We start from the raw sequence: 144,179 nt of genomic DNA, 5'->3' as shown, positions 1-144,179 counted from the left end.
TGCGTTCAATTTGTACCATAGACTAATAGAGTTTCGCCTGCCTGGTGGACAATAAATAAACAGTCAGTTATTTGTCAAATTAGTTATGGCGGAACCAATGTTAGGCAAGGACGTTCCCAACACCATTGAGAAAGAAAATGTTGATTGTAAAGAACAAGTTTATCTTGAAGAAACGTTTTATATTCTATCCAAGAAGAAATCTGTGTTTCGAGTCCGACTAACATCTAAAGGACTGTCGTTGATAAAAGAAACTGATGATAGCTCTAAAGAACAAACGATTCTTTTACGAGACATTATTGGCAGTAAGTGTATGAGAAGCAAGCGTCGCCGTGCAGGGGCTGGTTCCTGTGTTTGTAGTTCACTCGTGGGACCACAGCAGCTTAAAGTTGTAGAAGAGAATAGCGGAGACCTGGACGAAAGTGACATTAGCGCTTATCTATATATTTTCGCGTACACCTTAAAGCGCAGTCGTCGCTCTTTAAAAAGGGAAAGGACAACAATAACATTAAGGTTCCGCTCGTATGATAAATATGAAGATAATTACAAAGAGGCACAAAAATGGAGAACTAGTATTAAGTGTTTAATAGCCAACCAGCCTATAACTACGGTGATCCCACAAAATGATAAGAAGTTGCTTATCTTGCTTAACCCTAAATCTGGGCCGGGGAAAGCGAGAGAGCTGTTTCAGACTAAATCGGCTCCGTTACTCCAAGAAGCAGAAGTTCCATACGACCTGCATATTACTAAATACGCACAATACGCCCGAGAATTCGTTCGCACAAGAAATGTTTACGGTTGGCGCGGTATTGTGGCAGCGGGCGGTGACGGAGTCCTTTTCGAAATACTGAATGGCATGTTTGAACGTCTGGACTGGCAACAGGCCCTAGCAGAGGTGCCCTTGGCTATCCTACCTTGTGGCTCAGGAAATGGCTTGGCCAGGACTATCTGTTATCATTACAAGTAAGTGATTTCTTATCTTTAAATCAATTATATTTCACTGAGGAAAGTATTAAAACATATTTATCATACAGAGCTATCATTTTGGCAAGTGTAGGTACATTTATAGACTACACAAGTTATTTCCAGTATGTTTTTATTTTTGGTGTTTTTTTTTACTTATTTTCTCAGTTCTTTTCCAAATGAAAAGCTGTCATTATATTTCACTTATCTAGTTTTTGTATTGAATATTATTAACAGTAAAGATTCATATTTTGTATGTAATGAATGAAATTTAAACTCCTGATTTAAAAATGTAATAGTTATTATAAAGCTACATTATCTCAGAGAGACATAAGTAATTTCTTTTAACTTCATGCAGACAAAGTTACTAATATTTCCGATTTAACATGATAAATATTACATTTATCATACTTTGAGGTCGAAAGAAAGACTATGAATTATATATTTTAGTTGGACCAACTTAAAAATTGGAATCTTATTGGTTTTTGTATCCATTCTATACTGAAGTTAATTTCAAGTTAATACTTAAAGTTTGAAAATAAAAAATGACTAATCTGTTATAGTATTGTCACAATGAATTCATTAAAACAAAAATATTTTAAAACTAGTTTTTCTATTATCGTGTACGACCTTATGATTATCAACAAGAATAATAATGTTAAATACAAAAAGATAGTAAATTTCGTTTACTATCCTTTAGCAGTTTCCTTTTTTAAGGTCAAAACCATTACTTCGACTCCGACCTCCGTAACCACCTTGAAAAAAGACGCGCTCTCGTTTGCCTTCATTACTTGTTTTTGCACTTTTTTTATTACAATAAATATATGTTCTTTATAGAGGTCTTGGAGACTAACATTCTGATTTGCAAAATATTTACCTATCACGTGGAAATGCGCGTAAAATCTCTAAATAAAGTGGGTATTAAATGACGCGTTCTACAAAATATAAGTTCCAAAAAACACAAAAAGGAAACAAACATTTTTTAAGGGGGCAGTGAAAACCCACGGTTAATGTACAAAATACGAAACATGTCGATTTATTACTGGTTACGTTATGTTCGCTTATTAACTTGTTACAGAAAAATAAGATTACTTCTACCCATTTCTTCATGAAAAAAAATGTTTTGTCGAATTTATTCCCAAAATTATTGATTGCAGTATGAGAAATCTACACTAAGGTTCTCGTTTAGGGCCCAATTACCGAGTCTGAGTAAGTTAAAGATGGAAAGTTAATCCACGTTAATGATTTGTATAATTTTTTGGCTATGAAAATTGAACTTGTGTTCTTTAGAACTTCTAGAACTACCTCTCACACACCGCTTAGACCCCTGCTTACATTAATATGACATTGCAAATTGACTAACATCCTTCATGTGATGAGTGTTTCAAGAGGGGTTACTGCGTATTTTTTATTACGTTTATTACCGGCGGGCGCGAATTGGTTATTGCTGAATTTATTTTTTTGTTTACACCACTGGGTCTTGGTTTACACACGAGTTGGTTGCTTGTAATAAATTGTATGTAAATTTTCATTGTTATTTAACGTTTAATTTCGTATTTTTTTTTCCGCGATATTTATAAATTTTAACAGCAAAATATAATAATAATATTCAAAATTGGTATTTGTGGTTATTATGTGAGTAATTTTTCCTTGTCTTTATTATGATGGGGAATGTGTTATTGAAATTATAAATGCGAAAGTTTGGATGCTTTGAATATCCAGTATGGCCGCATGGATCTCGATGAAATAGATATCGAACACATACTAATTAAGTTTTTTTTTATAATTCCGCGCGGACAGAATCGCTGGCGACTATCTTCTTACTATTATTCTCTATTATCTATCTTACTAATATTATTAATACGAATGTTTAGATGGATGGATGTTTGTTATTACGCATCGTAGCATATAATTTTTAGCTGAAGAAACTGTTTATTAACATGATATTTACATTTTAAAGGCACGTGAGATCAAAGCATTCTGTTCTCTGTTGAAATATTCATTCGTTTTTGAACATGCCGGGAGAATCTTTTCAAAACTACGCTGCAAAATTCAAAATAGCCTAAAGAAAGTGTTTTCAAATACGAAATTCAGTGCGATCGTTTTATCAGTGTAGTTCTCTATTCGTTGTATATATTACGAAAATCTCCACAAATATTCTGAAATAATTCAAACTAAGCATTCGTTTGATTAAACCAGTTTTCCGTAGGTCAAAATAATTATACCATTATGATGAAATCTGTTAGAATAGAGTTACTGTTAAAAAAAACTAAAGTAATTAATACGTATACATCAAAGATATAATCTAAAAGATGGATGAAGTGATAACTTCTGTTCGAGATTCTGAAAGTACATTGTTTCAGTATGTACCAATGAGTTCGAATGGTAAAACATATTTTCAACCCACTCAGTCTTGTTGAAAACAATAGAGATAGCAATATGATTTTCTACTTGTGCAAATTCATTGTTTCAAGTTTAGATATCCCAAGCAAATTGAGACCCAGGTGTTAATTTGGAGAAAATAAATTTAAAAAATCGTTTAATAACAGTCCCTTCTTAGAATCAAATCTAGGACTTGCGGTTAAAAGCTAACTAGGGTGACGAAGCGACCCCAAGTGGGCCTTGGCCTCTGACAACAAAAGTCTCCACTTTCCACGATCCCGTCCCAACCCAGGGTTTGCGGTTACTAGCTACGTTATTTAACCGCTAAGCTTCTGAGTGGTAAATGCTATAAATGTTAATTTATTCATTTTTTATTCTGAACAGAAAAGAATAATACATTTTAAAATAAATAAACCACAATTCTACAGATAAGTAAAAACGTAGCTACATAAACAACAGTGTGCAGAATAAAAAAAGATATATTATTATTGCAAGGACACGTTTCTCACAATGTGTTTCGTTATCATTAAAATTTTAATAATTTAATTTTGTATATTTGTTCTTAATATTTTAAGCTTCTCTAAAAAAAGTTGGTATAGCAAATTGAAGGTTCGTGCCCGGGAAAGACCGAGGTGCAGAAAGTTGCTGGACCAAGCCAAGGCCCACAAAGGGCTGTAGAGATAGGTGATTTTATGCCTCATACAGATGCTGATGGTCAAGCAAAAATGGATTTAATCACTAGAATGAATAGAATGTCATGAATTCAATGTTCCTAAAGATTGAAAATAAAGAAAAATTAGGCGTATCAAAATATCCTTGAAAAGTAGTTAGGACTTTCAATTTGTAAACGTTTGTTCGGCCTAATAATAGTAATTAAATCATTAAAGAGCCACTAATTAAATAACTGATTTAAAGAGTAGGTAAATTGTAAACAGAGTTGCATTCCTTAATTAATAACTAACTGTCGAACTCCGCCCGCGCGGAATTAAAAAATAACTTTATAAGTAGCCTATGAGTTCCTCCAGACTATGTTCTACGTCTGTGTCAAATTATATCCAAATCCGTTCAGCCGTTTACCTTAAAACAAACATACATTTAAACATTTATAATATTAGTATGATATTTCTCTAAGAGCCAATAGCCTAATGGTTAAGGGTACGAATTTCTTATCGGGTGGTCGAGAGTTCCAATCTCACCATGCGACTTATGTTGTAAATCCTAACCCAAGCCTAGAGCATAATTGGAACGGTACAAGAAATATTATTCAATTAACAAAATCTGCTAATATTAAAAAAAAAAATAGCAATACCATCTTACATTGTTTGTGCTAGTGTAGTTCTTAAATGAGGCCTTTTTGGCACATACAGTTAGATTAAAAATATCTATCCTTTTTTGTAAAATGATCTGATAGAATGCCAAATGTTCTTGACCTCATTATTTTTTATAAATGTTCCACATAACATTGTCGTATTTAATCTTATTTGTCCTAAATATGTTTTTACGTAAATCCATATTCAAACGGGAAATGCGTAATATATAAAATTGATTAATTAATTTCCGTAATAGATTTACGTTTTACTTTAATATTACCGAAGAATGCGATTAGAAATATCTTCATACGACAGTTTTTAAGGATAACTTAACACATAAATGGTCTACTTGACCTTGAATATTTAGGGCTACAGACGGAGTAAAGCACTTTTGTACTATGGTACTAAGATCTCTTTTTCTTGAAGTGATAACCGCGCCTGATTGCAACGTCTTTAGCATTCAGGATCTAAGTCGCGTTTAGTGGAAATGGTATTTTAATTGCTCATGGAAATATAGAACAGTCGCATGTCGTGCTCTTGGAAAAGAGGTTTTACTGACTTTGTTTTTTTTATACATGTTAACGTGACAATTAGGACATCGAATATCCTATCATTACTAGCATGGTAATATAACAACACGTCTGTCGTTAATATATCTAGAACATAAACATGATTTTTAACTTTTTACGTCCGAGATTATCGTCGGAAGACAATTTGCCCGTCTGTATGAATGTTTTATGACAAACGATACTGATAAGAATGTTTTACACAGTATTGTATCTTTTATTACACAATTGGAGTAATCTTACATGGATTATTTGGACTAAGGGCTTATTTTATTTGAGCTGTTAGTTTAATTGTACAGTTTGACTAATCAGTTAAAACTGAAGGTGTTTGGCTTTACTAGAACATTTTCGCGTTCGTGTATAGTAAGCCTTAGGTATCACAATCATTGCTTTATGAACTAGATAGCCTAGTTTTGATTATAAACAAGTTTTTTTATTGCCTTTGGTTTCTGCAGCCGATGCCGACGGAAAAAAAATCAGAACATAATTTTTGAAACATCTATCCTTGATCGTATATTTTTCTATCGATATAATTCGTTATGGAACAGAAATTAATACGTTTATATCATCTTAATTATATCTTATATCAAATATATATATATATATATATATATGAAAGAAAGTCGTGTTAGTTACACTATTTATAACTCGAGAACGGCTTTCATGATATGGCTGAAAATTGGCGAGGAGGTAGCTTAGAGCCAGGAGACGGACAAAGGATACTGTTTATTCATTAAAAAAATGTTTTTTTCGAATTTATGCCGTGAAGAGCTGCTTTTTAAATTTTTATATATCCACGTGGACGGAGTCGCGGGCGACGGCTAGTAAAATGTGAAACAAAGAAGGGAAGTATGACATATCTATTATAACTATGCTCTATGTCTGTGATAATGAACAACAAAGAGTATGTAGTAATTAACTAGCCACCGACTAACCTGGATTTGTTTTGATAAGTCGCCTGATAATGTCACAACCGATATAAAATTGCTGCAAATAGGTTCCAAAGTACACGGTAATCTTTTTAATTTGTAGGCTTATAGCTATTTTCCAAGTAAATCAACTAAGCAAAATCAGTATCGATTGCTTGACAAGTAGGCATTTTATTTCAAGGTCAAATCATTTTAAAGGATTTTTATGTCACATTAATATAATTATAGTAACAATTTCTATAATATTGAATTCGCTTAATCTTATTAACAGTACAGTTTTACGATTTATATGAGTTAACACAATTTTATAAATACGTTTCGTCATAGTGCAGTGAAAGCGTAACATAAAAACCGTAACGACAAAGTATTCGGTAACCGTTCCAGTTGTTGTACCAAAATGTATACTTTTAGTCCAAATAAATAAAACTAGAATTTTATGTCTTATTTGATGTATGAATCTATTCTAATATTATAAATGTGAATGTTTGGATGTATGGATAAATAGATGTTAAAAAGATACCTGCGGAACGGCACAACGGATATGGATCAAATTTGGCATAGATGTAAAACATAGTCTTTACAAACATATATACTAATTGTGTTTTTTTAACTCCGCACGGACGGAGTCGCCTGCGAAAGCTAGTTAATAAATGAAATGAAATACTACAATATATTGGCAATAAAAATTAACAATACTATTGCGTTAACAAATATACATATTCAGTTTGTTATTCTTTATACTGGCTTGCCACTGCCTGCACATTTAAAATCGCACATTTTCAAAGTAAATGTGTATGTTTTTGTACAATATTCATTTAGGAAGCGGAAAATTAGTAAAACCGAAATGATAAAAGTCGCGATAAAGTATTTCCTTGACTTGACTTTTGATTAAGAAACATTGGATTATATGTTGGAAACTGTGATTTCGAATTTGTGTATTCATAGACCTGTAGCGCCTTTCTGTCCAGTGCATTGGGCGGTCGCCTAACCGCGCTTTACCCTAATGCCGGCCCTGGAAAAAAACCATAGAGATTTTCAGTTAGTTCATTATCAACTTGTCTGAACAAAATTCGAAAATGTGCCAGTGTATTGACGCAACACTAGCCTAACTAAAATGTCAACTTTCATGTCCCCTCTCTACTCATTGGGACACTGAACTTTGTAACGAATGCACGTCATTCGCGCCAAAGGATTCTAATTAATAATGTCTAAATCTACATATGGGCACATTCCAATCCCTAAAAGAGCTTATGGAATCATCATTGTTTTAGGTTCAGCCTAATGCTTCGCTTTTTCTACTGGCAGCAAGGATTAAAAAAATCCGTTCTTTAACTATTGTATTTGAAACGATCAATTCTTATCGTGCATTTAAAAATACTGTCTTAATAAACATTGTACCACGATAACAACGCGTTCCTTTATCTGCGGGGATAATCATTTCGACTTACGATTACGGCCATGAGAACTAAGACAAGTTTTGAAATCGTAAATAAGATAAGGATTTCTAAAGGTTATATAAATTCCGCTATTTAATTACTATTGTGATTCTTATTAACTAACTTTTAAAAGTGAGGAATTGAGTATAGCAAAGGTGGCGAACAATTGGCACGCTACACAATTTGTGATAGGCAAAAGAAAAAGTGTTTATCGAATATTACTTATATGAGGACCAAACATGAATCCCCTATGTAAAGTTTCCAATATTCGCAAAATATTTTATTTTGGAACGCACAAAAATGGCACGTTGATATATAAAGGTTTGCCACCCCTGGCTTTATAGTAACCATTGTTACGTATGCATTATTACTGTACTTGTCAGCAACTGTCTCACTCTGAGTGGCTTAATCGTCATTAAAGGAGTCATAAAGTATTCATTTAGTAAGGAGAGAGCATTTAGTAGTTAGGTAAGAAAGTAATATGAAAATAACAATAAACATTTTCAATGAATTATTAGTATAGATGTTTTATTTGAAACAATGAAGTATACGTAAACCTCTCGAAATAGTAATGATGTATTTCTTTTGTTCAACTAAAAACAGTTTGTTTGTTCATCACTCTTAACGTGGATTTCCACTGGCAAAATACTTGCATAGAAACATAATTATGCCTCTCGTTCTGCTTGAAAATAATGCCATTAGTGGAAACTTACTGTTACAAGTTAGTGAAGGTCACTCGCTAACATTGAAAACATCATTTCGAGACAAGCGATTTAAATAATAATGACTGAAAAGATGTCTAGACTAGAATATTCATATAATGATTAAAATTATCTTTCGGAACGTTCCGTCTTTAGAAATATTAAGTTGTATTTTTTATTAGTACTTCCATTTTTCCTTTTTATATTCTTGAAAATATAATCTTGAAAATTATTGGTTACTTATTTGTAGTCATTACAGTATTTATGAACAAGTACCTCCTCGTTGTAAGATTCTGGATTTATTGACACGAAACAAAAAGGTTTCCATATTGTTATTCAATTATCTTTTTATTAGGCAAAGTAAACCAGGTCATGAACGTCACGATTCCTTTATTGAATCTAATTACGTTGTAATTGTTTCAGTGAGCCGTACATACGAGAAAACCTTACTGGCATCTCCATGGGCCTGGCTAGGGGCAGGGTAGCACCCATGGACGTCGTCAGGGTTGAAACTAAAACCAATGTAAGCAGAAACATTTAAATCGTATATTGAATTTTCCAATCAATGTTTTCGATTCGATACAGATAGAAATTTCTACATTAACCTTATCGGTATTGCATACTTCTTTATAAAGTTAATCAATATGTTTACAAAATCATCAACAATTTAAGTTACAACGTATATGTAATTAACCTTTTTGTCGTAGCAGTTTCGTTATCCGACGACGATAATATTACACTTTTCAATTGAATGCGTCCGTAACACTCGTAATAAACAAGGAGAGTTGATGCGGATACAATTATTCTTGCTGTTACGTTCATATCTACGCGATTATCGCTCGTGTGACGCATATTTGTCACGACATATGCCACTATTATTCACTCGCAGTTCTGTTTCAACTTGATTTATTATTTCTAATCACTTTCATGTTGATTTCAGATTATGTTCTCGTTCCTGTCTGTCGGCTGGGGTCTGCTCTCCGACATCGATATCGAAAGCGAGCGTCTACGGGCCATCGGTGGACAGAGATTTGCCATATGGGCGCTGGCTAGATTAGTCGGCCTAAGAAAGTACAAAGGGGTAGTTAGTTATGCTAAAATTAAAGATGTTAGCAATCTTCCGAAGCCCAAACTGCCCATCACCCTCAGCCACAGCGTCAGTCAGGACGGCGCGCTCGACTCCCCCGACGCGGAGGCATTCATTGATTGCGACGAGCATTCCGAAGTGTTCACAAACGCCGTCAACGGCAAACATCAGCGGGTCGATTCCTGGTACTCGGTGAATTCTAGGAGGAGTGCATTTTACAGCACGAGAGGTTCCGAGTATCACAGCGTTGCCAGCGGTGGCTCAGAGATGCGGTCCCCGGTGCACGCTTGCATGCACGGCCCGGCTTCCCATCTGCCCTCTCTCATGTCTCAACTGCCCTCCCACTGGGTGCACGAGGAGGGTGAGTTCGTCATGGTCCACGTGTCGTACCAGGCGTACATAGGAGAGGACTTGCTCTTCGCCCCGCGCTCGCAACTCTCCGACGGGGTCATGTGGATGCTTATCATTAAGGCGGGTATTCCAAGATCTCAAATTCTATCGTTCCTCCTGGGCATGGGTCAAGGGACCCATTCCGATGTGAATACAGAGTATATAAAAATGATTCCTGTCAGTGCATTTAGAATAGTTCCCGAGGGATCCGATGGCTACCTGACTGTCGACGGCGAGCTTGTAGAATACGGTCCACTTCAAGCGGAAATATTCCCTAATATAGTTCACCTCCTTGTTCCCGATACAAAATAATACGAGATGTATTCAAATAAGGATATAGATTCTTAAATGACTGATATCAACCTGCCACTTAACCGAGCCTATGTTGAGCAATAAAAGACATAATAATACGTTATTTGAACGGTTGTGGTCAAATCAACCTCTATATTAAATTCTGTTCTCTATTTACTGATGGAAAATTATATTAAGCATTCCATTGAAGTTGTGATTTAATTTTAATATTGTATAACTACTGCAATAATAATTTATGGATTTGTTTAAGTTAAACTTGTGATATTTTGTTGTAAGCTATTCAAAAACAATCACATCTAGTTGCTAGTCAAGGTTGTCAAACATATGGAAATAAGTGCCAAATTTATATTGCACTTGCACACATTTAACCAAGGAATTGATTATTTAATGCAATTTTATTTGTTTAAACAAGTTTTTATTTACTAATATTTAAATGAAGCTAAGCTTTGAAATAATTTAACCTATTTTATAAAAACTATTTTCAATTTCATTTTAAACAATATGTTACTTTACAAATAAATTGTTTATATGTGTTAAATTATAAATTGTACATATTTTTTGTCACTTAAACAAATTGGAACTGAAATAATGCATTAAGAAAAAAATTATTAATATATTTATTAATAGTTTTCTATTTTATTATATTAGTTCTATTCACTGATCTCTATACATGGACAGGTAATTGCTTGGAAATGACAGCTTTAGCATCATTCCGACTTACACACTTATTCAAGTTCCTAGAAATTATTTCTATCACTCTTTTTAGTTTGTATCTTCACCACCGCTATCAACCGTAACTATCAGCGCCAAATGGCTAAAGTCAAATAGGCACAAAATATCACGGTTTTAGCCTGTCCGTGTAAAGAGTTCAGTGGTTGTATTACTTGATATCCACAGAATAAAAGAGTATTAGGCTCTTTTCAATTCAAGCATTTAAAGCCTTGGTGTCCACTTAGACAATATTTAAGATAAAACTTGCCCAATTATTATGTATGAGATATAATATAAGGGTGTGTGCATTAATTTAGATAATTGTTTTGAATGGGTTTGGGATGTGTGATTCTACTTAATATTAGCAGTATTAATTTATTAAGTGTACTTTATAATATTTCTGTGATAATAAAATTTTTCTGCTATAGATACATGGTAAATTGCCTACTGAGTAAAACCCCAGTTTCACTTGTTTTTCATTAATATTATTCTTTTTAACATTATTACAAATTTCATTTTTAAGATACGATTTTTTATATATTTACTTTTTCTTTAATTTATATACTACTCTTACCATGGGTTGTTATCGAAACTCTAAAATGATTAACATCTCTGTTGTTTTCAAATTAACGAGGGTGATGACAACATGTTTCATATCAGTGTTTCGACAGTTGATACTCACAGAATACATGTCATTATAACAGTGGTACAGAATATTAGAAGCACATCTTCATACGAAAGTTTAACATTTTAAAATTCTTAATAAGCTGTAAACTGTATATAGATTTTAAGATTTGTTGAGTTCAAATATTACTAGAGTTTATTCAATATGTTAAATGTGCATGCAGCATTGATAATATTTATAAATATTTCAAGAAATTTATGAACTTTTAAAGTTTATAAAGTTGTTACTAATAAATAATTATTATTTATAAAGTTTTTTTTTTATCTATGGTGAGGGATTGGGAACCTTACTACATTGAATTTTAATTCAGTGACTCTATTTGAATATTAAAGTTTTTTTTTTGCAAAATAGAAGCAAATTTGCATACATGTTTGAAATTCAGCCAAGATTTATTTTCTAAAATATATACCATAACAGTTATTCTATATCTTGCCAATAAATCTGTCTATTTATATAAGACTTAAGACAATGTTTTTCCTACCATAATATAATTTTCCATAAGTGGGTAAGACATGGTTTGTTTTGTTATTATTTCTAAACAAAGGCATGTTAATAAAATACAAATACCATAGAAAATCAAACATGTTTATTGCTTAAACCATATACAAATTTATGTAATGTTACTAAATATTTTTATTATTATTAAATCTTATAACTATTAAAACATGGCAAACATCTCTTGCTTAAGTGAAACAAACATGAAATTTGTCACATAAATTGAAAATTACGATGTGATATAAATTTTAAAATATAAATTAATTTAAAAAGTATCTAATTTTGATATTAAAGAAATTAATTTGTTTTTAAGATAAATTATAAAACATTTATACACCATTTTATCTAAGTTTCAAAGAGTCAAGACTATCAAGTAAATTTTGCACTTCTGACTCCACTTGTTCCCTTGTGCTGATACACTCAAGTCTCTTACGGACGGATTCAAGATCACCAGAGTCAGCTTTTTGAATTTTCATATATTTAAGCATCATCTCAACAACAAGACAAATTTCACTAATAAGTTGCCGGGTCTCTTCATAATGACTGGCACCACTTGGACGCATTTGTATTAGTTTTAATTTACTTTGGGCCAACTGAATGGGATTTCGGCCATTCCTATCATTGGAATTAACATCTGTTCCAGCGTCAAGCAGTTCGATGACTACTGGTATGTGATTAGTACAAGCGGCAAGGTGCAATGGAGTGTTACCAAGAGTATCTTTTATATTAGGGTTAGCGCCGTGCCTTAACAGTATTTTTACGACATCGACGTATCCACGACATGCTGCTAAATGTAATGGACTTCGTTTATGCTCATCTGAAGAGTTTGGATCTGCACCCGATGATAGTAATTTTTCTACAAGCTCAGAGTTGTTTGTCGATGCGGCAAATCGCAGCTTCTGATTTCTTGATGAGTAAATCGTAGCACTGCATCGATATTTTATCCGGCAATGTCTGGCCTTCGTGGTACATTTTATTTTACCAATTAAATCATGAGGTTCGTCGAAGAAATCGCGTGATACGCCCCCATTTCCTGGCAATTCTAACGAATTTGCTAATGGATTAAATTCTATAAATGGAGAATGCTCAATGTTTTGATTATTATCACTACTTTCATTACTGGTGTCAACTCCGGAGTCTGCCATTATACATTCGACTCTTATCTGTATCTGCTAATAAAGTAATCTTACTGCTTTAACTCTCGAAGAAAATGTATTTAATAGTGTTACTTACTAAATAGACTACGTAACGAATAAAATCATAAAAACAAAAACCTTTAAGCACTGATGTGATCCAAGTCAAGTAGAAATAAATAAAATTAAACAAAGTTAAAATAGCTATCTGTGGTTATACTCAGTGTTGCTATTTTATTTCTCTAAGTTTAGCGAAGTAAATGTAATAAAATCACACTCAAAAATTTTACGTGCTAGTGGAGCCTCAAAATCGATTTGTATTATTATGACTTATTTTTGGAGATTAAGGTTTTATCAATAGAAAAATTCTAAACATGATTAAAAACCTGTAAACCTGAACTTTAAAAATGACATGCAGTGTCTGACAGAGTGACAGGTGGAAATGGTAAGGCGAAATTGACAGCGACAGCGTATTGCGTATTTTCAGAATTATTTCTGAGATATTTTTAACAATATTGCTGCGTAAATCTTATAAGACATGCAGCAGCTCACGATATTCATGGTAAGTAAATTTTACAGTGTAAAATATGGTATTAGCAATCGTTATTTAATGGTGTTTAAATAACCTTATTCATTTTTACCGCAAGGATATCGAAAGCTCTCGTTCGTACATCGATGAGCTGTATTCATCAGAGGCTGATAAAACGTTAGAGGCGTTAGTGACTTTAAAAAACTCGGTTATTGGAAGTAATAGACAGAAGAGTTCTGTTATACGACAAGGAATAGTGCCGCGATTGGTACAGCTGATGTCGGATGAAACACTCGATGCCGATGTTAGATTGCAAGCTACTATAACAATAGGTAATATCATTTCCTATGCATATCTCATAATGTCGAATAATTTATATTTAGATTAATAAGCATATTTCAAAGGCATTTGCACCTTAAAAACAATATTAGTTGCATTGACCTCTGATATCAATGTGCTTTGCCCTATTCTTAGTTGATAGTGAACATAACATATTTACGATTTCATACTGTTTATTATTTAATTAAAGTAGATGAGCATTTACTTATGATTTTTTCAACTAAGTTATTAATATAGAAAATTACTTATATGATACATAGTATGCTAAGTTACTTTAATAGTTAGTACTTTTTTCAATATATATATTACTAATGTTATAAATGCAAAACTTTAAAAGGATGGATGGATGTTTGTTTGAGGGTATCTCCGGAATGGCTGAACAGATTTTGATGAAATAAGTGTTACATGTAGAACATTGTTTGAAAGAACACATTGGGTATTATTATGTTTTTTTTTGTTGAGTTGTGAGCAACAGCTAGTTCATTAATAAATAAACAAACAAACACATTGTTTTGATCACACTGTAGACTAAAATAAAAATTTATTTTATCAGGTTCATTGGCCAAAGGTACAACGGAAGATGTCAATACTCTCGTGGAACAAGGTGTTGTTATATCATTGGTAGAGTTATTGAAGACCATCCTTATTGATACAAAATTAATGGAGGCAGTGCTTAGTGCATTGAAAAGTTTCTTCTTACATCCTCCAGCACCGGTTTCAGCGTTGCCTGTTGATATGAAACTGTTAGCTAGATTAACACGTAAGTAAGAACACATTGGCATATGATTTTTATAGTCGATTTAAAAATAATCTATATATATTTTTTTTATTTAATCAAAAAGCAAATTTGTTTGGAACAAAAATGGTACAATCAAGCATGTATATGTATATGTTAGAATGTAAATAAAGCAAAGGCAATACTCAACAACTGATAGTTCTGATTTACAGACTTATTTACACTATTTATAAATTTTCTATTACAGCTTTTTAATTGTTTTTTTTATTATACAGAAATAGCAAGAGAAGGCTCTCTGAATTCTCGAGCATCTATAGTCCGGATTCTATCAATATGGTGTGGAGGGCCACTAGAGCAAGAAGCACTCTCTTCATCGGGAGCCCTGGAGGCAGCAGCGGCATTGCTGTCGTCAGACACATCGCCACCACCTAACCTCGCTTTACCAGCCCTTGATCTACTTGCGGCTATGTGTTTTGAGAATGCCAAAGTCTCCCAGATTGCATTGAACACTTGGTATGCAAAGAAATCAATATATTTTACACTATGTACTAGATAATGCCTGCGACTCTGTCCACGCGAAATTAAAAAAGCAACTAATTAGTAGCCTATGTGCTCTTCCAGACTATGTTTTATATTTATGGCAAATTTCAAAACAATCCATTTATCCGTAATCCGTTCTAGTGATATGTAGTAACAAACATCCATCCATCCATCTAAACATTCACATTAATAGTATTAGTAATATTAACATACGCAAATCATATAAATTTTTAATTTAATTAATGTTTGGAATAAAAAAATATTGAAGTAATAAATGTCTTTACTAGATTTTAAAGTAATATAAATTTTATCTATATATTTTATTTCTATATGGCAATACTATCGATCTGTCAATAAACCTGTGATAAAAGATTAAAAGTAAATATTTATTATAAATTCTTGTGCCAATAATTACTATACCCTTGTAAAATGTCATTGATAGATTAGAATTTGACTTTCGTAGATAAACAAAGAAAAAAAATTAATATCAGATTTAGCTATAGCTGTATACCTAAATCTGCTATTAATTTTTTTTAACAATATTTGTAAGATAAATAACAAAATTAAACATTCGGTTTCGTTTTCACCATATAAAAGATTTAGTACAATTATAGGAAAATTCACTTTATATTTTTAATTTATTGACATAGAACTGTGCGTTTTAGGCATGGTGACAAAACGATACCCGAACTTCTAACGTTTTTAGTGTCACGAGACAAGCCTCTGCCTGTCGCCCTCGGCGCCGCGAGATCTCTTACCTTTATACACCGCGCTGGAGCCCTACCGCCTGATGATAACAGGTACACAAATCATCATCAGCTCACTATACGTCCCCACTGAGGGGCTCGGAGCCTACTCTTATTTAGGGGTGACTAGGATATATCCAACCATACTGGCCCAGTGCGGGTTCACTTCTCATATATCTTTGAATTACTTCTCAGATATGTGCAGGTTTAATCATGATGTTTCCTTTATAATACACCATACACAATACACTGACAAAAAAAAAACACTATAACACTTAATTTGTCAATGTCACCTCACAAATCAAAATTGGATGATTCGTTTTGGCGTTATGACCTCACAAAGGAACTTACATAAACCTATAAAATAGAGTATATTACCCTCTTATCAGACGGGTTAAAATAAAATTAACCCCAATTAATTCCTATGAAGTTCTAGAAAATATGACACCTCATTAGATAAAAGTTATATTAATAAATATTTAGGATACAAAAACTAATAACAAAATTGACTGAACAGTTCCATTTACATACTAACATACTCGCCAAAACCATTTTCCATAGGGATTTTTAAAATTAGCGGGTATTTGGTTTGACATGTGTTCCTTTTTAACATTACATGCGATCTGTTGGGTCATTGCCAATTTTGTATATGTAACTGAAGCCAACAGATTTAGGGTAGGGTCTTTGTGTGTTAAATTTATTCGTCCTCAATTTCAATAGTAAAAATAATTTTACATCCAAATAACATTGAAATAAAGGCATCAATGATAATTAAAAAAAAGTATTGTAAAAGACGATAAATAAAAAAAAAGTAAACCTGATAGAATGGGAAGACAAAAAGTCACCTCACTCGTCAAAATCAGTTCAGTTATGTGAGTTCTAGCATATATATACAAAGTACACAAGTATGTCAAACAGCACAACAAACAAACAGTCCTTTCCGTCCAGGTATAAGGTGGGTGCCTTAAAAAGTAGGGTGAATAGGTATTTACTAAGCAATGCATACCTTCCTTCGATTACATAACCACTTACTATCAAGTGGGTTTGTGATCGAGCTTTGGTATATTAAAAAAAAAACACAAACATAAAACTTACATACGAAAAACATAACTTTGTCAGTCGGATAATAATTATAGGAGAAAAAAAAAGTATTTATTGTAACAGAGTGGTGTTTGGTGCGTTGCCGTGTTTGGCGCGGCTTTGTACTAAAGATATGCCGGAGGACATCAGGGCGACGGCTGCTGAGACATTGGCGTATTTAGCTGAGGTACTTTTCAAATATACTTCGTAGTAATAAAAATTCCGTAGAATTTAAATTATAATCGTGTGTAACCATAAATAATTTTTTTTTGGTTCTAGGTGGATACTTCATTGCAAAGGCTAGCGGCTATATCAAATCATTTAATGTGTTCTTTAGCGGATATAGTAGATTGTCCCTCAGCGGCCGCTAAGGAAGGCGCCTTCAAATGTTTCGCGTCTCTGGGAGCTAACGACGAGGATATTAGGAAGAGGATAATAGAAACACACGGACTAATGGTGCATGTTGTGTATGGAATGAATAATCCTGAACCCAATGTAAGTTATTTTTAATAATTTATTAATATAAAATATATTATAATGTGAAAAGTGCAAATAATTGTACTTGAATAAAAGAAAAAATCATTAATTTAGAATAACGCCATCTAGTGAAGTACAAAAACATAATATTTGTTCGATTTTTTGTCGATGTTTCTTATACCAATCTGATTATGTTTATGAAGTGATGATTGAAGCTATAATATAATTTTCAGGTAAGATTAGCGGCAGTAAGATGTTTGCATTCACTATCTAGGTCGGTTCAGCAGTTGCGGACGACATTTCAGGTGAAAATTATTTATTATTTTTTTCTTTTTAATTAATAGAAGTTTATATTAATACGAGCTTGTCGCTCACGACTATGTCTGCGTGGAATTTAAAAAAAACCTATGTGCCTATGTGCTGTTCTAGGCTATGTTCTATATTTATACCAAATTTCTTCAAGATCGGGGAACCCAAACATCCCGTTCCGGAGATACCTTCAAACATTAATCCATCTAAACATTCGTATTTATAATATTAGTATGAAGTAGATGTTTTTACATCCTTTTATACAATTATAATAATATTTTTTGTATAGGATCATGCTGTGTGGCGACCTTTAATGCAACTGCTGAAGGACTCTCCGGACACCGAGTTATTAACAGTTGGTTCTTCAACACTCTGCAATCTGCTATTAGAGTTCTCACCAGCGAAGGAGCCTATGTTAGATCAAGGTATTTTAAATTTTATATAATTATATTTGTGGTAAGAATAAATTTCATTCATATTAGGAACAGCGCCCTCTTTTGTCAGAATTAGTAGTTCGAAGTCAGACAAAATAAACTTTCTAAGTCTGATTAATTTCTTGTTTCACGTTAATAACTATGTATAAATATTTACAGGTGCTGTAGAAATGTTATGTAATTTGACGAAAAAGCCCGAAGCTGCTCTTAGATTGAATGGAATTTGGGCGTTAATGAATATGGCGTTTCAGGTAAATGGTCTATACTGTTAATGTTTTAATACTAGAAACTTACTATATGTATCCTCTTTCTAAATCATCATCATCAGCTCACTAATTGCCCCCACCGAGGGGCTCGGACTACCCTAAGTTAGGGGTGAATAGGCCACGGGGCTGCGGACGAGAGCGAAAGCGTGTCCGTGGTCCCGTCCCGATGCGTTGGAGGAACAGCGAGGTTTAGTGGCTATGCCTCCGCTATGGAGGAGAATCCCACATAACTACCGCGTGCCCCCCGGGGCGCGGAGTATGCATAAAGCATTCCCCTCTGAAAAAAAATGGGGGTGAATAGGCCATAGTCAACCACACTGACCCAGTGCGGGTTGACTTCACACATATCTTAAAGTTTCTTCGTAGATATGTGCAGGTTGCATCACGATGTTTTCCTTCACCCTAAGAACGTCGGCATATTGTACATATATAAATCGAAAGACACATTGGTACATGACGGGATTCGAACCTAGGACCACAGATCTGTAGATTACAACTCTAATGCTTTACCTCTGTGCCATCGACGTAAATGTTTTTTTTCTTTATAGGCGGAGCAGAAAGTGAAACAGCGTATACTATGTTGTCTGGGAACGGAGCAGATGTTCCGTCTGCTTGGTGACAGTGATACACGAGTGATCATGAAGACGTTAGGTCTGCTCAGGAACTTGCTGTCAACAAGACAACATATAGATGCTATTATGAGCGAATATTCCTCGCAAGTTATGCAGGTTTGTCTTATTTATACTAGCCGTCGCCCGCGACTCCGTCCGCGCTAAATTTCATCAAGATCCGTTGAGTCGTTCCTGAAAGACCTTCTAACAAACATCCATCCGTCCATTTAAACATTCGCATTTATATTATTAGTCAGAACACTAAGTATATATAAAAAAAAACATATAAAAAATTAGTCAATTAAATCGTATTTAAAGAATTTTGTTTTATATCACGAAATCAAAAATCTGTCTGCCGCACTCAGAGTCAGATTTGTATCAGATTTAAATTGAACTAGCTTTTGCCTTTGACTTCGTTCACGTGGAATTAAAAAAAAATACTTATCCTATGTGTTTTTTCAGTTTTGGAGATAAGTAGTAACAAACATCCGTCTATCCAAATTGTTGCATTTATTTTATTAGTATGACTAATGAAAATGTGTAATATTTGCAGGCGGTGATAGTGGTGCTGGAGGGTTCGTATCCCACGGAGGTGAAGGAGCAGGCTCTGTGCATACTGGGCAACCTCGGGGACGGGGAGAAGGCCAAGGATCTCATTATGGAAAATGAAGATGTTTTAAGGAAACTAGTCGATTATTTGGTAAGTAATAGATTACCTTGATATACAAAGTATAGTTCGTTTCATAAGTAGTAAGTCTTTTTTACGTTTTTATTGTATTGGATAAATTTAATGTTGTTTACTTTAAAATTGTTATTAAACACTACCACTGCCGGGTAAAAATACAGTAATTGGACGGTCAGAGTATCTTAGTATAGATTTCTTATGTAAATTCTACAGTTAAAATGGAAATGCATTTGTGAGTGTATGTCCAGTGTTTGAATTGGCATGTCAGGGTCACCCGGAGATAAAGCTGCAGGAGGCGGCGCTGTTCGTGGCGGGCAACCTGGTGTGGCGCGAGGAGGCGGGCGCGGCGGCGCGGCAAGCTCGTCTCGCCGAGGTGGGCGTGCTGCGCGCTCTCAAGATGCTCTACGCCAGGCAGGACTCCGCGCATCTACACGACAAGTATGTACCACATACCTACTACTCACTAACTAAGCTCGGGGAAACTGACGGTGACCCATCTTAAACAAAACCCACCTTTATATATGTCGAAACCGAAAAATGTCGAGTGGTATACGAGTATTCGCTTTTTAATATTACGCCGTTGCTTTTGATACTTACTGCTACCACATTAGTAATCTTGTAAGTGTAACACCGCGAAATTCCCTGACTGTACGCATCAGTGACAACAAAACGCGCTACTATTAAAAACCAGAATAGTTTTCATAAAACAGACAAGTTTCTAATATTTTAAATATCCTTGCATTTACTAATATTTAGTGTTGATTGTAATTTCAGTCTAGTTTCAAATAATAATACACATTTGATAATGTATCGTAGAAATTCAGTTCCACTTTCTTCTACTAAAATTGTATAAAAGTTAATATTTCAGAGTGACGACGGCGTTGGCGCAGTTCAACGAGTTCACATAATAAGTGAGGACGACGCGAACAGTGCTTGTGATCTGATCTGACTGACAGTGAGTTATCGAGTCATGACTGTTATCTAGTTGATAGTTGGTGATCGCTAAGTGTATTGTACATAGCTAAGTTCGCTACTTAGTATTGTTATCACATATACGAGACATGTAGGAGCAAAAACACTTGCGTCCACTATTACAAACTTCTTAATTCAAACAGATATAAGAAACATGTTTTTAATGGATATTATATTCATTCTCATTAAATTCATGTTGATGGCTCAGTTAAGCACTTGACTTGCAATCTGCAGATCCTGGGTTCGAATTCCGCCATGTACCAATGTGTTTTTGGATTTACATATGTACATTTATCCGACGTTCTTACGGTGAAGGAAAACATCGTGACGCAACCTGCACATATCTGAGAAGAAATTCAAAGATATGTGTGAAGTCAACCCACACTGGACCAGCGTAGTTGACTATGGCCTAGTCACCTATGATTTAGGGTAGGCTCCGAGCTCCTCATAGTGGATATATAGTGAGCTGACGATGCATTAAATTCATTAGAAACATGTTCCTAATGGATATTAAAATCATTAAAAACATGTTTTTAGATAAATGAATGTTTCTGATGAATTATTGGTTTGAGAATACTGAATGTAATTAATTTTATTTCTACATGTCACTAATATGATTTGAAAAATTATTTATTTTAATTTATCATGTTGACATGTTGTGAATCATTTGTCGATCAGTTCATTTATCATGACATTTCATTGTTTTTTTTTTGTTCATTTAATCCAATTCATAACATGTCTACTGCTCACAATAAAAACAAGTAAATTATTTTTCTCGTGACTATTAAATGTATTTTTTTTCAATGTTACCAATATTTATGGCGTTAACTATAAGTTAATTCAGCCTTTAGTGTCTCAAATATTATAACAACAAATGTACAATTCTTAAATTGTAATAACAAATAAAACTTTCATTGTAATTAAATACGTTTATTGAAATAATATACTTTCAAATGATAAATAACTGATTAATATTAATAATATTGCAAAATAAATAAATTTATTAGTACAGAATTGAATAGTACATATGAAATTATTTTTTGTAGTTTGTCACAAAATATTACATAACCTAAAAATTTAAAATAAGACTTAAACAGCGAAATAAACTGAACTAACCTGTCTTCACAATTTTCTGCAATATTTTTATTTTTATCATATTGGTAATAAATGAGTTGTTACTGGCAACATTATTTCAATGTCAGATCTATGTAAAGATTACGCGCGTTTGCAAAAAAAATCAGTAAATGACAATCTTTTATGTTTTGTATTAAATAATTGGCCTAAATGGCGAAGTTAAAAAGAAATGATATTTTGTGTGTTGTAACTGAACTATATTTGAGAAAATTGTTATAACAATATGAAAAAAAAACCACATATAATGAAATGTTTTTAAAACAATTTGAAAGTTAGTGCTTATGTTATAATTTTGTCTTCAATATGGTCATTAAATTTTATAAAATTAAATTGTTGTGTTAAAATACTCATTGTAATATATGTGAAAGTACATTAGCAATACTAACAAATAAATCGACCTATGTACAAAAGTCTGGAATTTTACAATGCATTTCAAAATGTCAATCGCGCCATATTGTGACGTCAGCTGTCAAATCGAAAAAATTAAAATTTTGTTTAAATAACATTTCCATAAATATTTTTTTCTTTATTAGTTCATTGACTTATCTCAACCACATTTTTCCCGACGTTAATTTATTAAACAATGTACATATATAAATATGAAGGATTTGAATACATAATAAACTTGTCACTAAGGTGTTTTGAACTGTGATTCAAAGGACTGATGATAGTTAAAAAAAACAAATACAGGACAATGTAAATGTGAGACGAATCAGCAACAAGATATTTAATCGTTATTATATTTTATCTATATTAAGTGCTTCCTCGAATATTTAATATTTATTCATTATAACCTTTTTATGTATGAGTGTGTTACAATCATAACTATATAGTCGAATTCAATAGAAATGAGAAATTATATTTCGAAGTCAAACAACATCCTTTATTGTCTATGGATTTATTTTGAAAGGTTTCATGCATTGCCTCCAAAATATAGTTAAACGCTGATTAGTTAAACACGTGTTTTAACCCTTTGAACGCCGCAATATTATCAATGTCAAAGTGATTATATGTTTCACTATATATATTTATACACTACTTTCGTTATAAGTATTTCATTATTTATTTGTCAAGACTACGCATAATGTTTTCAATAGCCATGATTTCTCAAAAATCCGCGTCAAACGTTATAGTCAAAGTATACGTATTGACGTATGTTAAGCTTAAATGTATTTAATACATTGTCTAATTTTTATAGTAAGGCTCTCGATGTGTTAACAACAAACTTGTTTTTTTATATCATAAGGTGGCAAACGAGCGAGCGGCCACTTGAAATCGCTGAAATAGCGAAGTAACTGCTGCCCATAGACATACGCAAATTGCATATGCGTTGCCTACCTTTGATCGATGGAGGAGAGGATGCACAGAAAGAAAATACTTGTCTATTTTAATAATTAAGATAGGTGTCTTATAATTTCTCATTTCCATTAATAATATGTATTAATCGTTTATCACAAACGTAAATATAATGATATTTATTTTAATTATGTTTTGTTGCTGACTGTACTTACGTTCTGACAACGGGCTAGAATATGAATTGTGTAATAGAAGCTTAATTTTCATTGTGGACTTATTATATTTGATGTTGGTATTGACGTGAAATTATCTTATCTAATTTCGTAATTGAAATTAAAAAAAAATTATAAATCAAGTTATGTTCCCCTGTTATGGATTAAAATGAAACGATAAATGCAATTGTTGTTTTATTTTTATGTATTTATTTAAATTACTCTGTCGCAACAATTTTATTAATTTACTAGCTGTCCCTCGCGAGTCCGTCTTAAGGTAACTTAATAAGTGTGTTCTTTCAAACTATGTTCTACAACGATGTTATTTCAGCGAGATCCGTTTAGCCGTTCGGGGATAACTACATACAAACATCCATCCATCCATGTATTCTATTTCCAAAGTCAATGAAAGGGATAATAACACACTAGGATGTATACACTAGTTGGTATAGCTCCTACACTATCTTATTAATATTATAAATATGTATGCCAGAACGGCTGCATGAAACTCGCTGTAATTTGGCATATACGTAGAACATGATTTGAAAAAATATTTAGGTTACTAATTGAGTTTTTTGTAATGCTGTGTGGGTGGAGTCGCGGGCGACAGCTAGTATTAAAATAAAGAAAAATGTGTAGATAGAGGAATGAGCAGTACGTGAGAGAGATGCGTTTGAGATGTCCGATGATATGATAAATGAGGCATGTGCAGGGTCTGGCTACTGAAACGTTTTACATTAATCTTACGTCACTTACATACTTCCAAGATATGTTCAAAAATTATCTTTCTATCTTGACATATTTATTTTTTAATACAGAAAAAAGTGACAACGGCTTTTGAGCCAGAATAGTTCATTTACCTTTGTACCGAATCACTCATAACTTTTCGGAATAAACAGGATTTGTTTTTGAGATGTTTCAACGGTGAAAAGCCAAGCTTTTCGTTACCTATTTATAAATTGTTTTTAATTTTAAATCTTGCTTCAAAAATTTTAAACCCCACAAAATTTTGTGAATTTCATTTCCGTATAAAGAAATAACAAAGTTCTTCGTCTACGGCACGAAAATTATATAGCATTAAATTTTCCACGCTAAAGCCGACTGGCCGTCCGCCAAGTTATAAAACAATTGACCAGTTCAAGGTTCAATTTTATGTTCATTGAAGCGTATTTTCCTATTTTATGTTTATTGAAATTTTAAGTGTGGTTAACCAATCGAGGCTAGCTAGAATAAATATGATGATCAAAATCGAAACGAGTTTGAGATTCTTCAAAAGGAATTTAAATCGATCTTTATTAAGAAGAAGTAGGCAGATGGAATGATAGTATTACTAATCTTCTCTTTTTTTAAGCAGCTTTTCATCCCTCTCAATTGTTTCGTTTTTTAGTTTGTATATTTAAAAATTATAAAACATGTAGTCACTTTAAAATTATATTTGTTTAATCTATAATAAATGTCGATAAAATATGCATCTCAAACGTAAAGATGTAAATCCTCAATTCTAAGTGTTTCGTTTCCGTCTTGTCCAAGCATCAAAAGCTTTGTTAACAAAAGTCACGTCGCAGACAAACAACTTGAATGTAGACATTTAAATTGCGATTTCGTTATCAAATAACAATACCAACCAAATGTTTTGATGTCCAGTAAAAAACAAATGTTTTCGTTAAACAAAAATGTTTCACACTCATTCTATGAAGATTTTTCTCCATGAAATCTTACTAATATTATAAATGCGAATATTTAGATGGATGGATGTTTGTTTGAAACTATCTCTAAGACGGCTGCGTGGATCTCTCCGAAATTTAGCATAGACGTAGAACATAGCCTGCAAGAACCCATCGGCTATTATTTAACTTTTTTTTTTAATTCCGCGCAAACAGAGTCGCGGGTGACAGCTAGTATACATATATTTATGTGTAATTTTGACAACTTTGTCATATTGTTCGTGTCGCAGGGAGTGTTAAGGCCACCTATTGTGATGGGAAGCACGTTCTCAATAACGAAATTGTTCCGCAACATTCAATATTTGTTGTTTGTTTAATGCATTGAAATGTGTTATTCGCAGCAACCGACCGACTAGAAAAAATTCTAAATAGCCTTGAAATCCTATTGTTAATACTCTTTTTTCCAAAATTAAGAAGGATGAAAAATAAATGTTTTTATACAAATGTTTAAGAAATAAATGAATATAAGTATTTTTAATACAATTCATATTTCAAATATATATTTACTTTGTTACAATAATATCTTTATATAAAATTCTCGTGTCACAATTTTCGTTCCCATACTGCTCCGAAACGGCTTGACCGATTCTCATGAAATTTTGTGAGCATATTAAGTAGGTCTGAGAATCGGCCAACATCTATTTTTCATCCCCCTAAATGTTAAGAGTAGTCCAACCCCTAAATTTTATTTTTTAGACAAAAACGCGGACAGAGTCGCGGGCGACAGCTAGTTTCAATATAAGGAATTCTCTTTTAGACGTTATTAATATTTTACGCATTTCTTTTATAGACAAATTCCAAGGCAAAGGGGAATGTAACAAAAAGTAATGTACGCCATTTTTACAACCCTTTTTAGCGGTCCAATACTTTCTTGTTGACATATTTTATCCATCAAATAATACTTTATATACTTGATGTAACTAACTATATTAGATTCCTAAATACATAAGTGAGTGCTTGTGAAAATAATAATTTATATTTTTATAATATTGTGAAAGAGAATAACCGCGGGTTTCTGAGATCAAATTTCTCGTTTGAAACATATTGCTATCTCTGTTTTGCATAGATAATGACAGGGATATTGATATGTTTTATAGAGAGATTTTGGTGTCAGAATTCAACGGTTATAAAAGTGTACCATCGATAGTGTTTATTCCCATTGACGTCCCACGGTAACATAGGTCAACAACACTAAAAAGAAAAAATCTGCTGTATAATATATGCCATGTCAGGACGTCATTTCACGTAAGCGTTAGTGTCACATCGTTGACAGAGACATGTGTTCGCGTAAATTGAACACGTCACGGGAATAATGCAACTGGCAACCCACGCCGACGAGCAGACGTCACTTTTGACCACATTAGCTGTTTTTTCTGCAAAGAAACAATCATACAGAAACACAATTATATTTCATATATCTGTATTAGACATATGTACAAAATAAAGCAAAATTCATCGTCTTTAATGGAAACCATCGTTTGTAATAAAAAGCAAAAAATTTAACAAAGGAATAAAATCTCCATTGTTGCATATAAAAATAAAATATGAAGAAACACTCTCATAGTTAAATAATGTAAGATAAGTTACTTATTTATTTTCTGTACTTTCCAATTTCTTGTGACGTACAAAAGAAAAAGTATTTTATATTTTATCTTCTAGAGAATAATCCAGCAATTCATCTGAAGAGGACGAGCGTTCCATTAGTCCGCGTTACTGCTTGCTCGCTGAGTCCTACTGTGATTAATTTAAACTTAGTTTAAATGCCAAGTTTAATTTTCACATTATTTACTAGTTTTCATTACACTATTATGTTCAATCATTCACTAAATGCGAGCCAAAATCCCATTTTAAAACATATTGTTATCTCTGTTTTGTCCATGGTAATGACGTGACAGAGATTTTGGTCTCAAATATCCTCGGTTAGTGGTACATTAATTTATTTATTGAATAGATCGATTATTTTATTTTATTCATAAATTTATACACGTCTTTAAAGATGTGCACACAGTATGCAAACAATTTACTTACCATATAATTCGTTAAAATAGAATATAAAATATTATTGTAGAAAGAAAATTGTATCCAATTGCTTATTTATCATTTTGGCGCGCTTTCGCACCTCACATTTGACAAATGAGAAATGAAGCCGTGCTGTACCAAGATGGCGGCCAATATGTTATGCCGCCAAGCTGTCGACTGCAGAATTTAATGTTTCACTTCCGCACCCAATTATTTATAGTTAGCAATCATATTATATAATAAATTTGCCTCTAAATATTACATTGTAAGTTTAAGTCTTTGTATTTTAGTCATTTCATAGTCATAATTTCTAGTAAGAAAGACAGAGAGAGAGAGAGAAGGGAAAGAGAGAGCACCTTGTGTTTTCTACGTTCCTTTATAATTCACATTGACCTTTGTAACATATAGGTTAATTAAAGATTAATGAACAAAGGTAAAATAACAATGTATGGTCGCGTCCACAACGTAGTTAACATCTCCCCGGGCCGGCAATTACCGATGTCAAGCGACGCGGAAGGATTCGATTGTTAATATCGCTTGTGTTGCATCGCTTTAATCATAAATTCAATTTGTATGAATTGGATCGATACAGTATTATCTAGAGTAACTAAAACTAGGAAATATAATCTAGAAATATACTTGAATTGAGCAGTTTTAGATATTTATAAGGATACTAGCTGTCGCCCATGACTCTGTCCATGTAGAATTAAAAAGAACTTAAATAGTAGTCTATATGTTCTTCCAGACTGTATTCTGTAAGTTCTATATCCTTGACAAATATCCTTGATATACGTTCAGTCGTTCTGGAGATATCTTCAAACAAACATCCATCCATTCATCTAAACATTCGCATTTATATTAGTAAGATTAGATTTATAGAATTTATATGTTTTAGATTACTCAAAAGGACAGAAGTATATAAAATTCTTGAATGAATATCGTATTTTTCGTTAGTTTAAGTCACGTAACAATTACGGTGGAGGGCTCGGGTCGGCTCTTTGTGGTTCTTTATGTGGTCATACGACGTGACATTTGGCTTTTATTTGTAACAAAACTTTTATGTTTCGTTTTAAAATTGCGAAGTATTGTCGTTTATGAACGGTAACGTCGGCAATAAATTATATGAGAGGAGTAAAGAAGAAAGATAATAGGATATTTGATGTTAGTAAAATATTGGTTAGTTGGAATTTCGAAAGTATATTATATTGAGTTTGTTTTCAGTAAATTTAAAAGGAAATCTTTATTAAGCTTTTAATTAATATATATACATTGTAAGAGAATGAAGTAAAAATTCTCGTGTTACTAAGAAAATCAAATATCTTCATAGTTGACCCAGTTTAGTAGGTCAAACGGAGGGTATATTTGCTTATGAATTTTTAAATGAATCTGTTCCGACAAGGCTACGTACTTTTAGAATAATTGTATGAATGTTGTTTTTGTAAAGAATAACAAGGTTAAGGCATTTGAATTATAGTTATTTCTTAAGAAATTATAGAATCTTTTAATTACAAATATGTTTTTAATAGATTTTGTACACGGTATAAGGAATGAACAAAAAAAATTGAAAATAATTTCAAACGAGAGTCGCATCTTTGAATAAGGTTATTCAATTGTGTCGTATTCTTATTGGCCGACTTTCTTTGAAGCTCATTTTGCTCTGCCGTGAGATATGTGCTAATAAAAAGTTATAATATAAACATTAAATACAGAATAAAATATTCACTTATTCTACAATAATTTTTATGTTATTTGCTTCGTAATTATTGCTGTATAAAAACAAATAAAAAAAATACCATTATCATAGCTTTTAGAAGCTTTTAAAACAAGTAAACAAATTGAGTGTCCCAGACACAACAAAGGTCTAGACTGTAGAGTGTTATTAGTGGTTTTCCATTAGAAGTTCGTTCATTTAATCTTGTCCGTATTGAATGCCGTCCCTGTGGAAATAGCTGGTGGAGGATGCGGTCTGTTCCCACACAGAGTAAACAACGAAAGTACCGTTTGTATGAAAAAACAGAAGTGTAATATAGTGAGAAATTATGTGTTGCTGATACAAACGGTCCTTTTTAGACTTTTTTAATAATTATAAAAGTTACTTTTTACTTTTAATTATTTTTTTTATATTTAGAATGTCTTATGTTTTTTTTTCTTTTTTACGTTTCTGAAATCAGTTGTAAAAAAATCTTCTCATAGTGTGTGCTAATTTTTTCATTTTAACTTTATTATCTTATTTTCCAAATTTTTACCTAAATTCTATTGCTCGAGTTTTCTTCCTCTACAATATTAGTTTCCGTCGTCTTTATTATATATCAAACTGTTTAAGGTTATAATTAACAATTTTGATTTGTGAGATCGGATTTATTTTATACCAAATATAGAGCGTCGATGGCTCAGGGGTTTAAGCACTTGACTTTTAATCTTCAGGTCCTGGGTTCGAATCCCGCCATGTACCAATGTGTTTTTCGAATGTCGATTTACATATGTACATTTATCCGACGTTTTTACGGTAAAGGAAAACATCGTGATGTAACCTGCAACATATTTGAGAAGAAATTCAAAGATATGTGTGAAGTCAACCAACCCGCACTTAGCCAGCGTGGTTGACTATGGCCTAATCACCCTTAACTTAGGGTAAGCTCCGAGCCCCTCGGTGGGGACGTATAGTGAGCTGATGATGATGATGAAATATAAAAACAAGAGAAGAAATATATGTTGTTTTAATATTAATTAACGAATATAATAATATCGAAATGAAACCGTTTTAAATATTTCAAGTAATACTTATAGTTTGTCGACGAAATTATTGCGTTTCATTGCAATTTCGCATTTCATGCTGCGAGTCGCTTTGATAGAGCAGGTTCTCTTCAATTTTTACATCATTATTTTCAAGTAGCGCTGCATTTCATACCTACTACAGTATTTTTGGCTATTCTAAGTTTTTATTTTTATGCACAACAGAATGTACGATGTACAGATAATATAATAAATACTTTTTTGATAAAAACTTTTTGACTAAGTTTTTATGAGTAAAAATAAAATTCCATGTGTTTTTTTCACTGTGTCTTCTGTCTTTTACTGCGACAATAAGAGTCACTTAGTAATTGGCTAAGGAGTTCCTTAGTGTAAAATTTCCATACAAATCTTTACTAAAATTTTCACGGGTTTTCAGTTGGTGTCTAAGAAGATTTTTTAATTCACATTTTGTTAATAAAACAGCTTAATGAATTTAATTTTCCACTGCTATCGAAAACTTTAGAAAAGTTGCATCCGCGGAGTTTTTAATTAACTTACGAGACCAGTCGCTTCAATATTTACTAGAAGACTACAGTTTCAAATGCATTCCTCGTCCTGACTTGCCTGGCGAAAAAAATCAAAAGTGGTTTTGTTTATTTTTAATTTATAGCGAAAGCTTGAAAGGAATTCATATATTTTTCGTCATTTACGTAAGGTCGAGATTTTTAATAGACTATTCGTGCTTCGAATAATTTTCGTCCCTTAGTGGTTTAGTATGAGAAATCTACATTAGGGGAGATTACTAAGCGAGTTTCCTTACTAATATCTTTACTAATATTATGAATGAACACTGTCATAAAAGCAACACTGTCTTTTGTCCTTTTTTCACGCAAAAACTACTGATCCGATTCAAATGAAATTTAGTACACAGTCTAGAGCCTGGGCGTTTTTAAGGCGAAAAAGGGGTATTAAGGGATTGAAGAGGGGGTAGAATTTTTGTGTCGAATTATCGTTATTTTTAAAAATAGAAACGTAAAACTTATTTTGTAAGCTGTTAATGTTTTCTAAATCAACTTTTTACTGTTTTCAAAGTATATTTCATTTAAAAAATAATATCGACAAAGTAACAAACGAAGCACAATAAAAAATAACGTTTCGCAGCTGACAGTGCACTCGACAGAGTTCGAATCAATTCAATCAGTTTCCAGTCAGAGTTATTTCACTTCGCATTTATTAATATTGTATGATATATCAATGTTTTGTCACGTTTTGTCTAATTCGTATTTAATTTATTGAAATGTTAAATTAATTCAACATTTGTAAGAAATAAAAGTGTATAATTTGTTTCAAATGTATGGAAGTTGTATTACTTATTGGTGCATATATAAAAAAATTAAACACAATTCATTAATTCCTCATCCTCACTACGTACTGAGATGGTCGAAGCCTACCCTAAGTTAGGGGTGATCAGGCCATAGCCACCACGCTGGATAAGTGCAGGTTGGTCGACTTCACACATATCTTTGAAATTTCTTCGCAGATATAGCATCCCGATATTTTCCTTCACTGTACGAACGTCGGATAATTCGTTAATTACAAAAACAAAAACACTTGACTGACTGTAATCAACTACATTTAACTGAAAATAGAGCAACGTGTCACCGATTTAACTAAAATTAAAATAGTATTTCGTGTTATTATAGTAAATGTTGGTGCAACTATTTTATTGTTAGTAAATATATTTTGCTATCCTAGTTATCTTAAGTAAAAGCGATCGCATGTTCAAAGAGCTTGAGATGTAATCTTCGAGTCAATTTCCTGCTCGTACATGGTAAACGAGACAGGATTCATTGCATCTACTTGATACTTCTTATCAGTGTTTATGTATATACTAGCTGTCGCTGTCAACTCCGTCTGCGCGCAAAGAAAAAAAAAGTAGCGTATGTGTTGTTCCAGACTATGTTCTACATGTGTGTTAAATTTCATCAAAATCCGTTAAGCCGTTTCGGAGATATCTTCAAATAAACATCCATCCATCTAAACATTCGCATTTGTAATATGATTAAAAGGTAAGATATTGATTCTGTGTTTCTTCATTTGTAACGTAACTAGGAGTCATTGAAAATTGTGAGCGATATTTTATTGTAATCCGTGATAGACTCACATACAGAATATCATTTGCTGTTTAGTTACGACCAACATCGTTTAAAATAATGAATAATTTTTTCAGGATTATTTTCCTCAAGAGTTTTTGCAAATTCTTATTTACTGCTTGGAGTTTTAAGTGTTCATTAAGGGAACACTCTAGCGTATACTTAGTATAATAAATCTACACTTAAGTAACGTTTAAATAACCCTTAAACAGCCTTTAGTGCGACAACTAGTATTATTATTCCATTTGTACGAATAGTTTTATTTAAATTAAAGCTCAAAGAAAAATCTCATTAGAATAATTACGTCGAAAATGTTCAAACGGAATTCAATGTTTAACGAGAGTCAAGTTTGAGACTTTACAACGTTGGACTTTCAACAACTTTGTCGGTGTAACTTAAATCCGTGCTTAACTAATTGTATATTCACTTGAGATAACTTAATTATTAATTAAATTAGAATTATATTTTAGTACCTACGTAATTACAAATGAAAGTAAAGGTATAACTGCCAACCTTTTGTACAATAAAGTCAAGGGTCAAGAAATGTGAATATTCAATTAAAAATTAAGTAGTAGCCTATCTACCTTCTTTCAGGTTATAATCTACATCTATGCTAAATTTTAGCGACATCCATGGGCCGTTCTGGATACATCTTTTAACAAACATCCATCCATCCATGCATCCAACCATCCATCTAAACATTTGCATTTATAACATTATAATAAGAAGCAAGATATAATATAAGATATATTTACGTTAAAACAGCAATTTATCGAGACTTACAAGATTGTATAGAAAGAACAACACATCGATACAACGGCGGCATGGACAAAGTCACGGAAGTGAAAAATCAAAAATGTCTCGACAAAGGTTGTGGACGAGGGAAGCGGCTCTCGGCGCTATTTTATCAACAAAACGTTAGGTTGGCAGCAAGCCAAGCGCCAACTTTATAAACTGCTGATTGGCTATGGGAAAGACTCTTACTTTGTGTGTTAAGTAAGACCTTAACAAAGAACTTTACCGTTCCTTATCGTCAATACTCGTAAATTATTGCCACTTATATGATTTAGTTTTAAAACTAAATAAAATAAAATTTCGCGCCCGTAACTCGGAATTTTACGCAAAGAATATAAATTTAAATTTAGATCATTTTTTATCTAGAATTAAAATCAGTGTATTTATTTATTTATTATATAAAAGGAAGCCAACATATTACATGAATGATTACAAAGTAAAAAATATATATTTGTTTATATATAAAAACACCTTATCATGTAATACACTTAAAGGCTAACACATCTTTTTAACAAAATTGTATGACAAAAGAAAAACAGATAAACAGAAAACTTTAACATAGTGAATAAAATATAAGACGAATAACCTAATAAAAACCCCTAAGGTGACTTATCCAAGTTGAAAAAATATTCTTTAAATTTGTTTTTTTTTAGTGTAGTCAACATTTGTTGCCACTTACACTTTCCATCCTTTCCTTATAAGAAAAAGGGTGGGAAGGGAAAGAGGACTAAGTAAGGCCTCCGGGACGCACACTCATCAGACGAAACGCGGGATTGCTTCCACTTCACGCCTGTCTTCTGTGAGGTCGTGGTATTTCACCGGGCGAGCCGGGCCAATTCGTGCGAAGATGTTAAAGCGGGCTCTACCACTGTTAAAAAATGTTTGAAAAATGCATTTATAAAACTTTTGGTACAGATATATTATCCGTAGAAAAAATATAGTAGCTGTGAATATTTAGTTAATAAATTAACATATATTTTCTCTATTTTTGCAACAAAAATATACCAAATACAAATATCGTATGTCGTTTGTTATATAGATGTGTGGATGTCTATTTTTTATTCGTATACGAAGCGTTCACAGAGATGTTCGGTGCACTGCGAACGTTGAAAGCAATTACTGCGAATAGCTTTTCAATGTATTTCAAATATACAGCCACTGCTGACAACAGTATTATATACTTGACATGTGCTTATGTAGACAATCTAGTTTATCTTATATACTGATATTTGACGTATGTTTATGGATAGACTAGCAGTTTTGTCTAGATTCAATAAGCTAGTATATAAAATATAGTTGAAAAATAAGGAAATGAAATTATAAATACAGGATAAATATAATATTGGTTAAAATATTAAAACTATATTTGTAACTTATGATTATTACAAAAGTTTTATTTCTTTTATTTACATTATAAAATTCTATTATAAAAACTAAACTTTAGGTGTGTTTGTAATAAAAAAAACGTAAAAACTTAATATAAACAAAATTTAATGTTTTAATTCACTCGACAAGAATGTTCTTATACATAGAAAAAAACATTTATATGAAAAATAGGCAATCTCGGAAGGAGTGCATTTATACGGAGTAGGTAAATATTAGTACAAGAAGTGGAGGGCTGGCTTGGGACGCCGGTGGGGACAAGATATTTGCAAACAATTTATTTTGTGTGCACAATACCTGGATGACGGAGATAGAATTTTTCTTCGTTAACCTAACTCGGCCTTAAGGGATTTCATTTATTTTTCGAAGTTGGTTTTATTTAGTATTCTTTACCTGAAATATTATTATGACAGTAATTTGCTCTCCTACTTAAATCTAATTTACACTAAGGACTACATTTGGGCAGCTAGGGTACATTTAAGGGGGAATATGGAATCGATATTCAGCTTAAATTAAAAAATAACTGTCTATTCCATGCAAAAAAATTATGTCTTTGTATGTAACAAATTAACTCAAAAAGTACTGGACCGATTTCAAAAAATCATTATAAGATTTTTTTTATTTAAACGAGGACGAAACACGGGCTAAAGCTGTTACAAAATATGAGTTTTTTTAATGTTTATAGTCAAAAATTTACGCATTTTCATATTAAAATTAAAAAGATTTTTCATAAAGTTGTTTACAGTGGTATGTCAAGATTTTTTAATCTATGGTCTCGTGTAACATTTTAACTTAGCATGCTTTCTGTGTGCATTCAGCAATGTATGCAGGCACGTGCTCTGAGCGCACCAAAGTGACACTAACGCGAGCATGAATAATACACCAGCCTGCCGCGGAATATGTTAGTATGCAACTTTACATGTATAGCCATAAATCATAAGCATATATGCAAATTGACTTAATATTATGTTCAGATATTAAGAATTTATTATACTACTGGCTGTCGCACACGACTCCCACCGTGCAGTATTAAAAAAATAATTAGTAGCCTATGTGTTCTTACAAACTATCTACATCTATGCCAAATTTCAGCGAGATCCAAACAGACGTTCTCGAGATACCTTCAAACAAACATCCATCCATCCACCCATCTAACCATTCGCATTTGTAATATTAGTAAGACGTAAGGTTTTTAAAAATTGTTTTAAAAATCTAGTACGACTGTTTTATGACAAAAAAAAAACCTTCATTTTCGTAACGCATTTTGAAGCTCGAAAACCTAGTAGTGTTCTAGTGAGATTAACAATTTATAAAAAAAAAATTAACCCACCAGCAAGAACTACCTTTCGATTTAAAAAAATATCAATATCGGAGCACCAGGAGAGGTTAAGCGGGAAGCATAAAAATACAGACGAATTGATAACCTTCTTTTTAATGTCGGTTAAAAATACAGGTATGTTAGACATTTTTAGTAATAATAATGAAGAGCCGATATATATTTCTTAATAAAACAGCGCATATTGGATTACAGTGGTAAATTTTCTTGCTTTTTTACTCGCTAATTGCTAAGTAATAGACTGTGCATAGAAAATATCTAGAATCGCGTATATTTAAAGCATGTTTCTAGGAGTTAAATTGCAGTGTAGAGGCTTTTGTGAATAGTATGAAGCAATGCAGTCGATTGCCAGGACTAATGAAGCTCTCTTCATCTGTACGATTAATTACAAGCTTTAATACGTCAAATGTGTGCGTGTTACAGTCCCATAGTAACAGTGGTTATGTTGTGCTACAATCAAAATAGTGTATGTAAGAGGGAAAATCATTTAAAACTTCTATGGATTATCATTGATATTAACTTATAGGTACTTTTGGGTAACTAAAGATGTTTTTTTCTTATTAGCTATTTTCTTGTTGTCTTAGCTAGGTTATGAGTTTATACTGATTTCAACTTTGGTAAGGTATAATTTGACACTTACCCATGTCAATTAGGAGATTGTTTTTTGTTGTTTGCGGTACCGCTAAATTATTAAGATTTATTTCTTTCAAGGGAAATGTTGTAATAATAACTGATTAATCTGAATATGTATATAAAACTGACAACATAGTACAAATGGTATCACTGGCTTGTGTCGAGTTAATTGCGCGTCACCGCAGCGCAATCACAAACAATCGCGTTACCCGGGCCCGGGCCGAGTGACGTCACTAATTGTCCGGCACCGGGGACTGACGACTGATGAACTGACGTCACCTCCGGGAATATCAATGTAGTGATTTATTTCCGAGAATAAAATTAGATATAATTTTATGACAATAAAATTAATTTAATATTATAGTAAAATTTTGGTAAGTATGTTATTAAATTTATTGGATTTCAATTGAAGTAAAGAACATAATAACCTGTATTTTAATATAAATTTCTTGCTTTTCTTTTGTGATAGTAATATTTTAAAAGAGTATGTAATTATTTATATCTTGTATAAAGTCCATTTCCTAGTGTTTCGCGATCGTGACAGCTCAAATTCTATTTAAACAAGTGTAATCTTCAAACATGGGTGTTTAAAATAAATTGCTTTTTAAAATGATCGACCCTCCGGACACGGGGAGAATGTAATCTCGTAATGCGATGCTGAGCCAGCACATCTTTAATGCCCCACAAAACTTTCGCATCTAAAAAGATGAGAAATAATGATGCCCCAACTCTCTTGAGATTTTTCATATTTTTAGGTGTATGCAATATTTTTTTGGGATGATTCCTTTAGGATTCGTACATTCGTATTTTACTCTATTTATGGTTTTGATATTTTATGTTTACGTGTTATTGAAGTTGAAATGGAAAGGTAATTGTTGACAGAGACAGAGAAAATATAAAAGCTTTTAACTTTTTCGTTCAATATTGGACCTAAATTTAACCTATAAATGATTGATTAACAACAGATTTATAAAATAAATTAACACATATTTGTATCTTAGAACTTTGTTGAGTGCGGCACGTAAGCTCTACGAATGCTACGCCGTAGCATACAATAATCGTAGCAAGCACGTGGGAAGATTTGCAGTTCTTTATTTAATAAATATCGATAAGTTCCAATGTAACTAATATAATTGAAGTTATTTTAATTTACTATACATTATATACCCAACATTATTATGTACATTAATAAATATATAAATTACAATTAGCGTTATCCCAATAGGGAGTAAGGGTGAATAATTGTCAGTTAATTAATTAAGTCATTAGGGTTGTGTAAATAGAGTCTGTTGATGGGGTGCCCTTCATTATCTCGCGTACAATAGTGAATACACATCTTCAAGGGTTGTGACGTAACGTGTCAACATTCAACAATGGAGACATTATAATTAGTTCAAATGTTATGTCATTATTATCTTTTGTAATTTATCTTAGTTAAAATGTTGATAATATTTTTATAACATTTCCAAAATCATTGGAGACTCACCGTAAAAGAATTTATTCTGTGCATTTCAATTTTCGCGGATTTCTTTTTGAAGTTACAAAATCGTATGTTAAATGAATGTTAATTTACGGTAATGCTTCGTTGCGTATTTAAGTGGCCACATTTGAGATGTGTAGCCGCAGTGGAGGGCGTTACATTAGCTCTCAGGCCGAGGGCCGTCCTCAAGCCTCCCCCCACCCGCCATCTCTAAGTGCCTTTAATATTACGACTTATCTTGAAGAGAGCGTTTTATGTATAATATGAATTACAGTCAATAGAAGATCAAAGTAACATATTACAGAATAACCATACGATAAAAAGTGTTTTTTTTTAAACTTCATATTGGTATGACTCAGTTCTTATTAACCCTAACTGCACTTTCAACCCAAAACTAATATGATTAAATATTCTTATAAAACCCTATAAAAATCTACAGTTAAATGTTTAAGTGTCAATCTAAATTCATCTGCTAAACATAAATATTTATTTCAAATAAAAAAAAATCTACTTGAAGATTAAATTTTAAAGCGACGTCTCTCCAGAGGTAACTCAATTTGTCTGCGCCTTGATTGACGCGCGGAAATATTCGCAACTGGCAACTTTGCAATGAAACTAATCTTCAACAAAACACTATAGAAAGAAAAAAAAGTATAGTTATTGCATTTTAATATAACAATTCCAAGACAAAAATGTTATATCTTACAAAGTTTGTTAAAATGATTTTTAACATAGTCAATTTTGGTCTCTTCCCGAGTTTTTCTGTTCCAATTTCAAGATTATTCAATTACTGAATTATTCATTTATCAATTAGCTTTCCATTTTATATTATAAATCGTTGGTTTTTTTTAAATCTGGGACCGAAATAATTTAAATTTTTCAGTTGACCTACATTGATTTAAAAATTCATGAACGAATGCGCAGCAGGTTCTTCCTAAAGTGGGTCAAACGTTGAAGCAATACACTTCGCTTTTACACCTATTTAATTTAAAAAAACAAATTCATTTTAAATGTTAAAGAACGAAGTACGTTTAATTGTTTATAACTATGTTTTAATAATCATTATAAGTAAAAAAGTGAGTCTCATTTTATAACAAAGTTCGTTGAAGTAATTGTATTTTGATTGATTACATTTGAATTACACTTCTTTTTGCTGTCGTTAAACAAAAAAAGTGCCATCATCTTCCGCCATTTTGTTACAAATTCTCCTTTTAGATTAAATTTCCACTTAGCAGCATCCTCATTTAATAATTTGGAAACCGTTCCAGATAGAATATTTAACAGGAAAAATTATAAAACAATTTAAAATGTGGTCCAATATTTAATTACCGAAATTCTAGGAATTTATTCCAAGAGACCTTTAATTCCATTTAAAAAAAGAACAGGAATTACGGCTTCGTAGTCACGGATTACAATTAAAGTTTCAGCGAGCCGTAATACACTCGTTCCTTCCGTAAAATTCCGGACCTGAAAGATGCGGTTAAATTTCAGAGTCGCTCGGAAATAAGTATAACAAGGAGTATTGTATTATTTATTTTATCTTTTTATGTTTACTTTTATTATTTATTTTATTTTTTGTATATGATAATATATCAATCTAAATTCTTTAAATAACTTAGGGAATAAATTAAGAAGTATCAATAATCAGCTATCTAAACGTTACTACGTATATAACTTTTTGACTACAATTAGTTATAGCAAATTATGTTAAGACATTCTATATATTTTCTGTAGTAAGGTCGTGTAAACGTACTAGAGTACTATATTACACAAATAGTGATGTGATTCTATAACTGCGCGAATCGGGGTTGTAAGTAAATTATCAAATTTGTGATTTGAATATCAAAATTGTTGAAGATGAAAGTGACATGTGTCCGAAATTGATTGGAAAACTGATTCAAATGATTGATGCAGCGAACAGTTATAAAGTTCCCATGTCTGGCTCCACTGTGAAATAATTAAAGCCGAACGATTCGATTCCGTCAATTCCGCGCGACGAAAATAAAAGTGTTTCGACGTATGTAAAAGCAACATTCAAATGAATTTTGAATGAATGAAAGTTCATGTTAATAAACATGTATTTAAAAGTAGAATTTATGCCTGAATTGAAATAGTTCTTTTAAACAAATTATATTTTTTATGTTTGATACTGAAAAGCTAAAGCAATTTTCTCTAAGCTCATACGGACTTTAGATCTATAAACTCTGAATGTATTTATTAGGTATCCAATATTATTGCTACTCTGTGATGTTCTTTATCTCCATAGAAATTAGGCAATTTTTAAACATATTACGTTATGAGAAGAAAAGTGAGTGACATATATTTATGATATGTTATGTTTGATATTTTATTATACTATGAATTTTCTGTATTTTTATACGATAGCGTAGACTTTCTTGTCTTTGTAATTGATAATAAGTTGCTTCGGTCAGGACATTTATTGCAGATGTCGCGGACGTGCTCGCAAACCGACTGTTTACGATCCGACTAGTCTAGTATTGTCCAACAATACGAGAGAAATAAAACATGAACTTTTCTTTCGGAAATACAATGATATTTTTTTTTGGAAGCAAAGTTGCAAATACTTAAAATGCTATGGGCATCGCGAAGTGAAGTGGGTAGGTTGGCAACTGTCAATATTTCTTAATTAATAACAATGTCAATTTTCTTATCAGTCAATAATTGTGCCGTTTGTACTAAGCGAATTGAAGTGTTTTTCTATACATATGATATTAAAAAGAAAAATGATTCAGAGTGCACTTTTATTGAATTGAAAACGCAAAGCGAAGCTCTGGCCTCGAGAGAGTATTTCATCTGAAAAATTAATGTTTCAACTACAGTATTACGATTAAATTAATTTTTTTGCTTATAAGAGAAGAAAATTTGTAATAAAATTAGTACGGTTTGCACTGCGGTTAATTCATATAATTTCTACACGAACAGTTTTTTTGTTAATTTAGTCAAGCGTAACGTAATTTCAAAACTTGGTAGTATACTGTAAAGTTGCTATGATGCAGATGTTATAAATAAAATAAAAGGTATTTAATGTTATATTTTTTAAAATTTTAACATAGATTAAAAACTTGACACTAAAACAAGTAAAAATTATTGATAGAAGAATACTAAATAAATTCATATAACATACAATAACATAAATTTTAAGTTAAATATCATTAAAAACATAAGATGAATTGTTGTTGAATTTCAATTTGCTAAAGTTATATTGAGGAATCGTAATTATCGTAGACTTTTGAAGCGAAGTCAAAATTTTAGATTATATCGAAAGTAATTTCTCGTCAGAATTTTAAATAAAGATATTTGCCGACTAATCGTCTACATTGTTTTCTTTCCATTAAAGTTAAAATGAATAAATTTGAACAGAAAGGGTATGGATGAGAGTTCTTAAACAAGAGAAAGTTGTTTCTTAAAAGTAACTTTATTCTAACTATACAACCTTGCATTTACATAGATTTCTTAAGGTTATTAATACAATCGGAGTCGATAGGTATTTACATATTTTTTTAAACAGCTTTTCGTGCTCAGCTTTTTTTTGTATTATATTGAAAACCGCAGAACGACACCCAGAGTGCATTTATTACGTTTTTAACAATCATACCTATACTCAAACTACATATTTACATTAAAAATTTCATCTAACTCGATTCAAGACTACAATTCGCTCTTAACTCTTCCCGCGCGATTCTCTTCTCTCTTTTTGTCTACCTTTTTTAATCTAAAAGGCAAAAGTTCTCAATGGCCAGATGCCACCTCTTTGGCAGAATGTTTAATCTATGACCACCAAAGAGTTCGGACACGTAATTCTGCACCCAACAGTTTACAATGCCTCTGCCCGGCAAGGTTTTACCAAAGCATGTTTCTGTAGTTCACATTTAAAAAGTTACATGAATTAGTAGAAGAACTACAACATTTCTCGAGTTCGTAGAGAACAATCTAATAGATACTAATTGAGTAATGTAACGGAACTGTAGATATCTTAATTAAAGTCTTCCTCGTACTGAATCTAGCGTTCTTCATTTGTTACAATTACTGTTGCACGTTCGAAAACAGAATACTCTTATTAGCAGATAGATTACCACAGATTACGAATTTTCTAAATCGATTTTATAGAAGTTTAAATATAACAAAAATCGAATGACAATTAATCGTGTAATTTTTTTTTAAATGCCGTTGTACTTTGCCGTTTTTTATTAATAAAAAAGTATGCAAAGGCTTTATGTCTGATATATAATATAGTAACGTTTAAAAATTTCAACACATTTGTTATTACCGTATTACAGATATAATTTCTTTCAAAAAATAATAAACATATACTATAAAGTTATTTTATACTCTGATATACACGAAGCTGTGCGAAACAGATAGAATATATTAAAATTTCAATCCATTTATGAATTAAAATTGAACCACTATAGTTGTTAGACCATTCAAATGTTTTTGGAAACTAGCCAGCTATGCTTGCCCCCGGTAATCTTCAAATTAATTTAAAATAAGAATCACAGAAAATCATCAAGTGAAATAATTATTTATTTTAAAATGTTGTGAAGAGAACCCTTATACCACAAACTATATTTAGCCGTTTAACATTTTTCTCCCTTATAGTAAGGTTACACGCGGCGGCCATGTTGTGACGTCATGCAGTTACGAACGCACGTGCGCTCGACGCAGGGAAATGACACGGACATCAAGATGAATAAAACATTTCGCCCCGGAATATGTTACCGCAATCCATGTTACACTTGTATTAATCGTTTACATGACTAACTTATTATACATATTAAGTTACAAATATTACAGCAAAACCTGTTAAAAATGGAAATTAAGCAATAGAAGAAAATAAGCAATTATTCCAATGTTTACAAACTTATTTCTAAGTTATTAAACGTCGTAACTAAGTTACAATGATATAGAATTACAATAACCTTGAAAGAAATTTGACAAAATTTAATAACACGTTTCGAATAACATAAATACATTTAAAATTGTAAAAAGTGTTCCGATTACTTTCGCCGTCTTAGACTTTTATATTTTTATATAGTAAGGACGTCAAATTTAAAGGTGGAAGAACGTGGCGCTGACAGACATGGGCGACTAAAAAGTTTTAAGTAACATGTGGAGGAGGTAAAAGAAATGAACATATAGGATACTAGGAAGAGAGAACAATTACATTGAAGTTAAATAAATGTATAAACATATCTACATAGAACTTTCGAAGAATATAAGTTAAGTATAAATAGTTAAGAGCACTTACATCGTACAGCTTTAAGTTGGGCCTTAAAGCCTTCAGCTTGGACTGTTGTTTGAGAGTCGAGGATTAAGTATGCCTTAGTAAGGTTAAATAACCGACAGTTTAAACAAACATTTGGTCCGAGTTTTAATCAAAGCATGTTTACTAAAAAACTACGCAAACTCTACACCACTACACTTTAGAAAACGTAAGAAAATATAAAATACGTAGAGAAGTATCTTAAGAAGAATAAACAGAATATAGTGTCCTTGCAGCATAGATCCAATATAATTTACGTAGATTACATAATAATTTACAGTTTGTTATGAGTATATAATAACAGCGAAGTAAATAAAAAACATAACCATTAAAAGTATAAAAAGGGATTAAAAGAATTAGGGGAATATGGTAACTAACTGTACTGATTAATTCATTTTCAAGTAAAGCTTTTTCCAATTACATATGTTTTAGTAAAGGAGCTAATTCTAAATGAAATTACGGCATTACTTTTGTTAGCTATCCTTTACTAGCTGTTGCCAGCGACTCCTTTCCCGGGGGCTTAAAAAAAGCTTCAACAGTGGTAGAGCCCGCTTTAACATCTTCGCACGAATTGGCCCGGCTCGCCGGTGAAATGCCACGACCACACAGAAGACAGGCGTCAAGTGGAAGCAATTCCGCGTTTCGTCTGATCAGTGTGCGTTCCGGAGGCCTAATTTAGTCCTCTTTCCCTTCCCACCCTTTTTCTTATAAGGTAAGGATGGGAAGTGGAAGTGTTCTTTCCGGATGAGAGGATGCATGGGAAGGGAAAATATTTTCTTTCTGTGCATCCTCTCCTCCGTCGTTTAAAGGTAGGCAACGCATATGCAATTGCGTATGTCATGGGCAACGGTTATTTCGCTATTTCAGCGATTTCAGGTGGCCGCTCGCTCGTTTGCTACTTTATGGTATAAAAAAAACTTAATTAGTAGCCAATGTGTTCATCCAGACTATGTTCTATAATACATCCTCGTCAAATTTCATCAAGATCCGTTAAGCCGCTTTGTAGATACCTTCTAACAAACATCCATCCGTCTAAACATTCATTCATTTAGTAAGATAGTAAGATATGATAGTAATAGATACTAAGATTATAAAATGTATTATAAAGTGGTTGTTCACCGTATAACGCGACTTCCTTTTATTTGGCATGTCACGTGAGGCCCTGAGGGAATTAACAACGCGCGCGCCCTCTGCCGTGACTGACAGGTGTCAGAGAAGTTTAAGGGAAAAACAAATACACAGTCACATTACGATCCCTTACATGATACGGATCTTTTAATTCTTTAGTTTTCTTCGTATAAGTAAACTTTGAATATTGAATTCGTAACTTGAAATTAGTTACCAAACTCCTCCGAATCGGCTTGACCGATTTTATAGAAATTTTATGTTTATATTCAATAGGTCTGAGAATCGGCTATATTTCTTAGTCTTACGTGGACGTAGTCGCGGACGACAGCTAGTTTTACGATAAAATTAAAACAATTTGAATTAAATTATACAGATTTGGTCACAAATTCGAAGTATTTAATTAGATTTTTGGTAATTAAATTTTTCAAGTTTAGAATGCTAAAAAAAAGTACGTTATTAATTTAAACGACAAATTACCAGACATAATATTTCGCTTCATTTCTTATATTTAACTATATTATAAGTTATCATTAAACCTTACTTCAGAGAGGCAATGCCCAACGTAATTGAACGCAAACTTGTGCCTCGCAAGCGTCGAGTTTCCTACCACTTGCGTTCCTAATGCAATATTCCTTGCAACTTCGCTAACTACTAACTACATTGTTTTCAAATCAAACATTAAACTTGAACAAGTCCTAATTGTATGAATACGTGTTTGAATATGACATTTTTCTTTCCTCTATCTACAACCTAACTTTCATTTCAGCAAATCATATTCAACGTGCCCTTATCCCAACGGATGGTCGGCATATTATTACTTCTTTTTACATCTCTATCAGCCGTCATATTTGAATTCATCTCTTCTTACGCATATCTTCTTTCACACAATCCATCCATACTTTTTTTTGTTTTCACATAACTTGTCATAGCAGCCTAGTCATGTGAATAAATATACGAGTATACTACATATGGATCTTTACAAACAGTTTAGTAGCCAAAAATTACATTTAATTTCGAAAATAACAAGTATATTTACTTATTTATGTTATGTGTCTTACTTTTATTTTAATTAATGTTTTTATTCTACATTTAAAATGCAGTTTGAATGGCCAGTACGACTTTTGACATTGTAAAAAATGTCAAAAGTATTCCTTGACTACCAAAGAGGTCGAATACGACAAAATTCACAAATAATAATATATTTTGCACTGCATAGCTCTTCAAAAGTAAATACAAAAGTAATAAGAAACAGCGGAATCCGTATTTAATGTTCTCAATTTTAAATATGATCCTGAATTTGAGATTTTATGAGTAATTTCAGTTTCCTCGTTGGTAAAAGCGTTTAAAATTTTGCAAGTAATATCAGAGAGAGCGCGGCTTGGGAGGTAAATTTTTAAATTGAAGTTGTAGTAATGACGTCACTCGTTGCATCCTAGTTGACACTCCAGTGCAGGAAAAACTGAATGTTTAAAATATATGGAGCAATATTTTTTTGTCAACGTAACAAAAAACAGATTCTGATTTTTTTTTCATTTTGATGTGAATTATACATGTCGAATCATCGTGCTAGGAATTGTTGAATTTAGCATGCGGTCAATAGCTTATCATAAAAATCTTTAGAATACAGATGTTGAGTCAGTCCACGGTTGTAAAGGAAATGATTTTTTGTAAGTACTACATTACGAATATTTATTTTTTGTTATTTTTGGTCATCAACTATTGCAGACGGTTGCAAAAAGCGACAAGTTGTTAATATTAGCAGCCTTTCTCTAGAATTGGTTTTCATTGTTATGTTTATTCTTTTGTGCGTAGCTTCGTAGCTCTTACGTAGCATATAAAATGAGCATGACTACGGTTGTGTAGATACTTAAAGAATAAATTCAATAACTAAATCGATAGGATATAAGAAAGATAACTCGAAAATAGACTCTTATTGTCGTTCGAAATGTTTTACGATTAATAAGAACAAATCGGAAGTTTTAAAAGTCATAATTGCTTGACTCCTTGCTAAATGATGTATCCTACTTTACTATTTTAGAAACACACTGTATTTGTCCGTATATTAAGCCTTTTTTTAATCAACGTCCTGCACATAATAGATACAGCAGTGGCAAGTCAATAAGCTCCTCATAGGAAACGATACATCAACGTCCGCGCCGCGTGACGTCTACCACATTATTTAGATGTATGTACATATTTCCGCGAGAGAAATTAGTTTAATTAATATTGTAACAACATGTTTAGATGACAAATTGATACATGCATGTTGACTTAGACATAAGAATAAATAGTAAAATCAATTGAATCTTAACCGATTTTGATGAGTTGGTTGAAAACTTACTGAATTGTCTGACTGTTCAGTTAAATGTGCAGATGGGTTAATAAGAAATAAAAATCAGGATGACCGAGCTTTATTTTAAATTGTGTTTTTTGTAAATTATGTTTAAGTACGAATTACTAATAAAATGATGAAATATGAATAATATTTTTCCATCTTACCGATAAAAAAAGTTGAGTTTATGTTTATGTTGATTATCGATAAAACACGAATAAAATTACATTTTCTAAAAATGATTCCTAGCTAGATCGATTTATCGCCCCCGAAACGCCCTATATACTAAATTTTATGAAAATGGTTGGAGCCGATTCTAAGATTCCAATTATATGCAAGAATTGCTCATTTAAAGATATAAGATTAAATAAACTTTAATTATGTTAAGAAAGAGATATTTCGCACATAATTTTCACATAATATCTCAGTCTTCAAGGACCTAAGATCTATTAGCACGTCAGCGGGATATCAACAAAACGGCCGTCACGAGCGAGCTTTAAATCCCGCGACATATCACATTAATCTCATGTCACTTTGATACTTTTACAACGCGCGAAAGTCATTGAAGCGTGCAAATACTGGTACAAGGGGACTATTTTAAATGAATTGTGTATTTCTTTTGCTGGATAAAAGTATGTTAACAAGTCTTCCAACGAATTATAATGCTTGTACTGTTCTGTGTACCAAAATCTTAGCTGAAATAATTTTACAGATGTAGGATTTGATTAATATAATATAACGATTCATTTTGTAAAGACAATTCTTGGGTTTAGTCTAAATGGAACAAAAGAAAATGTCGTCTTTTCTAATTGCAAAAGCTGTCATTTGCAAGATGGAAAGTGATATAGACAACAGTGTCTTGGGAAATGGACGATGAAATGCGACAACAAAGGCGGCACTCGCCCAAAATCAGGGAGCCGTAAATTCGAGTACAAAGGTTTTCTGGCTACCCGCCAAATGTAAAACAAATATCGGTCAAGGTGCGGGTACAACCCTTGTTTTGGTGCATCGTATTGTGTAACAAATGTACATCTATACTGTTGAATATAAAAAAATCATAAGCACAAAATTATCATATACAATGCGTTGTCGGACTTTACTAAACTCGTTGCAAAACAAAGTAACATTACCTGTCAAACTCAGAGCCTTAAAGTGTAGATTTGTATGTCCATTTAGTGTAGATTTAGTATGAGAAATATACAGTATGTAGAATATTAAAACTACCAGTAAAATGGTGATATCAAACATCATATGAAACGGCTTTCCAATCACAAAATTAATCGTCCACTCGTCGAGCTGTGAGCACTTTCCTGAGCTAATATCCTGTCCAGACGTTACGTAAGTAAATACTTGTTTAATGTCCGACTAGACGGCATTTATTTTCCGACCGGAAAATTATTTATCTGTTTGAAACGAAATGACAAATTTTATACCGAACAAAAGCAATTTAAAAGTTATGAAGCCATAGATTATTTAGCTTTTTATTTAATAAAAAAACGAACTTCAAGAAGTACACAAAAACAAGAATAGATAATTTAAGTTTCTCAATAGTACAAAATTTCTAACTCTGTTATTTTTTTATGAATAATAAATAAAAAAATATTGATTCCCTAGCCTGTGTAAGCTCAAAACTGTGACGTAACAATTGGTTAGTATAATATCTCCAAACTAAGAAAACAAATGGTTCGGAACTGACGCCGGCAAGTCTGGCAGCAATTAAAACTTGCACAGCGAGACAAGACTACTTCATATCGCCTCTTGACAAAGTCAATAAATTGAACACCCATTCTGATATTGCGAATATCACTTGTTTGTCCTATCGAAAACAAAGTAATTAATACGTCTAATTGAATAGGTCGTTTAACATTGCTACAATTTACTAAACAAACTTTCGTCTACATTTATTTTCTAGACTAGCCATCGCAAGCGACTCCGTCCGCAAGGAATTAAAAAAAAACATAATTAGTAGCCTACGTGTTCTTCCTGTCTGTGTTCTACATCTATGCCAAATTGCAGTAAGATCCATGCAACCTTCAAACATCCATCCATCCAAACATTGGCATTTATAATATTAGTAAGATTACTAATATCTTATACGAATTTAAATAATATAAAGTCATTAAATTGATTATATTTAAAGGTTAATATTATAATGTAATTTAATGATTGTAAATGCTATCTAAGCGTATTTATTGAGACAATAAAAAGCAGAAGCTTTTAAATGGGAGACAATTTAATTATTTCCGTGCAGCATAAACGGAGGGTGGTGTAGCGCTGATTATTCAACTGGCGTCTTGGTACAATGACAAATTGCGAGCCTCTCAGAGGACGGTAATGACGAGGCATTAATAAAACTGCCGAGCCTGCCGTGTCTACTCCGTGCAAAGAGTAGGCGACTCTAATGACATTACAAGCTACTGACAGACATTTTTTATAATCTGTTTCAAATGAAGATCAAAAATTTGTAATGAAATAAAAACCCTAATAAAACGATCTCTACTTTGGTTTAAAGTTTTTCTTCTATTTAAAAAGAAAATATTACGTAAATCGTAAATTATATCATCTTTAGAATAGCATTTGTTTGTTTTTAAACCTCGTGACATTCAAATGTTTTTAAAATAACCTACAACAGCATACAACTTCGTGGTTATCGACGAAAACTTTACGCCTTTTTGATTCCCCTCTCCCTTGCGATTTAATAGGTACATGTCTAGCCGAGCTATAAACCTAATTAACTAGACCGACTAATGCATTGAGTGCTTACGTCTGAGCTCGGTTATAGTGCTGACATTCTACACCCTACTGTAACCGTATATAATCTTTATCTTCTATCTATATTTATAATATAGTAATCAGTAACTTACAAATAATAAAAATGTAAGTATGCATAAAAAAAACTGCATACCATAAATAATTATTCCATTCCTTATCAACGCTAGAGAACTCAAAACAATAATTGTTAGAATGTTTTATGTCAACGGCAACTACATTAAAACAAATATTTTTTTTTACAGAACAAGACCTGTGCTGCACAAAATGTTAGTAGTGGCACCAGTTCCGTTAACTACGTGTTGCATGAACAATATAAATTAAAAATTAGGATGAATCGATTCACTTTATTGCAGAACTACCTAGCATTTTCAAAATACCAATTCACCCGAGAATACCGAAAAATGGGGGTTTCACATTTTGGTTTAACGTGAAATAAAGAACGAGAGAAATAAAGAGCGTACTAAATAAAGAACGAGTAAAACATTTGAATCATTGTTAAAAGGATTTCTTTTTAAGTTGTGTCAGATTTACTTCAAATCTCACCCTAAGAGTGCCCTTACTCTCGGTAAGAAGATTAAAATGTTTTTTCCGGCCTCAATTTTACACATGTAAGAATTTTTAAGACCTTACTAAGCTTTGTGAAGTGTACTTTTAACGCTTTTCGTAGCAAAAAAGAGCTTTATCAAAATAAACTTTATGAAGAAAAATCCTGGCACGAATATCTTATTTAAGGAGGATTGTTTTCCGCAAACATCTTATCAATTTAACATTGTAGTTGCAGAAAAGTGCAGACGTGTTAATTATCAATTGAACGTTACGTCAAATTCTGCGGTTTTTATCGATGTTTTTAAATTTTTATATGCAGAACATCGTTCAATCGAACACTCCAAGTAAACTTTTCATTATCATGAATCAGGCTATGCAATATACTCGAGTAAAACTTTTCTGCCGGTCGACTAAAGACTTATAAACTTTGACAGTGCAGACAAGTTTAAAACGCTTGCCAGTTCTTATCGATTCGCGCCTCGCCTCGGCCGTGTCAAAAAGTTCATCGTGTCATCATGTCACGGTCAGATTGACTTTCATTACTTATTCACGGCCTGCAGTCAGCTGCAACTGAAATAGAATACCTGAATTGCTTACCAGTGAAAGTGAACTTTGTAACATGCGATAGTTGTTGTAGGTAATTTTCTTTCTTTCCAAGTTTATGGTGGTGATAAAATAAACACAAGATCCATTTATGAAATATTTTTTTTATTATTATCAGTTCAAATATCGTATTTACATTTATTTTAAACGAATAAAAAGCACATTGTTTATCGTATTGTGTGATTATAAAAATAAAACTAAAATCAGCAGCGGCAGAACAATTTCGTGATACAAAAAAAAAATTATATAATCAATTTAATAAAACCATAAGATACATTAAAATTATACAAAAACAATCTCAATGTACACTTCCCTTTAAATAGCAACAAAGTGACAGCTGTCAACAGTCACATTTGACGTTCGCGTTGACATTGACAGTTGACAGTTGGTCTGCTCGACAATCGTTGTTCAAGCACTCGGGATAGCATACAAATGGCAACATGTATACGACTGAAGAAATAAAAGAAATCGATAACTATTAATAACTATTTACATATTTCCATCAAAACGAATCTCCATACAGTTTCTTGCTGTACAAAAAAATGCAAGTATTCAAAGATATAAACACATAGACAAGACCATTATCAAATAACTTTTGATATATCTAACCGTTACTGAGACCAAAAATCCCCGTTTAAAAACATTGTTATCTCTATTTTGTCAAAGATAATGAGAATGATGACGATATATTTTATACAGACATTTCGGTCTCAGAAACCAACGTTAAAATTATGGTTTTCACTATAATGTTTGTGTACAATTTCCAGTCTATGTATTTATATCTTAGTAAAGTTTCGTCTATCTCTATGTATGTCGTAGTACATAAATGCTCCACATAAAGTATATACCTAGCAATATACACATAACTCAGTGCCTCACTCAACGGGTGAATTAACTTCTTTCTCTCCATTCGTTATACTTATGTCATAATCAACAAATCATATACACCTAAAGTATTGCGATTCGGAATTACCGTGGGTTTTCATTGCCGTGATCATCAATCTCAGTTACATAAACCATGAAAGACGACAATATGTCGGATCTCATTCGACCAATGTAAACCCACGGTTACAATGTTTTACATACTAATTTGGTGTTTTGAACCGAATTACAATTTAACTACAATTAGAGGAGTGAGAGGCGCCTTAAATTTTGTGACATTTAAAACAAAATGATGCACCAGCTTTAATAATTTAAAATTCAAACAAATGCATTTTAATTAATTCATGTATGTACGACGACAAAATTATCTTTTTGACCCGATGTTACACAAATAAAATTTTAATAAATCAAAAGTCAATTCATTATTTGTTGTTTACAAAGTTGCGGCTTATTACCCCCTTCGGCTATGCCCCCCATCTCCATATAAATGTATCTAAAGCTCTGTATATGCTACTACACTAAGGAGAACTACATTTCCTAGATCATTTCCAGGCACACTGTCAACTCGATACATTTACTATAAGTTTTTTTTAATGGCAGTGTCGAATGATATCGTAATTAAACATTTTTTAAAATCTGTTCAAAGCATTTTATTGTCAAAATTGGTGCTTTCATCCTCCAATTCTGATAAGACTAGATAAAAAAATTGTTAACTAAATTTGTCTATTGTTAAATGTTTAAAATAAAAATTACTAGCACATTTCGTTGAAGCTAACAATCATGGGTCAACTAGATTAATATTTTATTATAATTTTCTAGCACTATCGAGAAAATACTATTTTATTGGCACAAATTGGTGTTGTCATGTTATTATATTATTATTTTTTTTACTAGAAAAAGTATTAAATAAACCAGAGACCTTTTTAATCCTTCTAGAGATTATTCTCAAGTTGGCAATGCGCTGGTCTAATCACTGCGTCGCTAAATCTTATTTACGTGAGGGACCACTAAAATTTTCACTAAACTGATTTACTAGTCTTTAGGCTAGACGGAACCTAACTCTTCCCTAATCTACCCTTTTACCTCACAAAAAAAGTCAGATAGAAGTTAACTTTAGATGCAACAGTACCGGTTATGACTCAGAGTTGTTAATTAGACACCAAAGGAGCCCTTAAATGTAGATATGAAAAGTCAACACTTAAGGCTGATTAAATCTGACAGAATCAGATTAACATCTATCTGACCTTATTTGTAGAATCAGATTAATTTAAGTTTACTTAAAATTCATCGAATTTCCTAATCAAGTATAATACAGTAGGACGGTCCCACACTTAATCGATTTGAGATCTTATTTTATTTTGGATAAGACGTATCAATTCGCATCCTATCACTGGTAGCGATCCATCGGTCGCTTTCAAAACTTAAACAAACAAAACTGCAATACTGGTGAGTCAATGCAAGCTGTGCATTACAATTATTGAGAAATGTTTAAAAAAATATGCAATTAATAATTTTTTTTTGAGCACCATGGAAGGAATGTGTGCATAAGATTTAGATATGAAAAATTTTCAATTTCCTACGAGAAAGTTGCCACATTTTGTCTGCAAATAGCCTGGCTGTGTAACTACGTAAGGATCGAAGCGCGGTGACAAAATCTCGTATTAGAATTACCTTCACAGAGTGTTTAAAATTTTAATATAAATAAAGTTTTTTTTTTGTTAAATTATGAGCCATATTATCCAGCATAAAAATATTTTAAAATAACTCATCGTTCTCTTCAATCAGTTACAAATAGACATACATGGCACACTGCTCTGTTCATATATATATTTAAATACATAAAAATCGTACACACCTATCAGTTTACCTTGTCACCATAGAATAATTGATTTATATGGATGGATATTACGTTAGAAGCTTAACAAGCGCTAATATAATATTAAAGTCGAAAGCAGTCGACGGATGGACAAACTGAATGACGTTCAACTGAAGACCGAGAGGCATTCGATGCCCGTACATTTAAACTAGACGATGGTACTATCACGAAATTTGGTCCACCGAAACGTACCAACCGGTTTTCGACTGTCCCCATTAAAACTATAGGAATTAAAACGTACTAACTAATAAGGTCCGCGCCGAGCGCACACTCGCGTCTGTACACGTGCACTCTAGTCGGTACACGTGCACTCTAGTCGGTACACGTGCACTCTAGTCGGTACACGTGCACTCGTGTATTTCTGTTGCTGCGAGCGCGTCAGATGTGAGCGCGCGGCGCCGTGTACGTACAAAGGAACAAGAGTAACAGATTCAACTAAATAGCGACGTCGTAGTCTCACTTGATGGCCACGTGCCGTGTCTCCGGGTGCAGGCACACGCCCTCCACTGTGAAGATCGACACCTCTGCAACAACACATATATTGTTACATATCGAATGGATAAATTGGAGTTGATCTTTATCTACTAATATTATAAATGGGAATGTTTGGATGGATGGATGTTTGCTAGAAGGTATCCGAAACAGCTGAATGAATCTTGCTGAAATTTAGCATAGATGTAGAATATGCTACTAACTAAGTTTATTTATTAATCTCAGGGTACAGGTATCCTTTGATATGTTAAAAGATGGTAAGTGTAGGGAGAACTGACCATCGGGCAGGTCTCTCAGCCTGTGCGGGAGCGCGGCGAAGTATGCGTGGTGCGTGGCCCTGTGCGCGGGCAGACGTCGCTGCGGCTCGGGCTGCAGCAGCGCGGCGGCGAGGCGCTCGGCGTCGCGGCCCGCCTCGCGCAGTCGCGGCCAGGCGGCGCCCAGCGCGCGCGCCCCGCACGTGCCCCACCGCGACACGTGCTCGCGCAGTCCCGGCAGCCGCGACACGCCCGGCCAGCTCTCCTCCGTCGGCGTGCCCACCACCTGCACCCACACCACATTCAACATTACCTAACTTATTTCAAACATATTCTTATCTCTGATTTTATCAAAGATAATGACAGCGATGACAGTGAGATTTTCATCTCAGAAACCAATAGATATACTCGTACTTAGGTAATCCTTAAATCTACAGTAGATTTAGCATACTTATTGTTGGGGTCTGAGACCATCTCTGTATACAACATATCGCCATCCCTGTTATTATCTTTGACTAAACAGAGATGACAATATGTTTTATACAGAAAATTTTATCTTAGAAACCCACGGTAAATGTATATTAAAGGTCTCCCTTCCTGACTGACAGTATTTGGTACAAAAATAGCCAGAGTTGACATACCTTGAATATTTTTTCAAGTTGATCGTGCGTGTCCCTGACGCCGGGGAAGGTGGGCACGCCGCACAGCATCTCCACAAAGATGCAGCCCACACCCCACATGTCCAGAGATGTGGAGTATTCAGTGCTGCCCAGCAAGACATCTGCACACACATCCATTGATTGTTATATTGAATACAAATTGAACAATAAAATAATGAACTAAGTTATTTATGTCAAAATATAATTGATTCAATATGTTACTTAAAGTATACCTTTGAGTTTGTATAGCTAAGATTTTTGTTTGAGTTTTACAATGTTTCTGAGTTTAAATGAAAAAGTAAGATATTTTTATTTAGAAACGTTTAAAAGACGAACGATTTTTCTTCGAAACGATCGCTCTAAAGCGTCACATCGACTTGTAGACGTTAGTTATCGATGATCGCCCCGGGCAAGATTATTTACTGTCTACGGATCGCTCCGACACAACTCAGAAAAATAATCAACTTTTATATTATACAAGTATTTTAAGATTTTAATTTAAGGCGCATAAAATAAGTATAATGATATATGTTGATCATATTAAGCAAATTTTTAGGATTAAATATTTGCTAATTATTATCGACAGGCGTTCAACTGATAGTTTTTTATCTGACTTTGAATTATCCGACTATGAAGACTTCAGTTAGAAATTGGTTAGCAATTTAATAATTACTTAAACAATCCCCTAAATGACAACTCTAAAACGAAATTAGCTGTGATATTACCTGGCGGTCGGTACCAAAGCGTAACAACTTCGTGTGAGTATGTATGGCTGGGCACGGACTTGGCGCGCGCCAGACCAAAGTCAGCGAGCTTCAGTTCGCCGTGAGAGCTTATTAAGAGGTTCTGTGGTTTGACGTCCCTGTTGGCAAAAAGAAATAAAATAAACAAAAAAAAAAAATAACCTAACACATATTTGTAAAATGTAATCAACATGATTGAAATATAATTAGTGTGTATTAACTTTAATAAAACAAAGGGTTTTAGAAGTGATTATAAAAAGGCCCATTACGGGTGGAATAAAAGGCGCCTACAGGCGACCATTGCATCTCTTTACATCTCCCAAGTATCTAAAATTATGAAGATCGCAGAGTCGCATGCAAAATTGCGAGCCACCTTAAACTTTGAATGGAACTGTACCTGTGTAGAATTCGTCTTCTATGGCAATAGGAGAGACCTCTTAGTAGTTGAAACATAAACAGCTTGACGTTGTGGTGATTGAGGCCGCCGGGGTGCCTCTCCATGTACTGAGATAAATCCGTGTCCTTCAAAAAAACAATCTAATGTAGTCTACGATAAGGTTCAGTTTTTCTAAAGGTTGTTAGTCGATAAACAAATTATCAAAAACAAAAATTTAAGGAAAAAATATGATGCTGTTGGACGAGAGACGACATTGTCATGGTCATCGTCAAGGTCATCGACAATTAAGTCAAAGTTAGTTAGAGATATTGAGGTTACTTTACGCCCAATATGGCACAAATATTCCTGCTAACCACACTGATAATTTCTTTATTCCTTTTTAAATTGATTCGTGTACCACTACCATCAGATGTAAACTCACCACAAACTCGAAGACAAATGTGAGTGTTTCTCTGGTGTGCACAATATCGTGCAAGGTGACTATATTTGCGTGCTTCAGTTCTTTCAGGAGAGAGGCTTCGCGTATGGCTGTGAAGGGCGCACCTTCATCTTCCTGCAGTCTTATCTCCTTTAGCGCGACAACCTGTTGCGTTAAACTGGAAACATAAACTCAAGTTAATCTTGATATTGTCTTGCTGTGAACGTTCGACAGCTAGTTAATTATAAACGTCAAAACTGCTCAATATTCTCTGTGTCGTTTCCGATCTGTCTCTTCCTTTTCTGATGTAGACCTTATAATCTATAGTACCTAGATGGTATTTTTTTTAATTGTGTTTTTGGAAACTATATTTAAGTACGAATTACTAATAAAATTATGAAAAATATGAATAATATTTTTCAATCTTACCGATAGAAAAAGTCAAGTTTATGTTTAAGTTGATTATCGATAAAATACGAATAAAATGACATTTTCTAAAAATGATTCTGTGATATGAATGAATGATGATATATCTATATATATATATATGTGGAATTGCTCATTTAAAGATATGTCTTATCATTTTATAATTTGTTCTCCGATATTTTAATTAAAGTAATTTTTATATTTAACAGAGTTTTTCTTTCATCCCGATCATAAGATCAATACGATCATCAATCTGTTAAAATTACAACGACAGAGTATACAACCTGTCTATTGCATAGTATAGAATGCTAACAGTTACAGCATATCCTTGATCCTTTCGATTTAATATAACTATATTTGTCTGTGTAAATAGTTATCGATTTCGTATTAAAACTAAAGTGATTTAACTTAAATCGAGTAATTAATAAACATTTCACACCGACACTATGATTACAGCTCTTAACCGTAGCCCGTAAAGGTTCGGCGCGAATGGTTCACTAACTTTCTTTTAATCGCATTAAGTTGCTAAAGCCTTAATCACTCAATTATAAGTATTTATAAGCGATTACTGTGGAATTTTGTTCGACATAAATGAAGGTTATTTTGTAAAGTAATTTATATACTTCAACAAAATAAAATGGTTTTCATACTACGGATTTACTCAACGGAGTTCGTGTTTAACCTAACATGGGAAGCGCTTGACATCTAACTTGGTGAGTGTAAAGGAAAGGGGAGCGAGATAATAGAATTTAGAGAATTCATAGCCCGAGCCGGGAATTGCCTTCTGAGTGTTAATGAGGCCGTTCTACTAACCAAATTCCCGTATTCATAGCCCTGTTGAAGTTTGTGTTGCGGCTTTGTGGCGAATGACAGCATGTTAAATTCGCCTTTGACTTGAATAGATGTGAGTTATTCTTAGAAACGTGTATTCACGACACCCCCGCGTTTTTGAAACCATCGTAAATTATTTCAAATACTAAAAGTTATTTTTAAATTAACGACTACAATTGTAATATGATTAAAAGAAGATGGAAGACTATAATATGTTTTTAAGACCATTTGTTGATTTATAAAAAGCCGTTGTGTTTTTTTAATAATATGCTCTCTTTAAAAAAAGTTTGTTTTAAAAGCTCAAGCGACAATAATAATCATGCATAGACAACAAAATACAAGTTGTATCTTTAAAACTTACATTAAAAGTGTTTGAGAAATGTAATTGAAAAAGCTTTTAAGCGTGAAGCACGCGTAGAATCAGATTTACTTTGGCACGGAACACAGATCGCGAGCACGTAGACATGAGTTTTGCATAGCGAGCTATTGCAAAATGTTTGTTGTGAAAGGAGGGCTAAGCGATCGTGCAAAGCGCTACCGATGCATCTAGAGACCTCAAGAGCTTACAATCGTAAAAGCTGCCCGCGACTATTAAAGCAAATCTTTGACGTACAGGAAAATCTTAATACATTGATATTACTGTCGTCTAATCAAAGCTCATCAATATGGTAGTAAAATTAGCAGGCCCTTTGTAACCGTAAGATGAATTGAGGTTGTACCGGGTTTGTTCTTTTTTGGTCATCAAATATTTGAACTTACATTTTCGTAGGGTCTACGAATATCAAAGTATAAACAATTTTATAATACATTTTTCTACGTAAAAAAATTACTAGATACTATTTTTATAAATTCACTGACCTTATCAAATAAAAAAGGAGAATTATAGAGCGTCATAGAGCAGCGGTACATTACTGCACGGTTCGTTAATCAGCAGTATAATTAAGCTTGTAGCAACTCGACTGAGCTGTGACGTATTCTTTTTTATTATGTTTTTAAAATGTTTTATTTATCGTGTCTTATGCAGGTAAAACACGTTAGGTTTTGGATGACGATTTCGACCTTAGTATAACGTACATGCAAAACTTTAGTTACGTATACTATAAACTCGGTTATACTTTCAAGGTCAAAACCGTCGTGCTAACGTGTGTTGCCTGCATTGTATACTCTCCTGCACGCTTCTAGACGTCTCTTTGTATTTGGATTAATAAATTCAATGGAACTGACCGTTTACGATGTCTTTTACGTCTTTTTATGTCTTCATTTTTTTAACGTGGTTAGATTTTTAATATTTACCGAATTATTTTCACTGACATTGTACCAAACATATAATTTTACGACTAGATTTTTTTTACATTATAATAACGTGCATATTTCTTTGGCGGTTGAAACCATAGATGGTAAATGAGCGAATAAACTAAATTAAAAAGAAATATATGCAAAAAAATGGAACATACTTGCTATAACCCTTGTAGACAGTTGCGTAGGAACCCTCACCGAGCTGCTCCAATTTCATATACGCTTCGGATTTCCCGAACGGAGAATCACCCTGTTGACAAAGAAATCGTACCATTTATCATGGCCAGAAGTGTAAAGCCACGCTTCGCTAATCTTAATTTATGATGGCTAGCACTTAGACGCTACTAGAGGCGTTTTAGCTAAATTGATATTATTGATTTATGCATTACTATAGAGGGCTGGTTGTAGTTAACGGTATTACATATCTAAAGTATTGCATTGACACATTTCTGATAATCTTCTTACGGTTATGGTTTTGGGTTGTAATAAAATGCTCTGATGCACGAATCGGTATCATTACTACTAAAAATAAATGTCTTACTAATATTATAAATGCGAACGTTTCGATGGATGGATGTTGTGTTTGGCAGAACACATGTGCTATTATTAATTATTTTAATTAAGTGCAGACGGTGCCGCGGGCGACAGCTAGTTGCATATATTCTAGTAATACCAAAAAAAAACAATTATTAACCAATAAACCCAATAATTAACAACACGAATACAAACATAATTGAGTTCAAGCGATAAAGTGAAATCCACTTATTAACGCCAAATTACACAGATTTAACTACAATTAAAGTTAATTAAACGTAACGATAAAAAAGGGTTATTTTGTAGATTGCAGAAGCACGTTAAATTCAAACAAAGAAAAGCAAACATTGTCCGCTACAAAGAAAAGAAACAGACAACTAACGTTGCGGTTGTTTATAACGATTACTCTAGTCAAGTATCACCACTTATGGGCTCCTAGTACACAGTTTTGCTTTCTTCTCGCAGTCGCGGACGTGTAAATATTTGTCTTGTCTAATGCTCTTCGCTCTGTGGAGGTACCAGGCGTTCAGAGACGTCTCACAGGATTTCTACTACATTTGCACACGTGATTAATTGTTGATACAATACACAGGTAGTCTGAGCTAATATATAAACATCGATAATATTATTACATATTTATAGTAATAACAGTGTTTTATTTTAATAACAAAAAAAGTACATCAACGTAACTAAACAATAAGATATAAAAACAACTATCGTTTTCAGTTGCTCTGTCGTAAATAACTGGGTATTTAACTTTTTAAATAGTTGGCTTGACAAATAAAATACAAAACGAATTAAGCAGAAAATTAGTTACTTATTAGTGAATTAAAAATTACAATAACATTGAATTTGACAATCGACATATATAGCTGTCTCTACATTGTCAAAGAGATTGAAAGAGATAACACAAATTTCACAGCAGTGTAGTTACAATATACGGAAAGTTGCAACGCGGAAACCGATATAAATTACTCCTTGGTGTCACACTGTGTCGTTTAAACGGCTTATACTGCCGTCATACGATAATTCTGTCTGTTCCAGAGAAAGTTATTACAAATGTTCTTAAGAACAAGAGTATGCTTGTTGAGCGGATCTTCACATTGCAACTTGTATGTTAATCGTATTTAGTACGGGGAATGAGAGGCTAAAATAGCACTTGAGACGATGTCTCTTTGCCAATTCAGTTTAGTTTCCGCAGTAATTTTAGGCTAATATGTAAATGTTGTTTGTAAAATTATATACTATTATTAATAAGATTAAAACTAATAGTAAAAATTAAGATCATTTTTACTTATTTATTGATCTAATTAAAATTAAAATGCTTAAATGAGTTCCATATTTTTTTTAATAAATACAGATCGTAATTTAGCTAAAAATCGTAAAGTTAGCTATTTTAAATGTAATTCTTTTATATTTTTTTCAATAAAAAGGAAACAAAATGACGTCGTTTAATTTCAATAATCGTTTAAACCTCAAAGCCGAAGCTACCGAGGCCCCTAGAGACCGGCGCCGCATCAATTTGATTAAAAAAGATCCGCAAGCGATGCAGTTAAAGTCGAAAGATGACAAAAGAAAATCATAGAGCAAACTTGAAACGAAAGCGGTAGCCATTACGACTTAATTATTTTTAATAAATTAAACGTCGGAAGAGGGAAATTTCTCGAATACAGGAAAGTAATCGGCCATAATCGTTGGAATAAATGATCATAATAATTCTTAGCTCTTAAATACAGATTCCAATGTGTTTTTCGATATCCGATTTACATATGTACATTTACCCGACGTTCTTAAGGTGAAGGAAAACATCGTGATGCAACCTGCACATATCTGAGAAGAAATTCAAAGATATGTGTGAAGTCAACCAACCCGCACTGGGCCAGCGTGGTTGACTATGGCCCCCCTTATGGTCACCCTTAACTTAGGGTAGGCTCCGAGCCCCTCAGTGGGGACGTATAGTGAGCTGATGTATGATGATGATGAAATACAGATTATAAAGTAAAAACATATTACTCTTACCATTGCTATAATGACAATTTATAAATAGCACTTATAGACAGAAAAGATAATATAACTCATTATAAGTATTGTCTAACATCACTTATTCGCTATGTCTCAATTCACTATCTTACGGTCACTCATAAAACTGAAATTAAAAAATTATAAAAAAGGTCAAACATCTTTATCTAGGTACTAGTTGTCGCCTGCGACTCCGTCTGCGCGGTTTAATTAATAGCCTATATGTTCTTCCAAAATATGCTCTACCTCTATGCGAAATTTCAGCGAGATCTGTACAGTCAAACCACACCGTACAGTCATGCACCCATCCAAACATTCGCATTTATAATATTAGTGAGATAAACTCAAGAATATGAGACACCTTATAACTCGTTTGTTACTCACCCCAAAGGCACTAAACCGCTTGGTGCGTCTATTGTGTTCATGTGGGCCAAGAAAGGCCTCGGATTTGGGCCTGGGCGGGCGTTTGGGCCGCATCACGACCCGCGCCTCCTCCCGCGCCCCCTCGTCTAACAGCTTGGAGTCCGACGACACGGATAACTGACGACGCACCCGGTACTCCCCGTTACCGCCGCCGCTCCACTCTACGACAATAAACGTATCATTATTTAAAAAGTTCAAATATATAATATTCATTACACAGGACAAGCAGGAATGGGATGACACCTCACATTTCAATATCATAAAAGTTAGCTATAAGTCTGTAAAAGAAGACGTGAACCATTGATTTTGTATAAGACATCTATACTAAGGGCCTGATTATTTGACTATTATAAATTTCTTAATAGTGGCAGTTATTCCTCAGTTTTGGATGTTATGGCAATTGAAGTTTGCTTACATATAAGAAATTTTCCAACAATAAAATAGCCACTCTCTTTGCTTTGTTCTCACCCGAATCTGAATTCTTTTGAAATAATTTAAAAAAAATGTTGATTGAAACGAATTGTATTATAAATATCAAAGTTAAATACAAATCAGAAACAATAAAACATTAAAGAACAGAATCTTTTACAAAAAGGCGCCGAAAATCCCACCATAATTTCCCGCAAACGACCTTCGAGCAAATTAATACAAAAGAAAGGGAAGCAGCCAAACGACGTCGCGTTCAAAAGAAATGTTTTTCTCAAAGCGTCGTCTCTAACGAAAGCGTAACTTAGGCGTGCATACACGAACTTTGAAAACCATTACATGAATATCAACTTAAATTTAAATAAATTATAACGCAGTACCGAAACATGGACTAATTTTATATCTAGTTACGTTTTATGAGGCGAATCCTACGTACAAATAGATTTAAAAGAAGATATGAAACTTTAAGACATAGACAAGACATTTAGATATACAACAAATTGGATATCGGCACCTACAGTGGATTATCTTTACCACTATCAAAACAACAATAAAAATATTGTTTTCTGTTTCAGTTTTTCTAAAGACAATGAAAGAGATGACGATATTTTTTGTAGGGATTTCAGGAAATGTTAAACATGACTACCGAAATATGCTCCAAAACATGAGGTGACATCTTTAATTTATTAGGCGGAAACAAATTGAATATGGCAGGTTCGCGTGGAGGCGTGTAGCCACTGCAAGTAGGTCACGGGGCGAGCCGGGCGCGGCTAACCCCGCTGCCCCGGCCGGCATAGCTGGGATAATCATGTAAAAATTACTTTGTAAAAAATTATATCGCAAGAAACAACACAGTATAATATAACTTAAATACTCCTATTCATAAGCTAGCATGAACAAAACTGAAATCATGAAACTGATAATATATTAGTATGAGTAAATATCAAATACAATAGACAATATAGCCGCATAATTTAATTGATGTCACATTTTTTTAACCTAAACAGCTTTAGATAATGTTCACACGAATCAGACAAGATCGTGTGTAGATGGCTTTATTAACGAGATCAACGTTGCAAAGCTCGTTAACCGATCTCATAGCTGGAAAACAAACATCATGTTAAAATTCGTAGCTTTGTGAAATAATTAGTTTAGTGCTCGTCGTAGTTGCCTTCTCTCGGCGTCCGTTGAATAATTCCAAACTCTGCACAGACGCCTCTCAAACACATTGCCACTTAAAACGTTTTAAGTGTATAATTTAAATGCACAGGATAGAGATTTTACGTTGTTCTGCGATATTTTGCAAACAAAAATATTCCTTAAGTTTCATTATAGCCAATTTTCTTTTAATATCAGTTTTGATTGACCGGCTTCTATTATCTATAGCTCATTTTTTTAATTATCTGGTCTGGATAAAGGAATGACTGATTATCAAGTTTTTCACTATAATACATACCATTCCCAATTTTCATGCAAAAAAAATTAAGAAAAATATACTGAAATGGAAAAAAAAATTACCCCAAAAAGCCTTAAGCTTTTTTATAATCGTACATGTCATTTTCATAACCCTCAACGTATATTTTTATTGAGCCTTTTAACCCATGTTAATGCCCCACCTCGCTCGCCAACACTGACGTGCGCGTAATTAAAATGGACAGAAAAAGCTTTTCATACAGCATTTAGTGGTTTCTGTCGGCTTACAGCAAATTAACATTTAAATATTTTTAACCTCACTGGCATTATATATAAGTAAAACTTTATCGAATTAAACAGAACATAAGGTCGACTTTATTTTAGTTTAAACGTGTAGAAATTTAACAATTTAAAATTTGGAAACTTTATACCACAAGAAACGCCTATTCATTGTTGACATTTTGTTGGTAAAAACCTTTGTTTATAATCTTTTATCTAGACAATTACAGATTACTATATTTGTTTAAATACGCGAACTAACTCTGAACTGTAGGCTATAACAAAATTTCCCATTGACGCCATCTCATAAAATTTATCTCGAACGAGTAACGGACCGCCTATTATATTTTCACGAGCTGAATTTTACGCCGCAGACCAATCAATAAATTGTTAAAAGGGCACGTCATAGTTTATTTATCAAACGGGCTTTTATCGGCAACGTTCAAAATAGGAAAAAACTCAATAACTTAGAGTACAAAATATATTGATGAGTTTATCAAATTGAAAAAGACGGAATTACATCTACTCATTTCTTTGTCGATGGTAATTATTTATTTAAAGGTTTTGTTGATGAAGTAAATCAGGTGTAAAATCACTTTTACAAAACATATAGTCATCTCTTTCATTCCCTTTAAAAATCAACCATATTTTATTGCACAGGTGATAAAGCGTCAATAGCCTAATGGTTAAGGGTACGGATTTCCGATCACGAGGTCGGGGATTCGAATTCCGCCATTCGACTATTGTCGTAAACCATATCTTAGCACAAGCCTAGAGCTTAGTTGGAATGCCAAAAGAAATATAAGTAAACTTACAAAAAAATCTGCTAATATTAAAAAAAGTAATAATTCTAACTCAGAGTTACATATGATAACAACGATCTTCACGGAAGACTTGCTACAGCGTGTTCTATAAGTCAGTTACAATAAGTGCATTATTACATCACGCTTTGTAATCTACTGATACATTGTATAGTTTTAAATTGTTGTATAACACGTGCATAACATTGAACGTAATCATTTGATAGGTTCACGCATTAATCATCATATAAACTTTGGTTACGAGGTAAGACTTTGAAACTATAATCTGACAGTGATTGAAAATAGTCAAATTCGTCTTAAAATTAATATCCTAGTAATATTATAAATGCGAATGTTTGGATGCATGGATGTTTGTTAGTAGGTATCTCCTAAACGACTGGACGGACCTCGATGCAATTTGGCATACATGTAGAACATAGTCTGGAAGAACACATAGGATACTAATTATATTTTTCTCTAATTCCACGCGGACAACAGCAGCAAAAAAGGGAGTTAAGTACGCCCAGCAGTAGACGAATCCAGATAGAGAATAATGATAATGATGAAATACAAAAGAATAAAAAGGGTTCAACAGTGGTAGAGTCCGGTTTAACATCTTTAAACGAATTGGCCCGGCTCGCCCGGTGAAATACCACGACCACACAGAAGACAGGCGTCAAGTGGAAGCAATTCGTTTCGTTTGATGAGTTTGTGTCCCGGAGGCCTAATATAGTCCTCTTTCCCTTCCCATCGTTTTTCTTATAAGGAAAGGATGGGAAGTAGAAGTGGACTTTCCGGATGAGAGGATGCATGGGAAGGGAAAATATTTTCTTTCTGTGCATCCGCTCCTCTGTCGATTAAAGGTAGGCAACGCATATGGAGTTGCGTATGTCTATAGGCAACGGTCACTTCGCTATTTCAGCGATTTCAGGTGGCCACTCGCTCGTTTGCCGCCTTATGATATAAAAAACGGCAAAGTAAAATACTTTAATGTAAAGATCAAATGAAATTTGTCAAAGCAACCCAATATTTTCTCAAAACCTTTATAAAGTACATCTCTATCCTACTACGCTCCTAACTCGGTTACCGTCACATCACTTATGTATAAGTTTATATGTAGTTTAGTAGTTTAGGAAAACATTAAATACACGTGAGGAGCATAGAGCCCCGTAAATAGTAGAAAAGAGTGCTCCCTAAGGCTGGTCCGTATGTAAAGCGCTGTCCAACTAAAGATAAATACGACCCAATATTGCTTGTTTATTTATTCAGCGTTCAAGATTCCCTTCGGTTCTAAAACAAAACTTGTTTACGTTCTAACCTACAAGAGTTACTCACAAATGTTTGTAAAAACATTGGAAATGTAAATAAGATGTGTAACATTACAAATGTTAAAGAAATATAACTATTATGAAATAAATTTATTAGTCATTTCCTCATTTAATTTGACAATCAATATTGTAATCAATGAGTGAGAATTTATTTAAGTTTTCTCTTTTAAAGCTTCTATAGAAATTTGACTTTTATGCGGTTTGAAATTGAAGCTATGGTTTTTTGCCATACAAAATTCAATAATCTCGACTGCATTAGTAACTTTAAAATTCCAAACTAACCAAAAAGATCGAATACAAAGAAACATTGACTGCACTAAAAAACGATCGTTTGAAATTGGGCGAGCACGCGTCCCGATTGGTTCATAAATATTTATCTGGATGTATATTTACACATGTCAAACTGAGACCTGGCATATAAGGTCCCGTTTCCACTGAGCGGTTAGCCGCGAGCGACTATTATTTCTAAAAGCAATGTAGGCACACTTTCCAGAGGCGAGGCTCAAAGCAATAGCAGTCGAGCCTAGAACCTAGTGGAAAAGTGATTTAACCCCACATGGTAAGCGCTCTATCGGCCGCTATTTGGACAGCCAATGCATTTATCAAACACGAGTTTGAATGTAAACTATAAAAGTGCGCTGTTTATTTTATCAACCTTCAATATACTTAGGCGTTGGATACTCGGTTTACATTGAGAATAACATTGACATTTTATTAAACTTATAAACTTTGCATATATCTTAAAACTTCTATATATCTATATACTTCTAAAAAGTTCTAAAAACAACTTAAAAGAATCACATTCCGTAATCCACCATGTATTAATTTTTTTGTTTCCGTGTACACCCTTTATATGTCTTCAATAGAAATGAAATATACAATAAACAATCAATAAATCCTTTGATTATAGACATACAAAAATAAATATTATAACAAATGTCAGTGTTACACGAGTGCACCTTTCTAGATGGTATTGGAGCGTGGAATGCTGTTCCAGTTACGGCCCACGCATAAATGTATCACAACATGACTTCACATGAATACATAAATATTATTATCAATACATTTTCATAAATACGAGCAAATATTATATGAAAAGCTAAGAACATGAAACGTTTCATTGCAACATAAATAGCTAATTTTACATCTATATTTCTTACCGACTTTTCTAAGGAGCACAAAACGTAAAATCGATAAAAAACATGTCCCGACTTGATATCTTAACTTTCATCATTTCTGCCTACCCTTTAAGGGCAGAGTTGTGATCGTAAATACAATAATGTTTTTATCACATATTACGTTCTATATATTTCTAAGAACTAGTCAATTATTCATATTTTTCAATATAATGCTTTAAGTGTAAACTCTTTAGTCTTTGTTATGTAACTGAATTAAGTTACTGTCAAGGGCAGTGAAGCAGTCATGAACTTGATTTAAAAGTAAACAACTTCACATTTTTATAACACCCTGTACTTCAAATATTTGATTTGATTATCCTTCTTCTACTACATAACACGGGAAAAGCCGAAAACTTTATAAAAAAACATAAACATCATTACATGGCTTAAAAGATGATATAAAATAATAAAAAAACCCACCAAAACACCAATTGTCAGCACTGTAGAAAGTTTAAAGGTAATAGACCGAGAATTTAATTGCGCGTGAATTAAAAACCAAATTACAGCAAACAGTACAATTACAGGATGATAAACTAGACCTTTCACACACGAACGGTAAATCCATCACACACATCTGTTGGGCAAGGTATTCATGCGTACGACTAATTAAGAACGTAGAACGTAGGTTTGTTTATATCTGGAGTGGAACAGATAACTTAATTATGAACGTACTCTACGCGACTGCGCTGTACGATGTAAATATAAGTATAGAAACAAAATCATATTCATTGGTTATACAACACTGTTTTAATTCACACCTTAGCATTCGCATGGAGGCAAAAAGGTCATTAATTTGAGTACAATTTAATATTTGTATATTTTATTAATAATCTAGAGAGATTCTATTGTGAATTTTCTACTTATTTGCGAATAAAATCAGACTATTTACGCAACAAATGAGATGTTGCTTTTTATTTTTTATTTACAATTGTTAAGGCAAATGTAAAAGTTATTTGCAATTGTGGTTATGGTATTTGAAATTTGAATACTCAATATTTATCTAAAACACGAGAAATCCTAATGTTGCAATAACATTGGTGCTTTAAGCTATTACGATAAAATACATGTAATTTGACGTTGCACAACATCAATAAGATTGGCTAAATTATAGTTGAATTTGATTTAAATGAAATCTAAATCATTCGTAACTAAATCCCACGTCGAGCACTGACCAACTAGACTAGCCTAGGCTATAATAATAAATTCAACGAGGCGAATGTGGCCAGTTTAATGGCCGCTCTTTGAATCCCAATGCCCTAGAGAACGGTAGACGTAGCTAAGATTGGATAAAATCATTTCTATTGGATAAATGCTTAAAAGTTAAATTTCTTATAAAGTAGATTTTTGTCCGTAACAGCTTTATGGAAGTGAATTGAGATGCTAGAAAGTGCAGACAGAATGAACAAATGGAAAGAGAAAAACTCTCAGAATATATTTTGCTATTTAAAAAACCCATTGAATTTACATCTAGTCTTACGAGTATTCACTCTGAAGAGAGTAAGTCCGAGAAAAGTACATATGCAACAAATGAAAAACAAAGACGCAGTATTATATCATAGAGACAAGAGTTGTACAGGCCATATAGTAATCACATTTGCTTTTATCATGTTTGATATATAAGAAAGAGATAGACATACTGACCATAATGTGAATCCTTATCGTGGGGTATATTGCCGTTAGGCTCTAGGCGGTCGAGGCACTCCTCGGAGTAGCCGTTGTAGGGCAGCTTGCCTCGCGCGCCGCCGTTCTGCTGCCGGCCGCGGCAACCACCCTCACCGCTTTCGCACTCCGACTCGTCTTTCGTTGCTATAACAATAACATACAATCAAAATTAATTAAGTTATATACATATCTTCGGGAGCTACATGTTTGGGACTGGGATGGGACGGCGCGAGATCGGAGAAAGTGGAGACTTGTCGGAGGACAATGCCCACTTCGGATCGCTACGTCATCGTAATTAGTTACTCGTATATGCACACATATTATAAATATTCGAATTTAAAACAATGTAAAAGACAATACCATATTACATTCTATTGGATATTGTCTATTTTGTTTACAGTGAAAAAAATTCTACTATATTACAGTTTATTTCTATAATAAGGAAATACATTCAAAGCATATCAAATGCAGTTAAACTAAGAAAGATTGATATCATTCTACAGATAATTAACGTAAATAACACATAACAATGAGAAACACATACAAAGGGATAACTTCCAAGTATTTTTAAATTCTATTACAATCCTATGTTTTATATACGACGATGTATAAACCAATATCCTTTATAAATGCAATTTGGAATGCGAATTTATTGAAGGGGAATGCATATTAACCACTCCCCCGTCCATAAAATCGAAACAGATGAAATTAATAGCTGTGTATAAAGAGGAGATAAGTGGCCATTAAATACAGAATCGGACAAAGTGATCGTAATACATAATATGCGACTATAGGTTATAAATAAGATCAATATATAAACAATTAAATCACTTCCTCATTGTTATTAAGCGAACAAAGAAACTTGTTCCAAACCTAGCTATATATACAATAAAATAGTAAATTATAAATGCGAATGTTTAGATGGATGGATGGATGTTCGAAAGTATCTCCAGATCTGAACGGATTACAATTTGGAATAGATATACATAGTCTGGATGAACACATAGGCTAGCAATTTTGTTTTTTTTAATTCCGCGCGAATGGAGTAGTAAATAAATGGTTTCTCCGAACATACAATAATATGTTAGTAATATTTTTTTGATATTTACTAAATATGAAAACCACAGTGAATGTGGTAGTCGTAAAACAACCGAAAAAATTAACTACAAACGCCAAATTATATTAGTAATAATATTGGTTAAATTCACATATTGTTTCCTGGTAAATAAATAAATTACACAACATAAAGTCATATGAAACATCGAATGGGAGATATGAAAGGAAATTCTCATAATTCAATTGAATCAGTGAACGCGACCCGGTTTTCATTTTGGCAAGCTTATTCAATTTGTGTACATACACGCGACGGAATTTAATTTTTATACAGAACTTAAAAAAAACGATATTTAAAATTTATGTGAAGCGGTTACTTTATTTTACTGTCTAATTTTTTATTACAGGAAATTTGCAAGTAGCCATTGATCGAGAAATTGAGTAGCAGAAGGTTAGCGTGGCTTCGACATGTTACGCTAGTGGATCATATTAACAAAAAAGTAATGAAGTTGAATGTGATGGTTACAATGGTAGAGGAAGTTCAAAGAAAGTATAAATGGATATGCGTAAAAAGGGGATGAATTTATATTTATGGAGGAGTAGTAACATACCGTGCCGACACACCGTTGATGGATATTTACTTTATTTCTCGACTGATAGTAATTTTCTTGCTGGTACGTATATCCGTTCCAGTGTCTGTACTTCTGTGTTTGTTTACTCAGAAGCACAGTGCTTAAATGTCTTTAGTACTATACAAATAAAGATTTAATTTCAATTGTAATTGTTTCATTCATTAATATCTGACACGAAAGGCTAACAAAGCTTGATCATAACAAAGATATCACTTTACAGAATCCATTGGACCAGTCAAAACATCTCGGTAGTAAACAGAGTATTAGCAATTGTTATTGTTACGATACAGATCTTGTAACGTTTCCACTGACGAAATACGAAACTACTGTAAAACGATGCCAAAACTTTACAAAGATCATTGAGTTATCGTAACTAGTCATAACAAGCTTTTATGTTTTTTTTTATATCACAAGGTGGCAAACGAGCGAGCAGCCATCTGAAATTGCTGAAATAGCGAAGTGACCGTTGCCCATAGTCATACGCAATTGCATATGCGTTGCCTACCTTTAATCGACGGAGGAGAGGACGCACAGAAATAAAATATATTCCCTTTCCATGCATCCTCTCATCCGGAAAGTCCACTTCCACTTCCCATCTTTTCCTTATAAGAAAAAGGGTGGGAAGGGAAAGAGGACTAAATTAGGCCCCAGGAACGCACACTCATCAGACGAAACGCGGAATTGCTTCCACTTGACGCCTGTCTTCTGCATGGTCGTGGTATTTCACCGGGCGAGCCGGGCCAATTAGTACGAGATGTTAAAGCGGGCTCTACCAATGTGGAAGAAATCCAAAAGGTCTCTAGGAAAAAAATTTGTTCAACACCGCAGCCGAATACTTATATCTACATAATCTTACATAAGAATTGATTTATTAAAGTTTTTGTAGTTTATCACATGTTCATAGCAACTAGGAATAATGTACCTTAAATCTAACGCAAACAATTATCTTACACTAAGTCATGATACAATCACATTTGCTCAGGCTTTGTTATATCGCTTAGATTTTTTGTTATCACTGTATGTAAACAGTCAACGATACTCCGCAAACACAGGTATCTTGTGGATACTGCATTTATTATTTAAATGTAATCAACCGCGCCGCGTATTCTGGTTCCAGGGGTATTGCACATTTTCAACGGTACTCTTGAATTTTTAATTGTTGAATGATTATAATATTAACAGTGTTCGGATAAAGGTGAAATTATGTAATCATTTTTAAATAAAATTTTAGATATTAACATCACTTTATATAATAGATCTAATTTACTTTCAATATTGTAATGTATTATTAAAAATTACAGATACAAAATACAAATTTTTTTGACCCTAAATTCTTGAACTTTTTAGCTGCATTTTCTCACCACTAGTAGTTTAAAAAGGATTTATTAAATGTTCTTTAGAAAATATAACATTACAATTTCCTTTCTTGTTACTTATATAAGAAAAATGTTCACAATATCTGTTTTGCGGTCGAGTTCAACTTGAAAATTGCTGGATATGTTGCATGCATGTTGCAGTATCATAGATAAACTCACTCGACCTCGCATAACCTAATTCGATACAATGCATGCCGTAATAAGATTACAATAACGTTCCGTAGTCGTTTAAATAGGAGACAATCTGACATCCTTGTGTGTTGTTAGATGCATATTTTATCTTCGTTAAAAATGGAACATAGAATCTGCTGAGTTTAATCATACGGACACATAAATTATCGACACTAAACTAACACCACACTTTTATGATTGCGTCCCGGAGGCCTAATTTAGTCCTCTTTTCCTTCCCACCCTTTTTCTTAGAAGGAAAGAATAGGAAGTGGAAGTGGACTTTCCGGGCGAGAGGATGCTTGAAAAGAGAAAATATTTTCTGTCTGTGCATCCTTTCCTCCGTCGATTAAAGGTAGGCAACGCATATGCAATTGCGTATGTCTATGGGCAACGGTCAATTCGCTATTTCAGCGATTTCAGGTAGCCGCTCGCTCGTTTGCCACCTTATGATAAAAAAAATAACGAATAAAAAATATTTACATTTTGTACGTGTACAATATTTTTATGGAAAATACAAGATGTGCACAGTTATGGATATGAAGGTCGATTTAATTCCCCATTAATTCATGTCCGTATTTGGAATTACAAAGCCAAAAACAGTGCTTTAAAATACAAGTTAAAATTAAAAAAAAATAATGAGAATTCATCATGCATGCAGACTGTTTCGTGCAACTCCAAAAGCAGTCATCTTAAGATTATTGAAATTCCACGGACAGTTTATATAATAATTTTTGACTTTTTATACTACAAAATGAATTGACACATACAAAAACGTTCGTCATATTTAAAAGAACAAAACAATATTGAAAGAGAAAAATCTTTTGTCCTACTATATCTGGAAATCTATTCAGATATTATCGCAGTAAGCGAATTGTCAGCGCAAGCAAATAATTTACGTTTTAAAATATAAAGTGGAGGAAGTGAATGGAAAGGGGGGAAGTGACGTAATTCTAGCCGAGGGTGCGGGTTCAAAACTGGGAGAGCACGGCCCGGACAAATTGCTGAGCTTATCTTTTGTTTCACTCACCAGTCGTGTGCAGCTGCGGGGAGGTTTTGTCTAGGTACGTGTAGAGACGACCACCCTTGGTGTGGAATATTATCGAGACGTCACCTCGTGAACCCCACTTTAGGATACTCTAAATCAATTATCCCGTTCAAACGAATCTTATGTAGTCCGCGTACGGTCCATTACTGTTGCGAGCACCCGATTGTGATGAATCCGATCGGACCGCTGGCGACGGAATGAGGCGCGGAAATCTGATTACGTTATTAAAACGGCAACACCCTGTGCTCACGAACGATAATTCGCTCAAACAAGCGTTAAACTCGATGCAAACAATTGGAATACAATGCTTATTAGTTTTTTCCGGGTTGGATTAGCGGCATTAGAGGTATAAGCCGATAGCACGTGTTGAGGTTAAACAATTTGTTACTAAACATTACGAGATATTTGCGTGACGATAAAAGCTCTGTTATTAAAATATAATTGTAGAGCATAGCTTTGTTTTGTTTTTCTTCTTTGAATTTCGAAAGATTCTTCTTTGAATTTTTTATCAGTGAAAGTTATCAATTGCCATCAATTGTCTTATTATTAAAAAGGACATATAATGTTATGTTTTAAAAAAAATATTTGGTGTCATATACATGGTGTCCATAAAACGATTACTTGTAAGAACTTAATTTTTGTATAATAAAATATTAAAAAGGAAAAAAATGAATCATCCATCAAAACAAAGTAAGTGCAAATAACAAACTAGTGTCCTGTCACTAGCAGCATTTATGTGTAGTACCAACGTGACTCATAAAATACAATCAGTAATAAAACATCGATCGCAACTCCGAACTATTCGACACCAAGTATAATAACACATAACTTAACTGTTTTATGTTCGCAGGGAACAAAGGCAAAGCACACAACGATCAAAACCTATAACCGTTCCGTTTACATAAATAATATCAAGTATATTAAGGAAAAAATATTACCTTTAACAAGTCGTTAGCACAAGATATATTGCAATATCAAATACTTGGGACAAAAATGATTATCGTAGAATACAGCATTATATTATAAGCAATCATAATTATTCACCATAAATCCTAACATCTTTCTCAACGATTAAAAAGTTACACCAAAAATAAAAAAAGCAAACGTTGTCACTAAAAGCTTTGAACTTTCTGTCGCCTTCTATCTTTGAATTAATTTCAATAGACCAGTTTAAACTGGTTATACGATGCAGTATTGCATTAGTGTAGTCACACATCGGTTGTCGTGTCGGAGTCGGGTTGCGGAAACGTTACGTGAGCGGCACGACCTTGCAGTGGTTGCGGTTCAATAATCATCTACAATCGACAATGCCTTATACTATAAATAAAACCGCACATCACTACCCTAGAGATGGGAACCAAAAGTTAAATACTTATTTAGATAAATTCAATATTATAACTATAAATTATGTCTAATTAAGAGCACCAGAGAGTATTAATAGCACCTGTAAACGACCACATGCACACGTAAACGCACATTAACATAGAAGTGACGAGGGTTTGAAGACAGTACCAAATGGAAATACGTAATCATTGTTAGATTGTTTTCTAGTAACTCCAGGAAACTGTCAAAATTACGCTGGATTCAGTTGAGATTACTATAATTGACTCTACATACATACTTTAAAACCAACATTTACGTAAAACTCGCCACTAGAATATATCGATAAAATTTCCCAACACTAGTTAGCATTGCTTATCAAATCGTCACTGTAGTCTATTACCAACTATTGCGAACTGTTCAATAATAAATTAGTTACAAACGTTCCATGCCACCGCAGTCCTCGTCAGCAACAAGTTATGTTAACTGATATACACATTTTGTTAGTGAAAGTTACATCGTCAAAGTATGTTTACATTGTTATATGTAATTATTAGCTGTCGCTTGCAGCTGTTCGCGCGGAATTAAAAAAAAACTTAATTAGTAGCCTATGTGTTCTTCCAGATTATGTTCTACATCGATGCAATATCATCGAGATCCATTAATCCGTTTTGGAGATACCTTCAAACAAACATCCATCCAAGTAAACATTCGCATTTATAATATTAGTAAGAAGTTATATGTATAGATAAAATAGCAATAGAAGAAGAAGAAGGCCTTAGTCCGAATATGAAACTCAATGTTCGTTTGTATTTTAGTAATATCATTCCATTGTTTTCACTTAAGTACGATACGTGTGAAACAAACTTTGGCGTCCAAGCATTCGCATTTATCTATTAATATTCAAAGTAAAATTTTTATGAAATAAAATATACCGAATATATTTAATAACTAATTAAGGAACGTAAATAGACAGTCCAATAAGTCATTAGACATTTTTAAAGTAAATTCAACTTGTACAGCTCATTAGCGAATTAAAAAAAAACTAAACGAAAAATAAAAAGTACTCAACTTTGTACAAACTTTCTACTACTTTTAATTTTAAATGCAAATAATTTCATGCAAATTTTACACTAAGCGAGTGTTTAAGTAATCATTAAACAATCCTTAGTGCGGCAGTCACAACCAATGACGCAATTCTTTCACATATCAAAAACTTGGTGACGTAATTTTGATAAGATATCACGAAATTACATATTGATTGATAAAAAAAAATGTTTTTTTTTGCTAATTGCAATGACGAATAGATTACTCAGAATAGATATTTGTACTCGTATGCATGGAATTATTGCAAATCTATTTGTCATGACAAATAACCTAAATATTTGAACCTTTCTCAAATGCCATTTATGTCCTAATAGCTGACGCCAGCGACTCCATCCGCGCGGTATTAAAAAAAACTTAATAGGTAGCCTATGTGTTTTTCCAGACTATGTTCTACTTCTATACCAAATTTCAGCTAGATCCATGCAGGCGTTCTGGAGACACCTTCAAACAAACATTCATCCATCCATTCAAAGACTCGCATTTATAATATTAGTAACATATGAGCACGTTAAGGGAACTTTGAACCACATTAGTTTCAAACAAAGTTAAATCGATAGAGTTAAGAAAGTTCCAATGGCATTGTCAAAGTTGACATGGGTAGGGGTTGCGGTCAATACGTGTACACCCGAGCTGCGGATTATCGTCACATCTCTATGGATTACGTAGTTACTGCAATATAGCTTCAACTAAAGAGGACCAAAGAGGATTTAATCGAGCTTACACACACGAGATTTCTATTACGGAATCGCGAGCCCAAGAGCTTTGAAGAGCACTTGGTTAAGATTTTCTTAGGTTTCAAAGATAATTCAATAATTCACATTTTTTTTACTTTTTAATGTTGTTGTGTTTCATGTTTTGCTTTAACTTTAGTGTTTTACTAGCTGTCACCCACAGCTTTATTCGCGAGGAATTGAAAAAACTTAATAAGTAGCCCATATCTTCTTACAGACTATGTTCTGCATCTATTACAAATTGCATCATGCATGCAGCCGTTCTGGTGATACCAACAAACAGCCATCTATCCAAACATTCGCATTTATACTATTAGTAAGATTGATTATTAGGTGTAGTCTGAACTATTACGCGATAACTACATATTATTGATTACTGTTTATCGAATGATTAAATAAATAGTAACATAAATAACAAAATAATTATTACCAATGTTTAGATTGTTTAGTTTTCTATGACATACAAACAAACAACCGCAAATAATTCGTAGAATATATAATACATAGCAACCTCAATTGGTGCGTCAACATTAATTCGGTCAATTTATTAACCCCCAGCCGGCGAGCGTTTCAATTACACGCAATGCGCCGGATTCGTACACGCATAGTTTGTTTACAACACCACAGAACTAACAATTCATCTATTAATTAAACTAAACTAAAAGTATATACATAATGAACATCTTAATCTCATGCCAACGTGCGCATGGACCATTTTCAAAGTCGAATAATTTATGAAATTCTTTCATCTCTTCTTGGGATTACCAATTTCGATATACCCCTACAATAAAGACACTTTTAAAACATTAAGTTTTTGTAACCTTGAGAAAAAATCAATTCGCTTTACCATAAAAATATTTTTCGCTTCATAACGGAAAGCTTTCGACCAAGTGTTATTCAAAAGGCAAACAATAACCAACAACTGGCTGTATAATCGCAGGTGTGGCGTAAAAAAGGCGGGGAATCCACAGCGAAACGTTTCCCCCAGCTGGGATATGGGTCACCTTCCAGGGCACGCGACATTTCGCCGGCTGGGAACTAGGTCATTCCTGGCGCACCTCTGCCCCAGCTCTATACAGCTTGGCGCAATGCCGTGCTGAATATCCCTAATTGGCTTGTTAGCTATACCGCAAAAAATCTTACAGGCACTACGGTTCCTATCTTATGTCTAACAATCCGAATTCAATTTAATTAGCTACAATAGTGGTTTTCATGTTTGGTAAAATGGATAAAAGACCTTTTATTTGAAAAAAATATGAAACAATAATAGCGAAATTTTAAATAATTCGGTATAATATAAAAATATTATGAAATGGATCACGATTGTCGTCTTAAATAATGGATAACATTCTAAGCCCGTCCTTGCGTTTTACATATATAACAAGATTTTTTTATGTTAAATATAAAATTCTTGTTAACCCCTAATCCACCAAAAATTTTTGTAGCAAAACAACTGTTTTATTTAGTAAAGTCATACTTATGTGATTTTCTAAACTAGTTCAGTAGATGTTTTTAATTACTTGTTCGTCACACTGGACACCATCGAATTAAGGGTTAAAATCAAACAAATATTTTTTTTTAGTTTTTATAATCCATTATTTTCTTCATTATTGGTTAGTTGTCATTGACTCTACATATAAATTATATTTGAAATTACAAACAATGTACGCACATTTGCTTCACTAGAATTGCGTTACACATTGTCTATATCTCGTTGCAAATATGATTCAGGTTTGAATCACGTGTCCTTTGCTTTGTCACTCTACGTTATATCAAATCAAAGTTTAATATGTGTTGTGTCGATCTCTCTTATCCTTTGATTTTCGTTTTTTTTCGATTGAATTTCTTTGCAAAATACACCAATCCTGTTAGCGTCTGATTGAACGTCTACGAACGCACACGCATCTCCTTTGAGACTGAAAATAACCTTCCATTCGTTTCTCAACGTCAGTTTACAACTGTGACGATGCAAAAAATACAATCAAATTGATTTTACGTCGTAACAAAAGAGGATTTCGGATTAGCAAAAAATATTTACTTTTTCAGCAAGAATAAAAAATATTTTAACATCTTTTAATCTCAGTTAAAAACCAGGACGTTTTTTTTATAACAGAAGGGGGCAAACGAGCATCGGGAATACCGAGGTGTTCAACGACGCCCATGGACATCAGCAATACCAGAGGAACCGCAGATGCGTTGCCGTGAAGCATTCAAGAGGCTTGTAAAAGTAGGAACACATTACCACGGTAATAGTTAAGCCTATTATAGTGTTAAAAGGTCAACAAAACTTTAAATAGTTTTAGTCTGTGTATTTAACAACAAAAAAAAAACAAAACCCAATGCAAGCAGCGTCTGCTTTGTTCTCTTGTCATTTCCGGTATTTATTAACCACGTGTCATTCTGTCCACTGTTCTAAATCTTTAGAACAGTGGACAGAATGACACGTGGTTAATAAAGATATATATATATATATATATATATATATATATATATATATATATATATATATATTATATTTGGAATCTCGGAATCGGCTCCAACGATTGTCATAAAATTTAGTATAATATATAGGGGGTTTCGGGGGCGATAAATCGATCTAGCTAAGAATCATTTTTAGAAAATGTCATTTTATTCGTGTTTTATCGATAATCAACTTAAACATAAACTTGGAAGAAAAATAACAAAAAGGAGGAGTTTGAGGAGTCTCAACTGAAAAATATGACTCTTCATGACATCTATTGGCGAATAATAAGAATAGCAATTAAAAAAAACTGTCATCCAGGTACTAAGCATTTAAGATACATATTTGAATGTGAATATAACAAAAAGATTCATAGAAACATTCAACAATAAGTCAACAAACTCCTGAAATGTATTAAGTCTATAAAGATGTTCGGAATATTCTCTGCCGCCGCAATAAAAATAAAATGTATTTAAGTCACTCAAACATTCATTCGGTTACCCTCATTTTAATATTTCGCTCTCTTATTATGTAAATCCTTCGCAATCATGAGCCATCCCGAGTCCTTTTAAGATTGAGTGGTGCTTAACGTGATTGCGGACTCTATACAAATGCAAAACAAATACGATACATTCAATTGCCAATTGTTCAAAAAAAGACACTGAATTTCTTCTTTTTTATGTTAAGTTGTCGTATGTTGACAATGCTTGTTTTAGAGAAGAAAAGAATTTTAACGCAGGCAATAAAAGAAACCTAACCACCATTAAAATTTTCTTGATGAATTACATTTAAATCTTCAAAACCAACCACTCTGAATCAATCTTAATTTCAAGAATAATCTTATAATATATATAAAATTCTCATGTCACAATTTTCGTCACTTGACCGATTCTCATGAAATTTTGTGAGCATATTGAGTAGGCCTGAGAATCGGCCAACATCTATTTTTAATCTCGCGTGGACGGAGTCGCGGGCGACAGCTAGTAACAGGTACAATTTAATTTATACAAAGTTAGAATTAACAAATTAAATATAAATATTTTGAATTGTCCTCTTCTTATCATGTTCAAATGTAAAATTTCTTTAAAATGATTAGTGTCTTGCAGTTAAAAACACGAGAGGTATATTTCGTGTAATGAGGAAATTCAATTAGTGCTTGGTAATGAGATTAGCTCGGCGCTGGAGAGCATATTATGCACCTTGCCCTCTCGAGACTGAAAGAGCATTGCAAAGCAACTCAGCAAATACATGTTTCAACTTTGTTCGCTCTACAACACTTACCATCAACACATGAACAATTCATTTAATAACTTGCGACTCGAGCAAGCCACCACCAAGAAGAATAGCAATCGCAAAGCATCTCCAAATTTTAAACGTTGAATAATCCCAAACAACTAATACTGTTTTAGGAATAGGGTCGCTACGAATTAGGGTCCTTCAAGAAGCGAGTTTATCACTATCTCAAAGGCCGTCAATCTGCGGTTGTCTGGTATTGCTGATGTCCATGGGCGTCGTTGAACACCTCGGTGTTCCCGCAGCTCGTTTGCCCACTTCTGTTATAAAAAAAGAGGACTCGTCTTAGGAGTGGCTTCTCGGAGACATATACTGAAGAATAATATGAATTGGTACTACGATGTTATTTTCAATACAATTGGCATATTTTCCGTTCACAAATCGTCTATTACATGAAAACATTCCTTGAGTTTTCCTTGACGTTGAAATCCATAAAGTGACGTCATCCGACCCACTTCCAAGCAAGTACGAGAGATACCCCGAATAAAGGAAAAGGTTAGACGTCGCGCAAACATCGCTTCAGTGGGTTATGATGTTTTTAGGGCATATCTAAAATGATCGCGACAAGGAAACGCGGCAAGTTTTATTTGAATTCATAAAAAGGAAATATTACTGAGTGGATATTCAGTGAGCATCGATAATAAAATTGCAGAATGTTTTCTGTTGATGCCCTCAAACGCCTTCTTTCGGTCGTAACAAAATGACGTATGTAATTTGTAGAAATGTATTCATCTTATAACTCATGCAGAAATAAAAAGCAGTATAATTCTTTTCAAATATCTTGGCCCCGACATCCCACTACACCTAAAATTATATTCTGCGTAGTGACTCGCGCGAAGTTAAGAGCCGCCAAGATATCTTAAAACTACTATACACACTGTTTGATTACAATACTATATGATTCGTAAATTAGTGTTATCTCATATTCACAACCACTCAATAAAACAAATTTAGCGTACATATTAGGTTCAGTTAGAGCGCGAATAAAGTGCAAATTACTGAACAAATAGCTAAAGGAATAAAACGAGAAACTTCTTTTAAGGATTTTATCACAATTTACTTAAATATATTTATGAAAGATTCACGAATTTCAGTTATTAAATCACGTCCTTTTAGAAATTCTGCTGATGAAGGAAATTGTTGTAAATAATGTGTACTTAAATTTAATTAAACGTTATAAAATCTTTTATTACTACTTTTATTAGAACATACTGTAGCATTCGTTGCGTTATATTTGGCTCGTTCACGTACCGACACGTGTTGCCGGTCCAAAGGTCTGACATCGACTGACGTCCCCTCTCTCCGACATGTACTTATGACATACGCTCGAGACAAACACTACGTTTATACATACACCACACATACAAAGATGTTTTATACTAAATGTTTCATATTACAATGTATATTATGTTTAAAATTTATAATAAAAATAAAAGTCCGCTCAATTTATGTAAAAGCATGTACATTTTTGTCGATATTTCATGATAAGACACATAAATGTTTTTATTTGCTGTACACCTATAAAACGATTTATGTACCACTTTAAATATTAAAACCGCGTTTCTACATTAATGTAAAATGCAATAACCTTTTCATAAAATATTCAATTACATTCAAATTTTTAATGTTTTTCAATTTAATTCAAATTTATATTTTCTGTTCTTCGTGTTGTGACTAGAATATCAGAAGCCAACCTTTGTATCGTTTAACAATATTACACGGAACACGCTCCGATGGACCGGAAACTCGTCTCCCTGATCGAAACAATACGAACCAATATTATTAAATAGAAATACAATGTGAATCACAGATACACTTATATGATTTCTAGATATGCCTTACTTATATTTCCAAATACCTTAATTTTGTATGTTTGAGCATTTGAAGGCCACCATTCAACTAGCATTTATACGATTTAATATTCAAATCGTTATTTAGTTATTAAAGGAGACTTTATCATACTAAATATGTACTAAGACTATAAACACTTTGAATGCCGCATGACAATAAATATTGTACAAGTACATTTTAAACTGTACAGTTTTAAATTCGTTGTACAATAAAATGGAACAAAGTGTACGGTAGCGGTCGATAAAGAGGCGATAGTAATGGTGTTAATAACCTTTTCCTTGTGGGAGAGCGGAGTCAGGGACAGTCGTTAGCCCGCACTAAACAATTCCGGACAATCGGAGCTATGGTGAAGATGTCTCGGACAACTCGACGCTACGCTCCGACGTGAGTCATGCCACAATTGTGTCACTGTGCGATTGACTGTAATCTTTGTTTTTCTTTTTCTTACAAGTGTTTTTACCCTACTTATACTACAAGTCATAAGTAAATAGGGAAAAAAATAATTAAGCATAGGACATTCGAGAATAGAAAAGCCGTCTATAGGCGTCACAAAACATTTTCTGTTCTATTCATTTGATGAGAATATTAATGTGTCAGGATATCACAACTCATTTATATGCACTCAATCGATCGATTTCGACAATTTTCTTAATAGATTCAAAAACTCCATACTTTAAATAGCCATTCAATTAGAACAGACATCCAATTAGAACAGATATCGTGAAATCGAAACGGTTTGAATATTCTATCTATTCAAATAGATTATCTAATATTGAAAGCGTTTGACTATTTGCCAAGCATCGTAGATCTGTCATGGATAAATTGAAACAATGAAAGTTCAACGACCAAATCTCGTAACGAACGGAGGCACAGGTTATCGAAAATCAAACCAGTTAGAAATATCTGAGGTGGTGGTATTATGACGTTTATTAACATTACTTATGGCACCAATAAATTGACGATAAGCCTCGACGTTGACGTCTTTGTGCCCGTATTTAGAATTCTATCGCATGAACGAAGCTGTCTCGAAATGATGGATTGGTATGTAGACTTGAGAAAGTTGTCTCGGCAGTTAGATTCTAAATGATTGAACACTATACAATAATTTCGTCACCACAAGAAATAAGGGTACTCATTTCCTGTTATTACATATTTCAAGGAAATCATCTAAATTGTTTGGACCTTTATGACGATATAAAAATTCACCTAATGGGCTTTTAATATGTCATCTAACAAAATGAAAACCGTATATTCCCTGTATATTTGTAGTTTAAAATGTTTTATAACATAGTAAGCGGGTACAGTGAACCGGTCGACCGCACAGGAACATGCCGTATTGTTCCCGAAAGACCCGTGAAGACCGGCGATCGGTCTTTTGTCCGACCGACCTATTGTCTGACATCTATCTATACAAACATAGCTTTTTCTTTTAAACGTGTTGACTATTTTATTACATTTCTATAGAAAAATCTTCAACTGAATCTATTGTATGCAATTGATTTCTATAAAATAAAAAAAAATACCACTATGTAGAGACTAGGAAAGCATACAAAGTTTTATATGATTATGGTATGGTGGTCATTTCACAAGCGTTTTTTTCATAAGCCAACTTAAAATTATATCTTATTCATCGTAATGTACCAGGGGAACATAACATGTTGAAGCATCATTAACAAATTCTTACGTTATTATAATCACAATTAATTTTCAATCGAATGCGGGTCATCACTACTACTTACTTTTATCATTAATTGCGCGACCGTCACAACTCCATTAGGGTAATACAGTGTGCTTGTTTTTTCTACTAAAACTCACTAATGTACACTGTAATGGTATTTTAATAACTCATTGCCTAGTAAGTTCGGATACTTATTACACGAATTGTTTGCGTCTAACGCCACTTTAGTTACGTCAACGTAATGTAATGCTTTGTTATTACCACCATAACAATAGGCCTGTATTAGGCATGTGATTTGGAACGAATCGAAAGCAAGTTTATCGAATTATGACGAAATATCGAAACCAAATTATAAGCATTTTATGATTAAAGTAAACTTTTGAACATGCAACATTTATCCCAGACAAATCTTACTAACGTACTCAGATTCGTTAAGTGATCCCTAAGGAGTACCTTAATACAATAACGGATTCGAGAAGCGAGCCTATCTATTTCTCAATGGATGACAACGCATCTGCAATCCCTGTCATGTTGAATATCCTTGGCGTCGTTGACAACGTCAGTGTTGCAGTCGCATGTTTTCCTCCTCCTCTTATAAAAAGAAATCTAAAGTAACCATCTGTTTAACTAAACTACTACAACCGTCTATCAATCGCTTTAAGTTTTAACAGACTCTCTTACATCGACATAAATTCAATAAATAAAGCCAAGTCGGTACAATTTAATAGATTTACAGTGTCATTGAAAACAACAAAACCCTTTGTGGTGTTTAATGTAAATACAGTTATACAGCGTCGCTCACATTTACCTTTGTTTACAAACATGTAGGCGCTGTTTATTCTAATTATGTGCTTTGTTCAAAACGCCAGGGGGCAAATTCTGAAGTGGGTAATTGTACAAATAATTAAATACTCGACCATACGATTAAGTATGAACTATTAACGTTTAGGACATAAGAGAAATTAACAGTTTGTTTACTTTAACACGTTAGCTGTCAGAATGATTGTTCGAAAAATCTATTTTTTTTTTAATTTTGTCCAAAACCATTTGAAAACACCTAAAAATATAGTAATACCTTATTTAGATTGCTCATATACTTATAATATTATTTACATATGAATGGAAGTATGGCTTGTCGGACATATAGTCCGTCATGGCAGCTAACGTGTTAAGATTAGAAAGGTTCAATTCGTGTGTACAAAAGTGACTGAATTTTGTTAATCAATCTTCTATTAAACCAATGTACTTATTATTAACGATGATTTAACAATCGTATTTTAATTAGGTCTTTATTCAATCAATCAATTATCGTATTCAATATTAAATTATAGCATAACTTAAATAAGGCAATAAAAGTATTGTTCTTCATGAAATTATTAAAATTAATAAAAAATATTATATATTATAACTAATCTTATTTCTTGGTGATATTTTAAATGCCAATGTTTAGATGAATAGATAGATGGATGGATGGATGGATAGATGGCTGTTTATTTGAATATATCTCCCGAATGGCTGAATGGATCTCGCTGAAATTCGGCATAGATGTAGAACATAATCTGGAAGAACATAGGCTACTTTTTAACTGTGTTTTTAAATCCGCGCGGTCGGAGTCGGGGGCTATAGCTAGTAACCATTAAACCCAGAGAACTTTACCAACCTTAATACTGATTACTATCTCTATCCATGCACAACATTTTACTTTCTACATTTATTATGTAACAAACGAATGTCTTAAACTCATGGAAAGCAATAAGAACCGTAACATGAGACTCGAACATGAGAACAAACAAGTCAATATCGAATGTATCCGGAGACAGCGAGTAACTAGGTCGAAGTACGATGGGAAGTCTGTTATCAATCATCTACTAGATAAACTTAAGCCCTGTAGAGTGCCGGAAGACGGTAATCTTGCCTCATTACTTGAGAATATTCTTAACGCTGTCCGGTGACGAAACAATATGTTTTAGCAAGTTACGCTATGGATTGGCATACAGCCAGACGTATAAGTAGGGCCGCTACTTCTTAGTCTCCAAAATAGTCCAGGAAAGATGGTGGGAAGGTGGTCCTATGTTGCTGTATTACTGTGGAGTCACAGAGAGAGTTCTGTTGCTCCTGGACAGTAAACTTCTGGGTTTCTGGTGTGTCCCTTGGAAATGCCAGATCTATCTGCTATTGCCCTTGACGTTGGCTGTCGAAGGAGTTATAGTGGATCAGGTGACAGTGAATCATTTGAAGATTTCTTCCCCGATACCGACAAAAAAGGTGTTACCACTTCAGTCCAATGTCAGTAGTGTGAAACCGGTCACTTTGTCTATGATGTTTGAATCTACATTTATTTAAAGTTGTCAACCATGGGAACTAGATTTAGCCGCTTCAACTGCATTAGTAACATCGAGAACTTGACCACGGAAACTAGAACTAGAAATATGCAAATTTAATCATCGTAGTACCGTAGGAGAGTTTAGATGAGTTTCCTGGTTGTATTTTAGCTTTGTGAAATTTGCATTGTGACATGAATTATTTAATTAAAACTAGGCACAAAACTTTATAAAGGTTTAAGGCTATAAACATCGATTTTTCTTTAAAAGTACAGTATGTTTTGTGCTGGTGGAATAGTCTTCAATGCCAATAAAAGAACAGCTGACGTACGTAAACAAAGATATTAGTTTACAAATTTTAAATAAGAGTAAGTCACGTAGTAATATAATCGCGACGGCAGCAGACGGTGAGGTATCGAAAGGGTTTCCTTAAATGGTCACCGCTCTGACATAGCACGACAAATGATTCACTGCTTGAAGGTCACTCCTACTTCCTGCACAATTACCCGCTACGTGTAAACGTTCACTTCCTTTACTTACTCGTACTTAAATTATACACACATTTGTAAAAATATAGGAATTTATAATTATAATTAACTTTACACATATGTCATTTATTACACGTCCTTGTCAACACTGAACTTTATAGACGAGATATAAGATTTTTTGTACAGAAATAGTTAAAAGCGTCGATAGCCTAATGGTTATGGTCGGGGGTTCGAATTCCACCATTCGACTAATGGCGTAAACCATATCCTAGCAGAAGCCTAGAGCTTAGTTGGAATGGTTAAAGAAATATTAGTAAATTTACAAAAAAATCTGCTAATATTTTTGTATAAAATGAAAAACAAAAAACAAGTTACATTAGTTGATTAAGGTAAAAATATTACTATTGAGGCAGACCATTTTTTTACAAAAAAAAAAAGTAATCATTCAAATCTTAATTCTGTAAATTTTATAAACAACCACGATCAAAACATAGAAGGAAGTCACAATTGATCTGACATTTAAATATAAGTAAAGTTTGCTACTTTAACTTTAATAAATTAGAGAAACATATACAAAACATAAAATTATTTGGCATCGGTAGCTGGTTAGCAGGGCGGTCACGAGTCTAATTATAATAAACGTCATGAAATGATTGTCGTGTTTGAATAGGTTATCATATATAGGAACGTGGATTGTTCTACATATAAGAGACTGTTGGCTGTATGTTGGCTATATGTTCGGCTTTATCGGTCGTGCGTGACGCGATCGAACCTTATGTTGTATGACTAGTAACGTCAAACAATTATTTACTTCGTCCCGCATCAGCAAACAATAATGTTGACACGCTTTATAAATCAAACGTAAATATTGCTTAGTGTAGAGAAAGGTTAATATGGTATAATCAATTTCATATAAGTACAAAAAACATGCGTAACTAAAATCCTATCCATGTTTTATAGGTCTTACTAAATAGAAACATGACAGTATTTTTATGTGTTTTCTAAGCATAGAAGGATGGTTAAAACTGTAATTTTTACCCTAATAATATCTAAGTAATCCAACTTATACTATCTTCATACTTAGGTGCTGTGTTCATAATAATAATTACATTGTGTTTTTAATTAAAATGAAAACATTTTTATCGTGTTCGTTAAACAGTGGCGAGCCGTCTCGTCGCCGTCGCGGCGTCGGCTCGCAGAGTGTACTAATTACTTTCGCCCGCGGGAACTAAATAACGTTAATGAGACAGACGGCCAGCGACGCTTTTATCATCAACTTTTGCTTTATTTCTCGGTTACAAATATCGATTTACTGCAAACATCTTCAGCACGAGATATTACTCATCCTATAAACAAGACAAGGAGATCGTAAATGACAGATTCAAACGTAGAGAATAAATAAAAATCTAATACGAATATATATTTAAACGCAACCGGTAATTTAATTCTAGAAATTCGAAACCAAAAAATAAACGTTTTCCTTAAATAAATTCCAAATTAAATCGTATTTATTTCGTAAAGAATTTAAAATATACATGGTAGAGTTCAACGGCCTTCGTTAAAAAAAACAGCCGCCCTAAAATCACAACGAAGTACCTATTTGTTAGTCCGGCAAGAAGGTTAAATATTTACATATGTAATTGATAAAATCAAACTGGAATATATGAATATATTGCTACATATTCATCTCTATTGATTATTCTAATTTAGGTGGTTTCTGATGCCTTAATATCTGTCAAACTTACATAAAAGGACCACCTTTACCGTGAGTCAATATCTCCATATAAAACATATGGTCATTCCTGTCATTATCTTTGACAACACAGAGATATCAATATGTTCACAGTAACTAGCCTTTAATTGATTCCGAGTGTTGGACAGAAGACATATAACTTCACAATGAGTATTACCGTAACCGAGTTCACAGGAATTGATGACTGATTAAGTTTGACCGGTATTGTGCAACCGTTACGACTGTGCAGATAACGAGTTCCGTACTGCTATACGATACACATAAAAATACGATAAGATAAAAGTTCGAAAAACTACGTTATGTTATAAATAACCGCATTACGTCATAGCCCGCTAAGGATAAGAAATGATTTATACGTTGTACCAAATAAATCTTAATCTACAGTACCTACTGTTTATATTATATATATTTCGACTTTCTTTAAAATGAGTAGTAATTGATAATTATACGTCTAAATAAATTTTACAAACACTAGCATATTTAAGCAAAACGATTATTTTTAATCATTCGATATTATCATATCTATCGAACTGAGAATACCGTATTTTATTTAATTTCATCGAGATCCATGCAGTCTTCTAAGAAACAACCATCCAAACATTTATACGTAAGATGAGACATATATCCCCCGGCCTTTTTACGGTATACAAATTACTTAAGTCCTTTGCGGTACACGCTAAAAATAACGACCTATAAAAAAATAACATAATAACACAGTTGATACAACGTTTAAAATAACTGTTTTCGATGTGTTACGCGATACACCTTATGTGGGCTGAGGAACTTTGTTTTTATATTGTTAACGATGTCTCGCGAAACATATAACAGTACAATAAATCAGAATACCAAACTCATTTATCTTTCCATGGAAACGACAAGGATGTGGTAATTTTATGTCTCTCGCTATTTATACGACGCTTTCGCTTTATGTTTACATTTCATAAAAATATTGGTTTTGTTTTTAAATACAGTTAACGGATGAACGTAATTAAGAGATTAGAAAAAAACGTTTCATCTCTCTACTGGATGGCGATATATATAATTAAGCGCTTTTTTTCTTTTACGTATATTTTATTTAGCTAGGTAACCTATTTCACAAATTCATTTAGAAAAAAACCATGAACGTAACTGTGTCTGTGGTCTGAAACTGTCTCGGTTTCCCCACATATGTCAGTACGCTTTATCATAAGGGTGTAAATACTATATTTAATATTTTGCTAATGAAATAGCTACTTGAAGTAAACGTGGGATCTTAAAAGGCTCAATCTACTGTGAATAACATTGCTCAAGATATCAATAACACAATACCAACTGGTTGGAATTGGTGGAACTGCTAGATGGATAACGAAAGCTTAATAAATCGAACCGCATGATTGATCATATTCACACCAACTTTTAGATATTAAACAAAATGTAGCCTAATACCTTAAAACTGAAAATCTTTCAATAATGTACCAAAATAGATATAGCACATTAGTATTAATGTTTAGAATAAATATTTTTTTAAATATCACAGAGTTAAAAATACCAAATCAAACAGAGCGTGAAACATCTAATAGACAGGGCCCACATCATACTAAAAATAACTTTAACCATTAGCGAGTTTCTAAACGATGGAAAATTTTATATATACAAAAAATTATCATTCATTTAAACTTTATTTGTAAAGATAGTTATAAAAAAAATCAACATGAACACGTGACGAAACGAATTAGAAGACTTCTATTTATTTTAATATTTAACCTTAGTAGTTAGCAACCTTAAGATCTCTAAGACATGATATTTCTATTCCAAAGTTAAATCAACATTTTCTTTCATTAATAGTACTGAGAATGGATTAAAAAGAACCATATACAACATCTCTAACAGGAAGTAGTTAACTATCTATAGTATACTGAATCTTACTTCTTACTTGTAACATTAACTATTATCTTACTAATATTATAAATGCGAATATATGGATGTTTGTTTGAAGGTTTGTCCGGAACGGCTTAACAGATCACAGTGATATTTGACATGGATGTAGAACATAGTCTGGAAGAACACATAAGGCTACTTATTAAGTTTTTTTTTAATTCCGTTAAGTTCTGGACAATGGAAAGAATTCTAAAAACAACATCGCATACATTAAGCTAAAGTATCTAACTGAAGTAAGTTCAAAACACTTTCCACGCTTCGTGAAAATCCTTCTGTCAGCTCATTTATAACAAACGCTGGGTTTAACGTCGCTTATATATTATTTATTTTACCATACTTTGTGTACTTTTGTTGTTTCTCAACTGACATATCTCTTTAAAATGCTAAACTGAACACTGAGTGAACTTTCAAAGAAGACATGTTAACCTGTTCTTCCTTTTTCGACTCAATCTATACTAATAAAGAAATTTGATTGTTTACATTGAATAGGCTTCGCAACTACTGACGCTATTTGAAAAAAAACCTTCCAATGTTGGGAAACTACATCCCAGGTGACATAAAAAATTAAGAAACAGCCACCTTTATATAAATTTAAACACATCACATTTAAAACACAATTGTAGATAAAATTCCAGACATTGCTCATTTATTATCAACTGTTTTTATCAACCAACATTTTAATACACACATTTTTAATTTGTAAAACATACATTGGTGGTACGACAAGTGAGCGCGTGAGTGCGAGAATGAAAGGAATGAATGCTTGAACATCGTTCCCGCGCCGCTCGGCCAGGTTCGTGAAATTTGGCGCAAACATCATTTCGTATAATTTTTTAATCGGACATATAATCCACAGTTGGTACTGTTAGGAAAATCCGACACAGTGCCGATGTACTGGCACAACACTAGCCTTACTAAAATGTCGACGTTTATGACCCCTCACTATTCATTCTGACAGTGGACTTTGGAACGAAAGCACGTCACTCGCGCCAAAGATTCTAATTAATAATGTCTAAAAGTACATTATTGCGTGTAACAAGTTGAATAAACTATACAAATCACGAGTCAATTAATTAGATTTTAATAATACAACAAACATTACGTTGCGCGTAATCTTATATATAAAATTCTCGTGTCACAATTTTTTCCCATACTATTTAGTAGGTCTGAGAATCGACCAACATCTATTTTTAAACCCGCGCGGACGGAGTCGCGGGCGACAGCTAGTCTATATATAAACTTCTGTTTGCCTGCTTTGTGTCACATGTTCCGAACATTTAATAACAACACTCGATACATGGTCTAATTTAAGCGCACTACCAAAATACCCAGTTTATTTGTGTAACCAATTTGTGTATAATGCTATTTCTGAATATAGTAATCATCATATCTCTGTTCTTATTCCACTCACGTAAGTAAGGAACACAACGATTTATAAATCTTAATGTTTTTGGCGTAATTTTAACTGCCGATGTGCCTATCGCGAATCATACCCAACCCTAATAAAAATGCCAAATCATAAATGTTTCATTACACAAATATATGTCGGAGAATATGATGACAAATTATGACGTTAATTATTTAATTCGAATGGTAACATCGCTTGTATGGTGTGTGATTGACGTCTGTCAGTGTCACTGTATCTGTCAGTAGTGCGCGTGGTCGTTTGACAAGTGATAGACTTGGTCTAGGGACAGCGCCTGCGCCGGTGTGCGCACTGACTGAATAAAGCAGTATCGTATGATATTGACCATTTAAATAACAAACCGCTCGGAAATCTTTGACATATATATCACAACTTATTTTTCAATTGGTAATGTTATTTGCTATTGTTATAATTACTTTTCTGTACACCCTTTGTATCGAGAGATAGTCCTAAGTTTTCATATAAAAAATCGACTAAAAAAATTTTTAGAAAGGAAAGTTTTCAATAACACTTCATGTGCAACCCTAAAAATAAATATATTTAATGTGGAAACCCTATTAAATTTAGATCTTTTGATACTTATTAGGTTATTAAATGAGAGAATGTCTTTGTTTTTGATATATAAAGCCAATTGTAAAATACTCACATAATCTACCGAAGCTAAGGGACAGGCGTTTCCTGAGCTTTTGCATTTTGCTCATAGCGCCTCCCCTTTTTTCTCTCATTGTCACGCCTGCGAACAAAAAACACCATTCGATAAACACAACCGTCAATTTGAGGCAAAAATTAAACACAAACAACGCTATCTTTATCCAAAAAAATAAAGATAAATAAAAACAAAACATATAAAAAAATCGATAAACAATTTCGAAACGCCAATAGCATATTTGTTATGTTACGTATTCCATCATATTATATCTTGCTGCTTTTAATAGCTTCAAACGTTTTATGGAACTTAGTTTTTTTTATATAACAGAAACGAGCAGCAGGAACACCGAGGTGTTCAACGATGCCCAAGGACATCAGCAATACCAGAAGAACCGCAGATGCGTTGCCGGCCTTTGAGATGGTGATACCCTCGCTTCTTGAAGGACCCTAAGTCGTAGCGGTTTGGAAATACCGCCGAGGACAGACTATTCCACAACACTGCTGTGCGAGGCAGGAAGTTTCACGCAAGCCGCACGGTTGTGGATTGCCAGCCATCGAGTTGAAGATTACGCTCGATTGTGTGCGTTAAATTGGCCAAAAAGACACTACTTTTTTTTTAATTTCTAACAAGTAAAAAATTCTGCTTAGACATTACATTGTAGAACTGTTTGTTATTATTACTATGATAGGTGATATAAATTAAGCTACATTACATAGTTAATGTTTATAAGCGTAAGTTAACTATGGCAATCCTATTTGCAAGTAATAATCCTAAAGACGTATAAACACGGGTATAAGACGATAAACGATAGCAAATTATCTTTCACGCAAAACAGAGGGAGATGGGCTATAAAGTAGGGATCACATAATCCTCAATTAATAACTCGATTTACAACCTCTAGTCATGCTAACACCCCTTAAATAACAATCTAATAGACAATAACTCGTCTCAACGGGCGTTCGCGTTTTCGCGTAAATTCTTGTTCTGTGCAACAGTTTCTTTTACGCTATTTTTGCGATGGGCGGGATATATGTTTTCATTTTCATGAATTATTTGTATACGCAGTGTACTATTTACGATGTAATGTGAATTATACTTTGCGCATCGTACATTCACAACCGTGGGTTTCCGAGTCCAAAATATCTGTTTAAATTGTGACGACGATATGTTTTATACAGAGATTATAGTGTCAGAAACCCACGGTAAGAGGAATAGTTAAAGGTTATATACAAAGACTACTAATCTATCTTTAATAAGCGACTAGTCTATGTTTTTCAACGTTCCTTGACAATATGACAAAAAGTAAGCAATCTTATATTTTAATAAAGTAGCGGTATATTTCCAATAACAAGGAATTATAACAATGACATTGTAAACATATAAATACACTTAGTAATAACAGTCTCGGAGTTCCTTTTGTTAGTTAGCGATTCGCGGAATTTCATAGTGTTATATAATTTTAGTACGTAATATTTGAATAATATACAGAGGAATTAATTTACGATGATACGCTTCTAGATTGTGTAAAGACTACGGAACGTAACAAAATATTTCGAAGATCATAAATCTAAAGTGTTTCCAATATTTACGTATATTAAATTTTTTATATATAGATTCAGTCCTCGCGGAATTTAAAAACCTAATTATTAATCTATAGTATTAAGTATCTTCCAGACTATGTTCTATATCTATGCGATCCGTGCAGCCATTCTGGAGTTACCTTTCACCAAACATTCGCATTTATAATATTAGTAAGATATCTTAAAAATACTATGATTTAAACAAATATACGAATAAGTTCCCGTAAAGGTAAATCATGTGATGAAGATATAACTTCGTATGTATAAATAAAAACCCGATTCAGAGATGAACATTGCTTATTATGACGTAACACAAATATCATATGACAGAGTGAGGTAAGAAAAATCTTATCAATTGTAAATCTAAATACTTAGTGATTGCTTGATAATTGTCATAAATATACTTGATAAGTTAAACGATCTCAGCTTTGATAACAAAAAAAATTGCAATAAAGTATCCTCTGTAGTACATAAAATTAAAAGCAAAAGAGTTAAATGGTACGAAGAAAACATTATAATTATGTGTATTCACAGCCAAAACAACAAACAAGAAAACATCTTGTCATCCTTCTCATTTTCCATTAAAATAAACAGAGATAGAAACAATGATAGATAACCCATAGTAACAAGTTTATTATCTCTGTTAACATTTCAATGAAAATTACTAATACGTCACTTCATTACATTTCCTAACTCTTTGTACTATAAGATACTAACAGCCGGACTATATTAACATAATAAACGAGACAATTGTAAATACAGAGCATTATAGAATAGACAATACAATGGTTGATACATTGTTTAAACGACACCGAGAACCACAGCTGCATCAGATCATACCAAGCACATCCAATGCATTGTTTACGATTCGAAACGGATGCGACTCCATTTGTATCAATATGGAATTTAAACTTGACACTTTTAAATTATTCAATATACAAAAATATATATACGAAGCAGATCAAATTGTCGATAAACAAAACATCTGTGGAATTATATGTACATATTTTTTTTTGCGATTGACGAAACATCTACGTGACGTATACCATTTGTTTTTTTTTCAGTATTACTAAATAATATTCTTATATACGAATCGCTGTGGGAAATAATCTCTAACAAGAACATCATAACTTGTTAAAACAATATATTTCTTTTGATAACGTATAACGCAAAATTCTTCAGAGTTGATGTGATACGTGGTTGTGAAAGAAATTTGATAACATGAATATAAAAATTCGGAATAAGTTTCCTCTTAGGACGGAGAAACTTCCAAAAACTTCGAATATATCTTTATTAGCGTAGAGGCAAGTTTTTGAAGTACACCGACGTGAAGATATCAAACTGCTATTTTTCCCGACAATGTCTGGTCGGACGGCGCTTGCCAAAAGCGCGTTTGGCGCCGCCGCGACGCCCCCCGCGTTTCGACGATATTTAATTTTATATTCTTTTATTTCTTCAGACACCACGAGCCGAAGTTCAACGACTTTCTCCGACACTTGACGATGTTATCTAAATATTTTTTGTCTGCTCGAATTTAGACCGCAAATTTTATTTTCGCCATGTGTTATTATAAAAGTTTTTATCGTCTCAGATTCAGTCCATCATATTTATACAAGCACATGACCTCAATATGATGACTAAATAATCTACCCCAAGATATATTAAAAAAACAACCGTTTATGTTTGGTAAGACTACATTCAATCGCTATCGACTTCAAGTAGTTTGGCTGAGATCCCAGACGGTGCGAGTGGGAACTATAGTCGCGAGCCATCCGACCGGTTTATCTCGGACAAACTGCATTGGATCCTACAGCGTTGGCCTAGAAAGCGAATCGCTCGTTGGAAATTACTCTCACGTCTCAATTAATTGAAACTGACAAATTTTATTTTGCCGATGTTGCATCGGATTGGAGTTGCTTATGAATACCTGAAGAAAAGCAATTGGTAGAAAATACATATCTAGAATGAAAGATATTGAGGCTTGAAATGCCGGATGAACTACTTTTATGCTATCAATACACGCAAATATAAAGACGTTAATTACATATTAAGCCCAGCTATTATAATAACCACAGATACTAAAAAATTAAACCACACACACCACAAATATTATAAAAAAAACGAAATTATCTAAATTTTGTAAAGAGTCGTATCAGTACACCTCCAAGAACAGCAGAGCTAGAACAATTTAAAAAAAAATAATTTCCTCACAAAACCAAAAGTTCATTGTTAGTAAGTCCGAAAAGACATTAGCCACGGTTCTAAACAAGTGAATGTGAGCAAGATCTCCGAAGAAGCTTTACTTTCGCAAACAAAAAGAAGTAATAGCAAATATAGCAAGAATCGAAAAGTAAAGAATACTGAATGTATACGAGCTGTAAAACTGTGCTAGTGTCAAGTTATTAACTGGATTTATGAAGTTACGTCAACAAGTAGATTACGGGCAAGTTTTACACAAGTAGTCGTTGCAAAGAGCTTTTACTGCACCATAAAGGTCACATTACGCACATTATGTATGTACTTCGTATTATGATTGAAAGTGAATAGGTATATGTATTAAAATTTGGTATTAAAAACTTAAAATGACATATCACTTCAACCAGAATGATATGACCAGGGCCGGCGTTAGGGTAAGGCGCGGTTGGGCGATCACCCAACGGGGGAGACCGTCACCGGCGACTGAGGGTTGCCTCCCCCCCGAGAGGGAGCTGCCTCTGCAGCTGGCGCAGACGGGGCCGCGGACGAGAGCGAAAGCGTGCCCGTGGCCCCGTCCCGATGCGTTGGAGGAACAGAGGGGTTTAGTGGGTATGCCTCCGCTATGGAGGAGAATGGGCGATCACCCAGGGCGCTGAATAGACAGGGGCGCGAATTACACTGTCTTACATAACCCAGTGAAGCCCCTCCTCCGGCATGGTAAAAAAAGGCGTCATAGATCTTGCCCTGAGGGTTAAGCTAAAACCGTTCAAGTTATGATCATACGTATTGGGCTAAGTAGTTCTCCATATTTAAGTTGTATAACAGAGACATGTCCCTTATAACATCAATAGTTTTGAGGTTTTTTGTGCAAACAGACCCTTATAACGCATCAGTGAGCAATAGGCCTTATGATAACACGGCCACTATATGCAAACAAGGCTCACTATCTAATCTGACAGAGTGACGGCAAGCGACAGCAACCGTGTCCGATGTACGCACATAATTTGTTACACCTCGTCGTACGCATTGTAGAAAGTCAAATGTTTGTAATACCTATGTGTACCAGAATCTTAGCTGATATATACGAAATTGACGCGGTGTTTATTAGGCCCTTAGTGTAATTTCAAATTAAGGAAACAACAAGATTGACTGGAATCTTTTAATACGCTTACGTGATGCAATCATATAATGCCTTAGAGAATGCTTTTGTAGGCAATGATTATTGATTGTATTTAAGTAAATGTATTCAAAACATTTTTGATTAATATTAGTATATAAATATTTTATACATTGGGTGCTCATAAAATACATTACGATAATTTCAGACCATTTCAAAGGCGCTCTGTGAGTTCCGTAAATTCCTAAACCTTGACACTTGGCACTAGAGAGAGAAAATAAAAGGAGAGATGGTTTATGTTAGTATTTTTTTTCTTTTCGGCACCCTCCCCATACCATAGAGACAATCTCCAAGATAACAATCCTATATAAAGCTGTCTCAAGGGCAAAAACTAAAAAGTATTTGGTAAACAAAACTATAAACATAATGAGATAAAGTTTAACGACTCGAACATTGCCAAACCAAGTGTAGCCAATGAAATTTAAAGTAAATTCAATTATTTATCAGCTGAAGAGAGTGTCTAAAACATGAAAAATAACATCCTACTAAGACGTATACATTATTCCATCGTAAAACATTTTTTCGGAGTATGCCATTCACACGAAAATATGTTTTAGCACCCGAGGGTAACATTTAGTGTGTATTCAAGATCATTATCCATTATACGTGATATAAAAAGCCGACGAACGTATCTGTGTACGTCGGTTGCATAAATTTACGATATATAAACATCCAACGAGCTAAGTACTCATAATTTACCGCAACATCCTCGGCACCGAGGCCGGCAGGAAACGATACTTTGAACCTCACGCGAAAATGTAGCAGACCGTAGAGAAATATCAAAAACCGCAGCCAGCGACTCCGCCCGTGTTAAATTAAAAAAAAAATAGTAGCCTGTATTATTCCAGAGTATGTTCTACATCTGTGCCAAATTTCATCGAGATCTGTTTAGCCGTTCCGGAGATACCTCCAAACAAACATCCATCCATCTAAACATACACATTTATAATATTAGTATGATTTTATCAAAGTTTAATTGAAATAACATGGCATCTTCTTTCAAATAATATTTCAAATTCTATCTAAATCTTACATCATAATAAACAATATCTCAAAGCCAAAATAAACTAAAATGTACCTGACATTCCAATCAATTCTCTAATCCTTTGTTACCTCTAATAAAACTTTCTTTCATGGATCCAAATATTCTGTAGTACCTGTGGGATCCAAACAATGTTTACGCTACAAGCAAAAGGCAATTTCAAAACTAAACAACTTCAAACTTTACGTCTTTGGGCTTTACAAGAGAATTCTTGAGGCAATAAGACGTCAATGGAGTGTCTCCGCAGACCCTACAAACAGTAAAAGCTTAGCCACAAAGAGCCACAAAGCAATAACGAAAATACTACTCCCCACAGAGCTTCTGTAAAACGAATAAAGGGTTCAATCAGTACGAGCCGTAACAATAAATTGGGTAGTTGATGGGCCTCAGATATGACGGTTCCGCATACCGTTTGGCTCATTTCTACCTCCCACGCGTCCCCTGTCGGCCGGGGAAGCGACACATCTACATGGCAGGCAGATTATAAATGCTATTTCAGTAATATGTTGAAATGCCCTCGCGTTTGCGGGAATGAGGAAAACACACGAGAGTCATCGCTGCAATATGTTTCCTATAGAAGCATATACATTTGTTTTAGTAACCATAACAACATATGCATTAAATGTAGAAAATAATTACGGTTAGACAACGATCAAAGAGCATTGTTGGGTCAGGAATCAAAGCACTTGTAATCTACAGGTTCTGGGTTCGAAACCATGTCATGTACTAATGTGTTTTTCAATTTCCGATTTACATATATGTACATTTATCGTTCATACTGTGAAGGAAAACATCGCGGTGCAACCTGCACATATCTGCGAATAAAATCAAGATATGTTTGAAGTCAATAAACCAACACTGGTTCAGCGTTCTTGTTTATGGACCAGTTACCCCTAACGTAGAGTAGGCTTCGAGCCCCTCAGTGAGTACGTATAGTGAGCTGATGATGATAAACGATCTAAAATCTTTAGTCCACAACAAAATTTACCAATGTCTCTTGTAACAATATGACCCGCAGTAGACCTTATAATAAAAAAAATATTATTTATTGAACTGTAGAGATTCGTAGAAACGTATGATGCAAAACAATGTTACATCATTCGATTGCACAAAACAGTAAGACAGCACAAACATTCACTGGAGCTGAGAAAAACGTGGGCGCTACAAGTTCAACGCCTACTCTCGTTATATCTGATGTCATGCCCCCTTATTCTATTATTGTTCTTTTTACTACGAAAATTGTAATATTAAAGGCAAATTCATTTAAACCATTTTATATTAAACTAAAGTCAGATAACTTATTTTTATTTACTATTTTATATTAAAACAGTGAATTGTTTACTTATGATGCGAATAAATATAAGTGTTTTTATTGCACTTACAACCACAATAATAGCGCTTCAAATAACCTCACATCAAATCATATCTAGGCTGATGTTAAAAAACTATTTTTCAACAAAACTTCATTCCAGTAAAACAGTCAAAAGTACTTAAACACGTCAATCTCCGGCATCAGGAAAAAATACTAAATAATTTAAGCAATGTCCAATTTTATACATGTCATATTTACATACAAAAATCATGTTCGTTATGTTTGTGCCGAAAATCAAACAAGGCGTGTTATCAATCAAAACCCGACGCAATGTTATCACCGGTCGTCCCAAAAATAAATCGTAAGTACTTTGTTCTAGTTACAGCGAAACTACAACGACGAATACAAAATATACATGAACACTACAGAACAGTAATGATAGTTCAATGTATGAGTTTGATTTTTTAATGTCATAAATATAAATTAAATTACAATTTCCTAAAATTCTAACTTTAAAACCTTTATTATCTACTATCTTACTAATTTCTTTGTTTTAAACGTACGTAAAGTACAATATCGTATGAAAATCAGTAACAAAAATTTAATTATTCCTTAGAACAAACTACATATTTAAACTAATAAGCAATGTAAATGTAACTTGGATATCCAACACTTCTAAACCTACAAAACCTTAATTAAGGCATTTTAAACTCTATTCCTTTGATATATGACTTATATTTGTAACTATAGATGTAGTGTAAATGAAACCGGGTTTCGAAGGGTTAGTTGCCTCGGGGCGAGCCGCGAGCGTGCGAAAGTCGTTCGTCGACCTTGCGGCGCGGTGCGCGGGCGCAGCAGCCGCGTGCCATTACACCCACAAGAGTTGCTCGGCTATTAACTGGTGCATTTACATTTTGTCTGTGTTTATACTTTTAATAAACAACTTTTTTTTATCGGTAATTTACTTTGACATTATCATTAACATCAATTTAATCTGTCCAAAGGTAAAATCACTGAACCAATCGACGAGATGAGACCAATGTTACACGTTGTGCAAAATGTAGTGTTTTAAAGTTTCTATAGTGTTGAAAATATTTCACGAAGTAAAACTAAATAGATACATCAAAAATCTCATATCTACCACCGTATTAGCTTAATATAGCTATTAGTCAATATTAACCTTAAACCAAAAGTTATCAATAAAACAACGAATATCATTGGTTTATTTGTATTAATAACAGTGAGTTTCTGATACTAAAATCTCTGTATAAAACATATCGCCATCCCTATCATTATCCTTGACAAAACAGATCTTTTTAAACGGTGATTTTAGTCTTAGTAACCCACGGTAAGTCGACATTAGTGAAAGTTGTAATAAAATTAACCGTTATTAATTTACCTCAATTCTTATACTTAGCGTTTAAGAAAACCAATGACAATGTAATGAAAACATTATTTATTTATGTAAAATATATGTATATTGCATACATTATATATCGTGAGTAATAAAATAGTCTCACGATAAATATACATAGTGAACAAGAATTACATAACCGACATACACATATAACTAACGAAGCACAATGTACTACATTAGAAAGGTTAAAGTGTAGGAAGGACGGTTTTCGTAATCAAGTTATTGCAACTAAGAGTAACCAGATACTATTATCTAGTAGTTAAAGTTCTTGATTTGTTATCTGCAGGTCCTGAGTTCGAAGCACGCTACGCTTATTTATTTTTCGATTAACATATGTATATTTATCCAAAGTTCTTACGGTGAAGAAAAATATCGTGATGCAACCTGCACATATCTGCTAAAAAAAGATATGTGTGAAGTCAACCGACCCGCACTGAGCCAACGTGGTTGGCTATGGTCTAGTCACCATTAACTTAGAGTAGGTAACGTAGTGAACTGATGATAATGATGAAAGTACTAATTAATGTGAATTAAACAGCAAAACAAATCGAACAACACGAGGAAGTTGAAAATCAAACGAGGTCAGTCATTAAATTTGGTTACCACAAAATTACTAGTTACGAATGTTCCATTTAACATTACCAAAATAACATATTCCTATGATATAATAATTACAGTAGTTAAATTGAAAATTATTAGCGAGAATATGTTTACAAAGTATTTACTAAATAAGCTATAAATAAACCTATAAGTGTTATGTTATAAAACGATGTCAAAACACGATCTGAACATCGATGTAGATCGCAATATAAGAAGTAGTTGAATACGTGCCAAGAATTTGTATACAAACTTATTATAGCGCCATACATTTCACATCAGGAAATAATTTAAGTTAATAAACTCATTCGTATCTTCATAATAGCATTAGCAAAAGAAATTTTTAAAAATAACTCATCAATGTTTAAAAGCGATACCCTTAAGACCTTAATGAACATTAATTGACCCTAAATGCACTTTAAACTTTTTATGTTAAGTAACGTCAGTATTCCGGAAATATATTAAAAAATAAACATTATTAGTTATTTTTTGGTTTATATATAGAGTGAGTACAGAGGTAAAGACCAAAGAAAGTATGGGTGGATTGTGTGAAAGAGGATATTATGGGCAAAAGGGAAGTAATTCAGAATTATGGCTGATAGAGATGAAAGAGTACTAGATTCAGTGCCGAACCATAGAGAAAAGGTCAAGATGATGACTTTTAGGTTAAAATATAATAATCCTAAATTGGCAAAGACATTTTTCCTCAACAGTTTCAAGTGATACATTAAGGAGAGTTGGTTGCGTCAGCACTTAACGAGCAGTTGGAATTGGTGAGTCAGAGGCGCCCAGACTTTGAGAAGCTCGTGGTTATGAATCACTTCGTTTGGTAGGTCATCGATCAGAATCCCTTTAAGTTTATGTAAGTGCGAAGTTTCGTAATTTGAAACAAATTACATAATGGTACCGTAAGAATATTAATACCCTTTTCTGATTTATTATTATTATTCAAATTGATGAATTGTAAATTAGATATAATTTTTAATGGATTCAATTTGAAACGCAGTGAAAGTTACTTTATCGGTTTATTTACTCGGTACATTTTTTAAAGTTTAAAGAACCAGCGCTGCTCCTATGTATGTGTTTATTGAATTTGTTGCTTGCAACAGACTTAAAAATTTAAACCCACGTCTAGCAATTGGCTACTTTCAAACATTGATATAAATGTACTACGTTTTACAGCAAATTCTATTCTACACGGAATTATTTCTTCCAAAAGATTTACATTAAAAATATTTTCTCAAATGTTGTTAAGAATAGGAAGTCTTGATAAAATCCCCATTTCAAATAATCATGTGATATAATTATCAAACCAAGGTCTTAATTAGTCGTTTTTAAACAAAGATAATTTACATAGGAATTTAAAATACACGCGTAAAATAATAAGAACAATATCACAATATACCTTGAAATTTGAAATCCTTTTTTTTAAATGATAAATTATTAACAACTTTATGCGCCATGACATTAATTACAATCAATAAAGCATTATAAAGACGACAACAAATCAATAAGCAAATTTCTCTAACTGAAACAAAGGACCATCAAAGAAACTACATCAAAAGATAATCAAATTAATTAACAGTGAGTTATAAAGGTGTCAAAGGTTGAATAATTTTATCACTTCTTAGTAAAAATCACCAGAACAGTCCTCGTATTAATCAAAAGAAACTATCGTCAGTTTAATGGACGATAAAGATCTTGCAAGGCGCTAAATATGTGAGCGGTCTCGCTTTCTTGCCTTTCGTTAGCTCTCAAATGTCTCGCCTCGACACATCCATTGCCTTTGTTAACTGTTATAGTTCAAATTTATTGACTGCATTTCTTTAATTAAATAACGTTTGTTCTTTTATGATTTCCTGTTTCTACTTCTTCATAATATTTTTAATTGTTTAGATATCCTACATTTGTTTCAACATTTTGATCTTTGACGTTATTCTATAGAAAAAGAAAATAATAATATGAGTAGACTTACAAGATGGCCATACCCATAGACAATATCTTTCAACAAGTCACGTGATTGTCACGCGTCAGTTCCATACATTTTTGAATTTGTCCCCGCTGGAATGAAGTCGGATTATCATCTCAAGGTCTTAAATTTTGCCGCAGACTGGTTAACTATCCATCGTTAAATCATATAACACGTTCAACGGAGTGCACATTAATTTTATAGAGTAGTAATAAATATTTCATGCTATAAAATGCGCTATTCAAATAAAACATGTCAAATAATTATCGTCTAGTTAAAAACTGCATCGTTTCTTAATTATTTAAATAGTCATTGTGACCTTATTGCAGACTGAGAATTTGTGTGACGTAGTTGACTAGATGTAATAACAAACGGTACCACAATGCGGCTTGCACGGCACAACTCAAATCCGTATTAACATTACAATTGTTCGCTTTGTGTGCAGGGTCACAGGTTCGAGGCCGCTGTTCACCCGTTTGCGAGCTTTATTTCGACCTTTCTTAACTTAGTTTGCCTTATCCCTTTTAAAACACGGGGTCTGAAATATCATCAGTTCGATGGCATGGTCACTCTGGATTTTAAATTCATAAACATGAAATAAAAGGCTATGTATTTCGGTATTATATACGCATACACGTTTTAATTTACATTTCCTGCGATACAATTTTGTAATTTTCTTATCTTTAATATACTGCGAAGCCCTTCAAATACGTTTTATGTAAGTCATATTAATTAGATTGAATACATCTTCCTTTAGGTCGTAACAGTATATATCTCTTTTTATATTACAATTACTAAAGATGCATAGAAAGAGGCAATCTTATTCCACAACTCTAATACATCTTTAGTTCATTCGTTCTTGGATCGAGCTACCTGCTTGCACAGCTGCGATTGAATTCCAAGGGAACCGGTTCGTTTGTTTTTGGGTCGTTGTATTTCAGTTTGCGAATATCCTTTATGGCCTTTACAATGCACTTAACGTTTAACTACTAATAAATATTAAAACAGGTTTTTGTAAGATACTCTTTAAAATTTCACTGTCAATATTTAAACCAAAGACCACGAACCACGACCTGTTCCCTCTTCCTAGATGCATTTTGCTTACTCTTAAGTTATTATTAGCTTTTAGTATATACTTGTGCGTCCACGTCGTTCTAAGACATTGCATAGTTACGATATAAATTCAACGTACTTTCATTAGAATAAGTAAATATAACATACGTAGCTATTGGACCAAATCATAGACAAACAAATACAAGTATTTGTCCCGGATAAATTATTTACAACATCAGTTTAGTCGCTTTGCAATCATTTAGGTGTACTAAAAATCCGAATCCAGTTTGTGTCGTAAAACTATAAGCCAGTGGCATTATTGATTAATTTATGACAAGATTAAAGATAAAGTCAAAATCGAGTACCTTGGTCATATGTATCGTGATTATTGAACAATTTAGAGTGGCTGTTAGACATTTTGGCACGTTCGTCACGACTGTATATTAATGATCACTCTATTATACATTAATATTCAGGTCAAGTACAATTCTATTAAAATATGATTTACTTTTTATCAACGACACATATAAAACTTTCAAGGTACAATTTTATTAATGTTATAAATGCGATTGTTTGGATGTATGGATGAATGGATGGATGTTTGTTATAAGATATTTTTGTAACGGCTCAACTTCGATTAATTTTGGCATAGATGTAGAACATAACCTGAAAGGCACACATAGGCGACTTATTTTTTTTTTTTAATTTCGCGCAGACGGAATCGTGGGCGTCACCTAGTTTGATATAATTACTAGCTAAATGCGTTATTCTGTGTTGAATAATTACTTTCATTAATGCATAGTCGTAGTTAAATCGATACTATTTTCTTATATCATTTTAAATTATCATTCCATTGGGAAATATTTTATTAAAGAAGCTCCTAGCGTGTGCAATGACATCATTAGCTATTTGTTTATAAACAAAATGAGTCATTTGCAGTTATAAATGATAATGAATAAGACGCCACTTCTACGCGTTTTAACATATTTTTGTGTAAATTTTATTTGATTTAATAACTATTTTTTACATAAACCTAATCACATGTATTTCAATATAGGATGACCCAAATTCGTATTGAGGACACGATAAAATACTGTTAAATATACATAATTTTCCAACTTAAACACCAGAAAAAGCCTTTTAAGGATGATTAAGCAAGTATTAATATACTATATTAAATATGACCTTTCTGATATTATTCAATACAAGTTTTTACCCTCTTGAAAATTATTCATAATAATTTCAATGAACTTCCTACAATTTAAACAGTCAACGTGTGTCATAAAGTGGAAACGACTCAAGACTATCTTGTAATCTCAAGGTTCTCTATAATGACCACTTTTAATCGACAAGTTTGCAATCACGTTCTGATGTTGGAAAGGAAATGTGATATGAAACATTTAAATTGCTCTTCTTGAATATAATTATCATAAATAAAGCCACAGAAAGACTCATAGTACATAACGTGACTAGTATTTTTAACGTTATTAGGTACATGAACTTCTGTACAAACACATCTTTCCTGGTATTAGAATATCCGAAGTTAGTTATCTTAGAAACAGCCAGATTAGCACATCGTTTTCAAGCTTGCAAATCTTAATAAAAAGTCCATAAGCATTATAAAGTGCTACAAAAATGTCTGTACAAAAAATCTTTAAATGTAGTTTAACAGAATTTCTAGACAACAAGCAGTCACAAGTTAATTGAATGGTGAGCAAGTTGCACGCTGGTCGTGGTTGGAACAAAAAAAAAAGACCCAGACATTCCCCGCGTAATGAGGTCTGTATCTTCGTTTTATAACCTCCATACACAACTTTCATAATGAAGCCTAACTGTACACGATTTAATTATGACTGCGCCATTCTTTCTCAACACATCCTTTCTGTTAAAAAATATATGCGAGAGCAATAATAACTGCATGGCTTCTCGTGGAATGCAGTTTTATATTCATAACTAACGCCTCTCCCTACTAGCTCGTTTAATATTTTCTACATAAAAAAAAATTCATCTTCCGATACCAGAGTATTTTATATAACCAATCATCAAAAGTTATAGTTCTGAAAAGATTTATAAAGTCATGTTTATTTAACCTCATTTTGGTACTAATGTATTGGGTAGTTAACAAACTTAAATTATGAGCATATTTAATAGCACGAATTTGATAGAACGAGTGGTTTAATATTGTGATAATTGACCTAAATTAACCCACAGTTAAAGTAAGAAATGTCAAAACACTGTAAACTAAAAAGTAAGCATTATTTTACTAGTAAAATGAAACTGATTTTCAATGAAGATTATAGATTTCTTGTTAAGATCGCCTTAAGTTTTATTAGGATCGATAAAGTGGCCAATAATTAATGAATAATACACATCAAATATTATGTCCACAGATTAATAATAAACTTATTATTTAATAAATTTATAGAAACAGATACGAGTCAATTCATGTCGATCAAACAATCATGTTTGATGTTAGTGAGTTGTTATAATATAATTTAAACTAATCCTAAATAATATTCAATATTCTTATACATATTACACAACTCTCGCAAACTATTTTCAGTTAAAATTAGGTAGTTCTAATGATTATCAACGTACTTTTGAGTTTTCTGTGGGCTAACTGCCAAACATTGGAGCAAAAGACCTTCGTTATTCAAATATTTAGTGTATGTAACGGCACAATTATCCATACTATTTTGTTAAAAAGCACAATTTTTGCCCTGATTGGAAAGAGCCAATGATTCGTATCCGGGGCGGTCGTTGACCCGGCAGAGGCACCTGCGCCGGCGCAGCGGTGGCGGATCCCGACCAAGGTCGTTTAGATTTTCACGCTCTGAATCATCAAACGCCGCCCTAAGGTCACATCTCGCTAGACGAAATTACAAGATGGCTTCCTCGCGCTTTACGTGAACCTTTCAAAATGGCGCCCTTGACAGACGTGTGTGCATTGCGCGTTCGAAATTCGAATGTCGGTTACAGCGGCAGTTTGATGGCATAGTAATTAGCTTCTTAGAACAAAGTCGTTAGCGCAGTAGTTTACTTGATAGAAATCTTTAACTGGAAAACGATTTATGAAACATTAATATAGAATTTTAAATACGTTTAAATTTCATGTTAACAACAAAAACAAAATAATTGACCTGTAAATATTTACATGTAGAGTTGTAGATATAAAAAATGACCTAAATTTTAATGCTTATTAAACTCGAAAGAATTAAAGTCTAAAATAGTTAAAGGCAATATTTCTTTGTCATTTACTTATTTACTTGAGAAGTTTCCAAACTAACGACCGTTACCAGTCGTGAACTGTCCGTTGAATAGGTTAACAAAAAATACTATAAAAACTAACCTTTCCGGCATACACTTTAAGTTCTTATATCTACTAGCGTTATCAAAAACGAGATTTTATTACAACTTCATTAATATTTAAACAACAATCCGCTACCGCTCACAAACCAAACGATGTTAATTTTAATACATTCAGGAAGCGCAGACGGAAGACGAATCTTTTTTGTTAACGTAAAATAAAAACGGTTTTTAAAACTGAATTAAAGTCGACCTCTGTGGAATTCAACACAAAGTCGTCGTGAAATTTCATTTACATTAATGTTTTTACTCAAGTATTACAAGATTCTTGTAATGACGTTTAAAATAGTGTATTGTGACGCGGTAGATTATAAAACTAACTAGTGTTTAATTAACATCAATAGCGTATATAAAATATAACAATACCGTTACATTTATGTCCTGTTTACATTATGCCAGTGAGGACGTACAGTCTATGTTAGACCAGTGCTACTGTCTTACTGTACTGGACTAATGTAAACGAGGCATTAAGGTAAGCATAATGCTAGTTGGAACATGAATCGCAGTCATGCAAGAGAAATATACGTCGAGTGTATGAAACTTGAAGTGCAGTTAAGCGCACATCAAAGATTTAACAAAAAAAAATAATTGTATACTCGAAGCTCGCTTTGATTGTATTTCATTAGTACAAAAATGTACATCGCAAAATGTATTACAATACATTCACAGTTAGAATTTAAAATTATAATTTATGTTTAATTTTAATAAACTGGTTTGTGACACATAAAAGTATCGAGAAGTATTATCACGTTTAACAGGATACGAATAGTTTTTAGAAACAAATCGTCTTAGCAATTCCAATTCGTATTTGATAATGATTAATTAACTAAATGTTATAAGCTGCGTCATATCATAACAGTGTCATTTTGTCACGTTCATCGTCGTGTGAATGCGAGGCACAACTTCATAGTACATGTAATATTTTATTACCTTCAGATATTGTGGGCAGCACGTTGACAAAGCTAACGATACCAACGCCTGTTAGCTGACTCATTCACAAAATTAAATCAACACTGTACGGGGAAACGCTCGCAGACGGCTCGAAACCGACGCGGACGGGACTGAGCAGCCAAAACAATACGGTAACACACAACACTTATCACGCCAGCCTACATAGATAAACCCTCGATATTTGATGTATCGGCCTTTTGGATTTAACACGGCGAATGTGCCGGCACCCCGATAATCCGTTACAATTTATCGAATGGTCAATAAACACACTTTTTCCATAATAAGCGAAAACGTGAACTGACACTTGTGTGTGGCCTAGATCTCTGCTGCGATGCGCGTGCGCCGTCCTTCTGTTACGAAGCGCCGGAGCGAACTGCGCGCGCTACGAAGTGCGGACTACCGACGCGAAGGCAACGCCCGCGGCCCGCTCACCAAGTCACCAACACACCTTATCTTTGATGACAGCGCTCGACCGTTTACTGCAACCACTCGACTGGTTACTTTATCCAGGCGATGTTATTTAGCGAATAGCATTGCAATATATTCTATAGACATAGTCTTCGAGAGAAAGGATTGTATTTCCCATGACGATAACTAAAGGAAAACTTACACTGTAAACATTCACGTTTTATTGTTCATCTATATCGTTTGTATGTTTTATACGATTGTAACTGTCTCATGTTACATTTATTACAACAACACATGCATTCAATACTCTACATTTTACCCCATTTTATGTACGCAACATTTCGCACTTTCATTTTAAATAATGTCATATTTCTCTGCAAATTAAAGAAAGTAGTTTAAATAAACTGTTAATTTTATCTCCTAACAAACGTTGGATTATGCTTATGTATAATCTTTTTAAAGATATTAAAATAAGAAATAACTTCAGGCAACACAGATAACCTTTAATTCCGTACGTCTCATTAGATTTATAAGGTCTTTAGATCTGGTTTCCTGTACAAAGATATATGTATACGTGGTAATTAAATATCCATTGTAATATATTATAAGTCTGAGAAAGTCATTGAGAAAAGTCTCAAAAATGAATTGTCTTTACTATAACAAAGCGCTCCTAAAGGAAATTTTAATAAAGCACTGCTTCTCAGAAAAGCAGGAGTTGTATGTACACTTTATTTTACAACATACATATATTGCAATATCAAAGAAAGGAATCTCCTTCAAACTAGCGATTCTTTGTAAAGGCTCAAAGCCTCGCAGCCGAATAATATATTCTAAAGAAACTATACAATGTTTAATTAATGCTTTCTTTATTAGGAATTTACAATTATTAAGTATTAATTTTTATGATACTATAGTATAAGGATCGTGCTGAGTGGCGTGCCATTGGAGAGGCCTATGTCCAGCAGTGGACTAATATAGGCTGATGATGATGATAGTATAAAATACACTTTTTTTAATTTTACTGAGAATTTTTAAAGACCAGAAGTGAGTCAGGCCATACTTTATAGTGAGAGTGATGAATTAAAAAATAAGATTAAAATAAACAATACGAAACTAGTCTATAGTAACTAGTTAAGATGATACCCTCGCGAATCAATTAAGGAACGGAAATTTTAAATTAATTAGTTCGATAAAGACAATGATAACCATAAACAATTTTAAATTGAAGACTAATAAAATAACTTTTATATCATACCTTTAGATTCTAAGTTGAAATTTACGAAACACTTTTTACGTATGTCTAAACCTGAATAATCGTACTATAAAGATTTTGAACACCGTTTTGACAAATACAGCTAGCAACACAAATTTGTAGAATTAACCAGGAGAGAGACAAGCATCGAAATAAACCCGCATTGACCCGCATATTTTTATTTGAAGCGCATAATAAACATAAGTAAACATTTGCTTACTAATATTATAAATGCGAATGTTTAGATGGTTGGATGTTTGTTTGAAGGTATCTCCGGAACGGCTCAAAGGATCTCGCTGAAATTTGGCATAGAGCGTAGTCTGGAAGAACACATAGGCTACCTATTAAGTTTTTTTTTAATTTCGCGCGGATGAAATCGCGGGCGACAGTTAGTTTTGAAAAAATCATTAGATCACGTTAGGTCTCTGCGTCAGTGTTATTTTACACATAAAAATTAAACGAATAACCTCAATATTTCAACGCGCTCTACATAAATACTTTGTTAAGGTTAGCATTTCAAATATTTATTTGCGATTTAAATTTTATTAGCTACATATAGTTGATTTCATATGTTACTCTCCATTATAATTTATTACCAACTGACCGCAGGATCCTATTGTTACTATTGCCATTCAGTCGGCACGTGATATATTCATATTAAACGGGCAAAACATATTAATACAATACTAAGGAAGCAAGAATTATTCCCAAGAAATAAGTAAACAACTGTTTAGGCCAATTAACATAATATGGTAACCGGATTTAAATACGTTATCAATATATAAATAAATTGGTTATTTTTATTGCATCTGTTTAATTAAACAAATGTGGTTATTTTTTAACTATTTATTGAATAGTTACTTGAAAATAATAAATATAAGAAAAATAGCGTGCATTATGGTAGCAAACACTTATGTCCAATGAATAATTGTTGCCAGCATAGAAAAAAAAATTATACTAATTTAAATGTTGCCAATACAAAAACAAATTAATGAGAATGTTATAAAAACAATTTAATAATTTATGTGAATTAATTGAACAGCATCGTTTAACTTTTTATTCAATAACGCGCAAACTAAACCTCACAATAGATATGATATCAAATTTCTTTTAATTTAACAGATTATTAAAAAAAAATCATCCATCTCATTTTGTTTATAACTTAGATAATAATGTCTTCTCATTCATGTGTTACGGCAGTGGAAACCCACTATTAAAGCACACACAAAACAAAAGTAACCGTGCGTTTCTTACACCAAAATCTCAGTGTAATAATTTACTTCTTACTGTTATCCCTGTCTTTCCTCTTTGAGAAAACAGAGATAACAATATTTTAAACGAGGATGACTTCAGAAACACACTGTTAGTGCTTTAACGTCACACTTCCCCATACAAGCGGACAAGGCCGTGCTCTACGTTCATGCACCCTACGAACAATGACTACACTGATAGAATATTGATGTATGCTGTATAGTGTCAGAATTATCTTTGTTCAAGATCTACTCACAAATTAATGCCGATAGGTATTTGACGCCCTCGATGAACAATGATACGTTTAATTTTACACAGCACGTAGTAGCTCCATACATTGAGTTTTAAAAAGGATATTAAACAATGATTAAATAAATAAGTACATTGTTTTAATATGAAACATATTCAGTCAAACTGCCACAAATAAGTCGTTAAATGGACACTAAGGGCTATCCATAGTGTATATTTGGGTATAGCAGAAACGTCTCTTTAGATGGTTTTGAGGAATGCATAGAGATTGTAGAGATCCTCCGAAAGAAAAACTTAGACACATCTACTACTTTTTGGGGTTCCGTACCTCATAGGAAAAAACGGAACCGTTATAGGATCACTTTGTTATATCTAGTTGAATTATTACTTGCTAAAATAATACACGATAGAGGCAAATAGGTGTTCGAAGAACTCGTTAGCACAGCAACTTTTATCTGAGTGGGAAGATGTTTGATTGCACTGGGGAAATCACAATTACATCACCAAAGAAGCTGTTCATTGGCTGTTTCTTAAGTAACATCAAATCTAAAACCAACGCTGCTAATTCGGATAATGCATTTATCATCTTGATTGTATATTTTTTATACTTATTATACTATTTTTTTTTACAGAACTAAAACTATAATTTTTTTTATAGTAACATGCGAGTAACATGGCAACATTTCAAGTAAAGGTTTTTAAGGTACTTTTAGCAAACGGAAATGGAAGTGGACTTTCCGGATGAGAGGATGCATGGAATGGGAAAATATTTTCTCTCTGTGCATCCTTTCCTCCGTCGATTAAAGGTAGGCAACGCATATGCAATTGCGGATGTCTATGGGCAGCGGTCGCTTCGCTATTTCAGCGATTTCAGGTGGCCGCTCGCTCGTTTGCCCCCTTATGATATAAAAAAAAGTTTATATTAGTTTGGGTATTCCTATTTCTTATTGAACCATATAAACCCTTCTAATTCTCTTTGGGAAACAAGTATAAAAACATGTTTTTGAACATATATTTAGACAATGAAACCATAGTCACTGCTTACAAAGTATTATGAACGTAATATTTTTCAATCGGAAATATTGAGTAGATTTAACATTTAAATTCCATGAAGCGACTTCGGCGAATTAACGCACTACGATAGGGTTACCATTTATACTAATTATTTGGAGACATGTATTCCAATAGTATGCAAATTACCTACCTACAGCCATGAGAACGTCATAGTTCTAATTCTGTTTATTTCTCGACATTAAAAAAAAAATATATATGAGATGGCGATTTGGTGAACTTGATACATGACCAAACTGGTCAATAGTCTTGGCAAGCCCTAATGAACCTTAACACTTATATCTTAATTCGATTAAAATTTTAGCAATTTTAATATACAAGAATTTATCGGAAGTTCTGAAAGCAATCAATATTGGCAACCAGCCTCGGGTCATTTAAAAATACATTAAAATTGCTTATCGAGAAAGCTCTAGAAGAATTTTTTGACTGATTTTTTTATAAATCGTACTCTTATGACCTGTAATTTAAATATTACCAACAAATTGTATTGTATAATATTAATTTTTGTAAAAGGGAAAAAAGAAAAATATCTTTACGTATACAATGTGCATTAAACAACAAGTGACACAAAGAGATAAGCAGATAGATCCAATTACTCAGCAACGTTGCTTTCTATTGAATGACTCCATAAACCATCAAGGTGGCTACCTTAGTGAAGTATATCTATAATACTAAGTAACTTCGAAGGCTAAAACCATTTAAATATGCTATTGCCATTTCTTGGAAACAAAATACAAAAGCATAAAAATAATGACAAAATAATTATTTGTAATTTAAAAATATAATCAAATAAGACTCAAATTTTGTTAAAAAAATTATATATTTTAACTACATCATATACAACACATAGTATACTTACTTTTCTTATTGGTGTCGAACCTGTCTTCGTGGCCATTGCACGTCCTATCGTCATCGTAGTCGTAGACTTTGAAACTGTCGAAGGAATACAGTTTGACGGCTTTGTTGCGACTTTTTACGAAACCGCCGACCGCCGGCTTGTGAAACTTCCGATATTCAAAAAGGTCAACAGTACGTTCACTTACTTTTACGTGTTTTTTTTTGGTTATTTATAAACACAGACTATAACCTCACTCCAACACAAAGTAATATTGTCAGACTCGGCGCACAAGTCCGATACGAACTTTCGGTACTTATCAGAATACAATAGTCAGTAAACGAGTACGGGAAGTGGGATTACGCGCGTCTCATTGTCCGTCGGTTAACAATGGACGATGGTATTCGAAATACGAATTTTCCGTAGTCGATGGTTTTATTCGAAATTCAAATTGACGTCCAGGTTTCGTGAGCGAGGTGAGCGGGAGGTCAGTCGGGCGAGAGCGGCTGCCAATACGACCGCGTGCCGTCTGCCGGGCGCGCGCCCTGCCGCCACCGCGAAGCGCCGAGCCGCCGCGCCGGCGCCCGGAATTGTGTCAGACGCGGCACCCCTAGCACCCCGGCCTTTCATGAATACACCTCACTCGACGCTTAACGCATCAATACATTAGTTACCGTGTGTACGGATCGCTATTTATAATTGCTGCTTTTATATGAAAATTTCACCTCTATGTAAATGTAAAAATCATTAAAATGGCTTCTACTTATTTTTTACGAGACATAACCTATACGTATATATTGGATTATTTCTATTGCTAACACATGGAATACATATTTAATTTTATCATAAGACTCCAGTTCCATAATCCGCCTGTTGAATTAGCAAGTACGAACATAATAAATTTAAATCCTGGCAAAATTCAGCCACTATATTTCTAAAATTAATAAAAATGTACGGAATACGTTATAAATGTAATTAAACAAAAACAAAAGTTAAATTCACAATAATGTTACCACACCACCACTGCGTAGTAACTTTAAAATTCATCCCCTAAAGTGGTCGGGGTTAAAACTACGAGGTACTTAATTAAACGCTAATGCCACAAACAATGGAAAACACTTCGAAATCATAATAACCTAACAACTCATACAGAAATAATTTTTGGTTACAAACACACAATAAAATATTTGCTTATATCTATAACTTCTAGATATTTTTGATGAAAAGAAAACTTCATTCAACAAAATTATAAATCACCAGTACCAACTTTTAGTGCATTTAAGATTTGAAAATTAAAGACCTTTTTTCTATATATAATTATACTAATGTGATATTATTTTATAATAAAAATTCGTGACTCACATAAAAAGAGTAATTTTCATTTAGAACTGTATATACATCTACTAAGGTTTATTTTTAAATGCCATTAATGCGGCTTTATAATATCGTCAGTGCGTGGGAAGTTTATTGATCCTGCTCCAAAATTAGAAAAGAATCGATTTTCACACATTTCGGCATTAGATTCTTTATGAATTGCAGACGGCCTTATCTTCCACAGTTCAAATTCATGAATATAGTAGAAAGGGAGAAAAAAGAGGGGATAAATTAGGCATAAATTATATCTATTACATTAGTTTTTCATGAAACAACAAAAGCTAAGATTTTTCTTAATTGAGAAAACCATTTTCACCTTTCAGTCCTACAAAAAAATAATGTAAAATTGTTAATTTCTATGAAAATCCAAGGGAGATACGTAAGTTCCCTTTTCTACGAATAATAAAAATATGCTACAACTTCTAACATTAACGTTAATACATCTTATCTGAGCCTCTCTACCAGTATAATGAATTTCGTAAATAAAAGAGCTATCAAACTGTGCGTCGTCACGTCCAAATGTTGATAGAACGCCCACTGAGAATAAAACAATACGAAGCGATCAAAAGACCTTGCAGATTAATCTCGCTAATTGACGATAGAGCACATACCGATCGACGGAGAAATGGCCGACGGCTGACGTTACGTTGTTCAATATTTTTGAAGCTTGATTGGCATTTTCTCTGTTAAACGAAGGCAATTTCGAAATTATATGACTATAATTAATTACAAAGTGATGCGATGATAATTCGATAACTAAATTACTTACGATCCGATAGGCGTGAACATATTTGATATTCTTAGAATTTGCTTAAAAAAAATAAAGTTTATATATATTTAAATTATATTTATAAAGGGCTAAAAGAGCAGACGGCTTCAGTCGGCCCCACCCCAAGCTAGGCACTTGATAACCAGCTTTTATAGTAAGTACATCCTTCATCTGTTGTACGCACAATCGCACGGATCGCCCTTTCCGACTTTGGTATTCACATTTTTCTGAATACATCCTTTTCACGAGCCTATTCTCATTCACCGCTTTAACAAATCCAAATCACCGAACAATCGTCAATAGTGTAAAAAGCTGGTGCCTTTTTCAAAATTTCTAAAGGCGTTAACTTAACAATAATGAAGGTATTACCCTAAACTTATACAACATATCGTTCACCATCTTACTAATATTATAAATAAGATGGATGGATGGATGTTTAAAGGTATCTTCGGAACAGTTCAACGGATCTTGATGAAATTTTATATCTACATAAAACATAACTACTTATTAAGTTTTTTTTAATTCCACGTGTACAGAGTCGCGGGCGACAACTAGTTATTAATAAAGCAAAATATGAAGACTGCAGAAAACATTTAAAATAACCCCTTTGTCTGTTCTGTACTTGTAGAGTTCTAGAATATACGATAATAACAAGTCGAAAACCAGTAATTTTAAACAATTAACATCTTGAAAAGACAACCTTCATATTTAATGTCCACAACTGCTACATTGTCGTATAATGTCGGATCTATTATGTCTACAAATGACCATACGTGGCGATTGTTTTAATCAACTACTCAATATATATTCCTGAGAACAAAGACGGTCGAGAGATAAAAGAGACTTTAAAATCTCAACGATCGGACCACGGGCGCGGGCAGAGTGCTCTGATATTAAACATCAACGGATTTAGCCTTTGAAAAGAATATTTACACTGAGAGCCATCTATATGAAATGAGAATTTTTACAACAAAATTGCTCCACATATATGCAGTTTCTTATAGATTTATTCTATGGATGGAGATGGAGGAGCGTCGGTGGCTAGGAGCGTCGGTGGCTCAGTGGTCAAGCACTTGACTTGCAATCTGCAGGTCCTGGGTTCGAATCCCGCCATGTACCAATGTGTTTTTCTATTTACGATTTACATATGTACATTTATCCGACGTTCTTACGGTGAAGGAAAACATCGTGATGCAACCTGCACATATCTGAGAAGAAATTCAAAAGATATTGTGTGAAGTCAACCAACCCGCACTTGGCCAGCGTGGTTGACTATGGCCTAATCACCCTTAACTTAGGATAGGCTCCGAGCCCCTCGGTGGGGACGTATAGTGAACTGATGATGATGATATAATATTGTATGGCAGAAGAAATATTAATAACTAGCTGTCGCCCGCGACTCCGACCGCGCGTGATTATAATATTAAGCAAGATCTGTTGAGCCGTTCCGGAGATACTTCACACAAACATACAAACATCCATCCATCCATCCATCCATTCATCCATCCATCCATCCATCCATCCATCCATCCATCCATACAAACATCTAAATTGCATTCTAAAGTACAATAATATACATTCGTTATTTTGTCTATTTTAAAGCCGAAATTTCAAAACGATCAGAATACAATTTAAGGACATCTCGAAAGCATACTGTAAGAACTAAATAAAATTCCGTCAGTACGAACAACTTAAAGTATCGGGGCAGTCCGCACTGCGACAAGGCAGATGTTCCTACCAATTTCTCCGGCAAACAATCTCAAATTTAAGATTCTTGCGAACATATATTACATGTTGGTATGCGACTCTTGAGTTCGTGAAATATTTAATACAAAACCTGAATTTACACCATTACAGCCGGAGAGGAATCGTTCATTCCTCCACAAAAAATATCGGTTAATCAATCTCAAAAAACAATTTAAGAGACAAACTACAAAATTTTGGCAAAATTGATTTGACCAAAATAATAGTTTTGGAACATTTCAAATCAAAAATATTCACAAAGCTGAATCATCTTACCAATATTATAAATACGAAAGTTTGGATGGATGGATGTTTGTTTGACGGTATCTCGGGAATTGATCTCGATGAAATTTAGCATACATATACAAAATATTCCGGAAAATTACATTAGGTTTTTTTTAAGTTACGCGAGGAGGACGTCACGGCGTCAAATAATTTGACAAAAATGCAAAATTACACAAAAAACATCGTTACCAGCACTTTTAATAATATATTATATATCTATTTATATATTATTATAATTATTTACGAAACAAGACACAATACAAAAGTCATATACACCGGATACAAATACTACTGCCATTGTCATCACCACTAATTAACAATTAAAACGAGCATAAAATTTAAATTATAATTGAAAACAATTAAATTATTGAAAACCCTATACAAACTTGTCAAGTAAAACAAACATTATAAAATCTATATATATATAAAAGAAAGTCGTGTTAGTTAAACTATTTATAACACAAGCACGGCTTTACCGATATGGTTGAAAATTGGTGAGGAGGTAGCTTAGAGCCTGGAGACGGACATAGGATACTATTTATTCATTTTTTTTTTCGAATTTATGCCTTGAAGAACTGCTTTTTATTTAACTTCCTAATATTATAAATGAGAATGATTAGATGGATGTGATGTGGGTGGGCTACACTAATTGAGGTTTTTATATATATACGCGGACGGAGTCGCGGGCAACAGCTAGTTAATAAATATAAATTTATATGTGTCAATAATAACGTTTAATTTTATATAATTTGAACATAATCATATGATAATAAGAACGCTAAACGAATTATTGTGTATTAAGATTATCTTTAACATTCTTATCAAGTATTATTTTAAATTAAAAATTTATGTTATAAAAAATGGATTACAATAATAATTAATAACTAACAAAAAATAGAGTTATGCTATTTAACATTCAAATCGCATGCTTGATTCTTAACGTTCAAGAATTCAAATATCAATAAGAAATATTTAGTACAAATTCTAGAAGTGATTATAGTATCAAGATTTAAAAATAATGACGAAATAAACCTTCTCCTGTGTAACATTCTAATTCCAACATAAATATTTCGAACATAAAAGGCCAGGTTATTCGCAAATTCTAACTTGCTGTAGCGGTGTTTGAAACCGTATTAATTCGTTTGCTTATTTACGAGTACTTACGTGTCTGGAAGTCAATTCGTTATCTATAAAGCATTATACTAGGAAGTATTTCGGAGGTAAACGAACTTATATCGTAAATCGATTTCTATGTGGATAGACGTTTCATACATCAATATTTCCGCAGCGGTGACCTGTGACCTTTAACAGCTAATGTTACCGGCCATTAGAGACCTAGAGAGTGCAGCGTCAAATGCGACAAATGCGATATTGTCTCAGTAGCTCAATCTAAGAGATTAACAGTGGAAGTTTACTGCCGAAAAACACGTGTGTTTCGTCCCAGTGCTTCATCAGTGAAAGCTCACGATAATAGTAAAGGATAAATTAACGCGCACAAAGTTGCTCTTTAACGATTTCTACTACAAAAACAACAAAAAATATAACAAAAATTTAAAACATAACAGTTGTTCGACCTAAAAACGTGAAACTGACCGTGTTGGCTTTAGAAAAACTGGCTCACTTTAATTTGACTAGCTCAATACAATAGTGTGAAATAAATAGCGGGTGAAACAAAAAGTTACAAAATGGAAATAACTGCCTGTTGTTTTATATTTACAGACAAAACTTTCAATGGCAGCGTGACATTGGGATATTACTTGTATTCATTGTGACTATCGCACTTCGACCGCCAAACATTTTTACGTAATATCACCATGAAAAGATGACCTGATGGAAAAACATGGAACATCTGGAGTAACATTTTACACAACATACAGATTGATACACGGGACAAATCCTATATATAAGCTATTCAAAAAGCTCAAAAATCGCGTAATGTCAAATGCCAAACAAAATTGTTATACAAACATCACTCTTCACTCTTCTTTCCAAGATCGTAAAGTTTAGACTTTTTCGATATATATGTATATACCTATCCAAAGCTAAAGCACACCCAGACGCGACCTTTACTTTTTTACGACGCATATTAATCAATAAGTACTTACCAAATTGGCTCATTTCGTAATTTCAATGCCAGCTACTCTGTCTGATTAAATCTGGATACTTCGTTTACAAAAAAACCACGTAGTTTTTTTAACAAATCATATTATTTATGCACATTTGCTGTAATTATGACTAGGATAGAAAATTGGTATCAAAGTATTTGCTTCATTTTTTTTAAATAGTAAGTGAATAATTCCTAAAAAAAAATTAAAAAATATGAAAAGAGAATTTTGAATTGTAATAATAAACTAATTAAATCCATTCAGAAGACAAACATTGAATGCTTAATTACAAATTAATAAAACATGAAAAAAAAAATAACCATAGACACAAAATGCATATACATTAGAAGACATTAGTAGAAAAAAAAGGCAAAAGATTGCCACTGTTCTTAGTACCATCTATGTTTATAGAAAAGCATTTTAACTTTTCTTTTTTAAGCTATTTTAAAAGTTATTCTGGTCAAATGTAAGTCCTAACACTGCAACTGCTATGTTAATATTTAATAAGAAAATGAATTAATTCTTAACTTAATCAACCTAATATTAGTGTCATTTATAATTCTATTATTTTATCATCATATAAAATACAGTTCACACACAGAATCAAATTAACAACAAAATTTTATACCTATTTATATATTAGATGTGTTAAATTTAGTAATAAATTTTCCTAGTATTGTTGTATGTAGATTATGTTTATAGTTCAATGAGTCAACTATTAATAACTTATAAAAATTATACAGAATATTAAATTTTTGATTATAATTTTTTTTCGTGTAATTTATGATACAAATATGGAGTCCATAAAATCTAACTTAAATAAGCACTTATGTCAACAAGAGCTCAATTATTATATCCTGGTTATTTATCAGTTGAGAGATATTAATTTTATAACACGTAATCTTAAATATTTTCGATCATCGACACCGACCGGCAATATTACACGCCGCATATAATATTATTACTACAAGTTATCCTTATTACTTTAATAGTATATTGTAGTAAAGCACGTGAAATATATTTAATGTGTTTCTGTTAGTAATATTATACTTGCTTTAAAACAAATAAACAATGAAGTGATATTGCTTCACTTATCTTTATTTTGTTATAGTCTAAAAGTAAAGTAACTTTTAAAATAACAAATTTTCAAAGTTTTTTATACCCGAACATAAATCCGGTTTGAAACGTCGTGAAATAATCCTTTTTATTGCAGAAATAATTCGAAAAAAACTTGGTCAAAGTTGCAATACAAACTGACAACCGCAAACTTACCATCTTTGACATTCTTTGAAGACTGAGATGATGATACTCCTGCTATAGTTTTCTCACTAGCACAGTACATTATAACAGAGTCCGCGAACTTTTTATACTAACTATTTCTCATCTAGACAAATATTTCATGTTATTATCTTAAAAATTATAAGATAACGCATTACATTCGCACGTAATACGATACACGGCGGCCATTCTACATTCCGATTGTAAATATGGCGTCATAGATAATAAAAATACGGTTTAAATTTAATTTGAATTCATAACTTTGACTTTTTAAAATATGACTAAAAACCGTAACATCAAATGATAACACGATAGTTACTAAAGTTACTATAAACTCAGTCCCGCAATATATTAAAAAAAAATGTTTGTGTTTTTCTAAATATATTTGACATTTTACACACTTTATCTCTGTAGCCGTAATGATTCCTTCAATTGAACCACAAAATTGATTAGGGTTATCTTCTTATTTACTTTAAAAACTTTAGTTAAAACTATAAGAAAAGTTTATTCTTTTTACATTTTCAGAAACCTTTCCTGCTGACGATTTGTTTATCTGTAGTTTGACTGAAATGTCACGTCACTTACGTCAGTCAGTCAGTGATTAGATAAAATCTGATAGCCGGAGTTAATTTTTGCACAGATCTCTTTGCATAGCACATTTTTAATGCTTTTGTACGTAGAAACAAATTGAAAATCATGATGCAACATCAATACTGGGTAACAAAAAAGACTGTGTTAAAAAAATTGGGTACAAAAGAAGATGAGTGCATTGTTGCTTCTGATGCCGAACTTGACGCTAAATTGGAATTATTTCGATCAATATCAGACAGCTGCCTTCAATTGCAACGAATATTAGATCAGTATCAAGAACGTGTATGCATTTTGGCCCAAGAAGAAAATTCTTTGGGAAAGTTTTTAAAGGATGCAGGTAAATCGTCAGAAGCTTCTGGAAAGCATATGGTATCGGCTGGAAAAGCTATATCTTACTCTGGACAACAGCGGTTGTCGGTAAGAAGTCCTCTATTGCGATTATACCATGAAGTGGAAACATTTAGATGTCGCGCCATAAAAGACATGCGAGCTACAGTTTCTGCAATGGAAAAGGCTCGCATTGAGTACCGTGCTGCATTAAGTTGGATGAAATCAACTAGTGCTCAACTCGACCCTGATACAGGCCGCGGTCTTGACAATTTTCGCAAAGCCCAGCGACAAGTTCGTGAAAGTAAAAAAGTTTTTGATAAACTTACTTTGGATGTCTTGCAAAAGGTAAATGTTACTATTTTAAAGAATAAATTAGCTATTGTATATGTTGTTAAATTAGTCAGTTGCAAATTAGACGTTTAAATCTAAAACAATTTAATTCAATAAATTAATTTTTGAATTGTTTTGTTGTATTTAAATAACTATTACACTTTAGATCTACTTTTAGATTGATCTTCTAGCAGCGGCAAGATGTAACATGTTCTCCCATGTTCTATCAACATACCAGAATTCTTTTCTTAACTTCTCCACTAAAGTAGCCCAGACATTACTAGCTACATCAGAGTCTATGAGTACAGCGCCACAGTATGAGTTCTGCATTCTGAAGAGTCTTCAGGAAGGAGATAGTAACCAAGAAGATTCAATTCCTAAGGATAAAGACCAAATGTTGTTTTTCCAGGTAAATATTTTACAACTTGAAATATGTAATACTTAAATAAATATGTAATTATGATAAACTAATTAAAAAATTAAGGCAAATCACTATTTCCCTATGTTATTTTATTTTCTCTATTATAAAATACTATGAAATTCCATATTTATTTTTTAGGATGAATATAAGGATGAAGTACCTGATGAAGCTAAGAATGAGAATGCAAACACTAATAATGATAAAGAAAATCAACCATCTGATGAGAACAAAGCTGAGCTGATCACATCCAATGAGCTAATCAATACAAATGTTACTAATGAAAACACTTCTATGGATGTGCAAAACATTAGCTCAGATTTAACTGGTATTCGTTTGGATTGTGGTGACGGCTCAGCTAATTACGGATCTTTCATGCCTTCACAGCTATTGCAGGTGCTTAATTTTTTCTTGTCTTACTATATGTTACTGGCCACAATGTTTTCGTAAAAAAATAAAAATATTTCTATGTTCTTTCAGGATTTGGCCACTGCAAACTTCTTGGATGGACCACTAGCACCTATGAATTCGAATGGTTTAAATAATGCTACGGATTCCAAAACTGATACCAAATCTGTAGCACTGCCTAAGAAAGATGATAAAGCAGCCTGGTTCAAGTTATTTGCTGAACTTGATCCTCTTGCTAATCCTGACAACCTGCTCGGTTGTAACACCAATCAAAGCCATGCAGCTTAATGAAAAAAATAAATAAAGAGGGTTGCCATGCCGCAGGTGCTGTATTACTACTTCTATTTATTACATTAAATAAATGAAAAGCTCAACCATTGTTTTCAAATATAGGTAATAAATTGGATACCAATAAAAATTCTATTAAAGTATTATAACCTAAGATTGAATTTAAAAAATGGCAACCCTTATTTTTAAATATAAATTGTGAAGCATATTGTGTAGTATTCCTAAAATTTTATCGCCTAATATTTAACTGTGTACTTATATACATACATAATTCATATTTAATATAAAAAATAATTTGAAAACATAAAAGCAAAAAAAATAAATTAAGGCCAGTTTGTTGGGAAAATATATTGGTTTGTTATACTAAGATATTTATATGTTTGACATTTCTTTGTAAAATTTAGGAAATTACTAAACCCAGTTCTAGATATTTCTATCAATTTTATGTTTATGTTTATTCTCTAATGTTCAACTATATATGTAAACAGGATATAAATCTCATTTATTTATTAACATGCAGATAAAACTGTTTGAATTAAAATTATGATCTGATTGACGATTTTGAACTTAAATATAAATGCAATTAGGTTATATTTTACAGTCCAGTTTGTTAATTAATCCTTTATCTTTTTTGACCTTATTTAGTTGCACCAACTACTAACACTGGTGTGATTATGCTTTTATTTACTGTGCAAAAAAAATGTTACTGTTAAAATTTCACTAACATTCCAGTAGATAAAATATGTTATAAGTTAATTATTAGATAAAATTGTTTATACCAAAGAAAATAAATAAATTTCTCTCATAAAGTTAGATGGCAAAAATATTATTCTTCTTTATGTATCTAGTCATTTCTACCAAATTATGTGGTTTTAGGGTAAAAAGGGATACCAAAGATTTTTTAAAGATGTTTATATTGTACGAATATTGATTGTATTTCTATTGTTCGAAATTTCATTCCAATTTTTTTGTGGTCATTGACATGTTCAAAAATTTTTCAATCGTAACTTTTTTGAACTTTCATAAAAATTGTGATATATGCAAAAATCGGTTACGTAATGTCTTAGTCGAATTTTTCTAAGTAACCAATTTTATAAACTGTTACTTTGTACTTAATATTTAAATTATTAATTAAGTAGAAACCAACATGTTATGAATACAAAAAAAATATTTCAATGTTTGTGTATGTTTGGATATGTTTTTCTGCTTTTTCAATTGTAATAAAAACAAAATCAATGTTGCTTTATTTCTGTACTTCAAAATTGCCAAGGTCCATGTTTCTCATAGGTATATAATAATATTTCTTTAAATAAAAATAATTAAGATGTCTTGCCTGTTGTTTATTTTGCAAATCCTCATTATATTTAATTAAAAATTATAACAGGGGGGAAACGATTTGCATGAAAGCATTGTGCCTTCTTAGTAGGGAGCCGAAGCAGGGACTAGGATTTACTCGAGCGTTGTAGTTAAACATAAGGAGAGAACTTTTTTTATATTGAATAAACTAATGCTTGTCTTCAAACCCATTTGATAGTAAGTACCTTGCACCCAATTGAATACTCCTATTTTTAATGAAACGGTCCATATAGAGCCACGCGTTTAGGGTAAGTGGTCATAACACAAAGTACAAAAATCGGTTGATAAACATACTGAAGCGCGATAGATTGAGGCAAGGTGAGTTTATTATATTCAGTAAAGTCTGTATTTCAATATCTATGTCGAGGTGGCATGTATTCTCATTTTTTGTGATTGTGATTTCCTTGTGTACCAGCAAATTGATGATAAGCACTATTAGTGAAAAGTAGACTTTTCTGCATTCAATTTACTCATATTGTCTCAAGCTGACGTTCTTGGTTACTTTTAACAATATTTTTTTTACTTAATATCCTGATTCACTCAACTTTCGCATTAATATAAGATTCGCTTCAGAACTCCTACGAAAAAGTAGTTTTTCTTTAGTATGGCAACAAATGATTAAAGAAAATGTTTCTGCTGACAGCTGTCAGTGTCACATTTGCCATTTGTGTTCGGATAAGTGAAACATTCTGTCTGTGGAAATATCGAATTTTGCGTTGTGCTGTAAAAGTCAGTTATGTTATTTTTTGATTAAAAAAATTATACAATTATTACACTTATAGTCCTACATAAAACACAAAATGTTTAATTCGTGTAAGTAATTTTTATATCATATTTTTGTGTTATTCGCATCTTGCATTTTAATAATATTAAAACTATTTGATTAGTTTTCCGTGGTCTTCTTGGAACTGAAGAGGTGCCGACAAAAGTATTAGAAGTGCGGTCGGACAATTATATTTCTAGGCCAATACATTATAGGGAAGATTCTATGCTACTTTATGGACCAAAGAATACTGATACTAAGAATGCCAAAGATAAATATTATGAAATTGTTCTTCATAAACCATTCACTGAAAGTTTGTATCATATGTATAGGTCAGTATTAATATGGCTTTAGTTTTTGCATTTTAGAACTTAAATGTTTTAACAATAGCACCATATTACTGATATAACATTCTTATTCCAGTTTATTCCGATCTGAAACTCTTGACAGCTCGGAGGAAAAGTTTATAGTTTTTAAAGAAAGAATTCCACTTTATATTAAAGTTACCAAAGAGGTTAGTAATGCCCTCAGCCAATACGAAAAAATATATATTTTTAATAGCATTTTCTAATTATACTTACTATTTTACTAATTTTGCTTGTAAAATAATGCTAATAAAGGTATACTGAGATTGTATCAGAGATGCATTTAATAATCTATTTATAATTAGGTCAAATCAATAATCTAAACATGTGTGAGTTATCAGTAGAACTTGTTCAAAGTACAAATGAGTTAGTTTTATAGTTTCATCATTAAAATAAGGATGTTTACATTTAATTTATCAAATGCAATTATTGTAATATCTATACAAAACCTATCATAAAACCCTATCATTAAAATCAGATCGATAAAGAAATCCATGTTAAATTAACATATCTAAATCTAAAATATAACCAAGTCTTCCGCAATTTAAATACCAATTACTAATAAAATGAAATATGAATAATATTTTTTCATCTTACCGATAGAAAAAGTTGAGTTTATGTTTATGTTGATTATCGATAAAACACGAATAAAATGACATTTTCTAAAAATGATTCCTAGCTAGATCGATTTATCGCCCCCGAAACCCCCTATATACTAAATTTTAATGAAAATCGTTGGAGCCGATTCTCAGATTAAATTATATATATACAAGAATTGCTCATTTAAAGATATAAGATTTATTTTTATTGTTATCTTTAAATTGCATTTTTCAAAACATTTATCGGATAATAAAATGTTTTGGATAAGCCTTTCTCATCAGTAATTTGCTAGTGATTTTTTTTAAATAAAGCAAATTATTTAAAAGTAACCATTTCAATTAAATTATAGGTTTGTGTTAGGCCTTGGTAAATAATAATAGTTGATTGGCTGGATTTAAACCCACAATCACATGTCCATACCCTTAACCATTAGGATATTGGTATATCAGTTCATTGTTGTTTATAACAGACTAGCTCAGCGTAACTTAGTCCATGCCGAAGTAAAAAAAATTAACATGTAGCCCATGTGTTCTTTAAATATATATTTTTTTCAATGTCAAAAATGAATTTATTATACATCCTTATTTCTATAATTACATATAGTCTTAAATCTATGATATAAAATAAAATATTAAAAAAAAAAGAATAAAACACTAAAATATGTTATTAAAAGGAGTCCCTTTGGGCAAGCTCCCGAAGCTACTGGCAGTGTTCCCCCTCTGTACATTAGTTTAGCTGTACTGTTTCTTTCTTTAAATTATGTTATACATCTGTGCTTAATTTCATCAAGATCCATTGATGCTTTCCAGCGATAAGTTCTAACATCCATCTAAACTTTCGCATTTATAATATTAGTAAGAAATAAGATTTATATTTCAGTGTTCAGTGCCTACATTGCAAAAGCTATGCGATACATTAACAAAGCATCCATCATGGTCCATAGCACATTTGGTTGCTCACTTTGGTCTATACGAATTGTTCAACGATCCGGATGTCCAGAAACATTTAGATGAACCGGATCCAGATGTGGGAGCTACTCCATTAATGGTATGGTATCATTTTAAATATGTTTCAATCAAATGCCTAAATTATGCAAACGTAGGAATGCCAGATTCCACACTTGGGACAATTCCAATTAAACTTTTTGAATTATTTGATGAAAATTGTGTGATAGATCAAAATTATAGTAAAGTTTTTTATTAGAAATGTTTTAAAAATTAGCAGTTTCAGTGTACTATTTAGTTTTTCTATGGATTAGGGTACGGAATTGAAGGCAGTATATGGCACATAGAGAACAAGAGTTATATTCTACTTGACATGCCAACTTAATCGCAGGGTAAAATCGCATACTGCTTATCTAATTGTACAGTTAGATTATGGACAGGAAGTGATAAGTTGTGTGTCATAATAGACGGAAACATTAGAAATATTTTGGTTTAAATATTTCTTGTATATTGAATTGCTTTTTATGCTATAGTATTTTTTTTACCTAGGTGGCAGTGAAAACAGGCAATTTACGTATGGTCCAGAGTCTTTTGTCATTGAACTGTTCATTAGATGTAATCGACAGAGAGGGGAACACTGTGTTCCATTATGCAGCTGCTAGCAATAAGGAAATTATTAATGTAAGGATATTATTTTATTTGCGATAAAAATCTGCTCTGCTCCACACCGGCCTGCATGTTCTAACTCTTACTAAGTATAGTAATATTCCAGGTTTTAGCTAATAAGAAGGCAACTTCCCTCAACATCTACAATAAGCAGGGTTATACGCCATTACATGTGTCGTGTTTGGCTAATGCGCCTGACTGCGTGCGGGCTTTGCTCCTAGCTGGCGCTGACGTCAATCTATCTGCTGCGAAACGCTCCCAGCCATCTCACGCACTACCAGGTACTTATGCATGCCTGGTACTTATAGCAGATTTCTAGGAATTGATGCTTAGAGAAAAGAAGTTACCAGGTATTAATGACCTCTTTTAAATGGACAGGTTATAAGCTGAGGTATTTTGTGCCTCTTTAATTTTCACCATTTTGGCGCTGATGGTTGCGCTTGGTGAGGTTACGAACTAATAATGGAAATACCAAAACAAAACAAAAGAGAGATCTTTAGAGATCAGTGGTAAATATGCGCGCCTGGTACTTTCATAGCACATTTCCTAGGAAAGCGGAGATACGCCACGCCAGGTTAATGTTATCCTAAGGCGTTAGTGCAAAAGACTACATAATTATTTGGTATGTTAAAAAAAATGCGGAAACTCATAGTTTGCTTATGTTTTTTAAACATTGATATGTGTTAGGCGATACCAGTTTTGTTAGGCGGTCTCACGTTTAAGTCGTGTTGTACGGCAAAAAGTTTGTGTATATTTGCGAGTAAATATTAGCGTACTAAATAAACGGAAACTCGCTTCAATTGTGGTTTTTAAAATGTTTAAAGTGGTCAACCTGTCTCTTATTTTACACCGTCATTCTGTTACTCGATTTCTAAGACTTCGTTTGCGCAAAATGAATACTTCAAGCGGGACGGACTTTTTAAAAGGTTCTATATTTTTTTATGAGTAAGTAAAAATCCTTGCAAAGTGATTTTCTTTTTGGTAACTTTTGTCTATAACAGTTTGTTTTGATTGCTGTGACTGGTATTAAAACGGCATCCCCTTTATTTTATGAAAAAAATAAAGACAAAAGCCGATACAATGAATAAACTAACGCTTAATTCTATTAAATCTTATCTTATATGATAAATGCGAATGTTTAGATGGAAGTATGGATGTTCATTTGTTTGAAGTTATCTCCAGGACAGTTGCATAGATCACGCTGAATTTTGGCATAGAAGTAGAACATACTCTGGAAGAACACATAGGCTACTCATTAAGTTTTTTTTTTATCGTGGACCGAGTCGCAGGCGATCGCTAGTTGTTGTATAAAATTGCCATTAAATTAGTTGTGTGCGTGTTAAAATGTCGGAGTCATCATGAATCAACATATATTTTACTTATAAAATTCACGACTTAATATTGCCGTCATTAAGAAACTGCGATGAATCTTTTTATAATGTTTCGTTTACACATACGTCATACTTCTGAATAGGGCCGCACCCAACCTTGACTACGCTCCTGGTAAAAAAAATATTAGTAAAATTCATTATGAGAAATTTTCTAAAGAGTTGACGTTAATTCTTAGGAATTAAGTTACTCAAGTTACTAATATTATTAATGCGAATGTTTAGATGGATGGATGTTTGTATGAAGGTATCTGAAGGCTGAATGGATATCAATTGAATTTGGCATACATATAGAATAAGAGCTGTCGCCCGCGACTGAGTCCGTGCGGAATTAAAAAAAAACTTAATAAGTAGCGTATGTTTTCTTCCAGACTATGTTCTACATCTATAAATAATTTCAGGGAGATCCATGCAGTCGTTCTTCAAACTAACATCCATCCATCCATCCAAGCATTCGCATTTACAATATTAGTAAGATAGCTTGAAAGAACACATAGGCTACTAATTATGTTTCTTTTAATCGTTATTAATAAGTTAGCAAAACGGTTAAAAGTAAATGTATGCGAGATTATCCCTGCTTCAAACAACCCAACATTAGCTCATAGGAACTTATTCGTTTACATTTATATAGTGAAATCACGAAACCACTATAAATAATGTTTCGTCTAAACAATATGAACGATGTATTGGCACATTTCCTAAATTATCTTTGAATGTACTCATACGTTGATTCGTTGATGATTCACAAACGATTTCTGTATTCCTAGTGATTGAAAATGATAATAAACTATTACTTATTTAGAAAACAATGAGATATTAGTCTCTTACTGTGGGTTTCTGAAACTCCCCTTTTGAAACTAATTGTTATCTCTATTTTGTCAAAGATAATGACAGGGATGACGATATGTTTTATATAAAGATTTTGGTCTCAGAAACCAATGGTTAATCTATAATGTGTTTTATATCAAATAACACATAGCTAATTTCAGTGTAGTGATTGGAAGGTATCAAGATGTTTGAATTTTGTAGTTAGTATAATATTTTTTTAATTATTTTTTTTAATATCTGTATTTTTAAGTTTCGCTCATTATATGGACATGAGAAAATTTTCATCAATTGTGTTATATTGTACAAAAATCTAACAACTAGGGGATTTAAATGTTATAACTAAGTAAATAAATTCTAGGAATCGTAGGCGACATTGTCCAAGACAATCAGCCGAAACTTTACCAGCAAGACATGAAGTACGGAGGCACTCCACTACATTGGGCGATATCCAGAGAAGTTATTGAAGCATTAGTCGATAAGAACTGCGACATAAACGCTTTGAACTTTGACGGACGTACCGCATTACATGTGATGGTAATCCGAGGTCGTTTAGAATGCGTCATAGCGCTACTATCAAGAGGCGCCGAGCACTCAATAGGCGATAAAGAGGGTAACACACCACTTCATCTGGCTGTCAAACAGAATAACGTGTCTATTGTCCAAGCTTTGATCGTGTTCGGAGCGGATTTGGAAGCAAAGAACAATGAGGGATATACAGCGAGGCATATTGTACCCATTGAAATGTCGAATAGCGCCTATGATAAGATTTTGTACATTTTACATGCGGTGGGCGCGAAAAGGTGAGTTTTTTACACGAATATTTTCTCTGTCTAACATTTTGAAAATGATTTATTTTATTTTAATATTCTTTTTATCAGTTATTTTTAAGGCACTGCTTTTTAATGAATGTTAACTTGCTAAATATTTCTGTAATTTTTAACACGTTAAACGACACTCCGGTCAACGGTGACCGGATCCTGCATTTAAGCGCCGCGTACGGCACCTGATGAATTTTTTTTTTTTTATATTATCTGCGGAACCCAGCTTCTGATTGAACCCCGAACTAGATATATTTTGAAGATTCGACATTACGCATTTATTTCCATTAATAAGTTTTTTAGTGATTTTTTCTATTTCTACTGTGACGTTTTACGTGTTAACACGAAGTTTGGTATCAGATGCCCGACGAACTTGGCGGGGTGCCGCGCGGGGTGCGCGCCGCGGGAGGAGTACAACGGCGTGCCCCCGCCCCCCATACCCTCGGCGGTGACACGTGACGTCATCAGCGACATGCTCACCTCCGCGGCCGTGGTGCGATCCTCCCTCGATGACAAGAAAAAACAAGGCAGGTAAGAACATTGCTCCTCTTCTTTGTGGTATTTTTAACACTTTCCATGCCACTACCAATTTTTACATCAGACCAGACCAGATAGCACTGTGACGGTTTTTGAACAAAATTGTCTTTTTAAGGTAAAAGAACATCTTTAAGCAACTCCTGCTGAAGAAATAAGAATATTTTTTACGCGGGCTTATATCAAGAATATTTCCAGGTTACTCTGTTTAGACGGTGGCGGCATCAGAGGGTTGGTGCTAGTCCAGTTGTTGATCAACTTGGAGGCAGCTATCGGCAAGCCTATCATTGACTGCTTTGACTGGATTGCCGGCACCAGCACAGGAGGCATCCTGGCGCTCGCCCTCGCCTCGGGAAAGACCCTCAGGGAGTGCCAGCAGCTGTACTTCAGGATGAAAGAGTTCGCCTTTGTCGGCATGAGGCCGTACCCTTCGGAACCTCTGGAGACTATATTAAAAGACTGTTTAGGTAAGATTTCCTTATTTGGTATTGGTCATGTATAATTAGATCGAAGAAATAAAGTTGGTTTAATATAATCTATGCTTCTTTCTGTGATTTCATTACGGCAGCAAAACTTTTATCGAATTCTTGTTACCAATGGGTAGAAGAAAAACTGTAATTTGCCCACTGTAAAAGAAAAGATCAAGACATCCCACCACAGATACACAAAAAGTGAACTGTAATTATACTAACCATTTCCGTCTAATTTCGCTCTAAAAGCAAAAATAAGTATTTTTTTTATTATAGGATTGTAAATTATTAAAACAAAAAATAAAAAAGGGCTAATTTTTTTAAATCGTTACAAAGACGTATAAAAACTTTGGCAGAAGACAGACCACTATTGATGCTAGCGCCACTTATTTAGAGCTTGCAGTTTTTCTCCCAATTATTCGTGTATTATATTATGGTCCTTCAAGTCGGATACTATTTCAATCGTATGTAACATACAAATTGTGTTGTGTTCCAGGCACAGAAACGGTGATGGCGGACCTGAGCCATCCGAAGCTGATGATCCTGGCGGTGCTGGCGGACCGCAAGCCTGTTGACCTTCACATCTTCAGGAACTACCAGTCCGCACAGGAGATACTTGATGAATACAATGGAGCTAAGAGTTACTCACATTTAATTTATCAAATTATTAGTTATCGAATTAAAAAAAAATAGCCTATGAAATCTTATAGACAAATTTCAACAAGATCGGCTGTTCTGGATAAACGTTCATCCCTCATACATACAAACATTCGAATTTATAATATAAGATTTAAATGTTTGTTAACATCGGTAAGTATAACGCTACAAGATGGATTTAGTAATAAATAATATCATCATCATCATCATCAGCTGACTATACGTCCCCACCGAGGGACTCGGAGCCTACCCTAAGTTAAGGGTGGTAGGTCATAGTCAACCACGCTGGCCCAGTGCGGGTTGGTTGACTTCACACATATCTTTGAATTTCTTCTCAGATATGTGCAGGTTGCATCACAATGTTTTCCTTTACCGTAAGAACATCGGATAAATGTACATATGTAAATCGGAAATCGAAAAATACATTGGTACATGGCGGGATTCGAACCCAGGACCTGCAGATCGCAAGTCAAGTGCTTGATCCCTGAGACACTGACGCTCTATAAATAATATGTGTCAGTTAAATTTCACTGGTTTTTATTTTTCAAGTGATATTTGCTACTGCAATAAGACTAGAGACAATTGATTATGTAAAAGTCCTTATATATCATAAGTAGCTTCATACGATATTAGACTTTATTCCAATAGTGTTAAGCATCAATATATATCAGGTCCTCGTGGTAATGGTGAGAACAGCACGGTGGTGTCCCTGGCGCCGCCGCCGCCGCCCGCGGAGCAGCTGGTGTGGCAAGCCGCGCGGGCTACTGGAGCAGCGCCCTCATACTTCCGAGCTTCCGGCAGGTCATCTCACTTGCCAACAATCTACACATACACCAAATCACTTTTCCGATACAAAAACACTTTTGTCACTTAACTAGCTGTCGCCCGCGATTTTGTTCGTGCGGAATTCAATACTTAATAAGCCTATGTTTTCTTCTAAGACTATATTATACATCTTTGTCTAATTTCAGTGAGATCTGTTGAGTCTTTCTGCAGATACTTTCTAATAAACATCTATCCATCCATCCATTTAAACATTCACATATAATATTATAAGTAAGATTTAAAGTTATAAGTAACTCTACAAACTTATTTTTATCGTTTTCTAAAAAATAAATATTGTTTTTCAAATGCATATTCGATCTTTAGATAGATAATTATAATTCGAAGTAACACGGATAGACAAAAATATAAATATCCTATAAGGGTTCCGTTTTTTTTTCCTATGAGGTACGGAACCCTAAAAATGAAAAAACACATTCACCATTTTCATACATTATCATTAACATTAAAATCTTACTAATATTATAAATACGAATGTTTAGATGGATGTATGAAAGTGTCTGCAGAACGGATCAACGGATCTAGATAAAATTTGGCATAGATGTAGAACATAGTCTGAAAGAACACATAGACTACTTATTATTTTTTTCTATTTCCGCGCGGACGGAGTCACGAGTGTTAGCTAGTATAATTCCTTAATAAATATTTACAGGTATTTAGATGGCGGTCTGATGGGAAACAATCCGACATTGGACGTACTGACCGAGCTGACAGAGCTGCGGCTGGCGTACGAGGGCACCGGACAGCATGAGGAGGCTGAAAAAACTCATTTGAAAATTGTCGTGTCATGCGGCACAGGTATAATAAGTTTACATTGCTGAAACATGTGTAAAAACATTGTGTTTTTAGTTTTTTTTCTAAGAAAATTATATTAGACTATTATTTTTATTACTGTATTATCGTATATTGAATTTGGTTTTAGTCAAAAAGGTTTTGCTGCTTATTGTTACTTATAAAGTCTTTTAACAGTTAAGTTATGATATTAACCGTAAGTTTCTGAGATCAATATCCAAGTTTAAAACATATTGCTATCTCGGTTTTGTCAAAGAAAATGATAGAAATGATATGTTTTATACAGATATTTAGGCCTCGGAAACCCACGGTAACTGCTAATAAATTGATAATTTTACTATAGAAAATTTACACTAGAAGTTGTAATGAGTGAGACAATTCAAGGATACCCGGAATTGCTAGACATATTTTAACGGGATTTTGTCCTAGAGCTAGCATATTATTGGCTACTTTTTTTATTATTTTGCGCTGACAAAGTCGCTGTCGATCGCTAGTATTGTTATAATATTGCTTCTACATGTTACGTTTGTTTCCAGGTCTGATTCCAGTGACAAAGATAAAGGACTACGATGTGTTCAAGCCGGAGAGTCTGTGGGACACGGCGCGTCTCGCCTGGGGACTCACCGCCATCGGGAATCTGCTTGTAGACCAGGTCCATACATCTTACTAATATTATAAATGATAAAATTTGTATGGATGGATGTTTGTTAGATGGTTATCTCCAAAAAGGTTAAAAATATCGTAATGAAATTTGGTATAGATATAAAACAAACTGTGAAGAAAAACATCATGATGCAACCTTCATATATTTGAGAAGACATTCAAAGATATGAGACTCCGAGCTTCCTGGTGGAAGATGTTGGTGGGACGAGCCGATGATGAGGTCAGTGATGGTGCAGTAAGGTAGGTGTGCGTGTGGATGTGCAGGCGACGCAGTGCGACGGGCGCGTGGTGGAGCGCGCGCGGGCGTGGTGCGCGTGCAGCGGCGTGCCGTACTACAGGTTCTCGCCGCGCATGTCCGCAGACGTGGCCATGGACGAGCGCGCGGACGACCGCCTCGTCACCATGCTGTGGGAGGCGCACGCGTACATGCGCGCGCACCGCGACACCCTGCTAGAGGTCGCCGCCATACTCAACAATGGTCAGTCTCACCCCATCACCCTAATATTCTCCTTCTGTGCGTCTCCTCTTACATCGATTAAAAGTAGGCAAGGCATCTGCAATAGTTGATGTCGATGGAGAGCGGCCGCTTCGCCATTCTGGCGAATTGAGATGGTCTCTTACTCGATTACCACCTTATAAAAAAAGAAGGGCCCTCGGTGGGCATTAAATTAGTTGGTGCCGGTACTCAATGAAGTTTACTTAAGTTTAGCCTTTTTTTTAGTTTATAACTGCATTATAAAAATCTCTGTTTAAAATATTGCTATCTCTGTTTTGTCAAAAATAATGAACAGGGACGACGATATGTGTTACACAGAAGTTTTGGTCTCAGAAACCTACGGTTAATCCCTACAATATACTTTAGACTGCAATTTAACCTAACCTAATTCCATACAAATATTGTATTAATATGCTTTGTTTGTTACAGATATAACGAAGTAATACATTATGTATTTAATTTCTATTCGGCCGCTTCAACCTACATATTAATCAAACATATTAATAACAAACATTTAAAAAGAAAAATATGCTTATTCTAGCTAGAAATTATTATTTTCATACTACTTATATAGGTACTTTTTAACCGTGATACCAATTGTAAACATGTTGTCTCTTTTATATCAATAGGTGTGAAAGAGATGGCAATATGTAGTACACGTAAAAATGTAAGTCATCACAAAATTATTTACCAGACCTTTTTAGTATAATTTTTTTAAATCTCAAATACTATATGTATATTTTGTTTTTGTTTATTTTTAGCATTTAAATACGTAATTTATTTTCAGTTACTAATTTAGTATAATTAATAGAACACATCACCCTTAACTTAGGGTAGGCTCTGAGCCCCTCGGTGGTGACGTACAGTGAGCTGATGATGATGAATAGAAGACAGGGAATCTGTAATTATAAGTCAGTATTAAATATTCACCTCAGTTGATTTAGTAACAATTTTGTAATTTTAATATGGCAACTATAGTTTGAATGCAGAAATAATGAAATAAAAACTGGCAACACTTTCCATATAAATGAAATGACATTAGACATAGTGAGACGTCTCCTTGACTTTATCTGCAGTAGTGTAGTAAGTCGTTGTGGGGCGACCGCCCTGGGCGCTAGGGCGTAAGGCATAGTGAGATATAAAAGGGCGTTTGTGGTGCTTAAGTTTTATATATTTTGTGATAGTACTAACCTTGTCACTGGGAAAGATAATCTTGTTTGATTATACATTGGTTGTCTTGTCACGTTTTTTTTGTCACTTTCTATGCCTACGATAGCAGCGCCCTTTACCGGCTCAGAACTGGACCACTATGACCTCTATAAAAGGATTGGCTATAAGATGTACTTCTTTGTGGCTATTTGATTGATCATGGCGCTGATGTTAGCGCTTTGTATCGCTCGTGTTGATTCGAAGTATTAATACATATAGAATTAACTGTCACTTAACATCAACAGACGCTTTTAAATCGGAACGAAGCAAAAGCTATCATTTCCAAGCAATATACTGTCGATTTATAGAGATCAGTGGACTAGACAAAGTGCATTCGCTTCAAACTGACAATAAGTTTCGATAAGTCACGCAATTGTCGCGCGTCAGTTCTGTACAATTTTGAAATTCGGTATGGAATCCCTTCAGAATGTACTTTAGCCCTGCAAGTTAGTCGTACTGTAGGTATAGAAAATGGCAAGGGATGACAAGACAGTCATAGAACGGACAAGATTTTGCTGCAGTATTTAGACATATAGAAGAAGAAGGATTAATTAAGAAACGACTCGTTTCTATTATTAGAAAAGACAATTGAAATCTTAAAGATTTTAATTTTTCTATCGCCTTACCACTAGTTCATGTTACGTATGCCTTATTCGTAAACTTTTATATAATTCTAGCTCGTCTATATTCTAGTAGACATAATCTTTGTCCAAATTCGTATTTGAAAAATCTGTCTCTAATTTTAGAATTTAGACTTTTTCTATTTAATAAATTTACATTACGTATTTTGAATATTTGAAGCTTTGGTATTAAAAGTTGAAGTTTTTTAACATAATTTCAAGCTTTAGTGAGATATGTAGAATAGAATATAAGATTTTTTCACTATATATGGTCGTTAATTTTTAAATAATTAACTAACGTTGTAAAAAAAGAGGTGATTTTCTTAATATTTCGTTAAATTATAAAAAAAATCTCACTTACAGTGGGTTTCTGACACCAAAATGTTTTACAAAAACAGAGATAATATATTTTACGGGGATTTTGGTCTCAGAAACTCACGTTTAAACATTCTATAATTTAATTCTAAGATATGTTGTATGTATGAGTACAATCTATAAAAATAGTTTTATTGTTAAAATTATTTTATAGTTACTATGATTGTTGTAGTTACGTTTTATTTATTTAAAATTCTGGCAACGCACAGATGTTTGTGATAAATGTTGGTAATATTACCTAAGTAATATCACATTTTTGATTACATCTAAAGTTTATTGTGTATTTCCACTGCCGAAACAACAGTTACGAAACATTTTAATTTAGTCAAAGGATGATAATGTTTTAAGCAGGGAAAATTCAAGGTCATGCATTATATATGTAGCAATAATACTTAGTGAAAATATAGGTATATTTATATTTCGGTGTTAGAAGGTAAAGTACGTAAGCCCTATTTCGTACGGGCGATTTTTTAAACGTCTTAAAACTGCGTTGGTTGTTCTCCAGTGACGAACATTTGAAAATCACTCTTATTTCGTTCACACAGCGCTCAAAATGCAACACGTGCGTGTAGATAAGAACGTCACGTTATAACGTGCAATTGGAATAAATATACATGGAACTTTTGTTCTATTTGAACGCTTTTTAAACGCGCGATAAAAAAGCGCCCGTGCGTATGAGGGGTTAGTCACCAAATGTGGAATTCGTAGAATGTAGAATTTGTAAGTTACTGTAAGTTTCGACTGTCGTAACACTTGTATTGGTACATTTAATAGGGGAGGCGAAGCGGGGATTTTGGGATTTACTCGAGCGAGGCAGTTAAAAATGATCAAGTATTTTCGCCACACAGAAATCTCCAAATCGCCGCGCGTTCAGGGATGGTTAGTCAAACACTAAAATCGACTGTTAAAAATGCTCCCTGTATCAATTAGACGCGCTTAAGTATTTATACAACCTGTTTTTTTACTCAGTATTCGGGTCGGGTGCCGTAAAATTACGGCTAGGATTCAAGTTACTACCTATATTTAATAGTCACGCTTGAGTCAAACCCAAAATCCTCGCTTCACCTCTCCTACTTTGTTTACAGCATTTTAAGACAATGTTAGGGCTGGCAATATATTGCACTACAAGTGTCACAACAGTGGAAACCCACAGCTATACGGTATCTGCAGACATTTATGGAACATAGCTTTCATTGTGATATTGTATTAATAAAACGTAGTATCGAAAAATGGTTTTTATTTCAATGAAACAATATTATCTTTTAAAAAGCATTTTATTTTAATAAAAATTAAACTATCGCTTATACAAAGACTCATAATATCACATTTCTGATGTGGATATTATCAATCCACTAATTAATCTAAGGAACTAAATTCACTAACTACTAAGTACTGACAATTTATGTGGTCGAAACCTATCATAGTGCCCCCTCGTAGGTAAGTATTCTTTTAAACGGCAACAAACTCGTTAAAATTAATTTGGAATAATTTAATAATCAAATAAATAATTTTTTTCTCATTTAAATAATTTTGAATCATAAGTTAATAGTAGACATTTGAGATTCTACATTGGCGTCAAACAAAAAAAAAACGCAATAGACAACTCAGTGTTACATTTTAAAGGTAAGTTCTAAACTCCCAAATCTGATACACTCATAGAAACATAAGTATTGTTTTCTCTGAGAACGAGAGAAAACAATATTTACGTACATGTTTATTTAAATAAAAATATTGTCATTAAGTTAAAATCTAAACGATAAAATGGTAAAACTCTACCCATTGGTAATTTTTAAATTAGATTGTACTGGCAACACTGAGTTGTCAAACGCGAGAGCTTTCGCCGTTACTGAGGTATCTCGCTACGAATATAGGAACGTAAAAACTAAAACTATAGAACAGCTGAAAGAAATCGCAAACCACACGGACAAAGAAGATAAAAAAAATTGGTCACCGGAAATAAAACAACCTTTCACACAAAATGGAAAAATAAACAAAATGGGCCATTATACATGATTTATAAAATTAAATTTGTATGAAATATTTATTTTACTATATTTTAACCGGGTAAAATAATAATCCATATTAACATAAGAAAAACATTTTAATTTTTCATAAGTATTACTGACGTGATAATTACTTGGCCGCATATATTAAAAATTGTATAATTTTAAGTACAAAAAGGTAAGTATAGTTAACAGCCCATTAAGTTCATTAAATTAAAATTAGTTAACAATTATTTCAAAACAACGCTGTACGGAAGAAACTAAAAACTTTTGCAAAGTTGAACACAATAAAGGAACCATTTGAAGATTTTTAAACCTTCTGCAGTTTGCTTAAATCTACTTAATAAAAACATGGATATGCTTTTAAATAGGCTCCTCATAGGAAAAGCTGGTGGCAGTTGCTTAAATACATATTATAATATTAAAACTGTAGGATAACAGACAAATCAAATAAATATTTGAAAATGCTTTATCTGGTTCATACCTAAGTTATTTTTGACAGAACTTATTATTTAAGAAAAGACAAAACCGTACAGACGCTACAGGACAAGTAACACTTAAGTAAATATATTACATGTCAAAGATATTTTAAAGTACGAAAAGTTATTGTACATAAGAATTTTAAGTTTGAAGTAAACGAAGAATTATTTTTTATCTGTCAAAGAAAAGCATTGGTGTTGCCATGTATTAAAAAATATTACTATAAAATTACTCACGGGGACTTTGATTCACAATACTTATACCCATTGAGGCAACATTTAATATTTATAAAACATACTAAATTTAACATTGGTATTAAGATAGCTCGCGAAGGCACTGTGTGAGTTTAATTGTAACAATGAATTACTGTGATTGTAGTTACTGTTTTCACTGACGTCTACACAAAAATATTGCTGTCTCAATTGTTTTTAAGGAAATGAAAGAGATGACAATATATTTGTTAAGACGTTTCGGAAGTAGAATTGGGTATATTTTAACTTGTAACATTAATGCAAATGTCAGTGTGTTTGAACCTAACTCGATGCGATAAATTTATAAAAGTTGCTCAAAAACTTACATTTTTGTATTTTTTTTTAAACAATTTACTCATGTTATTTAGTATGTATGATATACACATCGAATTTGGCTTCACAATTATTAATACCTTAGTACTTGGTTTTTACCAAACTGTAATATTGTTTTTACCTCATCCCAAAGTATTATAATAAAACCTCACATTGTAAACAAAACTAAATGTATTTTAACACGTTAGCTGCCAGAATGATTTTTCAAAAAACGAAAAAAATTGACCCGCTGTTTATAAGCTTTACGGGGCCTTGCGGGTCACGCTGTATACAACAATTCGATTAAAAAGCCACAGCGAGGTGTTGAATGGAAGTATGGCTTGTCGGACAAATAGTCGGACAACACGGCCTGATTGAAACATTAGCTTGTCGGACATATAGTCCGAAATGGCAGCTAACGTGTTAAAGTCAATGGCCTATGTAATTTCTTACCAAAATTACGTTGTGCCGTAAAATTATTCCAATTTTAAAACGGTAATCATAACGATGTATATCAAATTTACATTTACTTTCAAAGACATCGTTTTAAACTATAGATAATTTTTTGGTGGAAAATCTTAGCAAAAGCCATTCTTTAACCTATAAGTCTATGTATTTTAAAGGAAAGCTTTGGCGCGAACGTATGTTACCCGACCTTTTTAATTCTGATATTCAAACACATTTCAATCCACAGCCATTTTGCGTCAGACATAATCCTAAACAGTTGTCGTCACCTAACAGTAAATATCACAATAGTTTTAACTTTGGACATAATACCAAAACGTTTATTAGTTCAGCAAATTAAATTTTGATATGAAAATTAATATGGGTCGTCGTTTTCCATGTTGGCTATTAAGTTTCTCTTCTCTTCTTTTCCAGGCTTACCGTTGAGTAGATTTGGTCGTATTGTGTTTCGTGGCTCGAAACATGGCTGTAAAAAATATAACAAATATACATTATATTTTTTATCAACTAGTTATAGACTGTGGCTCTGTTTGCGCGGAATAAAAAAAATCATAAGTAACCTATGTGTTCTTCCAAACAATGTTCTACATATGCCAAATTTCATTAAGATCCATTGACCGGTTCCAGAGATACCTTCTATTAAACATCCATTCATCTGAACTTTCGAAATTCAAAATTTTAAAAAGTTCTTAAAAAATGTCTGTATTTTTTTACAAATTAATTAAAAATATATACTTTGCTTAAAAGAAGGTCACTATTACATTTCAATAATAAATTTGTAATAATTTATTATTAATAAACTGGCAATGGAACCGTATTATTATAATAATGAAAGACCACGCGATCAGTTTGTCACGGCCCCAGTTAAAGTTCAAGTTTTATTATCTACAACATACTTTGATTGCTATAAGGTAAGCAAATAAACTGGTCATATGCTATCGAACTGGAGGAAAAAACATGGCGCATGCCTCTGAGCATAGGATAATGACAAGAAACTGATGGATTACAATGAACCTTATATTATTTAGTAAAACGAAGATGAATTTCCTACGAAGGCAGTCGTTTGAACGTTACGTAAGTATTGAGTCGACAACGAGGACATAATAGCCAACAGGACAGAGCGTTTAAATTTTTCTGTACGAAATCTCGTTGGCGCGACTAATTGCCTATTACTACAATGCTACTTAATGGTTAATATTGTTAACAGAGGGCGGTGTTTGTCTCTTTGCAAAGTACAAGGCTATTTCTGTAAGTGGAAACCGCGAAATGCCCTGACTGTACATCGTATACTACTCTTTCATACATCTTTATCGGTTGACATATCTGAATTTAAAGTCAAACTATACGTTCAGTGAGATCAAACTGACACAGTAGCTTTCTAATTGAAGGTATTATTTTAGCACTGTATAGTAGACTTGACATAGTGTAACGCTTTCGTGACTATTGTGTCAGTTGTAGGCCATAGCTAGTTTTTGCATTTATTACGTCTGTCTGCCGGCACGCCCCGCGTTTGTATCGCGACAATACTGATTGTTAACGAGATGATTATCTTTTACCTTGTCCTTCAAATTATTCGTTGTCAATGACCTTGCAATTGTTAATAAATACTTTTGAATTTATTTGATTTACAATTGCAATAAAATTATCATATTTCTGTTTAAGACGTTTGTATTGAAGGTATTAACATTGTATTTATTTAGTGGGAAATCTTAGTTACATTGTGTAGTACAAGTTTTCCTTTAGTTTGGAGAAAGAAATAATTGTATATGTTAATTTAATTTGTTCTTTACTATGACCTTATGACTATTTTCTTATTTATTGAACATGATATTATTGTCACGAACCATGTATGTACTTTCAGATATATAAAAATAATATAAAACAAGCTTAGGCCGAATGACGAAACACATATGAAAAAAATGTGTATATGTAGTAGATCGATTAGTGAGGGGATATAAACATTGATATTTTAATAAGGCTAGTGTTGCGCTGATACATCAGCAGTGTCGATATTTCTTCCTAACAGTACAATGGTTTCGTCAGTGAAAACCCATTGTAAGATTGTGTGCTTACCGTTTCGCAGATGTTCATGTTGCAACAATTTTCGATAGTGATCTCGCATTGGTCAGGGCGGGCTGTCAGCGGGGTAACGTTCTTGTTTACAATGATGCGTCTCTTGATTCTGAAAGATAAAATGCATTAATTCACAAATAACTAAGTAAAGATTTTGATAAATGATACGAATAAATCTAGTGTAAATCTATAAAAAAAATCTAGTGTACGAGTAAATGTCGACTTCTATAATACATTTACCAAAACCGGAATGTTCATTTGATTGATGTGTACATTGCCTGCTTTTTATATTTCTTGTTTACTGGTAAATACGAGTGTCGGTGGTCCAGGCGTCAAACACTTGACCTGCAATCTGCAGGTCCTGGGTTCGAATCCCGCCATGTACCAATGTATTTTTCGATTTCTGATTTCACATATGTACATCTATACAACGTTCTTACGGTGAAGGAAAACATTGTGATGCAACCTGCACATATCTGAGAAGAAATTCAAAGATATGTGTGAAGTCAACCAACCCGCACTGGGCCAGCGTGGTTGACACACCTAGTCACACCTAACAAAGGGTAGGCTC

The 144,179-nt window shown here is 33.2% G+C and overlaps 7 protein-coding genes across 10 annotated transcripts in view; 4 read left to right on the top strand and 3 right to left on the bottom strand.

The window, feature by feature from the left end:
- The first annotated feature begins 50 nt into the window (after positions 1 to 50).
- On the top strand, positions 51 to 10,525 carry LOC106121444 (sphingosine kinase 1). Its single transcript, XM_013317127.1, has 3 exons — positions 51 to 960; positions 8,708 to 8,807; positions 9,225 to 10,525. The coding sequence occupies exons 1-3, from the start codon at positions 86 to 88 to the stop codon at positions 10,071 to 10,073; spliced, it is 1,824 nt and encodes a 607-aa protein (XP_013172581.1). The 5' UTR covers positions 51 to 85; the 3' UTR covers positions 10,074 to 10,525.
- Positions 10,526 to 12,076: 1,551 nt separating this feature from the next.
- LOC106121037 (ankyrin repeat domain-containing protein 54-like) lies at positions 12,077 to 13,209 on the bottom strand. The gene is given in 1 exon segment (NM_001312100.1): positions 12,077 to 13,209. A coding segment is annotated over 1 exon segment (804 nt). The 5' UTR covers positions 13,110 to 13,209; the 3' UTR covers positions 12,077 to 12,305.
- Positions 13,210 to 13,540: 331 nt separating this feature from the next.
- On the top strand, positions 13,541 to 21,093 carry LOC106121466 (armadillo repeat-containing protein 8). Of its 2 annotated transcripts, none has more exons than XM_013317151.1 (14): positions 13,541 to 13,659; positions 13,745 to 13,958; positions 14,519 to 14,725; positions 14,977 to 15,214; positions 15,907 to 16,041; positions 17,152 to 17,254; positions 17,347 to 17,562; positions 17,778 to 17,849; positions 18,143 to 18,278; positions 18,447 to 18,538; positions 19,102 to 19,281; positions 19,718 to 19,864; positions 20,118 to 20,287; positions 20,718 to 21,093. In XM_013317151.1, the coding sequence occupies exons 1-14, from the start codon at positions 13,636 to 13,638 to the stop codon at positions 20,755 to 20,757; spliced, it is 1,974 nt and encodes a 657-aa protein (XP_013172605.1). In that variant the 5' UTR covers positions 13,541 to 13,635; the 3' UTR covers positions 20,758 to 21,093. The 2 variants fall into 2 exon arrangements, with proteins under 2 accessions (XP_013172605.1, XP_013172606.1); XM_013317152.1 differs by having other exon boundaries at positions 20,706 to 21,093.
- Positions 21,094 to 52,987: 31,894 nt separating this feature from the next.
- Eip63E (cyclin dependent kinase Eip63E) lies at positions 52,988 to 121,460 on the bottom strand. Of its 2 annotated transcripts, none has more exons than XM_013316862.1 (11): positions 121,267 to 121,460; positions 91,990 to 92,076; positions 68,700 to 68,864; positions 61,596 to 61,795; positions 58,817 to 58,908; positions 56,109 to 56,283; positions 55,688 to 55,812; positions 55,273 to 55,409; positions 54,530 to 54,669; positions 53,913 to 54,174; positions 52,988 to 53,666 (listed from the first exon to the last, which is right to left on the bottom strand). In XM_013316862.1, exons 1-11 carry the CDS (start codon positions 121,334 to 121,336, stop codon positions 53,599 to 53,601), a joined length of 1,521 nt encoding a protein of 506 aa, XP_013172316.1. In that variant the 5' UTR covers positions 121,337 to 121,460; the 3' UTR covers positions 52,988 to 53,598. The 2 variants fall into 2 exon arrangements, with proteins under 2 accessions (XP_013172316.1, XP_013172317.1); XM_013316863.1 differs by lacking the exon at positions 121,267 to 121,460 and adding an exon at positions 108,632 to 109,035.
- A 392-nt stretch (positions 121,461 to 121,852) lies between these two features.
- ICA69 (islet cell autoantigen 1-like protein) lies at positions 121,853 to 123,768 on the top strand. The gene is made up of 4 exons (XM_013316484.1): positions 121,853 to 122,538; positions 122,702 to 122,932; positions 123,083 to 123,337; positions 123,422 to 123,768. Exons 1-4 carry the CDS (start codon positions 121,969 to 121,971, stop codon positions 123,635 to 123,637), a joined length of 1,272 nt encoding a protein of 423 aa, XP_013171938.1. The 5' UTR covers positions 121,853 to 121,968; the 3' UTR covers positions 123,638 to 123,768.
- A 1,894-nt stretch (positions 123,769 to 125,662) lies between these two features.
- Positions 125,663 to 136,564, top strand: iPLA2-VIA (calcium-independent phospholipase A2 VIA). Of its 2 annotated transcripts, XM_013317163.1 has the most exons (15): positions 125,663 to 125,806; positions 125,881 to 126,088; positions 126,180 to 126,270; positions 127,601 to 127,768; positions 128,215 to 128,346; positions 128,438 to 128,612; positions 130,906 to 131,347; positions 131,726 to 131,896; positions 132,098 to 132,366; positions 132,866 to 133,009; positions 133,698 to 133,827; positions 134,522 to 134,667; positions 135,198 to 135,313; positions 135,589 to 135,802; positions 136,250 to 136,564. In XM_013317163.1, exons 1-15 carry the CDS (start codon positions 125,794 to 125,796, stop codon positions 136,261 to 136,263), a joined length of 2,433 nt encoding a protein of 810 aa, XP_013172617.1. In that variant the 5' UTR covers positions 125,663 to 125,793; the 3' UTR covers positions 136,264 to 136,564. The 2 variants fall into 2 exon arrangements, with proteins under 2 accessions (XP_013172617.1, XP_013172616.1); XM_013317162.1 differs by lacking the exon at positions 136,250 to 136,564 and having other exon boundaries at positions 135,589 to 135,961.
- Positions 136,565 to 140,216: 3,652 nt separating this feature from the next.
- Positions 140,217 to 144,179, bottom strand: part of cue (Low-density lipoprotein receptor repeat domain-containing protein cueball) — a 22,587-nt gene continuing 18,624 nt past the window's right edge. Inside the window, exons 6-7 of the mRNA XM_013316852.1 lie at positions 143,609 to 143,717; positions 140,217 to 142,001 (exon numbers count right to left, since the gene is read on the bottom strand). Of these exons, the coding sequence (XP_013172306.1) occupies positions 141,891 to 142,001; positions 143,609 to 143,717 (220 nt within the window). The 3' untranslated portion in view covers positions 140,217 to 141,890. The remainder of the gene's footprint in view (positions 142,002 to 143,608; positions 143,718 to 144,179) is intronic.

This window comes from Papilio xuthus, unplaced genomic scaffold (genome assembly GCF_000836235.2).
Source record: "Papilio xuthus unplaced genomic scaffold, Pxut_1.1 DF826945.1, whole genome shotgun sequence".
Taxonomy (NCBI): domain Eukaryota; kingdom Metazoa; phylum Arthropoda; class Insecta; order Lepidoptera; family Papilionidae; genus Papilio; species Papilio xuthus.
This window is presented reverse-complemented; position numbering and strand designations above follow the sequence as displayed.

What these genes read in the sequence shown, in the direction of transcription:
- ICA69 (XM_013316484.1), top strand. Translation starts at nt 121,969, where the DNA reads ATGATGCAACATCAATACTGGGTAACAAAAAAGACTGTGTTAAAAAAA. An exon ending in CTTTGGATGTCTTGCAAAAG is followed by an intron (nt 122,539 to 122,701) that starts GTAAATGTTACT and finishes ATCTACTTTTAG; the next exon opens with ATTGATCTTCTAGCAGCGGC. An exon ending in ACCAAATGTTGTTTTTCCAG is followed by an intron (nt 122,933 to 123,082) that starts GTAAATATTTTA and finishes TTTATTTTTTAG; the next exon opens with GATGAATATAAGGATGAAGT.
- Eip63E (XM_013316862.1), bottom strand. Translation starts at nt 121,336, where the DNA reads ATGTACTGTGCTAGTGAGAAAACTATAGCAGGAGTATCATCATCTCAG. An exon ending in AGCGGTTTAGTGCCTTTGGG is followed by an intron (nt 58,909 to 61,595) that starts GTGAGTAACAAA and finishes CTTTGTCAACAG; the next exon opens with GGTGATTCTCCGTTCGGGAA. An exon ending in AGAAGACGAATTCTACACAG is followed by an intron (nt 55,410 to 55,687) that starts GTACAGTTCCAT and finishes TTTTGCCAACAG; the next exon opens with GGACGTCAAACCACAGAACC.
- iPLA2-VIA (XM_013317162.1), top strand. An exon ending in GACAAGAAAAAACAAGGCAG is followed by an intron (nt 131,897 to 132,097) that starts GTAAGAACATTG and finishes GAATATTTCCAG; the next exon opens with GTTACTCTGTTTAGACGGTG. An exon ending in GGAATCTGCTTGTAGACCAG is followed by an intron (nt 135,314 to 135,588) that starts GTCCATACATCT and finishes GTGGATGTGCAG; the next exon opens with GCGACGCAGTGCGACGGGCG.
- LOC106121466 (XM_013317151.1), top strand. Translation starts at nt 13,636, where the DNA reads ATGCAGCAGCTCACGATATTCATG. An exon ending in ACTGTTAGCTAGATTAACAC is followed by an intron (nt 14,726 to 14,976) that starts GTAAGTAAGAAC and finishes TTTATTATACAG; the next exon opens with AAATAGCAAGAGAAGGCTCT. An exon ending in TCCGCGCATCTACACGACAA is followed by an intron (nt 20,288 to 20,717) that starts GTATGTACCACA and finishes TTAATATTTCAG; the next exon opens with AGTGACGACGGCGTTGGCGC.
- LOC106121444 (XM_013317127.1), top strand. Translation starts at nt 86, where the DNA reads ATGGCGGAACCAATGTTAGGCAAGGACGTTCCCAACACCATTGAGAAA. An exon ending in ACTATCTGTTATCATTACAA is followed by an intron (nt 961 to 8,707) that starts GTAAGTGATTTC and finishes TAATTGTTTCAG; the next exon opens with TGAGCCGTACATACGAGAAA. An exon ending in GGGTTGAAACTAAAACCAAT is followed by an intron (nt 8,808 to 9,224) that starts GTAAGCAGAAAC and finishes TGTTGATTTCAG; the next exon opens with ATTATGTTCTCGTTCCTGTC.